The sequence below is a fragment of the Salarias fasciatus genome, chromosome 6 (genome assembly GCF_902148845.1).
Source record: "Salarias fasciatus chromosome 6, fSalaFa1.1, whole genome shotgun sequence".
NCBI lineage: Eukaryota > Metazoa > Chordata > Actinopteri > Blenniiformes > Blenniidae > Salarias > Salarias fasciatus.
In genome coordinates, this window is record NC_043750.1 from 32358146 (window position 1) to 32499737 (window position 141592).

A 141592-nucleotide genomic window follows, 5' to 3' on the forward strand; every position below is an offset into this window, starting at 1 on the left:
TAGCCAGGATGCTGTGTTTGCATTCTTCATATTTTTGGACAGTATTTGTCAGCTCTGCAGGGCTTGTGACTGACCAGATGCCACACACTCTGCTCCCTTTTATGTGAAAGTGTACTGATCGCCATGGGAAATTTCTGGGCTGAATAATCGAGTTGATGATGAGGTTAAAATAATTTTTTTAATTATTTATTTTGCTGAGAACAGAATGAAAGATACCAGAATCGACAAAGCTGTGGGGATTTGTAAGAAGATTGCCGTTGATTCTCTCATAGCTGGAAGAGACAGCAGGCACTCCGGAAAGCACAAGTTGTACTGAGCCTTCCTGAGCACAAGTTAATGGCTGAATCAGTTACTCAATGGGGTTCGAGCCAAATGATGATCCAACGCATATTTGAACAAGAAAAGGCTACGTTAAAAGTGCTGGCAGCTAATATATCAACTAGGTATCTTGTACCCTCGTGGCAGGATTTAGATTATTTAGATTCTGTTAGTAAGGCACTTGGGCCTTTCCTGGACTTGACGGATGTTTGATCATCTGAGAAATATGTGTCTGTATCCTGTGTTAAGCCTACACTGCACCTCTTCAGCACTGACTTACTGATGAGGAAGGAGGAGGACACAGAGCTCACACACACCATAAAAACCTCAGTAAAGTCTTACTTAAACAGAAGGTACACTACACCTGAGATTCAAGATTTGCTCAACATTGCGAAGGCGCTCGACCCTCGTTTCTGCCTGCAGTACTTGAGTCAAGAGGAAATTCAGTCTGTCAAAACGAGGGCAGTAAGTGAAATGGAATCTCTGTCTGTTGCAGTACCAGTTCCCACCAGCTCTACTACCCGACAGGCTGCAGAAAGTGAGACTGAACCAGCGAAGCAGCATAAAAGCCTTGGCAGCTTTTTCAAAAAACAATGTGGCCCTGGTTCAACTGAAATGGATTGTCTGTCTAGACAACACAAGTTTTCTGCTGAATTATACAGTTATTTTAATAGTCAGCTTGTTAACTGTGAGACAAATCCCCTCATATGGTGGAAGAAAAAAAAAACTGCTGAAGCCTGAGACAGTTAATATACTGGTGTTCTTCACCAAAAATATCAAACTTCCACCAAAATCTCCATTCTTAGTTCTGTTTGGGCCATGTTGTTGTAGTTTAGATAGTTTTAATGATCTAAATAATGTTGACCTTAATTGTTTTGCACAGAACAATTTAATAGTTGCACTTTATACTTTAATGAATCCGATATACAGATGGTGATCTTTCTGGAATTCACGGGTCTTCTCTATCAGCAGACGTACAGCAGAGATGTGGTCAATTGTGGAGCGATTGGGCATAAAGCCAGCCTGCTGGGAACGGCGGTATCTTCTGATCGCTGGAAGGGCACGGTTAAGCAATATCCTGGTGAACACCTTGCCAGGGATGCAGAGCAGGGTAATGCCTCTATGGTTTCCGCAGACAAGCCTATCACCCTTACGTTTCCAGAGGGGCAGGGATTCATTGATCTGAAGGCCGCCTTCGACACCGTCTGCCACTCCTCACTGTGGAACAGCCTCCAAACCCTCGTAGCACCACCCAAGATTATCACTCTGTTCAAGCTGCTTTACAGCAACACAGAGAGCTGTGTCCGTATTAACAGTATTGAATCCAGCTGGTTTACCATCTCTAGTGTTGTTCGCCAGGGCTGTGTGGCTGCTCCTGATCTTTTTAACTGCATCATCGACCATCTGATGTCCAGGTCTGCGAGCGCGTCCCCGGAGTGTCCTTTGGCAACTACCACCTGACTGACCTGGAATACGCTGACGATACCATCCTGCTCAGCACAACCTACAGTCAGCTGAGAGACACTGGGCATTTACAGTGAGGAGGAGGCACAGCTTGGCCTCTAAGTGAGCCGGACTAAAACCAAGTTCATGCATGTCGGTGACGGACCAGATCCACCTCCCATGCAAATTGGTAGCGACATCGTAGAGCCTGTCAAGAACTTTGTGTACCTGGGGTCCATGGTAACAGACAATGGGGACCTAAAACCAGTGATTGATCGCAGACGAGCCCTGGCAGCATCTGCCCTGCAGTCCCTCTGGAAACCATTCTGGCAGCACCAGACCATCTCACGCAAGACGAAGCTCTGGATTTACAACCTAGCCGTACTCTCCATCCTGCTTTATGGCTCAGAAACGTGGCCCCTGAATGACACTTTGGCCGCAAGAATCAATCGCTTTGATAGCAGGGCTCTTAGAACCATCAGGTGCCCCCAGCGAATCTCCAATGAAGTGCTTGGAGCCTGCACAGGCCAGCCCCGAGCAGCTTCTTTGGTCGCACAGCGCTGCACCCGCTGGCTGGGCCATGTCCTTTGTCTACCCCCAGAACATCCGACACGAGCCATTCTCCAGTTTCACCCAAAGGCCGCAGGCTGGAGACGACCACGAGGGAAGCCCCGGACTCGATGACTCGATGGCTCGATGTCGTTGCGGGCGACCTCCAACAACATGGAATTGCTGTGGACGATGCAGAGCAGCTGGCACAAGATCGCCAGCACTGGAAAAACCTGGTTTATCTGGTCGGCTCAACGCACCGGGACGGGATACTCTGACCCTCGCTGGAGCACTAAGTAAGTAAGTAAGTAACTTTATACTTAACTATCTAAAAGCAATGGCCACCAAAAAGTCTTTAAAACTTTTTTTTTTGTATAACAGTTTAGCAAAAAATGCTAAATGTTTGGCAAAAGAAACTTTACTAATTTCAAAAGTGTGACAAAGACTCAAGAGTTAAATACATTTTATGTTGTCTAAGTTATAGTTAAGTTTAAGTGGGAAAAAGCTTGTTATTACATGCTAGATGCCATATTTTTATGTTTTTCCTTTTATTTTTATTTTGTTGCTGGAGTTTAGACTGTTGGCCTAAATAGGTTCTGACCTCATTTGTTTTGCACTTACCAAAATATAATTTCAGCCATGTGTTGCACAAAATATAAGTTGTATGTTCCTTATGGGTCAAAGGGTCAGTCATTTTAAAAACTGATCACATTTGTAATTTCTGCTACATTTTTTACCTGTTGTTAATCAATAAATGCATCTTTCTATTTTAAACAAGTCTTATTTGGGTCTGTTTGGTAGTTTTATTCATAACATCCTTTAGAGCAAAATTATATCATATGTATTCCATTATTGTGGTATCTATCAAAATATACCGTTATAACATTTGAGGTCCATATCATCCAACCGTAGTGTGTGACCACGGACAGTGGATCTAATGTTGTGAAAGCTGCTGCTCTAAACAAGTGGAGAAGACTACCATGCTTTTAGACACTCTCTGCACAGTGCCACCAATAAGCCTGCTTACTTTTTTTTTTAATCTTCATAACTGACAAAAATTATATTGTGGAGGCTTTTTTTTTTTATAATACCTCATAATACATATTCTGTTTTATGCTGTCTTAATCTGTTTTTTTTTTCTGTTATCCATGTGAATAAAATGGTTAAAATAGCTCTTGTTATATGTAGTAAAACAATGTAAAATGACTTACTTTGCCCTATGAGATAATGCATTGCCCTACTGTCAATTCTGATCATTTGTCAGAGAAATAATAATAATAATAATAATTAATTATTATTGACAAATTAGTTGTTTTATTATAGCTATATATTTTTTGTCTAAATACAATAAAACAGTAGTTAACAATAACATTAGATTACGAAGAACTGCTATTGTTATCTGATGTCCCGTTGAATAGAGGTTAACATCATTTTTTTATTATTTATTTTGCAGAAAACAACATGAAAGATACCAGAATTGACAAAGCTGTGGGGATTTGTAAGAAGATTGTCGGTGGATCCTCTCATAGCTGGAAGAGAAAGCAGGCACTCCGAAAAGCACAAGTTGTACTGGGTCTTCCTGAGCACAAGTTAATGACTGAATCAGTTACTCAATGGGGTTCAAGCCAAATGATGATCCAACACATACTTGAACAAGAAAAGGCCACGTTAAAAGTGCTGGCAGCTGATAGACCAACTAGGCATCTTATACCCTCGTGGCAGGATTTAGATATTTTAGATTCTGTTAGTAAGGCACTAAAAATGCATATAAATGCATATAAATGCATCTTTCTATTTTAAACAAGTCTTATTTGGGTCTGTTTGGTAGTTTTATTCATAACGTTCTTTAGAGCTAAATTATATCTTATGTCTTCCGTTATCAAGATATCTATCAAAATATACCGTGATAACATTTTAGGTCCATATCGCCCAACCCTAGTTGGCACCTGGCCTGGCCTACGCAGCTCTGAGTCGTGTGAGGGCTTTATCTGGACTGATCATCATGAACTTTAAAGAGAAGTCCATTTAATGCCATCAAGGAGGCCTTGGACAGGATGCTTCCATTTTTAACTGAGCAGCCACAGCCTTCATTAGACATGCCCAGTTTGTCGGTTTATCTAACACACGTTCAAAATTTAAGTCGCCACCTTGTAGATTTGGCATCCTGCACATAGCATTTGCTATTGCTGTCACAGAGACGTGGCTCACTGCACATTCCTCACTAGACGGTGTCCAGATTGACGGCTACACTTTCCACAGCCGCTGACGTGTTCTGTGTTACAGCAGCAGTCACCCCAAATTGCTAGAGCTGCAGGCTTTAGAACATGCAGATGAGCCCATGAACATGCTAGAACATTTGGTTTGTACAGGCTAGGAGATTCGGACTGTGACATCCTGCAGGCACCTGATTTGGATCTGAAGTGTTTGGTGTGCCTGTGGAACAAATTCAACATAGTAATTTATCGTCCACCACGTTACCCAAATTTCCTCTTCAAACAGAAGCTGCTGCGGTTGCTGCTTTGGCTTAATTTTAATGAGATTTTAATGAGAACATTTTAATGGGGTCGTCAATTTTTAAATGAATGGGAACTAAAGAATCTGATCAGCTAGCAAGCACAGAGAAGGGGACTCTGATTGATCACATTTATGTGACAAGCAGACAGTTTGCTGTGGAATGTGCAGTGAAGCCCACGTACTTCAGCGATCATCTAAGAATTCTGTGTAGTTTCAGAGCTAGAGATGATCAGGGACAGCGGGCGGACCTGGACAGATGGTTTGAGCTGGATGATGTGGAGTTTGAGGATGTTGAAGGAATGTTTGAGGATGACTTGGACCCACAGGAGCATCAGCAGGGTTTGGCAAAGGAGGCAGACAAGCAATTGACTCCAGCAGAGTGAATGATTGTCTGATCAGTCAAACTGAGCTACGTGGCAGTGGGTCGAAGCAAATGTTGCTGTTTATTGTTGTTGATCAGCTGGTTTATGGAGGGAACTGACTCGTACGGTGTTGTTGTTGTTGATGATGATGGTTTTCTATTAGAGCACTTGGTCTGCCATTCCAAATCCTGTTTTATGGTTGTTGTGAATCATGTGTATTTATTGAAGGTTTTTAGCAAGTTTCTGTTTATTGTAGGACTTTAAATTAATTATTGTGTATGAATTGTGAGGACATGATGTTGTAGATATTTTAAACTTTAACTTATTGACAAGTTCCAGGTTCAACCTGTGGGGGACTTAGTTGACAAATGAAAATATGTATTTAGTGTTGACAGGAGAATCATGGCTCTGTGCTTCATGTGGTTGTAGGTGTTGTCTCTGTGGTTTGTAGGTGTGGTTCTTGGAGTAAGTCTGTGTTTCCAGGCACTCGGCTTGGTTCTGTGGTTCCAGATGTCAGTCTCTGTTTGCCCAGTCCTAGCTGTGCTCTTTGATCCACCTTGTTTTCTCTTCTTCCTGATGTGTTGTCTCAGAGCTCCTCAGTCTTCACTGAGGTTAAAGGCTCACTGAACTCCAGTCTTTTAAAGGATTTAGAATCAGTCACTGATCAGAGATGTTAATTTTCATCTCCATGTTCTGAATGATCACATCAGGAAACTGTAAACATATGAGAGACAATATTCTTTGGACTGGCCTGACATGTAGATAGTTATGTTCTACATCAGTGTTCATGTTGTTTGGATAAATGTTGCTGTAACAGACAAAGAACAATAGAGACTTTGCCCTCTGAGGCTCGGTCTCTAATTTAAAAAAAAAAACATGAGAAGTTGGGTGTGTCACGCCCCGTGCCCCTCCAGCCATGTGGTGGCGCTCTGGGCCGGTTTTGGTTTTGTTTCCCCATTTTTCCATGCCCTGTCTCTCCTGCTTGTCTGTTCCTCATGTTCTCCTGCCTGGTCTCCTTCCTCGTTAGTGCCCTAATGTGCCTCACCTGTGTCCACCTTATTTAAAGCCTGTATCCCTCACTTGTCCTTGTTGGTTCGTTGTGAGTGTTGTCCGCGTGTTCCATGTCCCTGCCTGCCTGCACCTCAGCTCTCGTTCCTGTATCTGGATCCCTTCAATAAACCACCTGAACTCTGCCTACCGCCTGCGCCTGGGTCCTTCGACCCCGCACCCGTGACAGAACGAACCGACCACTTCTGGACCCAGCAGGCAGTAAGTCCTACCCCCCAGATCCTCTGCCTCTGGCCGCCGCCGGCACAGCTCATGCCCCCGGATCGTCTGGCTCTGGCCATCGCCGGCGCAGCTCGCGCCCCCGGATCGTCTGGCTCTGGCCGGCGCCGGCGCAGCTCGCGCCCCCGGATCGTCTGCCTCTGGCCGGCGCCGGCGCAGCTCGCGCCCCCGGATCGTCTGCCTCTGGCCGGCGCCGGCGCAGCTCGCGCCCCCGGATCGTCTGCCTCTGGCCGGCGCCGGCGCAGCTCGCGCCCCCGGATCGTCTGCCTCTGGCCGGCGCCGGCGCAGCTCGCGCCCCCGGATCGTCTGCCTCTGGCCGGCGCCGGCGCAGCTCGCGCCCCCGGATCGTCTGCCTCTGGCCGGCGCCGGCGCAGCTCGCGCCCCCGGATCGTCTGCCTCTGGCCGGCGCCGGCGCAGCTCGCGCCCCCGGATCGTCTGCCTCTGGCCGGCGCCGGCGCAGCTCGCGCCCCTCCAGGGCATGTGCCGGCAAGGCTGCTCGCCCCCGGACTGAGTGCCTATGGCCCCCCCCCCCCGCCGGCGAGAGAAGCTCGCCCCCCGATCGTGTGCCGCTATGCAGTCCCGACCCGTCCTGTTCCGGTTTGCTGCCGGCGTTCCGGTTTGCTGCCGGCGTTCCGGTTTGCTGCCGGCGTTCCGGTTTGCTGCCGGCGTTCCGTCCCTATTCCGAGTCTTGTCCCCGTCCCTATTCCGAGTCTTGTGCGCCAGGAGGCGCACATGGAGAGGGGGGTACTGTCACGCCCCGTGCCCCTCCAGCCATGTGGTGGCGCTCTGGGCCGGTTTTGGTTTTGTTTCCCCATTTTTCCATGCCCTGTCTCTCCTGCTTGTCTGTTCCTCATGTTCTCCTGCCTGGTCTCCTTCCTTGTTAGTGCCCTAATGTGCCTCACCTGTGTCCACCTTATTTAAAGCCTGTATCCCTCACTTGTCCTTGTCGGTTCGTTGAGTGTTGTCCGCGTGTTCCATGGCCCTGCCTGCACCTCAGCTCTCGTTCCTGTATCTGGATCCCTTCAATAAACCACCTGAACTCTGCCTACTGCCTGCGCCTGGGTCCTTCCACCCCGCACCCGTGACAGGGTGTTCTCTGTAAACGCAGCTTAGAAATATGACTGTGTTGTGTTTGGTGCTATATAAATAAAGCTGAATTGAAGACAAGAAGAAGCTGCCGATGTTCATAGCAGGAGTGATAAATGCAACATCTGGTATCAAATCTAAAACTGACAGGATCCAGGTTATGTTGATAGCTGCTGCTGTACACCATCTGTGTAGGGAATGGCTGAAATGGGAAGAAGTAATGGATGAACTGGAAATCAGAGGACAGGCAAGCAGTAGCATAAAATTTGGATTTTATGATAAATGATTGTGTGTCGTTGAGAAGGGATTGGAAAGAGGATAATGGTGGAGGATGTGCTGTTTGTCAAGCAAGGGATACCTTACAGCGTGTACAGGTACAGCGTACAGGTGTTGAGGGAGAACAGGAATATGGCTGAAGAAGTGTGGGGTGATACTGAAAAGTTGACATAAGGTCAATGAGAAATACATTAATTTTTTTCATTTTTTGTCTTGCCTTGTCCAACATCAATGCAACAGAATGGGGGTCTGACCGCTGCAATGTGTCCGACAGATTGTTTCTTTTTTTTCTTCCAAGAGGAGCTTATAAGGCTCCTCTTGATGACATGGTTTCTTACTCTTTTATTTATTTTGAATACTGGCACATGATATTGCTGGACCTGACAGGGGGACAGAAAAGGAAGACAGGGAGAGACAGGGAGAGGACAGGAAGAGAGTGTGTGCAGGTAACAAACAAGCAAACAAAAAAGAAGTGGAGAGAAGGAAGAGAGTTCAAAGCTGAACACTCCAGATGACTGGCTACTGCACCTGCATAAAGATGTGATGTGGTGAGATTGTGTGACTCACAGTTAATGATATGTGATTATTAATTAGTAAGTGATGGTTTATTCACATTAATAATTTAATAATTACTCAGTAAATTACTCAAAGTGATCTATTACCTTGAGTAATCCATACTTTAGTCATTTAATTCTAATTACCAAACGTAAACCCCAATACATTCAAAATTTGAATGTTGCCAAAGTTGTCAAAATTAATACCAGATCTGAAGTGAAAGAACCACTTAATTAAGCCGGTATAGAGGGCTCTCTAGTTTATCCAATAGCAAAGTTTATGAACATGAGCGGCTCAACAGTAAAATTGGAAAATATATAACGCAACACTACCGTTGAGTCTGCATCTTGGCAGTAAAGTTTTGCAAACTATCAGTGACTTCCCACTCCAAATGAAAGAACAAATAAACTTATCCAGAGAATTAAGACACATGTTTTGGCAGAAAAAGAGGAATTTGTGCAATATATTCATTTTAACAGCACTGATCCTACCATTGACAGAAACGGGGAGGCTGCCTCATCTTTGGAGATTGGATAGCATCACTGAGATATGAGGAGTGAAAAGAACTGATGCAAGGTGAGATAGAGAATATGTCACATTATTACGAGGCATTTAAACTCTCAAGGGTTAAATTGGGAAGGTACCGCTCATTCATGGAGATGGCATGCTGCAGTGTTAACAGGAAAACATTCACTTTTTTCCTGGTTTATTTTATAACCTGAAACCCAGCTAAAATTCTCCAGAATGTTTAAAAAGCTGGAACAGTATGAGTTACATACAAGAGTAAATCGTCATTTACAATTATAGTTAATGTTCAATTTCAGATGATTCCTTCTTCTATATCTATGAATTTTTCTTACTGCAGGAGTGTAGCACAAGTCAGATGTGGAAGAAAACTGTCATTTGTGGAACTTCTGGACAAAGAACTGGTAAGTTGTCTGTATTTTCTGAACCTGAAGCTGAATGTGAACTTTTTTCAACTTTGAATATCTTTCTATGCAATGAAAACTCTTATCACAAATTTTAATGTTAAGTAACTCAACTACTACATATTTGAAAATCTAATTACAGACAGAACTTTGAAGATTCTGTTCACATTACCAAATTCTTTCACACACTGACAACTGTCACTTTGGACAGACTGAGATGCAGAGAGAAAACTCTAAATACAAACTGACAAATAGTCATAACACTCCCATAGCTTTTACTTTATGACATAAGTGATAAAAAAATATTGAACTCTTTGATGAAATTCTTTTTTTTTTTTTTTATGTACCTGTATATTGGATGGAAGCTTGATAGTTGTACATCAGATTGTACTAGAAAACCTTAAGTATGTAACAGCTTTGGAGAGTATGTGTTCAATTTTATTTCGAAAAGTTGGAATTTTGTCATCGGAGAAGTTTCCAAACTTGAGAGCTTGAGGCCAGATTTCATTTATGTATGTATGTAGCCTATGTATGTATGTATGTATGTATGTATGTATGTATGTATGTATGTATGTATGTATGTTTAATTTAATTTAATTTAATTTAATTTAATTTAATTTAGTTTTGTTTTGTTTAGTTTAGTTTTTTTCAGGCGAGACTGTGGATTTTTAGATTTTTTTTTTTTCTTTTTGAAATATTGCTATGGGATCAATACCGGCGCTTGATATCAGAGAGAGACTATCTGTCATTCAATAAAATAACTTCCCTGTTTCGGGTTAGAAGTCAATAAAGTGAAGCGCTTCCTGTCCTCAGTTCAGGAGGTCTATGACCGCGGACCGCGGACCTCCCTCCCCCTCCTCCTCCTTCTCCCCGCAGGTTCTCCGGTCCTCCGGCTCGTCAGCAGCGGGTCATGGAGTGCCGGGACTCCGCCGTGTCGGCCCTCAGCTGGGTCATGATCGTCTTGGGAGTGCTCGTCCTGCTGCGGCAGACGCTGGGCCGCCCCTCCCTGTACGGACGCTACACGGAGGAGTCCGGCGGCCGCTCCTGTCCCGCCAGGGCCGCCTGGTTTCTGCAGGAGGCGCCGGCCTTCCTGCTGCCGCTGCTGCTGCTGCTGCTCACCGAGCGGGACGCTCCGGAGTTGGAGAGCCGCCCGGCCGCCGGCAGGGCGCTGCTGCTGCTCGGGGCTTTCATGGTGCACTACTTCCACAGGTGAGCGCACATCTGTGAGACCCTGCTGGAGGAGGAGGAGGAGGAGGATGAAGAGGCAGACATGACCAACTCACTCGTGTCAAAATCTCAGATCTTAACCTTCAAATCTCAAGTAAATCCAGAGTCATTTTTTCCTGGGACAAGTCAAGTCCTGTCAGATGTGAAGACAGTCATCTCATTTTCAGGAAGTGTTGTAACATGTTGTCTTGTAACTATTCTAATTTTGTCTCACACATTTTTCAGTCAACTCTAAACCGCTATTTACTGAGTTTACTCGGTTTTGGACACATTTTTAGGAACTTTATCAGTGCAAAGTTGATTTTTTTTTTCAGCCTTTGGATGTGTTTTCACTGCATGTGAAAATGAAGTAGCTTTATTAAAGCCACTGAGTGTCACAGTCTCTGCATTATATCAGAATCAAATCTGGGCAGGTGTCTGCCAGCAGTATCCAGAGTTTAGCACCCATAAAGATTTATGGAAGCACCCATGACAATGGAATTTGTAGTGATATGTGCATTTATAGATTTTTTTTTTCTCTCCACAAATATTCAGTACTTACATTTGAATAAATTCATAATTTGAAATCCTAATTTACAAGTCAAAGATCAAAAAACTCACACGCTCACATTTTTCTCCTATTGTTGCAGTACATCTGGTGCAAAACATATTTGTGCCCCTGTGAAGTAGGGCAAATCTGAATGTTAACTTGTGCAGTAAATGTTTAATGCATGCAAAATAATTTGTAACAGAACATTTTGTATTCTTTTGGAGCACAGATACAAATATATAACTATATAGCTAATCACAAATCATGCCTATTTTTAACCGCATGGATACATTAACTTTGACCCACAGCTGAAAATTTCAGCGTCCTTTAATCTGTTTGGCTGTGTGAAGAAATACATAGTAGACATTGAGAACATGACTTTGACCAACAGGATACTGATTAAAAACAAGGTCAATCCCACCCTGCGCCCATATCAGGTAATATTTACCTCCACCAGGTAGTTAGTACGATTATGGAAAAAGTAATGGACGGATTGCAATGAAACTTTGTGGAAAGGTGGGTCTTGGGCTAACTTAGAATCCATTAAATTTTGGTGATGATCCGGATCACTGTCTGGATCGAGGAATTTTTTAAAGGATTCTTTATCATTGAGAGATAGGGAGTCTTTCACATGGTTGGGCAGGCCCGCCAACAGGGGGGGACAAACACCTGGTTCACACAGGACGCGCCGCTTCCGATGCGGAAGTGGGAAGCACCGCGCACCGACTGTCAGATCCGCGCCCCTGTTAACCTATCTGACTGTTCATACAGGAGGCGCCGGGGACCGCCGCGTGTGTAGCGGCTCGTGCCGTGGACCGCGGCCGCTCCGCTCCTCTCTATTTTCTCCGTGAGCCACGCGCCGTGCACCGCCAGTTGTAAAGCTGGACAGAGCACATGGCACCACACATTAAGTCGGGAACGGAAAATATGAGAGAATCCGGTCAATTTTCAAATTAAAATCAAGTAAAATAACATAAATTATGTTGCTTTTCGGTTTTCCTTTTCAGATAAACACACACACACACACAGGGAGAGAGGGCGACAGAGAGAGGCACCGCATGCAGCAGCGCTCCGCTCCGATCACACCCCTGATCACAATGTTGTGTGATTATATATGGCGTTCTTATTGTTGTTGGTGACTGATCTGAGCTGTGGCGGAGGTCTGCGCTCTCTCAGTGCCAATTTCTAGTTAACATTAATTTTATATTGATGTTAAAAATGAAAACACAAAATCAACAACACTCAAGCCATTAAAGTCGAGTCCAAGTCCAAGTGGAGTCTAGTCTTTCATTTTTTCTCTCAAGTCAAGTCAGAAGTCATCAATTTTTAAAATGAAATTTAAGTGACTTGATCTCAAGGACACGTTTTACTTCTTATTCTTGTGACTGTTATTACTGTGATTTTTACATATTTTTATACTTTTATACTACCTTGTGTTTATCTTATGTGCTTTAACTTTTTAACCTTTATCTTGTTTGGTTTCATCTTGTTGTTCAGACAGCTCCCTCTGTCCCATGCTTAAAGGTGCATTAAGGAGTTTGCACGTTTTATGAGAAACAGCGCCCCCTGCAGGCCTCGGGCGTAATGCAGCTTAGTGAAAAACTCGTGCCTGTGGCTTGCGTGCACGGAAGAGGGGAACTCCTTCCTCGCTCTTTTTGTATCACTCGAGTAAGATTTAAGTTTCTTTTACCTGGTGGAGTCTGTGCTGGAGTTGTGGCAGTGCTAGAAGTCAGTCTTTTCTTACTTTCTGGAAGATCCTGCTCAGTTGTTGCTCACTAAGCATCTGATGGAGTAATGGCGGACAAAACGAAACTTAACCAGCCGGAGCGCGCATTACGTCATTCCTTTCAAATTCTCCCCAAAAAAATGCTGGTGCCGGACCGGCACTGCAACTTTCAAGTGACAATTTAGCGCTGTTAGAGGTACTTGTAATGAATATGTCAGGGCACATTGTACACATCATTAAAATGTGTAACATATTTATGGTGGAAAATAAGTATTTTTAAGGTTGAAAAACTCCTTAATGCACCTTTAAAGTTTCCTTGACAGATTGACTGGATTATTTACTATTAACTGAATGCACGAATGTCTTGTGAACTGAACTGAACTGAACTGAACGTCCTCAGTCTCACCCATTACATCAGTGAGTGTCTTTCAGTAGGGCTGAACAACTTGCATGGTGACTTTTTTTTTTTTTTACTTCATTTTGCTTCCAACTTCCAGTAATAAATCTGTAGTGAAAAAGGTGCACATTTCAAAAGAATGACTCTTCTTTTCAGAAAGTATTGACAAACATGAGAACAATACAGAAACAGCTCCTCTGACCTCCAGATTTCCCCTGCTGACTGGTGTCTCTCCCGCAGGAGTTTTATTTATGCCTTCCTGACTCGTGGGCGACCTGTGCCGCTCTTCATCGTGGTGTATGCAGCCATCTTCTGCTCGATCAACAGCTTCCTGCAGGCTCATTTTCTGCTGCACTGCGCTCACTTCCACGACTCCTGGCTGACAGACGCACGTCTGACGGCAGGTGAGTCCCTCTGTGGGCGGTGAGAAATCTGTACATTACCCATAAACCCACATTAGAGCCAACGGGCCTGCAGGTACCCAGGAACGAAGGCAAGGCTCCGATTGGCCGTTACTCAGTGAGCTGTTAACTATCAACAGCATTTAGGAATATACAGTTAAGCCCTAAGTTATTCAAACCCTGCATTTTGGCTTAAAGTTGCTTTTATTCAACCAGCAAGTTTTTTTTTTTTTTTTTAACCACAAATGACACAGGCTTCTTTCAAAAGATGAGAACACGAAGCGTCATTGTGGAGAGAAAAAAAACAGCTTTTAGTTGTATTTGAATAAAAACTGACATGCTGATAATTATTCTTACCCTTCTCAATAATCAATAGATGAGCTTTTATTGGTTATCACAGAAATCAAAAGCTTCATTTGATTACTGAGCTGTGTTTTGCACATCTCCACTGGTATTTTTGCCCTTTCATTTTCAGTAATGAGCTCCACTCTCTCAGGTTAGAGAGTCTTGCTGTCAGTCTGATCTTTAGCTCCCTGCACAGATTCTCAGTTACTCACCCTTCAAAATGCTGCTTAACAAACATCTTCTCCTTTCATGAATCCTCCAGTCACGTCCTGTCCTGGACTTTGCCTCACATTTGATTCTGCATCTTTTCTCCATGACAACGGTCTCTCGTTTATTTTCTTTCATTTGCATTTGCAATGATTCTGATTCTGATTCTGATTTCAGACAGAAAGACTGGATCAGTGATGTTCCCTTTCACGGTGTCTCTCAGGTTTGCTGCTGTTTGTGTGTGGAATGATCATCAACATCCACAGTGACCACGTGCTGCGCAGCCTCAGGAAGCCCGGAGAACTGGTCTACAGGATTCCCCGTGGTATTAAAACACCCCTGATCCACATCCACATCTGGATTCAGATCCACGTCCTGATGCACAAATGCAACCAGTGTCTTGTGCTACGAAGTGGGATCTCTCCTTTTTCTGGCTCGACAAACACAGACATGCACAATCCTTTATAAAGCAGTACTAAGAAGCTGGAAATTAACACAGTAATTCAATCCAAGCTTTTCCATCAGTGCTCGCACTCACAACCAAAATCACATTCACATCCAGATCCTGGACATCTTATTTACATTCACACAGGATCTCCTACAGATCTCTCAGCACGCCACACAAAAACCAGATCCAGTTCCACAACTCCTGTTCACAGCAACTCTTCAACAGACCTGCATTCAAACCCTGATCCGGCACTTCCAGATCCTTACCTACACCAGGTCCACCCTGATTTCTGTTGTCCAGATGACTATGCTTGTCTTTTAGGGGGGATGTTTGAGTGGGTATCCGGTGCCAACTTCTTTGGTGAGATCACAGAGTGGTGCGGCTACGCCATCGCTGTGTGGTCGTTGCCGGCGTTCGCCTTTGCCTTCTTCACCATCTGCTCCATCGGACCACGAGCCTATCAGCACCACAGGTAACACTCAAAAGACCTGAACAAGGATGTAATCCAGGTCTGATTTCTTTCCATATTTCACAAATCTGAAAACATACAAACTACAAAAACAAAAAAATCGGACACTGTTTCCATGACATTGTGCAAGTGCAATCAGAAAATGTAGTTGTGGAAGTAAATCAAACTCACACAAACAAGGACCGCTGTCAACACACACACAAGAAGAAAACTTTAACCATGTAGAAAATAATACTCAACTACTGTGTGTATATGTGTGTGTTTTCTTCCAGAGATTACCAGCAGAGGTTCAAAGACTATCCTCGCTCCAGAAAAGCTGTCATACCTTTTCTTCTGTGATCAGTGAAAAGACTGAGACTCATCAGATTGATTTGAAAAAAAAAGAAAGAAAAGTAACTGTTTTTATCTTGATATGATTTTATTTACCATTATCATTTGCTATTTACTAATTACTTTAATTACTTTGAAAATATATCTATTGTATCAAGAATAAATAAATAAAGCCTTCTCTCTTTTTTGACGTCGTTATTTTATTTTGAAGTAGTGCTGCTCAGAGGAAGTTGCGTCATTACGTAACATTAGCTCGCTATCGTACGTGCTACCACAACAAACATGGCTGACGGTGAGTTCATTGTCCATTCTCTTTAAAATCCCGCGCTAATTTCTCTGTCCTCCGGCGGGTGCTGGTCTACCGGTACTCGGTGAATGCTTGTCCGCTCGCTCGCGGTACCGTGCACCGGCTCCCAGTGCTGTTCATGAAATCGGCATCGGGTTTTTTTTTTCCACCGGCTCCCGGTTGTGGGTGCTTGTCCACCGGCCGCCGGTGTTGTTCACCTGGTCGCCGGTGGGTACGTGTTACTCGGTCGTAATTCCCGGCCAAACCAAACTGAGTGAATATGTGATTTGAAACTAATTCCGTGCAGCGTGCATCCATCACAGGGTCTCTCGGGCGGATCTACTGGTTCATAGCGTCAGTCTCCACAGCAACGCGCTGATTCTACGGAGCTCGCAAATCACACGGTGCAGCAGACGCGGATCAAAAAACACGAATCGCGGCTGTGATCCGCGTGAAGTACGAAACATTCATTGTTAGCACCGGGGCTAGCTGCGGGTTAGCACCGGGGCTAGCTGCGGGTTAGCACCGGGGCTAGCTGCGGGTTAGCACCGGGGCTAGCTGCGGGTTAGCACCGGGGCTAGCTGCGGGTTAGCACCGGGGCTAGTAGTGCTCTGTAAGCTAGCGTTTCGCAAACATCCCTGCGCAGTGGATTCAGAATTAATGTTTCATGTGAAGAATTTAAAATTTTGTCTGTTTTTTTCTTTTACCGTGTAAATGTTAGGCAGTTTGTGTTATGGCTGTTATCTAACACAGCTTTGAATATGCTCAACTAAACAGTTCCCTGCTTGAGTGGCTTGATGTTGGTGTGAAGTGGAATGACCGCAGGAGGAATGAATAGAAACAGAAGCGATCACAGCTCCTTTGTTGCTGTCAGTGGTTTCTGTGGCATTTCCATTTCTGGAATTGTAGCCATGGGAAAACTGTATGTCATTGTGAGCGCTGCACTGAGGCAAAAAGACAAAGCAGCAGTGGAAACACAACTGCATTCATTTTTTGTGCTTGGTACATCACTACGAACTGAGTGGTACATATGACCAATACAATCCTCATGAACCTCAAGATTCCAGTGAACTGTTGATATAAACCTTACAGTCTGTATGTACATACGATCACTGGGATTACTGTTCCTATGATTCATGCAGATTGTATGACAGGACCTTAAAGGATTGTTCTCATGTATTCTTTGTGGATTAAGGCCTCACTTACAGTAATGTTTCAAGTGAATATGTATCATTTGTATAGCAGTGGTGGCCTAGAAGTTAGTGAGGGATGAGACGTTTGCAGGTTCAATCCCTACTGTGGGTCACACTATGGAGGCAAAGCTTGTCGTTATTCTCCTACTTGTACACATCATATGCTGAAGGAGTGCAATGGTGCTGCACATGCTCAGTAGTGTTTTCAGAAAGTTGTTTTTGCCTGCCATGTAAACAGACACTCCAAAACGCAAAGAAAGTTTTTAGCTTTTGCCTGTATAAATACGGCCTAAAAGACCTGGTCTGATCTGTGAAAATTCTGAGGACACAATAAATATGTATTCCTGTTTGTTTTTCAGATCACACAGACGCGGAGCAGTCAATGGAGGGACACACACCTGTGAGTTACACACACACACACACACACACACTTGTTTGGAGTTGAAAAGTCTGAATTTTATTCCTGCAGGTCTCTGAGAACCAACATCCAGACTACGGACTGACCGACAACATCCAGGTAACACATACAAACACATACACACACATTCCAGTGTATGAGCAGAGGGCCATGATACACTCCCATCATGCTTTGCTCTTCAGAGGACGGTGGACAACGAGAAGGCGAGTGGGGAGAAGACGAAGCAGAAAGTGGATCTGCAGGCGCTGCCCACCCGAGCGTACTTGGATCAGACCGTGGTGCCGATCCTGCTGCAGGGCCTGTCGGTGCTCGCCAAGGAGAGGTCAGCGTGGCGGAGACCTCACAGAGCGCATCAGTCACTTCACACACAGCTACGCATCAAAACAGGGCTTTACGCAGACCTACAGAACTTGATGCTAATCAACAGAACATGTGGGAGAAACTCTTCAGAGGCAGTGAATATCACTTTTCCGGGGAGATGGAGACTTGATCCTTACATCATTTAAAATGAGTCTTCTTCCATTTTTAAATGTTCTTGTGGTTTTTGTGTGTACAGACCTCCGAACCCCATCGAGTTCCTGGCAGCGTTTCTGCTGAAGAACAAGAACCAGTTCGAGGAGCGGAGTTAAAGAAATGTTTCTTTTTATGTTTAATGAGTTTTTCTTCTGTTTTTTTATTCCAAAATAAAGACATGTGACAGTGCACTGGCTCCCTCACCTTTTGTTCTGAAAGGACGACCAATGTACTGCCCTCTTGTGACTGACAGGTAGAACTGGAACAAGAACAGTCAAAGCTTGAAGAAAATCAATAATTTTTTTCCCACCACAACAATATATCTATATTTTTTAAAGCATACATCTTCATTTTTGATGGGCAATGAGACTAAATCATTTGCTCCAAATAATTTGGATGCTTAAAAGAACTAAATTATCAATACAATGTTATTTTTAAAGCAGCATCTGAATCACTCTTGGCGAGAAGAGCAAAGCAATTCCACATGAGAAAGCATAAGAGACAATGAAAAGAATAAACCCTGCAGAACCAGACTGATGTGGAGAGTTTTTGCACACTGTCCATTTAGCACCAAATACAACTTCTCAGTTCAGAAGCAGCAAGTTAGAGCTCACTCAAGCTTCTAGTTTTCCAAGTTGGTCAGCGTCATCAGATTTTTAGATAGATGTATGTATCATCTGCATAAGAATGAAAGTTTATGGAGTGTTTGGTAATATTTTCTGCAGGTAGCATGTATAATATGAAATGGACGGGCCCTAATAGAACCCTGAGGAACTTAATGGGCTGAGTCATTATTGCCATGAATTCATTTGAATCTGTATGACAAATATGATTGAAACCAATTTAGTGCTTTACCTTTAATCCCCATGATATATTTCTGTGTCTATGGTCAAATTTTCTGATCAATAGTATCAGATGTAACACTGAGATCTCACCGGAAAACAACAGACACCGGTGTTTTGTCTGAGGCCATGTAAAGATCATTAGTAACTTTTTCCAGAGCTGACATTTGCACAATGAGTGTTTAATACAACGAGAAACTGATATGTTTGGCTAGTATTACAAAGTGGAAACATGTAAGGACAGTAATGAGTTGAACATAGAACCTTACAGAATGTGATATGACCCAATATTGGAACAATAACCAGCTGTGCTGAATAGAATACCAAACCACAAACCACCACATTTTTAAGGACATCTATGATACTTGATCAGCTGTGTCAAACAGCACTTAAGTGAAAAAGCACTGGGATAGAAACAGAGTCTGCAACCTTTATGAGCAAAAGAGCCATTTTTGTAATTTACGAATTCAAATTTACCTGGAGCTGTAAAATGCTCAGTTCAACCTTTGAACTGAGATTAACATAGTTTCTAAAATTCATAATATGTAAAGTAGCTTTGAAACAGACAAAACATCTTATGTTACAGTTACTTTATTTAGAATAGTTGGCATTTCATTACATCCTCAGCTCTTTTTGTGTCTGAGCTTGTTGGTTTAATCCTTTTCCATTTTTCAGAGAATAAAATAGAAATACTTCATTAATCCCACAGGAAATTTCTTTAGCATTGCACCACACAGAATATATAGAAAGTTGTACATATAAATAGATAAAAAGTAAATAAGCTATTCTTAAATATTAATATATGAGTTAACATAAACTAACATAAGAACAGAAAGGATTCATTCAACTAAAACACATTAAATACTGTTTAAAATTATTTAAATGGAGGAGTTATATGCGCAGGTTAAAAAATCCCTGAACTACTTTCATCAGCACTGAACCGACCATCACTGATCCTCGCGCGGGGGTGTACGTCCCATGACGTCACCGGAGACGCCGACAGCGGTCAGTCACGTGCCCGGCCCGTCAGCTGACTGAGGACTTCCGGCTTTTTTTTCCTTGGTGTTTACGAAGCAACTTGGAGCTCTCCGTGATTTCTGCGCCTTTAAACGAGGTAAAACCTTCAGCTGCTTCACTGTCTTTATCGCGCAAACAGAACCGAAAGGCAGATAGAACCCGTCTGTAGGCGTGGAAGTCATTTGTCGAAAAGACGCTGTGAGTTACCGGCAGCTTCTAACTCGAACCCTGTCTTCACCGGTCGAACCACCACAGCACTTCGGGATTGGAACCATTTATTGTATATTAAAGAACACACAGCCGCCCAGAACGTCAGCAATCCTCGAAATAACCCCAAACATCCACTCAGCCTAAAGTAAAACTACCGAAAGCCATCGACAGGGGGCGTGTCGAGATGCTCTGACATTAAGAACACCAAGTTACTGACAAGATGAGCACCACTTTGGCAGAGTTCACATTTGTTTGAACTTCTGGATGCTTTATTGTTGTTTTTAGTTTCATAAAGTTTATTTGATTCGTATTTTTGTATTTACCTTTACCTTGTCAGTTTTCTATACTACTTTCCAATGAATTCATAAAGTTTCAGATTATGAAGTACAGTTCCTTAGTGTTTCATTGATATTCTGTTGAGCTTTTATCCGTTTAGCAGAGTTTTCATTCATTTGGTAGCATTTGTGGAGTTTCTGTGCATTTTTGTGTATTTGGTTTGAGTTTTTTCTGCTTTTGGTAGTCTTTTGGTATAGTCTTCATGGTCGTGTGTTTTGCAGAGTTTTCCAATTTGTGTGTGTGTTTGGTAGAGTATTCTGAGCATTTTGTGGTATTTTAACGTGTTTTGTCAAATATCCATACATTTGGCAGGGATTTGTAGCATTTGATAGAGAGTCTGAGGTTTTGAGTTTCTGTGGAGTTTGGTGGAGTTTCTGTGCTTTTGGTAGGGTTCCTATGCGCTTGGTGAAATTTGAGAATGTTTTTTTGTATTTGATCCAGTTCCTAGAGTTTGATAGTGTCGTGGCCTTGCTCTCAGACCTGCTGGATGTTTGTTGCAGGCGGCGTTGTGTGAAGCAGCCATGAATGCCTCGGACAGTGATGATGAAGTCTACAATGAGAGGACGGCGCTGGTGCAGTCAGAGAGTCCCGTGGTGCCGTCGTACCAACCGGAAGACAACCTCGCTGCACCGGAGACCACGCCCAACAAAAGAATGAAGGTGAGGTCCTGCTCTCAGGTGGTTGGAGATGGAGACTCGACTGGTTGGCCTGACAGGTATCACTCTTTCTCTGGACAGACAGGGGTCACCCGGAGGTCGAGTTCGGCACCGATAGAAGGCAGCGGCTCGGATCAGGATGTGGACGCCGATGAGGAGGAGCTCCCGCTGAAGTACGGCGCGAAGCATGTCATCATGCTCTTCATCCCTGTCACGCTCTGCATGGTAGTTGTCGTGGCGACCATCAAGTCCGTCAGTTTCTACAGTGAGAAGACCAACCAGCAGCTGTGAGTCGGCTGCCATCGCCCACCATCGCAGACCAGCCTTCTCTGAGCGCCGCTAATCACAGTCTGTCCACGCAGGATCTACACACCCTTCACTGAGAACACGGCGTCGGTCGGACGGCGGCTGCTCAATTCCGTCCTCAACACCATCATCATGATCAGCGTCATCGTGGTCATGACCATCTTCCTGGTGGTCCTCTACAAGTACCGCTGTTACAAGGTCCAACGCACAGTCTCACCTCTAAGCCCTGGGCAGCCAGGACACCAGGCCAGCTGGTGGCTGTGCAAGGGAACCGTAGTTCCCAGCTCCTGTTACGTGTTCACAGTTCCTGTTTCAAATTGATTTTCCCCACTCAGCAATACATCTGCTGAGGAAAAGACTGGTTATTTTCAGCTCCATAGTCGAGTTTGGTTTCAAACTGCTGGCTAAAAGCAAATGTGAATACCATGATAAAATATTATGAGCTGGTGGTAATGACACCTGGCCACAGGCCAAGTAGTTAATGAATGTGTTGGTTTGTAAATATATATATATAAAAAAAACTGTAATATTGTTTCCTTGCATCACTCAACATCCAACAGCCAAACATCTAATCATTCTGTAGATACTGTTTGTTCCTATTTTATTTTAAGACAAACTGAATTCCACAGAGGAGGATTTAATCTCAGAAACTTTGATAAATCAGAACATCCTCTTTAGCAAAGCAAACACCCTGACTTGTATCTGTGCTTTGTGCAGTTCATTCATGGCTGGCTGATCCTGTCCTCCCTCATGCTGCTCTTCTGGTTCAGCTTCATGTATTTGGGGTGAGTCCTGCTCCCGCTCACTGCCGGCTGCAGCGGCGCCCCCTAATGTCTGCGTCTCACCTCTGCAGGGAGGTGTTCAAGACCTACAACCTGGCGGTGGACTACCCCACAGTCGGCGTGATGATCTGGAACTTCGGGGCGGTGGGGATGATCTGTATCCACTGGAAAGGCCCCCTGCAGCTGCAGCAGGCCTACCTGATCCTCATCAGTGCCCTCATGGCCCTCGTCTTCATCAAGTACCTGCCTGAGTGGTCTGCCTGGGTCATCCTGGGAGCTATCTCCATCTATGGTGAATCACCTGACGCTGCAGTGCCTTGCTGGTTGAGTCTGTGTGCTGGGCTTGGTCAGGACCAGTTCTGACTGCTTTACAGGGTCTCTTAAGCCTCGTTTCCTCTTTGCAGTTTGTGCTGGTCTGGGATAGGACAGAGCAGAACGGGTTGTCATGCGTTTCCACTGACTTAAGTTGTAGATAGTACCGAAAGAACCGTTTCCAGACTCCAACGATCACTACACAGTCAGAGGAGATCCTCCTCCTTGTGGGCATCAGACTTTACACAATTCTTGTTATCAAATAATTTTTTATTGTCAAAGACTTCTCTGTATATATGTTGTATTTATTCACTGTTAAAGAGTCCTAACATTTACATTTTATTCTGTCAGCTCTTTTGGTATTTTAAAAGTCTCTTAACATTCTATTATGTCAGGAATTTCCCCCTGGGCTAATAAGGTACTTTTATTGCATTTGGATGCTCAGAGAGTACTGTGTCCTGTGTGCAGACCTTGTGGCGGTCCTCAGTCCGAAGGGTCCTCTGAGGATGCTCGTGGAGACAGCCCAGGAGAGGAACGAGCCCATTTTTCCAGCCCTCATATACTCCTGTGAGTGTCCGCTCTCCTCCTGGCTGCAACTTCCTGTTTCCTGTTTGTCAATGATACCATGGTGGTGTTAAGAGAATTAACATCTTCCTCCGGCCTGTGCAGCCGCCATGATGTGGTCAGTGGGGATGGCGAGCCCGGCCGAGACTCAGCGCTCAGAAACAGGTGTGACTCCTCCAGTGTACACACACACACAAACACACACACACACACTCATATAATGTAACACCGCCATGTTGTTTCTCAGATGAGGAGGCGGAGCAGAGCATCAGAGGGGTGGACCCTCAGAGACAGGCATCAAGGTCGATTCAGGAAGACGAAGAGGACAGTGAGTCTGACTTTGACTGCGTGCTGTCTGTTGTGTGTGTTTCTCTGTATGTTTTTCTGACTGCGTGTGTTACCTGCTTTGTGTTTGTCTGATTGTGTGTGTAGGAGGGGTGAAGCTGGGTCTGGGGGACTTCATCTTCTACAGCGTCTTGGTGGGGAAAGCAGCAGCGAGCGGAGCAGACTGGAACACTACACTCGCCTGTTTTGTGGCAATTCTCATCGTGAGTACACACTTGATACAGACTTTAAAAAAGTTCTGAAATAACTCTCCACCGTGTCTGATCTGAAATCTCACTTGAGCGTGTGTGTGTGTGTGTGTGTGTGTGTTTCAGGGTCTGTGTCTGACTCTACTGCTGTTAGCCATCTTCAGGAAAGCTCTGCCTGCGCTGCCCATCTCCATCACCTTCGGCCTCATCTTCTACTTCTCAACAGACTTCCTGGTTCAGCCCTTCATGGATAATCTGGCTGCTCATCAGTTTTACATCTAACACACACACACACACACTCTGATTCCGGTTCAGTGTAAAGGAGTGTAAATAACAAGCATGAGGATCTCGGCTTTGATCCTTGAGGAACTCCCCTCATGAAGGCAGCTCCTTGTGAAGCAAAGGATATTTTTCAGTTTGACCTCCAATTCAAACACAAACTGTACATCCTTCAACAGAACTCGTCGTATTTATTTTAATTCTCACAGAAACTGGTCAAACCTGGATTTGTCCTGCAGCCTGGTGAAACTTGGCCTTTTAAGACACCTCTCATACGCACACTTTTTTTTTTTAAATACATTTTTCACATTTTGTGTGACTCTTGATAAATTCAGTGTCATTCCCCTGTTGTCTGTTGGTTGTACTAAAGTTAGCATGTTGACCAGCTAGCTCCAGCCTGTCTGGCTTGTTAAAAGCACATTCAGGTTGATTTGAATTGAATCACGGAAACGAAAAACGCTACTACAACTGCGGAATGCACAGGAGCGGAAAAGCACAGATTTACATTCTGCAGCTTTGAAGTACAAAGAAAATCATTAAGGAGGAAGTTAAATAGTATAGTTTGAGTTTTTGGTGTAAATAATAGATAAGAGGGTCCCAGAGTAAATCCCAGTGGAACTACTTGTTTCTAAATAAACCGTATTTGAAAATTCAGACCTGCCATTGTCATTTTGTTTGGTTTCAGTTGATCAGACAAGATTTTACTGTTGATGTTTTCAGCTGCTTCACCAACATATTGTACATATTTTATTGCAGGCAGATTTTTCCCACACACACACCACACCACAGGAGAGAAAACACTCTGGAAATAAAAACATGGGTCCTTTTGACTGAAGTCAGTCATTTGGTCCAAGGGAGATAAAGATGTTTTCAGAATGTATCCATCAAACCTCTTCCTGTTTTGAATGAAACTTGGGATCATTTTCTTTTTCAGATAAACCTTTTTCAGCAGGTTGATTTATTGTAAAGGTTCACAGGTGGTCCCAGGATGCATCACTCCACACCAAAGTATCCAGCTTGACATCGCAGTGCGTGTTCATCAGATATGAACCACCTTTATTCTCCCGTCCCAGGCAGGGTTAAGGGTCAGAGGGAAAGAAAAGGATAGGACAAAGATGGAGAGCAACAAACAAACACATCATTCCACTTGCTGCAGGGGTGATGGGGGCAGGAGGCTTTGAGAGAGAGAGCGAGAAAGACAGATATAACAGTGAAACATCAATCTGACAGGACTGGTTCAGAAATCTCAGCCATTCAGACTGTAGTGGAGCCAGAGTGGGGGCAAGGGGGCGGTCGCCCCAGGGTCCACAAGGTCATAGGGTCCTGTTTCATGTTATGTGTTCACATTTACTCGTACATAAATTATTATAATGATATATATAATTATAATGGTCTACTTGCCCGCAAGTCGCCGCTCGAACGCCACAATATAGATATCTGTGTCTATATCTATCTGAATAAATTGTGCAATTTTATACCAGCTGTGTTCATTTTAAATTTAAGCTGTATCAAAGATGGTGCAGATTTAGCCAGTGACTTTTATCTGAATTTTCAGCACCATGGACAGCGGACGCTCTGAGATTGACAACTGTCAGGCTGCAGCTCGTTCTCTCGTTCTCTCTCTCTCTCTCTCTCTCTCGTTCTCTCTCTCTCTCTCTCTCTCTCTCTCTCTCTGTGTGTGTGTGTGTGTGTCAGAACAAGTTTGTGAGCTGGTTTGTGACTTTATTCTGCTTTTTGAGGCATGTTTGCTTGGCTCAATAAAAGTGAGCATTAGTGTGTCCTTTGATGGTAGCATGAGGGATTGTTTGAATGGTGAAATTATTATCATAAGGACCTGTCGAGAATGCTCCGCCCCCTCTGTACTGAGACCCACGCTCCGCCTCTGCATTCAGACCGTATTCAACTATCCTTTCTCAGTCTTCACCTGCTTGGATCCTCGCCCCACCTCCCCCCCCCGCCGCTCCCGCCCCGCCCCGCCCCGCCCCGCCCCGCCGCCTCCAGCCGGGCTGCCCCGTCAGACGCTCCCATGGCTGCGGACAGAGCTGCCGTCCGAGGGGCCATGCTCCACCCGGACGCCGCCGGAGCAGAGCAGGATGCGGGCTCCGGTGCGGGAGGCGCCGTGGAGTTCGACGGTCGCGTCCCGGTGCCGATGAGCCTGTTCGGCACCTGGGAGATGGACCGATCGTCCCCGAGCTGCGTGCCCAGGTAAGAGCGTCCGAGGGCGGCCAGAGAGGAGGGAGAGAGGCGGGGCGACCTCCAGACGTGAGTGATGTGTGTGCGTGTTTGGTTAAAGAAATGCGCTTCACGTAAGGAAAGTATAGTTTATTGATCTGTATTTAAGCCAACCGAGCGGGAGCCGCGTGTTGGTGTTTATTTCACCAACAGCTTTCTAAGCCAATCAGATGACTGCCTCCAGCCTTCACTTGTGAACTCCGCGGATTATCAGAGTTAATGAACTCAGCCAATCAGCGCCAAGCTTCTTACATAATGGAGGTTTCTTCAGTGGAGCAAAATTAAATCTGAGAGATATATTGTCATTTTATTTAATGTCAAATGGAAAATATTCACACATTTTTCATATGGAATCAGTAAAGGTAGCAAAAAAAAAATCAGCTTTCCATCTGGGAAAGGATTGTTGATTACCAGTCACCTGACTGAACTCTGACCTTTGACTTCAATAGATCTACAGTGTTTGGACTAATTTAGCTTGGATACAGATCTTGAAATGATTTAGGTCTTATGATCTTTGCATTTTCAGAGTCATTGTAAGTTTGAGACAGACAAAGAGTCTGAAGGGATTCTGTTTAATTCTCAAACCACCGACTTGTCATCTGTGAGGAAAGCTTCTGCTGCAGAGTCACAGTATAGTTAGCACCCCTGACAGGATTAGCAGGATTAGCTTCTGCTGGCTGGTGTTTGATCCTGCAGGAATGAGGCTTCAGGAGGCACGATCCACATCCACTGCCCAATCCAAGACATCCACTGCTCGATCCAAAACATCCACTGCTCTATTCAAAGCATCCAAGTGTTCTCAGACAATGGTTTTTCAAATGCCGTCCCTGTGAAGGTCCAGACGCCTCATGTTGGACTGAGGGCTGCTGTTCTCTCTCCAGGCTGTGCAGTCTAACTCTGAAGAAGCTGCTGGTCCTCCGAGAGCTTGACCGAGAGCTCAGCTCCATCGTCATCGCAGTCAAGCTCCAGGTAGCGACTCGGCATCGACACATGGTGCAAAGTAATAGATTACATTCCTCCAAAAGTAATACATTATAAATGTTCATTTTCACTGTAAATAATTTGAAATTGCTGTTTCTCCAGAACACTAATACATAATGTAACTTAGTTACTCATTTACAAAGATAATTATTTATTTATTAAATTTTTTTAATTTCACACATACACATACAAACCAGCTGGGGGGAATTTTGAGGGTGTGTTTTTTTGTATTTTGGTAGTTTTTTGATTAAAATTTGAATCATGAAGTTTCAGTTAATGTGTAGATAATGTTGTGTTGAATGTTTTTTTTTTATTTTTTTATTTTTTACCACAAGTACAAGACTTAAAGTAATAGAATATGAAATAAAATCATACATAAATCAGTACAATCTCTGCTTTATGTCTGATGAAGATTTATGATTAGTTGTGGCCGTGTTTCTGAGATGAAGAGTTCATATCTGGTCTGGCTGATGGTCTGTTACAGACCATCAGCTGGGGTCAGGTCGGTCAACTTCTTCTCATGAATCATGGCAAACCTGGATAGGTTGATCAGACCTGATCCTGGATCTCATCTGGATTGTTTTTTTGTTTTATTTTTCCAGGGTTGCAAACGCACTTTGAGATCTCACGAGTATTTTCTTCCTCTGGACGGCCAGATGGAAACTGACCTGGAACTCAGCTTCTCTCTGCAGGTTACACACACACACACACACACACACACACACACACACACACACACACACACACACACACACACACACACATACACACACTCTCTCTCTAACGCTGTTTGTGTGTGTGTAGTATCCTCACTTCCTGAAGCGAGACAGTAACTGTCTCTACGTGATGCTGCAGAGGAAACGGAGGTACAAGAATCGAACTATTCGAGGCTACAAAACACTCGCAGTGGGTGTCATCAACATGTCTGAGGTACCACGCAACACAACAAAACCTCAAAACAAGGCAACAATATCATAGTGCTACACTACATCACAACCTTTAAAGAGCATACACCGTTGCAACTTTACAACACTACAAATTTAACAATACAACATGACGACACAAACGAAACAACTTGACAACACAACCTCAAAACACTACAGCACAACACCACAATAATACAACCTCACAACACAACTTTAAGACACAATGTCAAACAACACAACTTCAGGTCAACATAGTGCAATTTGACTCTACAACACATTTTAACAAGATCAATTGTGTGTGTGTGTGTGTGTGTGTGTGTGTGCCAGGTGATGCAGCACCCCTCACACGGAGACACTGTTCTCAGTCTGCACATGAACTTCAAGGATGTTTCAGTAAAGGGGGCGGAGCTTAGCATCCACTCGCTTTCCAGCCAGCCAATCGAGCAGGAAGACACAAGCAATCACCATAGCAGCAAGGCGAAGGCTTCTGGTGGGAGATATTCCGTTTGTGTTGTGTGATGTGCCATGTTTGTTTGTTGTGCGATGTATTTTGTGTGTTGCGTGTTTACGTACACTGTGTGTCCGCACAGACCGCTCTCCGGACAGGGAGTCCTGGTGGGACGAAGATGACGACAGCTTCTCCTCTGAACAGGAAGGAAGTGATGACGCTGTCACGGCACAGGTGAGCTCAACATGTCTGTTCACCCCATGCAGCTGTCACGCCTGCGCCACTGTTGCGTTGCACCTGCATCGCGCCTGTGGAGCTCTGCCGCCCCATGTATCAGATTCAGGTGTAGTGCCTCTGTCTAACTTTCAGAATGTGTATGGTGACGATGACGAGGGTCGAAGAAAAACACACCCGCCTCACAGGAAGATCATCCGGACTGCCTCTCTCACTCAGGTGACGACCAATCAGAGCCGCCGATTCCTGACGCCCTTTTTTGCAGAATTGACCGATCATGCTGCTTTTTCTGTCGTCTGTTGATTAGCAACCAAAATTCAAACAGAAGTTTGTAGCTCTGCTGAAAAGATTCAAAGTCACAGACGAGGTTGGTACGGCACGAACACGAACTACGTAATATGTAGTACATATGCACGAAGCAGACGAAAAACCAGATTCCATTCATCCATCCATCCATCCATCCATCCATCCATCCATCCATCCATCCATCCATCCAGCGAGTTAGTTGTGTCAGTTGATCAGGTGTTTTGCTAGTACAGGGGTAGACATTCCTGGTCCTTGAGCGTTTGTTGTTTCAATGTGTTGTCTGTGTTTTAGTGGGTTGATTGACGTGTCAGTGCTTTAGTTGTGTCAGTGGTTTAGTTGTGTCAGTGGTTTGTGGTGTCACTGGATCAGGGTCTTTGTGGCGTCGTGACCTCCGGCTGGTTGGTGGTTGTCTCACAGGCCCTCAGCTCAGACCCAGTGTGCCAGAGTCAGGAGGCAGAAGAGGACCTGGACCTGCTGTATGATAGTCTGGAGGTCTACAACCGGAGCGAGAGCGAGCGTGACCTGGAGGACAGCGACAGCATCCAGAGCACGCCCAAACCCACACTCAGGTCACACATCACAACACACACCAAAACTCACACTTGGATGAGGACACAGGCCAGAATATTTTCAGGAGTGTGAAGGTCAGGAGAAGCCTCTGTCTGATGGTATCACAGGTCGGAACGGTTGGTAGATATCCTTTGTTGAGAATGTCGAGTGTGGGCGTCTGTGAGCTGTACTTGGCGACAACGGCAATGTTGTGAAGTCTTTCTGACTTGGCATGTTCAGCTGGAAACATTGTGGAGCAGATGATTACGCAACAGTACAAAGGGACGGCAACAAATACACATATTGCACATAAAATAGCAAATAAATAATAAGCTTGTACTTATGTTGGTGCATACTCTTTAATTTGATTTGCGTACATGTTGTGTTTCAGGCCATTTTTTGAAGGCACCCCTCAGTCCAACATAGCGAATGATGATGGTCAGAAGAGTCGACAAACGGAAGGACAGATGGCTGTGAGTAAATTAACAGACACATAAAGCATTTAAATATTCAAATTCATTCAACAACATGAAGAGAAAGACCTGGCAATGTGTCTTCACTTTCATCAAATCAATACCTCCAGGTGTCTGACCTGCTCTCTGCAGGGGGTCTAGGGGCCCGTGTCCACGAGGAGCCCAGTGGAGAGGGGCTCGGCCCCGCAGTGAGTGTGACCCACATTTTCAGAGAACATGTTTACAAACTCTGACAGCTTTACAATAATGACGCTGATTCTTCTTTCAGCAGGATGATGGCAAGGACGGCGCCGCCACACCAGATGCAAATCAAACTACCAAACTGTCGAAAACTGAGTCTCTCACACACATTTCCCTTAGGTATATACACATATCATGCACACATATCTACATACGCACACACACACACACCTGATAGTGAGTTGCCGATTTCTGGACAGGTCAGGAGGATCTGTGAGTCTGCATCTTCGGAGTATGTCAGCCAAGGAGCGGCAGAACTCGAAAGGGACGGACAGAACGAGCAGTGTGGAGAGCGAGACATCAATAGACTGCAGAAACCCTGCTGCTCAGGTCTCTCTCTCACACACACACACACACACACACACACACACACACACACACACATACACACACTATTCAATATTGTTGCGTCTTACAGGTGGTCAGGAAGTCAGTGTTGGATCAGTTAAACAACATCTTGTTCTCTGACGATCATCTTCCTGATTCCATCATCCTGATCAATACCACGGACTGGCAGGGACAGGTCTGTGTCTCCAACATGACATCAGTATTGCTAATGCTGTGCTCTATTAACCCTGACTGTGACCGGTATATGTAGTGTGTTTTAATTTTTACTCTTCTATTCTTTTTAGTGACGTTGTTTCAGTGTGGGACAGATCCTAAAAATATTTCACTGCACATTATACTGTGCATGCTTGTGTTTTTTTAATAAATAAATGGACTTGATTTGCTCTCAGTTGAACTTCCTGTGTGTGTCCTCAGTATCTGTCGGAGGTTCTGTTCGATCAGCCAATCGTGTGCACCGTCTCAGCGGCGGATGTTCAGGCCGCCTTCGCCGCAGTTCTCAGCCGGATTCAGCGATAGTATGAGTCTGCACACAAATGCCTGCTTGTGACTTCTGAACCCCAATCCATGACCTCTGACCTCTGTTTGTCCTCTCAGCTGTAACTGTAGCTCTCAAGCTCCGCCCCCTGTGAAGGTGGTGGTTGGCGGAGATCAAGCCTACCTCAGCTCTGTCCTGTGCTGTTTCGTGGAACAACTCGCCAGCAAGACACCCGACTGGCTGAATTACATCCGCTTCCTCATCCTGCCTGTCGGTAAGCGCACACACACACACAAACACACAAACACTCCAACACACACATTCGATAAGATGCGCCATGTTTCCACCCTCAGGTGTGCACCCGCTGGCCAGGTATGTGTCGTCTCTGGACGCCCGCTTCGGCAGCCTTTTCACGGACGCCGGATGGAGGGAGCTGTTCTCCCGACACGAGCCGCCACACAAAGGTGCGTCCGCTCGTCCGGCCGCTCGCTCGTCGCAGCCGCTCTTCTCACGCAGTGATTGGTCGTTTTGCAGAGGGCGTGGACGTGGCCAGGCGAGTGTCTCAGTACCTGTCCGGAGCTGCGGTCACTCACCTGTGTCCCATCTCTGAAGCCATGTTGACCTACAAACACAGGAGGTACACACACCGAATAGTACACACAGCTACTACACACTGATATTTGCATGCAGCTGCCACATAACCACTACGTAGCTGGGGGGGGATTCAAACCCTGGTTCTGGTACAACCCTACTACAACTCACAGATGCACAACAGCCCAGAGACCAACAAAAATACACACACACACACACACACACACACACAGCCCAGACACAGCTTCACTCTGTTTGTCTTCACAGCCGGGAAGAGGACTCCTGTCAAACGTTTGTTCCTTTTATTGGGGTGAGGCATCTTTCTACAACTGAGGCTGCTTTTTACATGCATGCTCTGAAATCATCATCAGATTGGTGAGACGGCCGTGTTTGTGTTTGCTCTCAGCTGGTGAAGGTCGGAGTTGTGGAGCACACCTCTATCACCACCTCAGGTAGACCCGACTCACACGGCACACACACCTCACGCCTTCCGTCTGATTTCCGTCACTTCTGATCGGATGCTCGCCGCCTCCGTTCGCAGTGGACTCTGATGACTTCACCCTGGGGTCGCCTCCCTCTCAGGCAGGAGCGCCAATAAGCGCGTCCACACCTCCTACCTCCCCCTCCATCAGGTACACCCCCCCAGTCCCTCTCCCGCGCTGGCCGGGGTCCTCACATGCTGCTCCTGGTCTCTGTGCAGCTGTCCGGCCGAGGTGATGTGTCTGCAGCTGGATTACTGGAGCCATCAGGGAGGAGGAGGAGGAGACCGGAGGAGAGAGGCGGGGGTGAAGAACACCCTGAAGAGTAACTTCCGGTGTCTGCAGGTGTCGAGGCTGAGCAGGGGAGACCTGATGAGCATGACGGTGGTGACCAAGGAGAAGAACAAGAAGGGTGCGTGGTCTTCCTGTTCTTCTGCACTCGTGGGGACCAAAACAGTGAGAGGTCCCCCAAAATCGCCATACTGTGAATGAAAAGTGTTCTATTTCATCCCTCCCTGCGGAGCCTGTCAGGTGGACTTTCTCAATGTCCGAGCGCCATCCACCCGGCTGCAGTACGACGGTTGGTGACAGTTGTTAGGTGGCGCAGCATCTGCAGGGTGGACCTGGTGCTTTCCTGGTCCCCACAGTCTTGGATTCTTGCAGAGTCATCTGGAGGGAGGTCCCCCTTCTTCCTCCCTGAGGGTGTGGCAGCAATGTCAGCCCAGCATGTTAGAGCTGCAAATGTTGCATTTGGGGGCCACGACCTGGTGTCAGCTTTCTCAAAAGGGCTCCGAGAGCTTTGCCTCAAAAGCCCCACGGGCCCCAGCGTGGGACCTGCACTTGGTGCTGGAGGGCATACGTTAGCCTCCCTGTGAGCCCTTGGCAACAGTGGAACTGCAGTGGGTGCCACTCAAGACTTGGCAAAACTCCTGCTGGGGTACACGCTTCCTCTATCAGTTTCTCAGTGAGGTTGGTCTCTGGGATTCCTCATGACTACGTCATGTGTCATTCAGTGCTTCATCGCCTGGCAGTCGGGAGGGATGAAATAGAATGAGAATTCCGAATGTAACTACGGTTCTATGAATCCCAGATGACCACCAGAACGTTCTGTCACTCAGATTCTGTAGGAGCCGAACCTGGGGTTGAACTCCAGAGCTTACTGTTGTTCCTGGGTCACCCAGGGGTCACAGGTGATGTTGGTATACATACTGGAACTGCACATGCGTGAAGGGAATATTCAGTGTTTTCAGTGCCTCCTTCTGGCGGTCATCCAGGATTCATAAAATTGTAGTTACACTCGTAGGTCTCGTTCTAATTAATGTCTGTGTGTGTTTGTGTGAGACAGTCATGTTCCTGAGTAAGAAGATGAAGGAGAAGGACGCAGAGTCAAGGAGTCAGGTGATTGAAGGAATCAGCAGATTGATTTGTACGTCCAAACACCACCACACACTAAGAGGTACGCACAACCACTGCACAAAACACACACTGAGATGTACACACACCTACTACACACTAACAGTGCTCTGCAGTAACCCCCCTGATGCCCCTCCCCTCCCCCTCAGTGTGCGTGGACGGCGTGGAGCACTCCGATGTGAAGTTCTTCCAGCTGTCCGCTCAGTGGCCGACTCATGTCAAACACTTCCCCGTCGGGATATTCAGTTACAGTAAAGCCTGAAAACTACATTACCCACAATGCCCTGCTGTGGTCAGTGTGGAGGACTCGTCATCATTTTACCTGTTCAAATAAATCATTTTAAAACCTGATACTTTTTTTTTAAATTAATTTTTAGGTTTCGGGTCAGATATGTAGTGGAACAAAGGGAAGATCTGGGTTTTGTCTGTAAAATTTGATGAATCCCACGTTTATGCTGTAAAGAAATGAGATGCAATGAATCTGAAGCTTATTTTATTTGATGAAATAGAAAGCTTTAGTTACAGCATTGACATATATACTGTCTGCCTCTGTCAGAAACACTTCATCTGTGAGCTCACTTTTTGAAGTGTACGACCATAAAAATTTCCTGACCTCTTCATATCTTGCAAGTGGGAAAACTTGCAAAGTTGGCAATGCATCAAATACTAATTTTCCACACTGTATCTAAAGACAATGACAAGTTTTTCATTGGAAAGCAGAAAAAAAGCTGTTGAAGAGAGTTGATCTCTGTCGATTATGTTCTCACAAAATTTGTTTCACTAACTTCGACATCCATTGACATTGTATTCCTGGGTCATTTCATCCATGCCATCACAGATGGACTCATATTCTTCAGTCTGGCACTCTTCTTCTGTCGGCCAGTACTCGATCCAGGTCCTCTCACCGAGCACATATTGATATCTAATTTAAGGATTTGAGGCAGGAAAAGGAAAACGTGTTAACATGTCTAAAGTGTGACAGTATAGTCACAGACAATGAGCAACAACTTACACGTTGTTCTGGTCATCCTTGTAGATGTCTTGGGGTGTCCCCATGAGGAGGTAAGTGTTGTTCAGCTGCAGGTTTAAAGCTCGTCTGCAGTGCTGATAACCTAAAAATACACGCCGTTTTCCCTGAGGACCTATATCATAACTTCCTGCAAACGTGAAGGTGACGAGAAAGCATACATGTGTAAATATATAGATATATGTGAATAGTTTGGATTTGAGAAGTTTTTAAGGGTTTCACTTATTTCAGGAGCACACATGGGAAGGAAAAAAAAGATGGGAAAAGGCAACATAAAGAACACAGTTTCTACAAAGGTTAAATTCAGAAGCTTCTAGCTTTTCACCAGATTTCTTTTGTTTCTCGAAATTCAATCAAATGTACCAAATTATTACAGAAGACCAGGAGAGTGTATTTGACACATTGGAGTTTCGAAAAAAAAAAAAGAAAACAAACCATAGATAGAAAGCAAACTTCCACAACCTAATCTTTAATGAAAATGGACCCACCTTCTTTGATGGCTTCCAGCACCTGCATTGTATAAATGTCTGTGGACAAACCATCGGAGAACTCCTCCAGCCTCACTTTGTACACTGAGAACAAATCATGTGAAGGCAGTCAGCTGTTCGGCTCCTTTTACTTGGTTCATTTGTTCAATAGATGCACAAAAACATAGCAGACGGTATTTACCAAAATCTGTCCTGCTGTTCACCTCTGTCTCACAGATTTTAGCTGTGCGGACATCATTGTTGATTTTACCCGTCTTCTGTTTGCTACAGTTCTCTGTAGAGATGAAATAGAAATTCAGTTAATTATACACGTTTTCCATCTATCCGTCCTGCTTTAACATGATTATTTAGCAGGATGGAAGCAGGAAATGGACTCTCAGCGTAGCGTGAACAAACATTGATTTTGCCTGAAGTGTGTTTCCTGTTATTTACCTTCCGCACAGGTGCATTCGTCATTTCTGCAGAGACGCAGTAGTTCTCCGCTTCTCCTCTCGGGATGGTAAAATCTCACACAATGTGTTTCTGCAGTGGAGAGCCAGATGTTTTCAGCTGCTTTTAGAATTATAGTACATTTGATTCAATGTGACAATGTCCTTTGACCCCTCTGTTGTGTACAGCGGTGGTAGCAAAATGTAATTATTGAAATTTCACAGCTAGGCTTCGCAAATAAACATTTCTAGAGACGTGCGACACTCACCAGGTCTGTAGTTATCGCTGTTGAATTCATAGACCGACACTGCGGCTGGTTGTAAGATGCCCACCTTCAGCGTTTGATGGATCCTGAAAGTGATTTCATCTGGCTGTGAGTGGGAAACCTGAAGCGAACGTGAGGGGAACAAAGGAAAATGAGAAACAATCAGGGGCTCCACTTACATGACGTCTCGTTTCAAGTGAAAATGCATCGTTCAAACATTTTCGTTTCAGAAAAGTTCTGTGTTTGCAGGATGAAGAATTGAAATCAATGTCCGTTTACATGCAAACAATGGAAAATGATGTAGTTTTGAAGTGGGGCCACCAATGGGTGCTGTTGGTTGTTTTATAATAAAATCAGACAGACATTACTGTAACAGAGACATTTCTCTGTCTGACCAGACAACAGGGTTGGACTGCTCTGTTCTGGAGGCATGTTGTTGTTGTCCATGTGCCGAAGAACTATCTACTATGGCCGTTTTTCAAAAATCTGCATTTTCAGTGGCTCCGAGCTCGGTTGCAGTATAAATGAACACCTAAAACACAATCAACATTTTCCGTTTCCACTTGAAAACGTGTAAAACGGAGCCATATGGAACAGTGTGGCGGTACCTTTCCCAGGTAAATCATGACTGAGCCCCTGTCCGACTCCGCGCTGTTCACACGGTATCTCCCAATAGTGCGTGCACGTCCTTTGGATAACTACACAGAGACATACACACATCCCTGATGGGTCTATTTGTGAGTACAGGCATCATAACATTTCAGGAGTGCTGATCTTACCAAGTCCAGGTCTTTAGTGTTTGCAGTGAAGCCGGTTGGCATGCCAACTTCCAAGACTGACATGGAGGCATCGCGCCGCTGCTCCTTATGTCTGTGAGAACATTGTTTTTTTTAAATAAAGCTGTGTCAACTATTTGGAAACTGACTTCTTCAATCTGCTGAGGAAAAACGGATTTTTAACAGAAACCTAAACGATTATTCAAAACTCATGAAGTTATATGGGTTCTAACTAAACTGGACAACGATAACGTGAGAACAGAGAAGACTCTGGACATGGGAGTGAGTCAGAGTCAAGTTAAGGAAGATAATTCAAAATAAACGTGTGGGTTTTTTTTAAAGACTAGTCTTTAATTGTTCATCTTGATTTCATTTAAATAGGTAAAAAGGTAATAGATTTACATGTGGTCCAACTTTCAGTTACAGTAAATGGTTGTAGCATTAGCTGAATGTCTGTTTCAACAGATTTGGCAATGCTACAGGTCAGATTTTGTTTAAAGAAAACTTTGATATAACAAACTATTTTGTAATTCACAGTTAATATGATAAAAGATCACAATCTCAAAAAGCAGGTTTCATTCACAGAGGACATTTCAGCCTCACAGCAGTGAATCACCATCACAATATAGGTATAGGTGTGTGTTTTCAACTGGAAAACAGAGACGAGGCTTCAGTGGTGACAACAAATGAACAGAAAAGAACATTTTTTCTTCATTTTACTTACAAAACTTCTATTTTCAGCTTGTAAATCTTTTCGTCATCACCCATCGTCTCTGACAAATTACAAATAAAAAGGATGAAACGAAAATATAAAAATCCACACTCAAAGGACTTTTAAATTGTAATTAAAATACTCAAAAGAACTTAAACATTAAATAGACCAAATTACCTGGCATGAGCTGAACGGACAAGTTGAACTTCTGACAGTTTGACTCCTTTTCTTTAGAAAGAGCATAATACAGCGACATTACCTGTTAAAGGAAGACAGGGCTTCTTTTAATGCTGCACACAAAAACTGGCTTGAGGTTTCTATTGATGCCCACATATACAGAAAAACAGGCTTTCATGGACAAAAACAGATGAAAAATATTTGTTTCACTTACAGTTAGCTTTGCCTCTCCAGGGCCGGTGGCGCTCACTTTCACATCCTGATTTATATCATTGATCTGTGGTGAGAAAAATATGCCCTCAAACAGAGTTGACGGAAAACACTCAGATGAGTTTTTGTGAGTTCAAGCATGTGAATGAGAGTCTGTGGTTACTTTAGATGTTCTTGTCATAAAGGGGTTTTCCCAGCTGAAGCTGTACTTGTCCGGCTTCGACCGGCCAGCAAGCAAAACGTCTACGTTCAAAAAGTAATCCTCCTCTTTTTTGCTGGTCCAGTACTCCCCCACAGCTTGGTAAACCATTATGGTGGCCTGGAAAGAAAAACAACAGCTTGACAAAGTCCAAAAAGAGCCGTAAAAACAAACTGAAGCATGGATATGAGTCCTGCTTCACCTGAGTCGATCCAAAGCCTCCGTTCTCTCGACGCTGTAGGTTCAGCCATCTGACGACAGGCCGGGCTTCTCCAAAAGCCTGTTTTCATCAAACAAAATATTTAATAAGCTTTGATATAACTTTGTAATTCATCCTAGTGGGGGAAGCTACACCTGGACAGGTTAATCGTGAATGATTTCATGTTATTGTGCTACACTGTTCTCTGTGATGGAGCTCACCTTCACCTTCACCAGAGCAAGAAGTGCATACGCAGTGGCTTCCATTGTGTAGAAACGACCCCCAGGTACAGGCCAGTGGGATAAATCTGGAGAAAGCCGTTTACAGCACAACAGCAGTTTCAGGCATTTACAGCCAGTGGAACATCCAAAACATAAATTATGCACACACACACACATACACACACACACACTACATCCCGCACCACATGCCATAAGATGAAATCTGATCTATTAGTTCAATACTAATTTTCACACTTTCATTTCAACCTTTACGCTCATTGATGTTGTGTGACGGCACCTGGGGAGGCAAACATGAACAGCATCTCCCTGTTCAACCTGTTCTCAGTGGCCAGAGCGTACGAAGTCATGGCAATCGCATAAGGGTTGATTAGACTCGGAAGACGCTTCTCCAGGTACGCCATGGCTTTGTCCACGCTGCCCTGCAGAGACTGCAAAGAAAACACAAACCGATGTCACAAGAAGTCATTGAAAAGTAAGATCATAGATAACCTGAGCATTGGAGTGAATTCATTCAGAAATAAAAGAGGCAAAGCAAAACCAAAAGGCTCTCACGGGAACTGCAGCAGCACATATGGTTCGTGACTCCTGCATGGCAATGAGGCAGAAGGCCGTCATGGAGGCGTCTGAGTCTGTGCCGAACACGTCCCCCTGCGCACACATGTTCAGAAACACTGTCGCTATGAATGCCATCAATCTGAACTCTTGTGTCCATTCACAGCAGATTAGAAAGGGATGAAAACCAATGGATTTATTCTGGATTAGGTTAGGTGCACATACTGTCATTTCTCTGTGAGATAGTCTTCCAACTTCTCTGAACAAGCCATCAGGTTGCTGTGCATTGGCAATGAGAAACTTGACACCGTCACAGATCACTTGGCTTTGCACCGCCACGAGGTTATGGGCCATGGAAAACACCTTGACGACGTAGGCTGTCAGCCTGAAAGAGGAGAGGAGATGATGAAGCAGCTTAGTGTCAAGATTTCACTTCAGATCTACAGCCAAGGCTGACAAAAAGTCACTGCTCTCTAAAACCTCACAATTCTTTGACTTCAAACTTCAATAATGGCAAAATCTTCTTCAGATTTATCAGAAGAACTTGATTTCCAGATGTTCAGCTTCCACCTGAGTTCTCCTCAACTGTGGTTTCAATAAACCAACCTCATGTCTGTTAGAACCAGTCTCGACTAAACTGTTCAAAGACATTTTGCCCCTAATAGGTTTAACAATAATGGATCAGATGAAGTTTTCTTTAGTAACAGGCTGTACCGTAGACCTTTCAGGGTTCAGTTAATAATCCTCTTTTTAAAAATCCCACCGTTGACAACTTACAGGCGAATATGTGAAGTTCCCTAAAAAGCAATGTAACCATTTGTGTACAGACTATCCAATTGAGCCTTTTCAGTCAGGATTTAGAGTTCATATCTCCACTTGAGTCTGGTTCTGCAGGTTTCCTCCTGTTTAACAGGAGTTCTCCTTTTCGTCTGTGTCCTGTACTTGTTCATGTAGAATTGCTGGGTTTTCCTTGGTAAAAGTGCACCAGCTGACTGTGTTGTATTTGGTGCCAAATAAATAAAGTTGAATTGAACTGAATGACATTGAATCACCAACCATGTAATCAGAATCTGTGTCCAATGAAGTGCTAAAATTCACATGGATCTGTGCTCTTCTACAAGTCTCACCAGGTGCTGCCTTGTTGATTTTGATACATCGCAAAAGATCCATCCCTTTTACGATAGGCTAGTTGGCTCTGGTAACCTGAATAACATTTTAAAAAGGAAACCTTGTTAACAACAGTCCAAAACTTGCTTGGGTTGATTATCATTGATAGGAAACCAGTGCACACACAGGAAGAAGATTCCAACTTTGCACATAAAGGCTACAAAGGCCAGACTCACTTTCAGGAGTCAAACAGGCAGTCTGATCGACTGGATGCACTAAAAGGAGCAATTCTGACCCACCTGTGCCGATGTGCTGGAGGGTTTCATCACGTCTGCCTATCCCCACAGCCTCCCACTGGTTAGTTTTATCCAAATATGTGGTTGCAATGACAGGCAGAGTCATATGGATCATGTTCTCCTCGCCACAGCCTGAGGGCTGGTAGATCAGAGCGTCCATTGACTCCCCACTGATCGTGTTCTTCAGCATGTTGGGATTCTGTCTTCCTGCAAACATTCGCACACCCAGTGTGATCATTGTTCACTATGAACAATGAATACTGTAAATAAAAGCAAACACACTGAGGGATTGTAATGACTCTGACATGAAATGAGTGGAAATGGTCAAAGCCAGTTATCATTCACACAAGTACATTTCCAAACAAAATGAAAACAGTAAATATTTGAGAACTGTGAAAGAAATACTAATACGATGATGTAGATAGATGTGACCAAACTTGTACGAACTACTAGAAGCATTTAAATAATAGTAAGGCACAACACTTTTACATATTCACTCTACTGTCTCTAGTGTTCAGTTATGTCAATATATCAAATCACTGCACAGAGACTTGAGGTAAACTAAGATCACATATATACTCGACATTCACTGTCTTTACTGCAAAACAAAAAGGGGGTCATAAGGCTCATTCACAACACTGGTTACAGAAATCATTATTCTTCGAGTCAAAAACATTACGATTCATAGATCTGCTTCATTTTCAAGCCGCAACAAGTCGTGTGCGAAAGCATCAATCTGATTGATAATTTCTTGTGTTTGATATGAAGATAAAGCATTCAACATTTTATTGTTTACAACAATGTGAGAATGATTTGTTTCTTTACTTAACTCACCTGTTACAGCAATTTGTGTGCTGGTCGGTGAATTCGGAACAAACTCTGTCCGTGGAATTCTACTGTTGATGATTTCCACTTGTTTACCATCTGAAATGCAGAGAGGGGGAAAGTTTAGGTATGACTGGTTTCAGGAGGGTCACATGTTGTCAGCAGTGTCTCCATTTTTGTCATTCAGGAGCTGTACTGTGATTTTTTGTGGATTTTTTTTTTTAAGGATTATAAATAAAGACATAAATACGTTGAAAACCTGAAAACTCACCTTCACCTTTATTAGATGGGTCTAAAGTTATAACCTGAGAAGATTTTATCAGTCGGCCTTCAGGCTGGGAAAAGAAAAGGGGACAAATATGAGCTCCGAATGAACTGGAGGGATTATCTGGGACTTGGAATGACAGACGGATGAACTCACCACGACACGCAGCATCTTCATGACACCATCGCTGACTGATGTGTCTTGAACAGCAGCTTTGACCTCAACGCGATATTCTCCATCCCGTGTTGGGATTATGATGAAGGGCACAGAATGTGTGTTTTGAGCCCCGACTCTGACAACCTGCTGAAACTTTCCACGTCTAGAGGCTGCACTGCAAACATGCTGCTCCTCAATAAGCTCCACGCGCACCTTGACAACAGAAAATGATCATTTGGCATTCCATCCTGGACAGCTCAGTGGATAGGTCATGAAAAACATGGTGTAGTGGTGTTTGGCCAGACTCACGGTGATAGGATTAGGATCATAGTTGTGGAGAACTGCCTGAATTTCCAGTTGCTCTCCTCTGACAGCAGAATACGGCAAAATGAGATCTATGAAGAAGTCCTTTCGAACGACTATTTCCAGTGGATCGGCGACACAGATTCCTTCAGAAACAGAAAGAAACAGAATGGGGGAAGGACAGACAGAATGCAATAAATGTACTACGGAAAAAATAGGGAAAAGATTGGTAGAAACCAAGAGCGGTTTATAAGGTACAGATTGTTTTTAAAAAGTTAGGATCCATTATCCTCACCATGAGTCTTTGACAAACTGATACCAATAAAATTCCAGGTGGTGATTGAGTCTTGCAAAGGAATATCTTTTCTCAATGACGTTGTGTCACTAAGACAAAAATAAACAAATGTTACATGAAAGGTCACCTCTAAATGTTGTGCTGTTTTCTGTGGACTCACCATTTCTGCTGTGTGCACGCAGGCAGTTCGATGTCGGTCCACAGCCAACTTTCGGGGAAATGGGTGCGAGAAACGATTTCACTGGTGTCCATGAAGCTGCTGTCATCTTCCTCGCCTGAAGTTTCAACACAATCATTAAAAGTGGCTGTTCCACTGGGATAAAGGTCATCAAATCATCTATAACAAAGCTCATTTCATAGCTGGGAGGATGAACTCATCCTTACTGAAGTTTAATACTACAATGTTATTAAAGGAGCACAGCGCAGTTTGCTCGTTTTATGCAAAACACCGACCCCTGCAGGCCTTAGGCGTAACTGTAGCTTCGTGAAAAGCTCGTGTCTGTGGCTTGTGCCCACGTACGAGCACGGAAGAGGGGAACTCCTTCCTCGCTCTTTTAGCAGCGCTCGAGTAAAATGTAAGTTTGTTTTGCCTGGTGGGGTCTGTGCTGGAGCTGTGGCAGTGCTAGAAGCCGGTCTTTTCTTACTTTCTGGAAGCTCCATCCTCAGTACTGCTCAGTTGTTGTTGCTAAGCATCTGGCAGAGTAATGGCGGACAAAATGAAACTTAAGGATGGCAGGCCAGCGTGAGCGTGCATTACGTCAACCTCAGAGCGATTCGTACCCGAATCACTCATATTTCTGTGCCTTTAGTGCGCTGCACAGGAAAATAGAAGCGACTGCGATCTTGCAAAAATAGCTCTTGCTGCCCATCAGGCAAAGGTGAAAATATGTGTGGGTGTGAATAATTGATAATTTAATATTTAAAACTGCGCTGTGCCCCTTTAATTTTGAACACTGGTACATGATATGATTGACCCTGACAGGGGGGACAGGAAGAGAGACAAAATGCCAAGAAAACAAACAAGTGAACAGACAAAGCAAACAAAAAAAGAGCACGTCCAGGACAGGCAGAGCTGATGGTCCAGGGCCAACGAGCCCAAGAGCCAACCCCCCCCCCCCCCCCCCCCCCAACTCAGGCAGAGGGCTATGACCATACCCAGGAGAACCGGCCCCCACGGGCAGCTACCCACCCCTAGGCCAGCAGCCCCCCAGTGCTCCTGCTGTGTACCTTGAGAATAAGGCTGTCAAAACCCCCCAAATCCCTCCCATCCCCCTTCCCTCCCCCAACCCAACTCCCACACCCCCCAATCTCCACCCTCCCCTTCCCCTCCAACCCACCTCTTCCCCACATCACACCACCAATCATCAACCTTAACTCAAACACCCTCACATTCTTGCACCATTCACCTGTCATGTCCTGTGGGACACAACAAAACAAATACAAACACGGACAGTAATAAAAAATTCTGACAAAACACATTGCAAGTACCTGTGGAAGCTCGAGAGGCTCAAACGCAAATCACAAATTCATCCAAAGTTTTCCGTTCTTCATGTTCCATGTTTTTATGAGTGGGAAAAATATTTACCTGTTAGTCTTGAAATAATTAGACTCTGTATTTTGCACTGAGGAGTGTGAAATGTTTAATTTGTTCCAGCAGGTTCCATGGCTGTTGTGCTAACTGTTGGCATGTCTATGGATTTTTTCCAAACACATGCTCTATCTCTAGAGGTTTGAGAGTTCTGCAGGAAAAGTAATACATCATCCACATAAAGACTAACAGGGAGTTAGCTGTTAGCTTAAAGTGATCACGATGTGGCAATGTGTGGGAATATTTGGATGGTCAATCAGAGCTGTGAGCTCAACTGCATACAGACTAACTGTAACAGAACTTCAGAGAATGTAAAAGCACCTGTTCTGCCTGTTGTTTTTTATGAGTTGGTTGTAAATGGAAAGTAGTTTTGTGTTATTTTTGTAATACTGTAGTGCATGAGGACAGCTGCCTTGGGATTTTTTGCACTGACGAGATATTGTCATTACTGTTTCATTTTTGTAAGATGAGTTCTGAAGTTGAAGCCAGTTCGTTGTAAACAGGATGCTTATGTTACTGAATGTGTTTTGATTTTGATGGATTTGAATTCGAACTTGTTTAAATGTGTTTTTGTCACAGAAGTGGCAGAATAAAAATGGCGCTTATAACAGTCACCCACGTATAATCATGCCCTTTCTTACTGCTCCACAGATGATTGTGAGGCAGCAACGCTACTGGCCCAGCCACCCCTAGGCTGGAGGCCACTAACACATGCAGCTGGGTTGTTACATAAGATTTTTATCCAATCTATGAAAGATGGCCCAAACCCACAACTGGTTAATGTTACAAATCAGAAATTCTCAATTCAATGCTTTATCTGCATCTAAAGAAATGCTTGTGGATTCTAGATTATGTATTGCAGAATATGTTAACTAATCTACACAGGCTAGTGGAAGAATATCCACTTTTAATAAACCCTGTTTGTTCAGGCTGTATTGTAAGAGGGGTTATCTTTTCTATTCTCCTGGCCAGAGCTTTACTGATGATTTTGAGATCAGCATTTATTAATGAAACCGGACGGCAATTGGATGGAAATGTGAACTTTTCCTGTCTCCCAAAGAACAAATGCTGGGGTGTCTGTCAAATTTATTTTCGAAATATATAGACTATTGTCTTTTAAGATAGATGAACTCAGGATCTTTAAGTAATATTGTATTAAATTTCCAGTTTCTAGTTGGTTTATTCTTCTTTTTCTCAGACTAAATGATACTGGTGCATAATCGCTGATGGTAACAGGATGGATTTTAATTTCTGAGATCTCATTCATCCGTGTGCTGCGAGTTAAGAAATAATCTAGTCTCAAGTAGGAATGGTGAACTGAAGAGAAGAATGTGTATTGTCTTGCAGTCGGGTGGTGAGAGCGCCAGGCATCACAAAGACCAAAATCCTTCATGTATTGTTTCACAGTTTCTGAGGATTGCCAAACTCATCGGCTTCCTGTGGTACTGAGCCTGTCCATTCCTGGGTCACACACCATGTTGAAATTCCCTCCTATAATCAACGAGTGACCTGAGTGATCATCCAGTGAGAATAAGAGGGAGTGAAAAAAAGGAGGGCTCATCAACATTTGGTCTACATACATAGCAATGCCTCCCCCTAGAACTGCCACCTTAACGTGGTGGGGGAGTTTGAGAGCCCGCATGATCCCAGGAGCTATGTTGCCGGGGGGCTTTATGCCCCCTAGTAGGGTCTCCCATGGCAAACAGGTCCTGGGTGACGGGCCAGACTGAGAGCAGTTCAAAACCCCCTATGAGAAGAAAAAGAACAAAGGTCGTTACGTCGCCCGGTACGGCGCAGCCGGGGCCCCACCCTGGAGCCAGGCCTGGGGTTGGGGCTCGTAAGCGAGCGCCTGGTGGCCGGGTCTTTGCCCACGGGGCCCGGCCGGGCTCAGCCCGAAGGGACGACGTGGGCCTGACCTCCGGTGGGCTCACCACCCACCGAGGGAACCGTAGGGGCCGGGTGCAGTGTGGATTGGGTGGCAGCCGACGGCAGGGTGCCCGGCGACCCGATCCCCGGACACAGAGACTGGCTCTAGGGACATGGAATGTCACCTCGTTGGCGGGGAAGGAGCCCGAGCTTGTGAGGGAGGTTGAGAGGTACCGGCTAGATATAGTCGGGCTCACCTCCACACATAGCCTGGGCTCTGGAACCCAACCTCTCGAGAAGGGCTGGACTCTCCACTTCTCTGGCGTTGCCCGCAGTGAGAGGCGGCGGGCTGGTGTGGGTTTGCTTGTAGCCCCACAGCTCAGCCGCCATGTGTTGGAGTTCACCCCAGTGAACGAGAGGGTTGCATCCCTGCGCCTTCGGGTCGGGGATAGGTGCCTCACTGTTGTCTCGGCTTACGGGCCGAACAGCAGTGCAGAGTACCCGGCCTTCTTGGAGTCCCTGGGAGGGGTGCTGGACAGTGCTCCGACTGGGGACTCCATTGTTCTACTGGGGGACTTCAACGCCCACGTGGGCAGCGACAGTGAGACCTGGAAGGGGGTGATTGGATCGCACGGCCTCCCCGATCTGAACCCGAGTGGTGTTCTGTTATTGGACTTCTGTGCTAGTCACAGTTTGTCCATAACGAACACCATGTTCGAGCACAGGGGTGTCCATAAGTGCACTTGGCACCAGGACACCCTAGGTCGGAGGTCGATGATCGACTTTGTTGTCGTGTCATCTGACCTCCGGCCGCGTGTTTTGGACACTCGGGTGAAGAGAGGGGCAGAGCTGTCGACCGATCACCACCTGGTGGTGAGTTGGATTCGCTGGCGGAGGAGGAAACCGGACAGACTTGGCAGACCCAAACGTGTTGTGAGGGTCTGCTGGGAACGTCTGGCGGAACCCTCTGTCAGCATGGCTTTCAACTCCCACCTCCGGGAGAGCTTCTCTCATGTCCCGAGGGAGGCTGGGGACATTGAGTCCGAGTGGACCATGTTCTCCACCTCCATTGTCGAAGCAGCTGCTCGGAGCTGTGGTCGTAAGGTCTCCGGTGCCTGTCGTGGCGGCAACCCCCGAACCCGGTGGTGGACACCGGAAGTAAGGGCTGCCGTCAAGCTGAAGAAGGAGTCCTATCGAGCCTTGCTGGCTCATGGGACTCCCGAAGCAGCTGACGGGTACCGGCAGGCCAAGCGAACTGCAGCCCGAGCAGTTGTGGAGGCAAAAACTCGGGTCTGGGAGGAGTTCGGGGAGGCCATGGAGGAGGACTATCGGTCGGCCTCGAAGAAATTCTGGCAAACCGTCCGGCGCCTCAGGAGGGGAAAGCAGGTCTCCGCCAACACTGTTTACAGTGGAGGTGGGGAGCTGCTGACCTCAACTGGGGATATTGTTGGACGGTGGAAGGAATACTTCGAGGACCTCCTCAATCCCGTCGCCACGTCTTCCGTGGAGGAAGCAGAGGCTGAGGTCTCAGAGGTGGACTCGTCCATCACCCAAGCTGAAGTCACTGAGGTGGTTGGCAAGCTCCTCGGTGGCAAGGCACCGGGGTGGACGAGATTCGGCCTGAGTACCTTAAGTCTCTGGATGTGCAGGGACTGTCTTGGTTGACACGTCTCTGCAACATCGCGTGGCTGTCGGGGACGGTGCCTCTGGATTGGCAGACCGGGGTGGTGGTCCCCCTGTTTAAAAAGGGGGACCGGAGGGTGTGCTCCAACTATAGGGGGATTACACTCCTCAGCCTCCCCGGGAAAGTCTATTCCAGGGTACTGGAGAGGAGGATCCGACCGATAGTCGAACCTCGGATCCAGGAGGAACAATGCGGTTTTCGTCCTGGCCGTGGAACAGTGGACCAGCTCTATACCCTCCATAGGGTGCTCGAGGGTTCGTGGGAGTTTGCCCAACCAGTCCACATGTGTTTTGTGGATTTGGAGAAGGCATTCGACCGTGTCCCTCGTGGTGTCCTGTGGGGGGTGCTCCGGGAATACGGAGTCCGGGGCCCCTTGTTAAGGGCCGTCCGGTCTTTGTATGACCGGAGTAGGAGTCTGGTCCGCATTGCCGGCAGTAAGTCGGACCTGTTCCCGGTGCATGTTGGACTCCGGCAGGGCTGCCCTTTGTCACCGGTTCTGTTCATAATCTTCATGGACAGAATTTCTAGGTGCAGCCAGGGGCCGGAGGGGTTCCGGTTCGGGAACCACAGGATTTCATCTCTGCTTTTTGCAGATGATGTTGTCCTGTTGGCTTCATCGAACCCGGACCTACAGCATGCACTGGGGCGGTTCGCAGCCGAGTGTGAAGCGGCAGGGATGAGGATTAGCACCTCCAAATCCGAGGCCATGGTCCTCGACCGGAGGAAGGTGGCTTGCCCCCTCCAGGTTGGTGGAGAGACCCTAGCCCAAGTGGAGGAGTTCAAGTATCTTGGGGTCTTGTTCACGAGTGGGGGACGGATGGAGCGTGAGATTGACAGGCGGATCGGTGCAGCGGCTGCAGTGATGCGGTCGTTGTATTGGTCCATCGTGGTGAAGAAGGAGCTGAGCCGAAAGGCGAAGCTCTCGATTTACCGGTCAATCTACGTTCCCACCCTCACCTATGGTCATGAGCTTTGGGTCATGACCGAAAGGACAAGATCCCGGATACAAGCGGCCGAAATGAGCTTCCTCCGTAGGGTGGCTGGGCGCTCCCTTAGAGATAGGGTGAGGAGCTCAGTCACCAGGGAGGAGCTCGGAGTAGAGCCGCTACTCCTCCACATCGAGAGGAACCAGCTGAGGTGGCTCGGACATCTGTTTAGGATGCCTCCTGGACGCCTCCCTAGGGAGGTGTTCCGGGCATGTCCCACTGGGAGGAGACCCCGGGGAAGACCCAGGACACGCTGGAGAGACTATGTCTCTCGGCTGGCCTGGGAACGCCTCGGGATCCTCCCAGAGGAGCTGGAGGAAGTGTCTGGGGACAGGGAAGTCTGGGCATCCCTGCTGAGACTGCTGCCCCCGCGACCCGGCCCCGGATAAGCGGTAGAAAATGGATGGATGGATGGATGGACATAGCAATGCATAACTTAATGTTTTGGATAGATGATGTGGCGATAATAAATCAGCCTACTGGGTTTGCAATTGAAATACCAGTAGAAAAGTTTAACCTTTCATTTATAAGAGTTGCTCCTCCTCTTTGCCTGGAAATGTGACGGTCTGAGTACACGTGTGGAAATTGTTCTGGTTTCTTACTGCGAGCCAGTCGGAGCTCTGTCTCCTTCTGCACCGCGTGATGCTTTTCCATCTCCATGCAGCAGTGCAGGAAGGCGATGACACAAGCCCTCCCGTCCACGATGTACTCGCTGCGCCTCTCGCAGCTGTAGGAAACCGGAGTGTCCCTCATGCCATCCAAACAGCAGTCCCGCTGCAGCTCGTCCTCATACAGACTCACTGGGGAAGGAAAAGGTTGTTCAAGAAACAGTGACGCACAAGAGAAGGGGCACAGCTACTAAAACAGAAAGTTAACTCAAGACCGTCAATTTGTGTGTGAGCTGAGGATATTCAGTTTTTGTTTTGTTTTGTTTTTTTGTTTTTTTTTTTTGGGGGGGGGGGTACATAAAATGTTCACCAAACCTTTCCAGCTTAAATAAATTTTGTGCTTCTCCCATAAAGCCTTGAGAGTGGAGATATTTCTGAGGTAGAAGTAACTGTAGACAGATTGATATTTGCAGGAATCGTAAAAAACACTTCAGCTGACTCCTCAAAAATACAGTGTTGAGATGAGTGTGTGTGTGTCAGTTCAGATTTGTGGCTCTTACACAAGGTGGTTGTCACATTCATGACCGTTTCTCGTTTCCTCCTGCTCGGGGCAGCACAGTTCGGTTCTGGAAGTAAAACACAGGTTGAGCAGTGGCCAACAAGTATTACTGAGGTGAAACGATCAATAAACTTTCCCTATTAGATCAACGACAGGCAGACTTCCTCATCTATCATCTAGTGGTTTTATGTTATAAAGAGAGTTTGTTGTGCTTCAAGCTCATTTTCTGAAACTCTAGAAATTACACACAGGCTTTCCTGGTCACAATATTTAGTTAAACAGTTTATCCTGAGATTCTTGATAAAGTACCATCATTCATTTGCAAGAAGGAACCTAAAATCTACTTAACATGGTCACTTGCCCCATTGAGGGCTGACAAAATATCTTTTTTCCGTCTTTTTTCTCTATAAACTTAGCAGAACAAAAACAGTTTTAGTTGGTGTGATGTTGCTGTGCAGAAGAAACTATTGACACAATGTCAAATCATCAGCAATGAGAATGTACTGTAGCATTGTTTACACATGTAGTTCTTCTTGTTTGTGACACTGAATGATAACCTGGAAAGGTGTACATTCAGCGGGGGTATTTTTATGTTTGTTACGGCCGTCGCCGTATTCTTCTGGCTGCAACCGGCCATGCTCACGTGCCTCTTGGAGATAGTTGGTAGTGGTTACTGTCGTTGGTTAGCGAGGCACTCGTTTCTGTTATCTGTTTTTGGCTTTTGGTTCTGTGTTTTTGGCTTTGGGTTTCAGGAATCCTTTGTTATATTATCTCTATTTTTAGTTGCCATTTTGGCCTTATGTTTTTGGGTTGATAACTCTAGTATAGAGACTCTTTTTGTTCCCGTTTGTTCTTACTTTTTGTCCCACCGCCACCCCTCGCCACCGGCCGACACTGGATGACAGATTTCCCAGAAAGCCTTGCAAGACGAAAGAAGTTCATAAATGTAAGTATTTTCTCAATGAGTAAAGTTTTAAAATGTAAGAAAAACATTCTTCTTCGGCAAAACAATTGTCGCACCTGCCTACGTCATCGGCAGTGGTGACTACTGATGACGTACGCGATTATCGAAGGGGTGTCCCAAATCGGAGGGGTTTACTTTTGGCCCTACCCCTTAGCACTCTGTTACAAATGGGGTAGCGGCAAGGAGGAGGGCTAAGGGGGAGGGCTAGAAAGAGAAATGGGATTGAGCCTTAATGTTACTGTCTTTCCCTATCTCCTTCACGAGCTGGCCGTAACAATGTTCAAGAAGAGATTAAGTTATATAAAGAATAAAGGGTTTTCACCTTGTCTGTAAGGAGTCCCAAAGGCCATGTTGGACTGAAAGAGCAGCCCAGCATCGTAGAACACACCCATGCTGTCTTTCCCTCCACCGGGTGTGCAGCCTGTGTCGTAGTGCTCAACAATGTCCCACACCTGGAGGGTGGAAGCAACAAACACACAGATATTGCTGCATGTGAAGGCAGACAAAACCACAGAGGGGAATATTTCTGACATGACGTTTGGCCAACATGACCTCTTCTGTGGGATTTTTGCTCAAGAAATCATGACTTTTTTTTTTTTTTTGCTCAAATTCTTCATTTGTTCTACGATTTCATTTCAGAGAGCTGTCAGACATTAAAATGAAAAATTGTCAACACAAACCTGAAAAAAATATGGGCAGTTTTAAAACTTTTGATTTATTAAGGCCTTGTTTACATTACAGCGTAAAGTTTTAATGTATTTCTTTTATTTCTTTGTAAAGCACATTGAATTACCTTCTGTCCGAATGGTGTTTTATAAAGAAAGTTATAGGCAGTTCCACAGCAAGTTGTTGAATAGTTTTAACATTGAATGCCTTTTCTGCCTCAACTACGTTTCAAATCTGTCAACACTCCAGATAGGTATGCTGTAAATGGAACTATAAGTAAAACACAACTGTACTGGATTTATGCCATTTTAAAAGATTTTTTTTTGAATAAAGAGAAGAGGGGACTACCTTTTTCTGAGAGAGGCGGTGCTTGTCGTTCAAGAGGTAGACTCCTTTGTCAACCGCCACCAGCCCTACAGTGGCCTCTGGATCTCCTGTGATCTTCAGGCTAAATAGTTTGCGAGGCATATAATATGGAGATGGTCTTATGGCTTCCAGCTTCAGCTGAATCATACAGAAAACAAAGAAGTTTTACTACACACATCTGTTGTGTTGCCCTTGCCAAATCCTGCAGAATCAGTGTTTTGTATCTCACCGATCCGATGCAGGAATCTTTTACATCCACCCAAACAGAGTCTGACACTACTTCTTTATCAGTGGGATGATAGTAGGCAACAATACGGAATGATGGCAGCATTTCTTTGGTAATGGGAACCATCAAGGACACCATCGTCTGACCTTTCAACCTGAAACGGCCAAATTTCACCAGCTGACCCTTGTTCAGGATCTGAGGACATAGATGTAAACACATCAACAGTCATGCACATGCATACCTCGTCCAAATGGTGGATAAATGTATATTTGAAGCATGAACAGGTGCAATGCTTTTCTCACCAGGTACGTCAAATCATTTTCCTCCTGGTCTTGTTTTTTGAGGTTCAGGTTTAATTTCAGGTTGTCTCCCAATGCTACTTGCATTGTATCCACACCTACAGAGAAGTACAATCAGCAATACTTGAAAACAGACTCAAGTATGATTTTACATTGCTTCTTATCAGATGCCATTCCCGTTTGTACCTATGTGAATGTAGCTGTTACTTTGAGAAATGTATGGGTGAACAGTCATGCTGGCTTGAGCTTGCCTTTCGGGTGAAATACGAGAATCATTGGTCTTTACCTACAAAAAAAAAAGCACAGGAAGCAGATGCACTGAGTTCCAGAGTATTCAGAGCCATTCTCCTTTCTCTTTTTGCAGTGTTTTTTAAAATGTTTTTGTTTTATCTCCGTTAAACACTACACAATTTTAGGAACTGCTGCATTTTAAAAATATCTTTACATCTCAAATGTAGCATAGAGATCACATCTTGATGATGGATAGATTGAAACAAAGAAACGAAATAGTTTAAAATGAGGAGTTTTCTTCTTCATTAGTTTACAAGAAGTAGAATAACTACAAAATATTCTTTCAAAGTTTGTTTCTGTCTTGTGGAAAAATGGAGTTTCTCATCTCATGACTGACTGTGATTGTCATCGGTTCAGGTTTGTCCACAGTGTTGACAGAAAGCCTCGCCATGCCGCGATCTGTAGTGGTGCCCTGCACGTCGTCCGCAGTCATCAGAAGAACACCTTGTGCTGGGGAGCCGTCAGGATTCACGACTTCAAGCTAAAAAAAAAAAACAAACAAAAAAAACCCCAAAACAAAACAAAACAAAAAACATCCAACTCATGTTTTCTCTGACTTAGAATACAAACCACTTACTTTTACTTATGATGGATGCAAATGTGTGTGATGCGCATTACCGTGATGTCAAAGGACAGGCCCGGTTTGAAATAACTGGGTGTTTTTTTGAAGAGGATGGTGTACGGTGAAGTGACGATCTGGATGCCTTTCAGTTGTGCCTCTGCCATTTCTTTCCCTGCACCAGTACATACAAGACTTTACATCTGATTCAATCAAAAATGATTTTCATCGAGAAATTCAAGAAGGACATGGACAAACCACAATGAAATTTTATTACACTGGAAGAAAGTGGCATCTTTTTTGGGCACTGGGGCTTACTAGTGTACGGTACGACTTGTGAGTCAGATATATCCTTGTCGGGAGGCCGCATCCACACCTTCCTTTCCCTGGCTTATTGACGTGCCGGCTGCAGCTGTTAACGATGTGGCTGGTGATAGCTTAGCCGGTGCAGTGGAAGCGCCGTTCGTACACCCCTAGCTCAGCTTATCAGAATGATCCTGGTTGTTTAGCAACATGGCTTGTGTTAGCTTAGCCATTGCTTGTAAGGCCACCTTGTACTATTTCCTCCGGCTCATTGGGCCCGACCGTGGCCGTTAACCACACAGTGGTTGTTAGCTTGGCTACTGCTGGCGCGCTGTCCTCCCGACTTACTGGTACCTAGTTTGGCTGTTAGCTTTAGCTGCTGCCAGTGGAGGTGCCATTTGCACTCTTTCCTCCCAGCTTATTGGTACTGAGCCCGACAGTTTGGTTGTGACGACCCCGTTGTGCTTTCCCCCTCTTGAGGGGACTGACCACGACTGTTGACTGTACAGTTGGCATGAGCTTTAGCCGTTGTTGGTGAATGCCACATTGCCGCCCCTTTCCTCCAGATTTTGACACAGATCCTGTCTGCTGAGTGACACTGTCAGGATCAGCTTGGGGCACTGTGACCGGGGGAGGCAGCGTTGTGTCTTTTCCCTGGGTTGTTGGTGCTGGTGACCTGTAGCAACACAACCACTGTTGATCTATAGCCGTCATGGATGAAGGCCATGATCCGCCTTTCACCCAGCTTATTGGCACCGATCTTGCCTATTGAGTTACACTGTTAGTACCAGCTTGGCCCATAACCAGTGAAGGTGGTGGTTGTGCCCCCTGTTCCCGGTGTGCCTCTAGCAAGAGAGCAGGAAATAAGGGGAAGCCACTGTACGGTTGTTCCCCCTCCTGAACACAAGCGCCAACCTCCGCTGGTGAAAAATGAAACCAATGCTGAATTGAAGAAAATCTGTATTTCTGGGGAAATTCCAGCAGGGGGTGATGATGTTGGTTTCAAACAGTCACATTGGAACCCATTCAAAACCCATTCCACTTGGAGATGGGACACACGATTTGGGATCTTTTCGGCAGGATGAGGATCACCTCAGGTGAACCAACCCACTGTCCACTTGCTTATCCCTGAGGGAACAACCAGCCTCTGGACTGAGACGCGCTCACGCACCCTTGGCCAGACGGCCTTCATTACTCCTTTTTGCCGGTTCCTCTGATCTAATAGACACCCCAGAGAATTCTTCAGAAGAGCCACATGCCCTGGTTGCCCCCTTCTGGCTAACTCAGGAATGATTCCCATGCTGAGCAGATAGTCTCGCAACAAACCAAATTCCTTGTGACTAAGCTGAAGTTATTCATTCCCTGCTTTGAGCACTGCCTTATGGCGGTCAGTAGGGATGAATGAAAGTTATGAATGTAACACCACCAGAAGGTGGTGCTGCATGGAATTGGTTCACTTGTTGATCAAGACTGCCAGCTGTTGAGCAACGTTATTGACTGCAGTCTTCAATATCCAGAAGGAGGGTCCGGTATATAATATGATCAATATCACACCCATCATCACAAATCTGAATATGTGGGCGTCTTCCACATCTTCAATGGGAAAGGGCACCAGGCACATGGACCCCTACTTCCCCCACATGTTGGCCATGTAGCCAAACTCCTGTCTGGGCAGGCAGGTTCCCCTGCATCTCTGCTCCTCCTTGAAATAAACTTGTCAATTGCACTGAAAGGCCCATTGATCAATTCCATTATGAATGTGCAGTTTTCAAAGATCAAGTAGAGTGGAACCTCCAAGAGGGATGAAGGACAAGACTGCAAGCAGGGGAAACAAGACAGGGAGAGAGAAGATAGGAGAGGAGGAAAAGATGCAACCACCTCCTTGAAGTGCTAGAGCATGCAGGCTAAATTTCTGTCTTACCACTGTCTGTCATGACATTAACAGCTACAAAAATGGAGCTTCCCACCAGGTCGTGGATGTTTTCAAAGGTCTGTGTTATGTGCTCCCGCTTCAGGGTGACTGCCCCATGTCCAGCCTCAACCTAATGTGACAACACACAGAGATGCATCAAAATGAAAAAAATAACTGGATTATATTGCTTTTAGAAATAGATGGATAAAGAAGTGAGTAATGAAGTGATGGGATATGAGATGGAGTCTGTACCGACACTTTCTGAAGAGAGCCTGGAAAACTCCTCTTTTGACCTTCATGTATAACCCCAAACACCCCGAAGGCCGACCCGTCCACTTGTTCACCAAAAAGATATCTACAAAGATCAAGTGAAAGGTTGCCTGTTTTTCTTTGGTGGGCTTAAATAGATAGAGAGAGAGGGGGGGCCAGGAACCAAGCCAAAACATACAAAGCAAAAATCACCTGTACAAATCACCAGGAAGAAACTCCCTAAAGTTTTTAACAAGCGTCACCAATCTACCAATCAGGGACGGTTTCTGATTCCTCAAAACAGAAACATACGTAGCTTTGATGTTGACTGTGAGCTCTTCACTGTCTACGTAGAAAAATGGGGTTTCTTGCATCAGTTTCACCTCAAAACTGGGCAACACTGAAAAATGTCACACATGAAGGAAATGTCTTAATCAGGTGATAAAATGTGTAAGTTGACACAAAAAACAATTTTTTGAATCTATTTACTGACATATATACACAAATATAACACATTTCATGGAAAATCTTCATTGCAATATACAGTATATACATTCAGTAATACCACTGTACACACAAACAGGAATTGTGCCAGAAAAAGAAAAAATAGTGTTTGATCCTAATCTTTCAGCCATTAGTGTTACTATTTAAAATATCCCTGAAAGCTTGCTTGTTTCAGCTGTTTCATATTCGTACCAAACCTAACATAACAGATGAAAAAATATGCATAACATATTTATTGCAACTTATATATTTTCATACAGGAATCCGAGCATGCATATAATGTTAATATGCATTCACCCAGTCATGTACACTGTAAAAACAGCTTCACAGATAAGCTGGACTTTACTCCAACTTACCATAGTCTTTGACCTCAAACTCTGCAAAGAAGTTTGTCTGTGGGGTGCTTTGAAACCTCGCCACCACTTTCCACAGTCCGAAGCTAAAAAATATCAACATACACACAGGCAGACATTTTGTGGTCATTTGTTGTTTCGTTACTAGATATCTCAAGTTCATTTTGAAACATTTTGAGTCCGTTAATCAGCAGTGGTAATCAAGTGTATTCACTTCTGTTTGCTAAAAAAGCCCGTTTCATGTTTATCCACCAAAGCAGAACAGTTTATTAGTGCTTTAATGTCAGTTGTTTGGTTCATTATGTGGTTGGTTACAAGGCGCAACTATTCTGAACCACTTTCTCCAATCACTCTTTCTTAAACCTGATATTAGTCTATCAGAATATTGGGAAGACTGTTGGCTCAGATTACCATAAAATGAAAAATGTGTTTTACAACAAAATACAGAATATGACAAAACAAAACTGTGAAGGATTAACAGCAAAGTCTTTTCCAGAAATCATATTGTTACGCGTCGCTCAAGGCTTGCTCAAGGCTTTTCTCCCTTTTAGTGAGATATTACTGCATGAAACCAACCATGCAACAGTTTCTCCTGAAAGGGTCTGTTGAATTGCACTCTGGAGACTCTAGAAATGGTTTGGCTGCCAATTATGATCCAAGATTCAACACCTGACATAACAACATCATACTGCCACTTACACCGAACATGGACCATATCAGCGGGAAAGACTTTCCTCATTTGGTTTTTCATTACTGCAGCTTTCAAAATTTTCCTTTTTGTTTTCACTGTTTTGCAATTTGTCACACCCTGTGACCCTGTGGCCATGTGTGTGTGTGTGTGTGTGTGTGTGTGTGTGTGTGTGTGTGTGTGTGTGGGGGGGGGGGGGGGGGGGGGGGCGCTCAGGGCTGGTTTTGGTTTTGTTTGTCCCTTGTGCTGGCCCTGCCCCACTTGTTTCTGTCTGCTCCTGCCTCGTTACCACCCTAATGTGTTGCACCTGCCCTGCCCTCTATTTAAGTCCTGCTCCCCTGGTGTGTCTTGTCAGCTCCTTGTGGGTCTGTTTGCGTGCTTCTGGGTCCTCGCCTGCATGTCAGCTCAGCTCAGCATTCTGGGGTTCCTGTGTTCTATTCCTAGAAATAAATGAGTTCAAACTCCACCTGGCTGCCTGCGCGGAACTTATTTTTTGCATTTCTTTTTTTTTTTTTTTGTAATGAACAGTAACCTGAACAGTATCATAGGAATACATTTATCAGTCAATTATTTGACAAACACCGAGGATATAATTATAAAAAGTAAGAAAAATATGTAAAATGTTAAGAAAAAAATGTTTACCTGACAATTTCAGCGAGTTGGAAATGTCCAGAAAAGATTCCTGACTTCAGAGAAACTGGCTCATGTGGTAAAATGATGCCTTCAGGGGTCTACAAAGGGGAATGGCACAAAAACAGGTTTTTAATAAAACAGTTTTCCTTAAAGCCCAGTAATTATTTAAAATACTACTTTTGACTAATTGTTCAATTTGTGAGTTTGAGATCAGATTGCACCTGTGATGAACTGAGTCTGTCATTCAATCCATTAAAAAAAAACAAACAAACAAACTTGTAGATGTGCTCGTTAAAGATAAAATACAATACCACAAACTCAATGGAAATGGAAGCATCAGTTCGGGTAACAGCATCCCTCTCTACAGGCTCCATGCGTGGAGAGACTCCAAATATCCTGAAATGAACTGAGAGAGAGAGCCAAAATAACTCAACATACTGTATAGGTAGTAACAGATTACCATTTTGTGTCATTGCTGCTGAAATCAGTTTAACATAAAAATGAATTATGGGCCTGCTGAAACCCCTCAAAACTCCATGAATTGCTTGGTAATAAAGACTTGACAAGCAAGCTGCACATGCATTACTCTAATGCATTATTCTCAACACAAACCTGTATGCCACTGTAGACTGAAATTAATGGACACTGAGATTAATATAAGCATTTTTGTGCGACCCTACCTTTGCTGCTGGGTGTGTAAAGTGTCTTATCCGTCTGGATGAAGATGTATCCAGACTGGAGGGACACTAAGACAATCTTCTCGAGTGTCACATCAGGAAACTGAGCTTGTAGATAAACGTATTGCTTCTGGTCAGTATCTCGCTTGAAAAATTCAGCTGGGATCTAAAGGCAAAAGGCATAAGAGTAATGTAAGCAGGATAAAGAAAGTCATTCAGTTAGCTTTGGAGAATGGAGAGCATCGACTTTCGTCTGGCTGAGGCACAAGATCCAACTCTACGCTGCACTGATTAAAGCTAACGACTTCAATATCATACCTGGAAAAAGACACCAGATGCTGAAAAGAATTCACTTCCATCCACAGCTTCATCATTCTCCAAAGCTCTTTGCATTGCTAATTACACTCACAACAATGGAGTCACTCAGTCCATCCAGTGGGAGACATCTGGGTTTCGGTGTTTTTCTCTACAACACTTTGAAATATGGACATATGGGTCATTGCACCAGCAACTTCCCATTTCTACCAACTGAACCGGAGCCGTCTACAATGAGCAGATCTCACACTCGAAGTGAAGCACGAAACTCTCTGATGAGATTTTAATTCACATTTACAAAATAATTGTATGATTTCTGTTTCAGGCAGCACGATGGGGGAATGGTTAGTCGTCTCGCCTCACAGAGAAAATGTCGTCAGTTACTGATTAAGCCTTTCTATGTAGTTTGTGTTTCCTCCCTCTGTATACATGGGTTTCCTCCCACAGTCCAAAAAAAAAACATGCGTGTGAGGTTCAGTGACCCTAAATTTTCCCTCAGCGTGAATGTGAGTGTGTGTGTTTGTCTGTGTGTTTGTCCTGTGATGGACTGGTGACATGTCCAGGGTGTGTCCTCCTGTCCTCACCCATAGTTAGCTGGGATTGGCCCCAGCACCCTGAGACCCTGCACAGGATTAAGTGTCTTCGAAGATGGATGGATGGATGGATTTCAATTGGTCTACATTACATTTTACACACCGTTAAATGACATTCAGTTCCAAAAAAAGTGTGCTATTAATAGTAAACAGGAATTACAAGAAATGTCACACCATAAATAAAAAAACAGTGATTATTCTTCCTTTTTTAAAACCCAACATTGCAAATGTACTGTATCTACAACTGTTTTGTGTTATATTTGAGCCTTTACCTTGATTTCTGCAAAGTTTTGAAATTTGTTTGCACTGGTGAGAATCACTGACGTGGACGCCAACGTCTTGGATTTGGTGGGAAAGTTTGAGACTCTGATTTCAACCGCGAAATCAGGATCATTGGTGCAGTCTTGGCACTCCACAAAGATGTTTTCTGCTGTTCCGATTCGCAGTAGGCTGGGAGCAGACATCACCTTCCTGCAGAGATGAAATACTGTCAGCTTCATCCTCCGGTGATCGCTTTGTGTCTGTCACAGGATTTTGTCTTTACAGTTTGGCCACTTCTGTGACACTTTCAATGCATTTGTGTATTTTTCAGTGACGCATGAAATAACATGTTTCAAACTCAAGGCATGTCGGCCAAATCCGGCCAGTCACATTATTTAATGTGTCCCACTAGAGGTTAATATGCCTGTCCGAAAAGAAATGTTTTTCGTATCACAAACCATGAAACTACATTTCCCACAATACATGTCAATTTCATGACTCCAAAATGTCCACGAAGAGGAAAATTTTGGCCAAAGGAAGGAAACTGGTGTGTCTATTGTGTAATGAACTGAAGTTTGCGACGAAGAATTATGATCCATGTTGGCATTTTAGGCTAAACACAGATTAAAGCACGCAAAAAATAAAGCAGTGCCCCCAGTGGACACACCTGGAGCAGCAGTCACTTTTATTAACGCATAATGAGAGCCACTCTCACTGTTGACGGTCAGGAATTTGGCAGTATCATCTGTTTGACTGGTTAAATAATTCGGTTCAATTCAGTTCAGCTTTATTTATATAACGCCAATTGCAACACAGTCATTTCTAGGCTCAACTGATTTAATTACTGATTGAATACATTTATTACATTTCCTTCTTTATGAACTACACATTTCCTCTGTTTTGTGCATGCCTTTCCTCTTGTCTAAATTCAGCACAATGAAAGTCTTATCTGACATACCATCACAGTCATGAATAAAACTGTTTTAGTCAGTTAATCCTTTGGATTTCTTCATTTGCACAGTTTCAGTTTGCCTGGAATCATTCCCACTTCAGCACAGACTTCACCCAGATAATAAGTGAACCATTGATGGCCCAGACTCAGTTCCAGCACTGAGTCAATACAACATTTCAACATTTTTCGGACGTTTGTTTATTGTGGCTGACGCGATAAAAGGCTCCGGGAAGTAAAAATCAACATGTACGCCACCTTACTGGAAATGGTACCTTGGTTCATGTTTGAAAAAAAAAAAAAAAAAGTGCAGACTGGCCTGTCAATCCTCAGTCTGTCTGAACCAACCTGGGCAGAACTTAACTGAACATTTTTTAGTCATTAACCTTATCAGTAACTTTTGTAGAGCAGGCTTTTGTTTAAGAAGTATCTGATGGGTTGGTGACCTGTTCAGGTGTTTTTGCCTTCATTCATAGGTAGCTGGGATTGGCTCCAGGGGTCATGACCCCCCATCGGATGAAACAATGTAGAAGATGGATAGATGGAAGATATGCAATTGCTACGAAATTATAACATCACCTTCTAAGACTTTGACAGCATCAGTTCATGCATTCCATTAATCTCTGAGCCAACATCAAACCACAGACCATCATGTCTCTCTCATCCCACGATTAAATGCAAACCATGACATGAATCACAGAAAATGTCTCTTTTCTGTGCTTGCTTTACTTACATGGGCGAGCCATCAGTAAGAGGGATCAAGAGGAAAGAAGCCAGCAAAGCCAGACACCAAACGTGAAGCCCGTCCATCCTCCTGCCTGATGCCATGTCTGCTGTGAGCACGCTCTCTCCTTCTGCAGCAGGTTTCTGTCCACTGCAACTTCGTCTACATCCAATAGTAGGACAGCTTCATCAGGTTGTTGACATCTGCAGCAGAGCAACAGATAAGAGACACATGTTCCAGGTTTCCAGAACTCTTGATGTAAATAGGCTATCTATGACTATCTATAGACTCTCCATGCACGTTGTCCATAATTGTCTTTCTGTATTTCAGGATTAACACATTTTCCCTTAATCTCCAGACCCACAGAAGCAGTTTGATAAAACCAGGATTAAAAATGATGTTATATTCCTTACTGGAATTAAACAACATGCTTTTGGCATAAACCTGCTGCTAGTTTTTGATTACGTTATTGCTGTTTTCATAAGGTTTCTACACTTTAGAGTTATTAAGCTTGATTTCCTGAGAAAAAAAGCTCAGCTTCAAGATACTTGAATAACCAACAATGATTATAACAAAACCAAAGCACTGATTACTTTATATAACAAAACCCCTCAATCACTAATCTGTTTTTCAGAGCTCACTTTTCATGTCTAAAATAACAGGTTTCACACAATCACTGGTGTAGAAATAACTGTAAAATCTCTGAAATTAAATAATAATGAATAAGTCCCTCTTATTTTTAAAAACTCCCCCATAAACTAAATAATGGCTGTCTTTTCAAGTTTACCTAGATAAATTATTGTTTTGATTCTTGAACAGTTCCCCTTGACACCAACAGAGCACAGGCCCATGCAAGTGTTGGACTTCAATAACAAATTAAGGCCACATTTAAGTGATAGTGTTCCAAGTGAAAACGCGCATCTTTTGCGTTTTCGTTACAGGAAAGTTTCTCGTTTGCACGACAACATTTTGAAAATGATCACCATTGACAAGTAAAAGGCAGAAATACTGAAAACAATGTAGTTAGGATGCCAGGCCACTAGAGTGTACTGTTGGTTGTTGTAATGCACATGTGTCAAGCTCCAGTCCTCAGCCGATGACCATGGTGTTTTGGGTCTCTCGAGTTGTAACACAGCTGATTGCATTGACTGGGCTTTTCTACAAGTCTGAGGTCGTCATCAACATGAGATTCAGGTGCACCGCAGCAGAGAGAGAGCAAAAACATGTAGGGTGCCGGCCCTTTTGGGATTCAGTTTGACACCCCTGTCGTAATGAATTCATACATGTCTGCAGAGAACAGAATACACCATCAAGGTTAATATTTGGGACATTTGTATGGACAGGTGATGAAGATGGATTGTTATTCCTTGTTACGGTTTGTGGGTCAGAGGCTCACAAGCAGAAAGCAACCAGACATGGGGAGTGAGTTTTGAAAGTTTATTTAACAGAATGAAGTCCAAGCGCAGAGTTGAGAGTCTGAGAGTTGAACCCTCAAGTCGAATCCATGAGACGAGTCCAAGAGCTGAGTCAAGGGAGCCAAATCTAAGCGTTGTGTCAGAGGGCGGGTAGAGGAGGTGAGCGGTGGAGAGATGGCGGCTGGCTGATCTGGTTGCTGAGAGTGGCTGCAGAGGTGAAGGGATTCCTGGGGGTTTTCTGGAGACTTGGCGGAGTGTTTGAAGTGAGCAGACGAGAAGGTGGCAGGGCGAGAATGAATGGAGGGTGTCTGAACTGAAATGGAGGAGAAACGGGGTAAAAACAGGGCATGCGTCTCCACTCCGCTCCACTCCACTCCAGACTGCCTCCTCCGAGCCACGGAACCCCAAGGAGAGCATGCACCAGATGTGTAAGATCATGTGATTATTGCTATTTTTATGATGGGTTGGCCTCTTATTATTTAAATCAAAGCTGTGTAGAGCAACTAATGCCAACCAATATAGTAATACAGTACACTAATTGCAAGTTTGTAAGTGAATTTAATTTACCATCCAATTATAGAAATTGTGCTGTGTCCGCCCATACTTTCCTGTTTTTCCTGTTTCTGTTGGTGTCTTTGTAGAAAGGATGAAAAAGTATTTTTGGCTTTCAACTTCCAAAATGAGTGTCTTCTCATCCATTGTTGCAGTTAATGTGACAAGATGTCTTTGAGGTCATTCAAAATAAAACAGAAAATCTCTCTCGCAGAGCAATCCAGCTCCTATGTGGTTGTGGATGTGACATTACTGGTGACTCTCAACTCTAAAACTGCCATATCCAGGAGAATATGGACTGACAGTTATGACACATTGTTATTGTCCATCTACTGAGCATGTGCAGAAGATGTATTTTCTATTGCCGCAGTGTGCATGGGCATTAGCAGTGTTTTCCAATTGTTGTTTTTTCTACCATGTCCGTGGTGTTTGTGATATAATTTACATGGCCACTGGGGGCGATTGACTTTAAAACGTACCCTATGGTCGTAATTTGAGACACGAATGAATGATCACTGTGGTCGTTTTCTCGGGGAGGACAGCCTCAGCTGTTTATCTTTCATCTGGGATGGCCGGATTGTGATGTGTGTGATAGGAATGATTTCAGAGGATATTGATATGATGACAGCAGAACCATTTCAGTCCCAAGTAGAGTCACCCCAGCTCCGCTGTGCACCTGAGCTGGGATGTGCTTCAGGACATTTTTGTTTAAGAGCTACGATGCACATAAATCAAATCCTGTCCTGTGTCTTGGACGTTTGTTCTCATGGTAATTTCTCTGACAGGTGCGCAGTGCATGTACGCAGAGGCGGTTCTGGCTTCCATTGCGCCCTGGGCGAGAACCGTCCAAAACGCCCCCCCACACCCAACAAAAACTTACCGCCAAACCCCGCCACCAAAACAATATATAGCAATACATTATATTATTTTTGGATTATTTTATTAAATATGATAAATATAAAAACAAATGATAAACAAGATCAATAAATAAAATACAGTATATAAATTGAGCATACTTGAATATTATCTGAACAAAGTAAAAAAGGCAACTCTATATGTAATCTTAAATACAAAAAAGTAACAAGAACAAAGAAAAAACAAAATCAATAAATAAAATAGAGCATACACCTGAGGAGTCCTGCAAAGAACATGTGGCTGAGGAGGTAGAAGGCTCCTCACCAGACTCCAGGACCAGGTCTGTGGCTGCTGTGCAGGTGTCTGACTGCTCATCTTGGTCAGTGGCTGCTCCAGCCCCAAAATATTTCAGAATTACCACTGAATTTACAATTAAGATACACTATGTATGTTAGATCACACTAATATCCCACATGCATCTGTTACCCAATTAAAATGACCACAATGCACATTTTATTAACATTTGTCAACATCCTATTAGCTAAGCATGACACACTGCAATTTATTTAAAAAGCCATATCACATGTATCTTACAAAATGCCATGTCAATTTATGTTAGACGTTGTTGTTCTTAACATGTAGCGTATAGGAATAAAAAAAGTCCACAGTCAGGATGTCTGTGTGAATTTGCACTTCTTGTTGCATTTGAAACACAACTATACTAAGTTGCCTCTGGGTGAATTTGTTGCATGACATGAAGCCTCAATTACAATAGTTGGTAGTTCAGCAAAACTAAATGCCACATACAGTCGTCTTCTGTGGCTTAGCAACATAAAAATGCTAATAAACGGCCTATAATGTCATTCACATCACTCGTATGCATACCTTTATATTTTGCCCGTTTCTCCCCTTCTTCTTTTCTTCTTTTTCTAAACTGGGCTCCTGATAGCTTCTTTGGTCTTTTACTTGGATCCATGATCTAAACATTACCTTTCACCAGCACCTTCCGGTCATGGTTCAAAGCAGTATGTGTTGGCATCAGTCTGCCCCGCCTCCCCCCCCCCCCCCCTCCCCCCCCCAGACAGCCCAAACGGACACACAAACTGTATGGCGTGACTAATGAGGGCGCTCCAGCGCTCACGCCACTAACTTGACAGGGAAATGAGTGCAAGTCTGGAAAATTTGCGGATTTTTTAAATTTTTTTTTTTTCTTTCTCGTTTGCACGGCGCCAGTGCGCCCTCACAGAGATTGCGCCCTGGGCGGTCGCCCACATTGCCCATAGCTAAAACCGGCCCTGCATGTACGTCGTCAAAACCTCACAGGCAGGTTTGCAGAGTCAGTCACATTTAAGATAAACAAAGTCACTCGTGAAATAAATAAATTTTATTTAAACACATTTCCTTCCTCTTCTTCTTCTTGTGCTTGGACTGCTGGGTTTGCGTCTAAGGAGCCGTCCTCTTGTGGTCCAGGTCTCAACGGTCACCTGCCATGTGCCATGTGCTGGGTTGGAGCTGGCTGACATCGCTATATGTGTGTCCAAATTCAAGCACTTGACAGAGGATCTTGAAGATGTTTCCCATCAGAAGGCCACTCTTGTTGAGAATCACAAATGGAGTGATACTGAGAACCTTCCAAACCCAGACAAACTAGTGTTTGAAACATGGAATGCCATCCCCGACACCTACATAAATATGAAGAAATATACATTTGGAGTCCTGTCAATCTTCGGATCCACATACGTGTGTGAGCAGCTATTCTCCACCAAGAACTATGTTAAAAACAAATACCGCTCACGCCTCACAGACAACAGCTTAACAGTCCTGCGTAAAGATGAAAGTGACTTCGTACAGCCCCGATTTGCAGATGTGTGTGACACAATGCTTTGTTCCTAATTTGTATTTTAAACTCAGGTAAAGGCTCCACTAAGCGCTTCGAAAGCTCAAAGGCGATGTAAAGATGAACGCTCACGGCATTTTTTTATTTGCTACATGGATAAATTAAGTTCAGTGTTTTTATTCATTTGAAAGAGACCTTCAACTTGACATATTTTTGTCTTTTTTGTTAAGAGTTCAAAATGTGTTCATTACATAAATAAAATAAAACGGATCCAAATGGTTTTCTGGCTGTTAAAGGTTGCCGGTATAGAATGGCCTCAACTTTTGTAAACTTTTGTAAATTGGTCAAATTGTGCCTTTTCTGTCACATACATACTGTGTATGTGTTACTATTTCTTTGAGCCTACCTGCCCCCTCCAATACAACCTTTCTTACTATTCATCTCTTTGGAGCTAAGCTAAGAATAAAATCAGATGATCAGAAATTTCCTTTTAATAGAACATTTTTTGTTTGTTTTTTTTTTACTGCTTGTTTTCCTGGGTATTCCTGATTCCTGATTTATCAGCCTAACCCAGGGAAGATACACCTAGTGCCACAACCAGGTGCTGAAGTGTTTGGCTGCCAAAATCGAGAACAAGAGAACAACCAGCAATGCCATGCCTCTAAATGCCCAGACCACAGGCCCAAGAAAAATGACCTTTGTTCGGGAAGGGGATAAAAGAGGGACCAAGTCCACTCCTTCGGAGCCAGGGCCACTCAGCGCAGCCCGGGATTGGGAAATGCGGGTGGACCTCACTCAGAGGGTCACCTTCCCACCCGACATCGCAGTGACCAACCTGCACCCATACCTGGTCCTCTGGTCCAAATCTGGCCGGCATGTTTTCGTCGTTGAGCTGATCGTCCCATGGGAAGATGCCATCAATGAAGCATTTGAGCAGAAGAGACTGCGATATGCCAACTTAGCAGCTGAAGCAGAGGGGCGGGGCTGGAAAGTGAAGATCTGGGCAGTGGAGGTCGGCTGTAGAGGCTTTGTAGCCAGGTCCACCACAAGGCTCCTGAAGGAAGTAGGGATCAGAGGGCAGGCCCAATGGAAGGCAATTAAAGAACTTGCCACAGCAGCAGAACGGAGCAGCCATTGGTTGTGGCTGAAACTCAAAGATCCAGTATGGGCTGCTAAGTGACCACGTTTTGCCACCGTACGCCACACACCCGGGAACTGATCACTCTGTGGTGGGTCAACCTCAGCAGAGGGTGTCTTGTTATAAGAGGCCGAAACACCCAACGAAGCTCGAGGCAAACAACTGAAGATGTGGCATACTGGTGGCACTGTGTGATCAGTGGCAAATCCCACCCGAGAGTAGAGGACATCTCCAATGACATCCAACTGGTGTACTGAATTATAGGGACAATTAACATCTAGTCCTATTAAGAAGTCATTAAAGAACTTAACAGCATTCCGCATTCTGCCTGCCTTTTGTCATTTATCTGGTCAGGTCTTCTATCAATGTGCACTGTATTACAATTGTCTATATATACGAGGGCGTACCCAAAAGAAACTGGAATTTGGTCATAAAATACTAATAGTAATGAGTTTTGACTTTTGGCCGTCAGATGTGCTACAGGAAAGCCTCATGCATATCTGTGAGAAATTTGAGATCCCAGAGTGACACTGACACCTGTCATGTGCTATTTATAGTAACAGACTGCCGCGTCCCTCTGCAATTTTCCCAAAATGGCGACGGTGAGTGGAAAGCTAGAGCAGCGCGCGAACATCAAATTTTGCTTATTGCTGGGAAAAACAGCAGCAGAAACACTCACCTTGTTGCAGCAAGCCTACAAGGATGATGCTCTGGGGAAGACTCAGGTCTATGAGTGGTTCGGGTGGTTTAAGAAGGACCAGATGTCCATTGAGGGTCAGCCCAAATCAGGACGACCCTCCACCTCCCGCACAGCCGCAGTTGTCAGGGAAATTGAAGTGGCTGTGATGGCAGATCGACGCAGGAGTATTGAAGAGGTAGCTGATCTGACAGGGATCTCCTGGAGTTCCTACCAGAGGATTATAAGCCAGGATTTGGGGCTGCACCGGGTCTCTGCCAAAATGGTGCCGTGCCTGCTCATACCGGAGCAGAAGGAGACTGGCATGGACATGTGCCGGCAGATCAAACGGCAGCTGGAGGACGACACTGGGCTGTTGTCCAAGGTCATCACGAGATGTGGTGCTACGGGTATGATCCAGAGACCAAACAGCAGTCCAGCCAGTGGAAACACCATGGATCCCCTTGGCCAAAGAAAGCGCGTCAAGTCCGCTCAAACACAAAACAATGCTGATCTTCTTCCTCGATGTGCAGGGTATCGTCCACAGTGAGTTTGTCCCTCCAGGTCAGACTGTAAATCAGGACTTCTGCATCGAAATCCTAAGATGCCTCCGTGAGGATGTGAGGAGGAAGCGGCCCGCGTTGTGGGGGAGTGGGGACTGGTGGATCCACCACGACAATGCGCCCGCGAACAAAGCTCTGCGCGTCACGCAGTTCTTGGTGAAAAATGGGATGGCTCTCCTCCCCCATCCGCCTTATTTGCCGGATCTCGCCCCCTGTGACTTTTTCTTGTTCCCCAAGTTGAAGAAGGAGCTGAAGGGACAGCGGTTTGTGGACGTGGAGGAGGTGCAAGAGAAATCGCAGCAGGTCCTTAAGGAGATCATTATGCATGAGTTTGCCGACGCATTCGTCAAGTGGGAGGAATGGCTGGAGCACTGCATTAATGCGAATGGAGATTATTTAGAAGGCGACGGTGTTGTTTTCTTTTGAAATGTCAGAAATAAAGTTACAACTAAATTCCGGTTTCTTTTGGGTACGCCCTCGTACATCATACAGTTAAACACATCATTAGCTTGAGTCACTTCTCTTTTGAGTGAATACATAAATGTGTTCCACTGTTGTGCAAAGAAAGATATTAATCATGAAGAGGTGTCTAACAAAGAAGGTCAGGAGTTAAAGGGAACTTTACTGAACAAATTTCAACAAGAGTAAAAGCAAAAATAAGTTGGAAACATCAGGAAGGTTAAAAAATTACAGTGGGGCAAAAAAGTATTTAGTTGACCCCAAATTGTGCAAGTTCTCCCACTTAAAAAGACAAGAGAGGCCTGTAATTGTCATCATAGGTATACCTCAACTATGAGAGACAAGACGAGAAAAAAAATCCAGAAAATCACATTGTCTGACTTTTAAAGAATTTGTCATGCCAAAGAGAGGTTTACTGATGTCTACATTGACAACCTGGGATCTGTGCATGAGGCCCTGGTCCTGTTCACATTCCCCATGAACCAGCTATTCCTGTATCCACCAGCAGGAGGTGGATACTCAGACCTGCAGTGCCCACTTGCCTTTAAGACACCTCACCAGAAACCTGTTGCAAGGAAGCTTTATCTCAGTAGTCACAAACACGAACACCAAGGACACACTGTGATTTCTTCCCATGATAACGTCACAACATATCAATCACAACAAGCATCTCTGGTGTCATTCAAAGCAAATTGACAGGTCAGTTGCCTTGAATTTGGCCTTCAATACATACATATACATACATACATATATATATATATATATATATATATATATATATATATATATATATATATATATATTTTTTTTTTTTTTTTTTTTTTTTTTTTGGGGGGGGGGGGGGGGGGGGGGGGGGGAGGGGTCTTATTTGGCCATAAATAAGCCCCCATAAATAAAACTGTCTTAAAAATGTGTAGCCTGTTGCAAAAAAAGAAGGATGAAGACAGACAAGACACGTCATAGATAAGAAGAAAAATTATGTACAAAAGTTCAAAATGGAGTTGATTTGTAGTTTTTTAATTCGATCATGTTTGATTAAAGCTGGGGTTGGCGATTTGAATGAGATACATTTTTTTAAATACTGGTTAAAATGATCTTTATGACCCGATGGGAAGCAATTCATAGCGTGTTTTTAAAGTAGTTTGGAAAATATCCGCTATCTACAGCAGGAGTAAAACGGGAAAAACAGCAACCAATAGTCTTGCCGGGACACCTTTTTTTAAACCAATCAAATCCCTTCACCGTTCGACCTGCCCCCTGCGCGTACATGTACGCGTGCACTGATCCTGGTTCAGTGCGCGCGTGGAAGGACGGAGCGTTGTTGCAGAATGGCGGAGACGAATGTTTGGGGCTTTACTTACCGTTGAGTGCGCCATACCTTGGCGTAGTGCAAATAAAGAAAAACGAAGAAACGAAGTGCTGAGGACAGGTTACACCAGGAACGCACTGGACGCGGAAGCGCCGCGCGTGAACGTCTCTGCGTCTCCACTCCCAACGGGAGCTCCTCCAGTGGGGTGGGAGCTGGGCGGCCCGAGCTAGGCGGAGCCTTGGGGAGATGCTACATGCTAACGCTAGTTTTCCAAGATCGCCAACCCTAGCTTTAATACATGTTTCAGTGATTGCTAAGTGTTTCATCAATGCATGTGGAGGAGTAATCATTTCATAGACTTCACAGAAGTTTAAAAATGTATCTATGCTGTTTTGGTCTATGTTGTGTTGTATGTTTAAAAGCACCTGTTGACATTTTGTTTGAAATTGTCATTTTCATTGGTTGTCTGTCATCGTCAGTTGCTGTAATTGGCAAGATTGACGGGAAAAAATGAGGGGCACATTAAAGACTGGACACAGGAGAGGACGGAAAAAAAATGGTGGTGGGGGAGACGTGAATTAATGGTGAAAAGAAAGTCGATTGGAGATAGATATTACTGCCAGTCATACTCAGAGTAAGTAACAGAAGAGTGCAGCTTGTGGACTGGTTTTGCTGGTGGACTGCAGAGGATCACAGACACTGGAAGCCGCCATTAGCACGAGGCAGACACATACCAAGGAAGGACTGCGACTCACACTCAGCCGTGGACTACCCTGCCACCCCAGTCTTCACATCCTAGGCCCAGGGTCCGTAATAGGCGGACGGACCACCTCTTTGTGGACCCATGGCAAAAAAGGAAACATGCTACTCTGGCTGACTGACGCCAGGTGAGACTGGCTGAGAGAGATAGAGTGTGTGTGTGTGTGTGTGTGTGTGTGTGTGTGTGTGTGTGTGTGTGTGTGTGTGTGTGTGTAAAACGCCATTATGAGAAGCGCCCCCGCGATTTTGAAAGAGATTGTCCTCCAAAATCACAGCAATGAACAGATAAAATAAAAAAGCTGAAAAAGTCATATGAGGCTCCTAACATGAAAATGACCTGTGCACCTTAAAGGTGCTGTAGGCAGGATTTTGCTAGTCAATGCTAATTTTTCTGTGTTTTCTTTGGATTAAATGTTAGAGTACCCATTGATAATCCTTTAGGAGTGTAGCATAACTGCACTACCGTGAGGGCGCAGCGTTTCCATCTGTCTCTGTTCTGAGCTGAAAAGGAATCTCGACAGCTCCAGGTATCTTTGAACAATCAGAAGAGCCCCTGAGGCTCTAACTGTGATTGGTCGAGGGGCGTTCGTCGCACGTTCTTGTGGGAGGGGCTTAACTTGTGTAAGGGCGTGATGTCAGAGAAAACAGGACAGGATTGGCTGTGCTGGGTTTCAAATCGGCATCTTAGATGGGTCAAATCGCCATCTTGCTTCGCGGAGATGCCGAATCCTGCCTATAGCACCTTTAATTGACTTTGCTCATCTGAGGAAATGAGGGTTTGTTTTGTTGAAAAGGACATTTTCTTTTATTTTTGAGCTCATGCAGTATGTGAATATTTGAATTTAGGAGACACTTGATTCACCTTTAATAGAAGAAAAGCAGTTTCCCTCTTTTTTTTCCAGTGTTTGTACTTAAAAAGAGGGGTCTATTCAATGAATGTGCCATGGATTTTTTTTTTTTTTGACCTTAATGACTGAGGTCTTGCCATTTGTTTACCAAAGAACAGTATGAGGGTTTGGTTTGGTTCATTTTGCAAAAAAGGGAAAGGATACTTTGTTTTACTTTTGAGATGTATCTACCCGGGAGAGGCGGAAGTACTGCTGAAAGCGAACCTCATCCTCACGAAGCTCCTGGAGCAAATGGTGAAATTTGCCAAGTTGCGATTGCCGCTGCAGGTTGAGATGAACCCAAAAACGTCGCACAGGCACCTGACGACGCCGTTTTCAGGCTTTCTTTGTTAATGAAGGGTGAAAAATACACTGGTGATACTCTGTACTGTTAAAAGAAGCTTTTGCTTGCTGATGTGTCCTGCTGGGATGGCAGTGCCTGCACGGCCTGGTACAGGTCATTATGACCCCTGCCCAGGCCGCTTATTAAGGATTTGTTTTGCTTAATGCTGCTCTTCAGAAGATTCTTAGTAACTGATGTCATAGTGACCACACCTCAGAGAAAGTATAAGACAGTGATGGATGAGAACAGCTTTGGCTTTTTCACTTACAGACTATGAACTGTGTGAATCTGCTCCCTGATTGCGCATCTTGTAATAAAAGACATCCTTTCTGCTGGACTTCGGCTCCGACTGATTTCATCCTCTCCCAGACAGAGAAAAACCCTTCATTAAATAAAGCCAAGCCAGTGTCTCAATGGGATCCGCCATTGTCAACATGAAGACAGGACACAGAAGCTCCTCCCACTCCCGCCAATGAGCTGCAGCGCGTCGCGAGCGTTGCAAGCGTCGTGTGTAGATTTGAACAAGCGTCGAATTCCGACTTTACATGCATCAACTTTGAGGCATCAGTGGAGGCTGTGAAGCTTGCAACGTGTCCGGTGTGAACGCACCATTATAGTATAATGAGATGGGGTGCTTCAAATGTTTGACTTTCCCTCTGGGGGGAAAAAGCACAGGAATTACATACTGATATTCTTTCTGGGTTTACATTTAACTTTGTTCATATAAAATGACTTCCTGCAGGACATTTTAGAAGCCAGTAGTAGCCAGTTTGTGAACCAGGATAATGATAGATGAAAGTGTTTTTGTATATACAAGAACACAATCTTACGGAGCCCCTAAAGGGACATCAAAAAAAATATTTTTTTAAGGGAGTTCTACGTGCGCACGTAAAGTTGTTTACGTGCGCACGAAGAACTTTTACGCGAGCGCGCAAAAGTTCTATGTGCGCACGTAAAGCTTTTAAGAGAGCACGTAAAGTTGTTTACGTGAGCACTTATAACTTTTAAGGGAGCACGTAAAACTCAGCTCCCGTCCGTACGCTCCCGTCCCCGCAGATTCCTCCGGGGACATCTGCGCACAGCATTGGGTGTACACCGGTCGCACCTATAGGCATGCTCCGGAGCGCTGCAGCAAACAAACCAGTACCGAAGTTAACATTGAAAGCCATCAGGCTTAGTCAATAAAAGACACCCAGGCCAGCCTCTCATTTATTAATCGATCATAAAACGGCACAAGGGTGCACTGCCATATGAAAGATGAGATCGGCATTTGTGCATAGCTCCTTTTATATTTTCATGTTATATATAAAGTTAGATCTTGGATTTCTGCTATTATTCTTAAGATTCAAAATTATTCTTACTCTTTATTTGCACATTTCAATCGCTTTGTTGCACCCCCATGTGTGTTCTAGCCTCTGTAACTTGAAATTTCTCTGTGGTGAGATAAATAAAGTCTATTCTATTCTATTATGTTCTATTTATCAATATGATAATGGTATGGAAAGATGAAATCAGGTCTGACATCATGTGCATACGTTTGAGTCAGTGTGGATTTGCGGTGCAGCACAGAAAAACCGGCGGAGCGAAATTATAAAGCGAACCTCCAACATGTCGTAAAACACAAGCAGCACAGATTCAGTACAGATTCAAAAGTGAATGGATATAAAAAAAACTAATGCTCTTAAAGAATATATAATAAAATTTCCTCTTGTGGGATTAATAAAGGATTTTTAACTTTCAATAACTGATGGATCCTGCCACGGAGAGCGCAGTTTTAACAGAGCGCACGCGCTGCTGCAGAGCGCATTTCAGACGCTCAGATCCAGCAGGGAAAGGTGCTGTTTAGCTCCGAAATGGTGTGTGACTTTATTTTGTCCTGTGTAGTTTTAGAAAATAGTGTACTGGCTGATGGAGCTACTTTAGATGCACTGGTACCATGAGAGGACTTGATGTAGGAACCAGGAGAGGCTCGGACTGGAGGCTGGACAGAGGAGACGGGACCTGAAGAACCATGACTGAAATGTAAATATACTATAAGTTTAGCAAATGATTTATCTAATCAGTGATTTTATTCAGGAAAATAACTTAAAGGAGGTAGTAGAAGTAGTTAATGTAGAACTCAACAAGATAAAATAGTGGTTTGACAGCAACAAATTAGTTTTAAATGTTAAAAAAACTAATTTTATATTGTTTAATGATAGAGAAAATAATATACATATATCAATTAAAATAGATGGGATTCAAAGGGTACAGAAAACAAGGTTTTTAGGTGTTATTATTGATAAAGACCTTAGCTGAAAGTCACATATAAATTATATTAGAAATAAAATAGCTAAATCGATTGCAGTATTACATAAAGTAAAAGCAGTTTTAAATCAGTCAGCATTACTTAACTTGTATAAATCACTAATTATTCCATACTTAACTTATTGTGTGGAAATTTAGGGGACGACCTGTAAAACTTATACACAACCAATGTTCATTTTGAAAAAAAAAAGGCCCTGAAAATTATAAGTAATAATAGAAATAGAGACCTATCAAACCCACTATTCATTAAGTATAATTCTTTAAAATTTGATGATATAGTTGAATATAAAATACTTCAGATATTATATAAAGCTAATAGGAACATATTACCAGGAAAAATTCAAGAAAGATTAAAAAAAGAACTTTTTTATAATCTAAGGGACTGACATTTTTAAAAACCCCAGATTCAGAACAAAAATAATGGAACTCACTGTGACTGTTAAGGGAACCAATCTGTGCAATGCCCTTCAGAAAGAAGTGAAAGAAATGCGAACAATCACAGCATTTAAAAGAAATGTAAAAACTGCATTACTGGAAAATTATGCAATGTTGGACACATGAGATTAAAGCTATAGTGCGTAACTTCGGGCGCCCTCTAGCGGAATTCTGCGTTCTTACAACAATAAAGCCGGCGCTTCCACATGATGTACGCCCCGGTGTCCCCCCCCCCCCCCCCCCCAACCACTGCTACAGTGATTCGCGTTTCCACAGCCTGAATCATCGGTTGGAATAAACGGTTTTTATTCTGTGTGAATAAGGACAGCTGGTGAAAAAAAAGATGGACTCTTCCGAAGAGGTAATTATTGTTTTCTTGTTTTTTTTTTGTTTGTTTTTTTTGCCACAGAAACGCAAATAGCTTATTACAAACGGGAGACAAGGTGCCTGCTAATTTGTACCTGACAGGTTTGCCTTCTCCGTCGGTCACTTTCCTTCTCCCAACCGTCCAGGCTTTTTTTTTGGGTGGTAGGATCCACTTCAGGACTCTTTCTCAGCCGTTTCTTTGGATTATCCGCCATGCCGCTTCCTCATTCTGCCTGAGCTCCTGCCTGTTGCTGTGAGACCCTCCCGTCCTCCCTCTCCCTTCTTGTTGTGACGTAAAATGCGTAATTTCCTGCACGCCAGCGCGGGAATGTCGCCGGTCGACACGCAAAGCAAGAATTATATATATTGAAAAATCCTGCGACATGTTAGAGGAGCCGATCGGCTTAATCTGCACTTTGTCATCTCCACTAGCAGTGGCTTGGCTAAAACAGACATTCATAGACATTTAAAAGTTACGCACTATAGCTTTAAGTACGGAGCCCCTAAAGGGACATCAAAAAAAATATTTTTTTAAGGGAGTTCTACGTGCCCACGTAAAGCTTTTACGTGCGCACGTAGAACTTTTACGTGCTCGCGTAAAGTTGTTTACGTGAGCACGTAGAACTTTTACGCGCTGGCATAGAGTTGTTTACGTGTAAAGTTGCTTACGTGAGCACTTATAACTTTTAAGGGAGCACGTAAAACTCAGCTCCAGTACATAAGCTCCCGTCTGCGCGGATCCCTCCGGGGACATCTGCGCACAGCATTGGGTGTACACCGGTCGCACCTATACACATGCTCCGGAGCGCTACAGCAAACATGATTGCTGGTCTTGATTCAGCTGCACTGGCAGCGGATGGCACAGCTATATTCATGGTTCAGAAGTCCCGCAATTTTGGCAAAAAAGAAACTTTTCCGGATTCTGGATATCGATCCTCTCAGGTCTGAGGTGGAGGTAAATAAGGAGGGGCTCAGTGGATGACTAAAAACTGGAATTAAAGGAGGACAGAAACACTTTGTCTGGAGGAAGATCACGCAGCAATGAGCAGCGTCACCGTGGACGAACGGACACCGGCTGAGGTTTGAATAGGTCCGTTCGTGTAACCCTGATATAGCAAATAATGAGGCTGACACACTTACACAGCTCATATTTTTATTGTTTCGTTTATTTATGTCTCATACAGCAGCTGCACCATGGCCAGGTCCCCGCCCCCCCAACACACACACACCCAGTACCGGACCGGTGCTGAGCAGGACACGGGACCGAGCGGTGCTGCTGGACCGAGAGCAGCCGTCATCATGGCAGAGATCCTGGAAAGATAAACAGAAATCTGCCGTTCATTGACCGCAATAGTGACCAGGCTGGGGAACCAATAATCAATAATACACTGAACAAAATTAATGACAGTTTGTCGAAGTCTGAATAAAATGTTTGACTAAACGTCCACTGTCTGTAATCTTCCGTCAGCTAATATATTATATCTGGGCTACTGGCATCACATTTTATTTATTTTATTTATAGATTTATTTTCATTCAAAAGATGACACAAAAAATATACATAAAAGAAAGTAATGCATACATGAATGAAAACAGAGCAGAAAGAAGAATAACTTATGTCTGCCTCTTCTTTCATCAGTTCATATTTTTACATATTTTCACAATATTTACAAACACCATAATATTTTTCACCGAATTTTACACTCATTACACACACCTATTATTTTTTTCTCTATCGACCTCTTCTTTATCCAACCGCTTATATTCCATCTCCAATTTCAATCATCTGTAATCAAAATTCAAAAACAAATTCCATTCTGTCAGAATAAATTTATGCAATGTTGGACACATAATCTCATGTGTCCAGCATTGAATGACCTTCCAGTAATGTAGTTTTTACATTTCTTTTAAATGCTGTGATTGTTCGCATTTCTTTCACTTCTTTCTGAAGGGCATTGCACAGATTGGTTCCCTTAACAGTCACAGTGAGTTCCATTATTTTTGTTCTGAATCTGGGTTTTTTAAAAATGTCAATCCCTTAGATTATAAAAAAGTTCTTTTTTGAATCTTTCTTGAATTTTTCCTGGTAACATGTTCCTATTAGCTTTATATAATATCTGAAGTATTTTATATTCAACTATATCTTCAAATTTTAAAGAATTATACTTAATGAATAGTGGGTTTGATAGATCTCTATTTCTATTATTACTTATAATTTTCAGGGCCTTTTTTTTTTCAAAATGAACATTGGTTGTGTATAAGTTTTACAGGTCGTCCCCTAAATTTCCACACAATAAGTTAAGTATGGAATAATTAGTGATTTATACAAGTTAAGTAATGCTGACTGATTTAAAACTGCTTTTACTTTATGTAATACTGCAATCGATTTAGCTATTTTATTTCTAATATAATTTATATGTGACTTTCAGCTAAGGTCTTTATCAATAATAACACCTAAAAACCTTGTTTTCTGTACCCTTTGAATCCCATCTATTTTAATTGATATATGTATATTATTTTCTCTATCATTAAACAATATAAAATTAGTTTTTTTAACATTTAAAACTAATTTGTTGCTGTCAAACCACTATTTTATCTTGTTGAGTTCTACATTAACTACTTCTACTACCTCCTTTAAGTTATTTTCCTGAATAAAATCACTGATTAGATAAATCATTTGCTAAACTTACAGTATATTTACATTTCAGTCATGGTTCTTCAGGTCCCGTCTCCTCTGTCCAGCCTCCAGTCCGAGCCTCTCCTGGTTCCTACATCAAGTCCTCTCATGGTACCAGTGCATCTAAAGTAGCTCCATCAGCCAGTACACTATTTTCTAAAACTACACAGGACAAAATAAAGTCACACACCATTTCGGAGCTAAACAGCACCTTTCCCTGCTGGATCTGAGCGTCTGAAATGCGCTCTGCAGCAGCGCGTGCGCTCTGTTAAAACTGCGCTCTCCGTGGCAGGATCCATCAGTTATTGAAAGTTAAAAATCCTTTATTAATCCCACAAGAGGAAATTTTATTAGATATTCTTTAAGAGCATTAGTTTTTTTTTTTTTTTATCCATTCACTTTTGAATCTGTGCTGAATATGTGCTGCTTGTGTTTTACATGTTGGAGGTTCGCTTTATAATTTCGCTCCGCCAGGTTTTTCTGTGCTGCACCGCAAATCCACACTGACTCAAACGTATGCACATGATGTCAGACCTGATTTCATCTTTCCATACCATTATCATATTGATAAATATCATAATAGAATAGAATAGACTTTATTTATCTCACCATGGAGAAATTTCAAGTTACAGAGGCTAGAACACACATGGGGGTGCAACAAAGCGATTGAAATGTGCAAATAAAGAGTAAGAATAATTTTGAATCTTAAGAATAATAGCAGAAATCCAAGATCTAACTTTATATATAACATGAAAATATAAAAGGAGCTATGCACAAATGCCGATCTCATCTTTCATATGGCAGTGCACCCTTGTGCCGTTTTATGATTGATTAATAAATGAGAGGCTGGCCTGGGTGTCTTTTATTGACTAAGCTACAGCCTGATGGCTTCACAGACTCACTTTTCAATGTTAACTTCGGTACTGGTTTGTTTGCTGGTGCGACAGGTGTACACCCAATGCTGTGCGCAGATGTCCCCGGAGGAATCTGCGCGGACGGGAGCGTACAGACAGGAGCTGAGTTTTACGTGCTCCCTTAAAAGTTCTACGTGCTCACGTAAACAACTTTACGCGAGCACGTAAAAGTTCTACGTGCTCACGTAAACAACTTTACGCGAGCACGTAAAAGTTCTACGTGCTCTCGTAAACAACTTTACGCGAGCACGTAAAAGTTCTACGTGCGCACGTAAAAGCTTTACGTGAGCAAGTAGAACTCTCTTAAAAAAATAATTTTTTTGATGTCCCTTTAGGGGCTCCGTAATTAAGTGTCCAACATTGCATAATTTTATTCTGACAGAATGGAATTTGTTTTTGAATTTTGATTACAGATGATTGAAATTGGAGATGGAATATAAGCGGTTGGATAAAGAAGAGGTAGATAGAGAAAAAAATAATAGGTGTGTGTAATGAGTGTAAAATTTGGTGAAAAATATTATGGTGTTTGTAAATATTGTGAAAATATGTAAAAATATGAACTGATGAAAGAAGAGGCAGACATAAGTTATTCTTCTTTCTGCTCTGTTTTCATTAATGTATTACTTTCTTTTATGTATATTTTTTGTGTCATCTTTTGAATGAAAATAAATCTATAAATAAAATAAATAAAATGTGATGCCAGTAGCCCAGATATAACATATTAGCTGACGGAAGATTACATACAGACAGTGGACGTTTAGTCAAACATTTTATTCAGACTTCGACAAACTGTCATTAATTTTGTTCAGTGTATTATTGATTATTGGTTCCCCAGCCTGGTCACGATTGCGGTCAATGAACGGCAGATTTCTGTTTATCTTTCCAGGATCTCTGCCATGATGACGGCTGCTCTCGGTCCAGCAGCACCCGCTCGGTCCCGTGTCCTGCTCAGCACCGGTCCGGTACTGGGTGTGTGTGTGTTGGGGGGGCGGGGACCTGGCCGTGGTGCAGCTGCTGTATGAGACATAAATAAACGAAACAATAAAAATATGAGCTGTGTAAGTGTGTCAGCCTCATTATTTGCTATATCAGGGTTACATGAACGGACCTATTCAAACCTCAGCCGGTGTCCGTTCGTCCACGGTGACGCTGCTCATTGCTGCGTGATCTTCCTCCAGACAAAGTGTTTCTGTCCTCCTTTAATTCCAGTTTTTAGTCATCCACTGAGCCCCTCCTTATTTACCTCCACCTCAGACCTGAGAGGATCGATATCCAGAATCCGGCAAAGTTTCTTTTTTGCCAAAATTGCGGGACTTCTGAACCATGAATATAGCCGTGCCATCCGCTGCCAGTGCAGCTGAATCAAGACCAGCAATCATGTTTGCTGTAGCGCTCCGGAGCATGCCTATAGTGGTGCGATCGGTGTACACCCAATGCTGTGCGCAGATGTCCCTGGAGGGATCCACGCGGACTGGAGCGTATGGACGGGAGCTGAGTTTTACGTGCTCCCTTAAAAGTTCTATGTGCTCACGTAAACAACTCTATGCGAGCACGTAAAAGTTCTACTACGCGAGCACGTAAAAGTTCTACGTGCGCACGTAAAAGCTTTACGTGAGCACGTAGAACTCCCTTAAAAAAATATTTTTTTTGATGTCCCTTTAGGGGCTCCGTACAATCTGAACCTTTCAATCCCCATTCTAAACATTGTAACTTACAAAATCATGAATCTGTTCACCAGCTCTGGCGCTGATGTGGACTATCAGCTTGTGTATGAGTGGCAGGCATCTCCTACCTGACATGGTTTAAAAAGGTTCTGTTTAATGATGATACATTTCATTTTGTTTTTTGCAGCACGTTTTTCCCTTTGCACCAAGTTCCTCTATTTGCATCTCAGTTAGATTTTTGTTTCAGTTTGTGAATTTGAATCGTTTCTGTTCTGGAAGTTGTTTTCTCTAACTGAGACACACTGAAATTTTGAAGTGCGTTTGGCCCCTGTCGGCCACCGTAATACACAGACTGCCACAGATAATCTAAATGAAAACAAATTTTCAGGACAATATACTTTATTCTCCTATGCAAGGTTACAGATGAAAGACAGGAGATGGATAAAAATAAAGGTTATAGTTCCCTGGCTTTCATCACTGCTGACATGCAAAGACTCTATACTGATCCACCATCTCATCCAAGCCCAAACAGGACGGTCGGTGTTCAGCCGTTTGACACTCTGCTCTTGTGGGCCAGTACTCAACCCAGGTCCTCTCACCGAGCACGTACTGAAACCTGAAGACAGAAAAACAATGAGCCAGATACACAGGAGTCAGCGGTGAACTGATGTCGAAATACATAACACACTGTAGAAAGTCAGACTGCACATACGTCTGCCCTTGGTCATCTCTGTGGATGTCTTTGGACGAGCCCATGATGAGGTACGTTTTACCCTGTTGAAGACCTAAAGCTTGTCTGCAGTGCTGATAGCTGAGGAACATGCGCAGTTTACCCATAGGACCAATATCAGTGTTTCCTGCAGTCATGACAGCAAAGACAACTTATTTTAATTCCATTTTAAAGACATTTTTCACCTTAAAATATATTCAGCATTTACAGAGTATTTTCAATTCAAATTTTCTCTTAATAAGATGAAAATGATTCTCTTCCCATCAACTCTCTGTCTAATAATTTAATTAATGGATTTCTTTTGATGACCCGTTGTCAACTATCTCAGAGCAAATATAGTTCATAATACATGTCATTTATTCCATCAAATGAACATCTTTTCTTTGTTTCTACCTCTATAGACACAGGAGATCCATACAATCAAATTCATGTGGATAAAAAAAACCACGGTCACAAAAACTATGTGACCTTTTACAGACTAAAACTGTAAAAAAGTATTGAAAATGAAAATTACCTTCTTTGATGACGTCCAGTATCCGCATGGTGTAACTGTCTGTGGACAGATCAGCTGCAATCTCCTCTAGTTGTACTTTGTATGCTGTGTAAAGGAGAGAGGCAGAATGTTCTCTTTCCTGCGTAGAGAAACACTTACATACTTGACGAGAAATACAAAAGGTTTCTTACCAAACTCTATTTTGCTGGTGAGTGTAGCCTCACAAATCTTAGCAGTGCGCTCATCATTGCTGATTTTGTCCGTCTTCTGCATACTGCAGTTCTCTGAGAGCAGAAATATGAAAACGATGTGTGAATGTTACGGTTTTCTAAGGTCAAAAGACACAGACACTGATTGACTCCTCAGCTTTCATCATCCAAAGTGCTGAATTTCATTCACCTTCAGCGCAAGTGCATTCATCATTTCTGCAGAGCCGCAGAAGCTGTCCAGCTTTCCTCTCTGGATGGTAGAACTTCACGCATTGAGTTTCTGCAATAAGAAAAATGGTTCATGAAGAATGCTTTGTGGTAACTGAACCGCGGCGGTTTGAGTCTTGGAGACTCACCGTCATAGTATTCATAGACAGACACAGTTGTTGGCTGCAAGACGCCCACTTTGAGCGTCTGCCTAATCCTAAAACTGATTTCCTCTGGCCGTGTGTGAGAAACCTGTGGAGCAAAGGGGAACCTGATATTAATAAAGCAAAACCATGGTGGGGAGGGGAGGTGAGAGGGTGAAAAACAAGGCCGTACCTTCTCAAGGTAGATGATGAGCGAGCCTCTTTCTGACAGCAGAGTGTTCATCTCATATTTTGCAATGGTGCGGGCACGTCCTTTCGACAACTGTGTGGAAACAAACACACATCGTAACCCCAAGCTTGTTTTTAAAGTAAGATGATAAAAAGAGACAGCATCTTTGGTTTTAGTTTAAAGACCACATTAAATGAAGACTATATTTCTCCAGTCTTTAATTTTTGTCTAAATATTCATCCATCCAGTAGCGGTTACTAAGTAATACAAATTCAGATTGCTTTCTGGTTGCTGTGAATGTAAGCTGCAGGACTAATTTTTTTTTTTGCCTCTTCCCGGATTTGTTTATAATTTGATGACAGTGGCAGCTAGCTCAGGACTTCTTTGGGGACATGATCACAATTGGGGTTCAAGTGTTTGTTTGGTCCAAGATGATAAAAATTAGCAATTAAGTAGATTTGGAGGTTGATCTGAGAAACTGAGTTTTCAGGCTGAGGGACGAGGAGAGTCTGCTGGCTTCATGTAAAATTTTAACCGTTTATCATTTATTTCCCCCAGATTGCCTGTTAATCATCGTTAATGATCTATTTTTTGTGGCCATTGACAGATATCCCAGCAGTGACACCAATACAAATATTAATATAGAACAGTGTAGCATTCAATAAACCCAGTTTGATTCCATGAAATGTCGACTTTTAAACTCAGTGTTTGTGAAAAGACTCACCTGGTCCAAGTCGTCTTTATCCACGGTGAAGCCAGTCAATAATCCGATGTCCAAGATCGACATTGTCGCATCACGCTCTTTGCTATTGTACCTGCACACACAATAAATTGAAAAATAAGAGAGGAACAACAAAAAGAACAAACAAGCTCAATTATTGAAAGACTGATTTCAAACAAACAGGACTGAGGATGAGCTCCACTTACAACAATTCTATTCTCAGCCGGAATACCTTCTCGTCATCATCCATTTTCTCTGAGAAAATAAAGCGTCAGATTAAGGAAGAGATCATAAAGACAAGTGTTGCGCCCTCTGCTTCAGCAGATCGAGCGAGGTACGTGATTTCCTTTCAGCTTGATAGAAAGAGAGGCGCAGCCGGCGTCTTCACTCCATGTTGCTTTATTCGGAAGTCGACACGTCATCACTGTGTGACCACACAACACGTATTTATACTTTTTGCAATGCATGACAACCATTATAATTACAACCATGAAAGCAACTATAATCAATCAACTTCACCTTGTGTGTGCAATACAGCAAGCATTTGAATACATTTAAACCTGTTACACAAGCAGACAACATGTAAATGAACAGATAAATAGGAAAAGATAGGGAGATAGGGTTACCTGGGATGAGCTCCACTGACATGTTGAACCTCTGACAGTCACTTTCTTTTTCTTTAGGCAGAGCATAATACAAGGACACCATCTGAAATATAGATGGAAGAATATGTAAATATTAACAGCATTCATAACAGCTTGAAATGACATTGACCAAACAGAAAGCTGATATCGTACTTTTACTGTTGCTTCTCCTGATCCTGTGGCTGTCACGAGCACGTCCTGGTTTATGTCATTAATCTGTTGAGATTTCAAGATGTATACACACACACACACACACACACACACACACACACACACACACACACACACACACACACACACACACACACACACACACACACACACACACACACACACACACACACACACACACACACACACACACACACACACACACACACACACACACACACACACACACACACACACACACACACACACACACACAGAGAGAAAGGTGAGTAGACAACACAGACATGAAAGTGTTTTTTGTAAATGTCAACGAAGGAGTGTATTTCCACCTTCGATGTTCTTGTTTGATAGTGGTTTTCTCTGTTCACGTTGAACTTGTCAGGCTTCGACCTGCCTGGCATCAAAATGTCCACGTTCAGGTCGTACTCTGGTTCTTTAGCGTTGATCCAGTACTCCGATACAGCCTGGTAGACCATGACTGTTGCCTGGAGAGAAAAATAAAAGGACAAAGAAAACATGAGGTGAAGGCGATGAGCTAACAGCAAAAAAATTCCACTGAGGACAGACAGAGGAGAAAGTTTTATTGTACCTGAGTTGATCCATAGCCTCCGCCCACAAACTGCTGCTGGCTGAACCATCTCACCACAGGCCTGGCATCTTCAAATGCCTTCATGAACAGAAAGGAAGAAGAACAGGAAAAAGTTAAAGGCATTTGTGTCAATCTAATGAGCAAAGACCACAAAGTCATCAGTGAAGAAAACTGCAAAGAAACTTTATTCCACACACACATTCATATTCTGAGGTCCCTTCAACTTTCTTTTGTAATCGCACATGGCATGGTGGAGGTGGGGTCAGGTTGGGTCTGGTTGGGAACCACTGATATAGAAGATGAATAACAGAGTGGCATGCAGCCCTCCTCATCACCACCTCGCAGTACTTCGGACTGGACCACAATATTCCTGTAAGCCATTCATCATTAAATTCTGAGTTCAAGTTGCCTCCCTTCTAGCCTCGGTTTGCTTACCTCGATCTTGACCAGGGCCAGAAGAGCATAAGCTGTGGCCTCCAGTGTGTATATATGTCCCTTAAGTACAGGCCAGTGAGACAACTCTGAAAGACAAAAAACCTGTTACTGCTGTGCTCTCCTCCTCCCTGAGCTGCCCCCTTAACATCGTGGGGGAGTTTGAGTGTCCACATGATCCAAGGAGCAAAGACCGTGACATTGCCTGGTGTGCCACAGTCGGGGACCCACGCTGAAGCTAGACCTGGAGTTGGGACTCAAATGCCAGTGCCTGGTGGATGGGCCTTTGCCCACGGGGCCCAGCTGGGCTCAGCCTGAACGGACAATGTGGGTCCAAACTCCATTGGGCTCACCACCAGCTGAGGGAACCATAGCAGCCGGGTGCAGTGTGAATGAGTTGACAGCCGATAATGGCGTGCACAGTGATATACCCTCCATAGAGTGTTCAGGGGTTCGTGGGAGTTTGCCCTACCAGTACATGCATTTTGTGGATTTGGAGAAGTTGTTTCCTCACGGTAGCTTCTCGGGATCGCTCCAGGGGTGCGGAGTCTGGGGCTCCCTGTTAAGGGCCGTCCAGTCTCTGTTTGACCGAAGTAGGAGTCTGGTCCACATTGCTGGCAGCAAGTCGGACCTGTTCCCTGTGCATGTTGGACTCTAGCAGTGCTGCACTTTGTCACCGGCTCTGCTCATAATAACAGAATTTCTGTCTGTCGGTGCAGCCAGGAGCAGGAGGGGGTCTGATGTCTGGGTATCTTGGGATTTTGTTCAAAAATGGGGGAAGGATGGAACGTGAGAATGACAGGCAGGTCGGTGTAGTGGCTAAAGTCCTCATTGTCTTGTTCTGTCGTGGTGAAGAAGGAGCTTAGCTGAAAGGCATCGCTCTCAATTTACTGGTCAATCTCAGTTCCCACCCTCTTCTATGGGCATGAGCTCTGGGTCATGACTGAAAGGACAAGATCCTGGATACAAGTGGCTGAAATGAGCTTCCTTCGTAGGGTGACTGGGCACTCCTTTAGAGATAGGGTGAGGGGACAGCTGAAGGGGCTTGGGCATCTGTTCTGGGTGCCTCTTGGATGCTTCCCTGAAGTCCTCCCTGTTCTGGGTCTGTTTCACCAGGAGAAGGCCTCAGGGAAGACCGAGGACACGCTGGAGAGACTATGTCTCTCAGATGGCCTGGGAATGCGTGGGGATCCTCCCAGAAGAGCTGGAGGAAGTGTTTGGGGCAGAGGTGTAATTTACGTAGGGTTGGTGGGTTATGAAAACCCACGGGGCCTCTTGTGGTGAAATCCACTGCAGAGGATTTTTGTTTGTTTGCGAAATGAGCGCAGCAGCTGCCTTCTCTCCAGCCAGAGGCGCCGCTACACATAGGGCCCCGAGCTGAAGGGGGTCCCGAGGGACGGCTGACATCAATCAATTTCAATGACAAATTAAAGGCGCTACACTGGACGCTGCAACGACAGCGTGTCGAAATCCCCTGCACGGGGCCCTTTCCCAGAACTCACCGGTTAGTTGCTAATAGGGGGCCCCGACAGGCAGCAGATATCAGCAACACAATTTGAAATTTACAATGACATGTCGGGAACCTACCTACGATCCGGCTTGCATCAACGTGATGCATTACATGCAGTCAATATTTGGCTTAAGGTCAATATTACAGTTTCTGAAACATTTGGAATAACCCAATTACATGCTTAAACAGAGTTACTCACAGACTCACAAATGCCATGACTGCATTTGCACTTCATGCCACTAGGTGTGCTGTTTGAATGTTCAACCTTATTTTACACAGACACCACAGAAGAAGAAGGGCCCCTGAAGTGCAGGCTCTCTCTGCATGTTGTAAGAAAAAGCAGGCAGGACGTCGTAATATGATCAATGATGTGATACATCGTTTTTTCAGTAAAAGAGAAGAACTGAACTATTGTTTCTGCACATTTTATATACTTAGTAGCAGTTAAACTGGATCACAAGTAGTTCCCGTACTCAAAAGACCAAGATTCCTTGTGGATAGAACATGCTCAGAACAGTATTTAATGCCCCTTTCGACCAATGCGCGTTTATATGTCCAGAAATTCAGGTTAGACAAGTGCGGTAGCAACCCAGGATTCGGGTTTTTAAAAACCGGAATATGAGCATATTCAGGTTTTTGCAGGTGTTTACATGGCTGTGCCCAACTGGGTTATTGCGAAGATTCCAGTTAAGAAAGGGTAATTGCCTGCATGTAAATGTAAACACACAAACGGTCTTGGGTTAAACCAATAAAAAGTGCATGTAAACAATAATGATCCACATGTAATGGGCTTTATGTTTGCACTTATAAGTGTTTCCCATACATTGGTTAACTCGTGATTAGATTGTTATTGTAGGGGCAAAGCCTATGCTTGAAGCCCCTACGGCTTCTACCCAGAGTTTTTAGGCTGACACGCTGGCACAGGAATTGCATGAATAAGGTGGCTGAGGCGATCGTTTGCTTCATAGAAATATGTCCATTTATTTCCACTACTCACACATTTTACCACAGAACACGAATCATACAGCGATGGCGAGGCAGCAGCGACAGCGGTCAAAACCGTGTTTCCTCTCACGGGCAGCAACACCTGTCAGCCCGTGATTACTTCCTATTTATGGCTTCCGGTGCTAATTGGCTCCAACACACCAGCCCCTAATTGTTACTGGTGCATAAACATAACAATTCCAACATAGATTATTGAAGGAGCCATAACATAAAACAACTTAAATCATAATATAAACCATAGCTGGTTATACTTCATGCAATAAACACAGCTTAGTCACAGGTCTTTCCATCACACTAGTTTTCGTCTGTAACTTGACAGAGAAATTGACCCCATTTGCCATGACAACTCTAGTACTTTGCACCACGAAAACCTGAGACATCCATGATGACGTGAATAACATCACCAGCTACAAGATTCCTCTTCCTCTGCTGAACCGATGGAGAGCATTTATGCGCACGTCCGTATTCTTTGAGTCTTACATCCTTTGGCATCCAGACTGCTTATGTTCCATCTCCAAAGAACAGGTGTTTCCCCATTTCTGATCCATTGAATTTTCCATATCAATGTGATATTTGGCAATTGCCTCTTGCTCCCTCTCAAGTTCAGACTTCCTTGTGCGGTCCTCTTCTTTCGCTTTCCTTCTGCTTTGCAACTCGGCTCTCAGTTTGTCTAGCACAGCTGCCAGGTCCTTGAACCATCTTTGCACCTACTTCAGCTGGAATCGCAAGTCGACCGTGAACTTCGTGTCTCTGACAGCATCATCCTCATGTCTGCAACCAAGCTTGTCCACCTGACTGGAGAAGCAGCTCCTCTCTGTGTCGATCTTCTTATAAACATCTGCAAGCTTCAGGTGAACATCAGTTGATTGTGATGTTGCTTCATTCAGAAGGAATTTCAGATGGCTTTTGTCCTGCAAGCTGAGTTTTTGCAGGAGGGCATAACAATGGCGCTCATCTTTAAGCTCTTTGTTAGTGACATCCAGGCATTTCTTGAACAACACACTTGGATGCGCTTCAATCTGCTGCTTCTGTTTCAGATTGCTGTGGGCCACTTTCTTCTCTGGAAACATGACTGGTGACTTCTGCTTCTCAGAAGACACCTGTACAGCTTCTCTTCTTTCCTCATTGTCTCCGTCAATACAGAGTTTCACAGCTTGCTTCTGAGGTACAGCTTCAGCATATCCCTTTTCAGTCACCTCATTGACGTATGCTGAATGTTTCTTGTACAGCTCTGGAATTTTCAGAAACTTCTTCAGTCCATGAAGTCTATGCTTTTCCATAGCAAATTGACTTGGAAGTTGAACATCAGGTTCTTTGAATGGAAACTTCGAGGAGTACCTCACATCCTGCACCACTGCAGAGGGTTCCATGCCCACTGATGTCTTCTCATTGAAGTCATGTTTGCCTTGACTGTTTGACATGTGTTCGAGTGTCGTCACAGAAATCCTGCTGACAACAACAGAAGAACGCTTGACTTTATTGCTCTCACCATTATCACCTAAAGGACCATTAATGACCCAACCTAACACTGTTCTTATAGCATATGGGCCATCTCCACAGCAGTTGACAATCTCCCATGGTTCCAGTAACGTGGGAGCGTTGCTACCTATCAACAAGTCAACGTCAGCGTGTATGTTGTGGATATATGTATCCTAGACAAGTAAGACCATCTTTTTAAGTCAGCAGTGGTGGCGATGTTATCTGAAGAGGCTGGAATTTGCTTTTGTGTGAGGACCTTTGGCAAAGAATAGAAATTATTAGCTTCCAGCCCCGACACTTCCAGATCGACCAAAGAATAGGACGGAATAAGCCTTTCCTGTCCCATGGTTTTTAGCAGAAAATGAGTTCTTGTTCCCGTCATCTTCAACCTTCGCATGAGATTTTCAGAACAAAAGGTTGTCGTACTGCCAGGATCTAAAAAGGCATAAGTCTTTATGATCTCATTTCCCTTTGCTGATTTAACCTGTACTGGAATGATGGAAAGTAAGCATCTCTCTTGACCAGCCCCTGTACGACCACACAGCTGACCACTGACCACTTTTGTCTCTGATAAACCAGTTATTTGTTCACACTGTTCGCTTGGCTTTTCGATGTGAAGCAGAGTCGGATGCTGTTGTTCACAGACCTCACAGCACAAGCGTTTGGTACACTCACGGCTTAAGTGACCAGAGCACAGACACCCAAAACACACTCCTTTTTCCTTTAAGAAGTGGATCTTTTCTCTGTGCTTCTTTTTCCTAAATTGATTACACTTCTCCAACAGATGAGCACGTGAACAGTAAAGACAACTCAAGACCTCCTTTTTCTTGACATTTGTAACCAGTTTCTCATCCACGGCTTCCACAGTCGCAGCAAAGGTGCTTCCTTTCATTCTTATCTTTGACTGAGGTTTCATGTTGAGATTCTTCACACCAACTGTGGGTTTTGAGGCATATTCCAGATCTCCAAAGATCAGATCAGACAGAATTCTTACATGTCTTTCCAAAAAGGAAACCACATCCACAAAATGAGCCCTGTCATTTTTGGCTTCAAAAATATCATGTGCTTTGCATCTCCACTGATCCCTGAGTTTGAATGGTAGCTTTGACACAAGCAGTTTCATGTTGGTCGGCATGTCCAGCTCTATCATGTAATCCAGCTCCTCCATAACATTACAGCAACCACGCAAGAACATGGCATAAGCTTGCATGGCTTTGAGATCTTCAGCCCTTATAGCTGGCCAGGCTAGAGCCTTCTCAATGTACGCTCTTGCAATCTTATACTCATTGCCAAAATGTTCTTGTAGCAGAGCTTTCGCGACGATGTATCCACGCTCAGGAGCCATGTGCTGACAGCTTCTAACCAGTTCCTTAGGTTGTCCTGCTGTAAACTGTTCCAGATAGTACAAGCAGTCAGCTCTACTGGCTTTGTCCTCAACACCTTGTTCAAATGCTTTAATGAAAGCTTTGTACTGGAGTGAATCACCTTCATACACCGGAATGACCCGTGCAGGCAGGGACAGTAAACGCTGCTGATGTACAAGAGCGCTTGTGATCTCATTTTGTCTATGCATGATGGTTACAACGTCTCCAGCAGGTATTTGATTGTTTTGCAGTTGATCCATACATTGAGCGTCTGCTTTCTTTAACCAAGCTGCTGTTGCACCAGGTTGTGAAGCTGTTGTTGGGTTTAAAGATCTTTGTAGTTGTGTGTCAGCACACATATTCAGCACATGTCTTTCTTGAGTGTCTGTTCTCTTAGGTTTTGTGACCATTGCTGATTGTTTCTTCTCTGTGTGCGTTTGTTTTGAAGCTGCAGGTTCATATTCCTTTGCCATAGGGTCAAGAGTGTTGCTTGTTGTCATTTTCCTTTTCTCCTTCTCCAAGTAAGAGTTCATGCCATCTGCTGATCCATGAGAAGAACTTCTTTGATCCGAGAACTGCAGAACTTCCAGCTTAGCAGTGGAGGCAGCCAGCTCGGTTTCCAGTTCAAGCTGCTCTTTTTTCCGTCTTATTTGTTGTTCTTGTTCCTCCAGTGCACGTTGTCCCTGCTCTCTTTTCCTCCTTATTTGTTGTTCTTGTTCCTCCAGTGCATGTCGCTCCTTTAACGATGACATGCGAGCGAGAAGTGCAGCTCTCTCGGCAGCAGCTTTAACTCGTGCAGAGGAAGTTGTGCTTGACCTGCAGCTGGATGTACTCTTGTTCCTGATTTTACCCGCATTCGAAACACTGTCGTTGGGATTGATGTCATCCTGATGAGATACTCTCCCCTCATGACTAACTGCATCACTTTCACGCACACCATCACCTGACAACCAGCCCTGAGTGTTGACAATAAACTCATCATTGAACATCATTTTCGCTTTAAACCATATTTCATGTCGCTCTTTCTCAACATGTGGCAATAAACTCAAAACAGAACCATGAATTAACCTTATTTCAGTACATAACTTAAGTAAATGATCAAGACCACTTTGCACATCTCCCACTTTGCATTCTTGCATCCAACCTTGTATCTTGTCTCTTAACTGAGAAGCTTTGCTCAGTTTACCCTTTCTGTCATGCTGCAAACACTCCAATTTATGTGCAAGAGCTTTGGCAGAAAGCTTTGGCAATCTTTTAGTCAGTTGTGTGTCACTATAGCTGGTCACTGCGTACAGTGCACCAACTGTGGACACGTTCACACCAGAATGTGTGTCTTGCACGACGCGCTTTTCCATTTAAACAAAATAGTCAGAGTCAATCGACAAAAAGAAATGCTGCAGCGTCGTTGTGTTTTGTTCATTTGCTTCCACAACCAAGGTTTGGGTTTATGCAAGTAATGTGTGCACACTAAGGTTTATGGCCAATTATCATATGGTAGCGCTCTCCATACCTTGTCCAGAAGAGTCAGCTCCATGATCCATTCAAAAGAAATCCCACGGCGTCCTCAGCGCTGCACAATTAAAGAAAGGCACACCTGGCTCCTTGCCAGGCTCCGTCTCCGACGCTCACTGCCGCGCCGCAGCGGCCGCTCGGCCACCCCGCTGCTCGGCTCCGCTCCTCCACGGCCTCCGTGCCCAACGATGCCGCTCCTCCACTCCGGTGTCCTCTCCGGCAGGTGAGCAGATCAGGCGTCGTTGATGTGGCGTCCGCCCCTCCGGTGTCCTCTCCGGCAGGTGAGCTCCGCAGCGCCGCGGTGACGCACCTCCACTCCGGCGCGCTCTCCGGCAGGTGAGCAAACCTGGCTCCGCTGATGTGGCGTCCGCCCCTCCGGTGTCTTCTCCGGCAGGTGAGCGAACCAGGTGCCGCTGTGGCACCTCCACCCCGACGGGTGAGCTCCTGCGTGCGCTCTCCAATCGTGCACTCAGCCGCGTCTCTCCTGTCTGGTGCGCTCTCCGACACCAGTGCGGCGCGCTGACAGGTGTGCTGCTCACAGCGTGATCCACATGCGGCTTTCCAGAGTTCTTAGTCCTTGTATCCTCCTTATGAGGAAACGGTTTTGACTTGAATGTAGGGGCAAAGCCTATGCTTGAAGCCCCTACGGCTTCTACCCGGAGTTTTTAGGCTGACACGCTGGCACAGGAATTGCATGAATAAGGTGGCTGAGGCGATCGTTTGCTTCATAGAAATATGTCCATTTATTTCCACTACTCACACATTTTACCACAGAACACGAATCATACAGCGATGGCGAGGCAGCAGCGACAGCGGTCAAAACCGTGTTTCCTCTCACGGGCAGCAACACCTGTCAGCCCGTGATTACTTCCTATTTATGGCTTCCGGTGCTAATTGGCTCCAACAGTTATTATTATTATTTACTACACTTTATTGGCTTTTTTTCTGTCCTCTATTCTCGTGTGCAATGCGGCATGAAAAACATGGGGGCCCCTTTGACACATATTAAAACCCATGTGGAATACATCCCAGCTATGCCTCTGGTCTGGGGACAGGGAAGTCCAGGCATCCATGCTTAGACTGCTGCCTCCACGACCTGATCCCAGATAAGTGGCAGATAACAGATAACAGATGGATGGATGGATGGCACTGTGCTCTACAGTAAAGATGCCTTGCCCAGCAGACACATATTGTTCATGCATCAGTCTAAAAAAAAAAAGACAATTTTGGGTCAAATGTGGTGTTCTGGTCTGTCTTTTTTTATTTGCTTATTTTAACACATTTGCAGCATTTACTGTGTTAACTTATTCACTAAAAGGTATTCTTAACAAATTTTTATTCTATTCTACTTTACTGGATATGCAGTGAGGTAAAATCAGACATGAAATCACTGTCCCAAAAATGTAAGATATCTGCATAAATTAGTGAATTATCAAGAAAATTTAGACCATCATGAGAATTAAAACTTTGCAGGTCTTGGTAAACATTGAAATAGTGTGAGTGAACGTGTGTGAATATCTGCCTGTTATTTTCCAGTGTGAACGCACCTGGGGAAACAAATTTGTAGAGGATCTCCCGGTTGAGTTTGCCTTCATTGGCCAGCGCGTAGGAAGTCATAGCGACAGCGTAAGGATTGGTGAGGCTCTCCAGGCGATTCTCCAGGTATGCCACAGCTTTGTCTATGCTGTTTGGCAGACTCTGGAAAGATGGAGAAAACAGGAAACATTCAGCAGGATTGACATGAGGCCTTAAACACGAAAGGATTGCAGATTTGATCAACTTTTCTCGATCTGTCCAGATGTTGAAGTATGACTGTGAAACAAACATTTCTAGTGGAGGTTGAGCATCTTGCGTGGCAGCCAGGAGTATCAGTGTAAAGCACTTTGACACTGTTGGAGTAGTGTTTAGTTCAAGACAATTTCCCTGAATAACAGTGTGCTGTTGTTTGTCTGCACAATGATCAGTGATTGAACCTCGAAACTGCAATTCCGTCATCATTCTTTAAACCTGGTAACATCTTATTTTTGTCTGGGTTAAAGGAAACATGGATTTCACTCATGAAGTCCTTTTTTGACTGATTCAGCTGTCCTAAAGCCTTTTCTTCCAAACATGCCTGATGAAAACAGTAACACATATAAATAAGCCAAGCAGCCAAGTCGGTGAATAACTTCTTAAATATTTGAAATAAAAGTGCTTCTATGTGTCTATTTACATCATATCTAAAATGTATTACCAGCTCTACAATTTCTACAGTCTCATGCAAACAGAATGCGAGAAAAAGAAGCAAACAGAAGAGACAGCATGCTGGTGATATACTCACATTAACAGTGGCACCACATATCGCCCGTGATTCCTGCATGGCGATCAGGTTGAAGGCCGTCATGGAGGCGTCTGAATCTGTGCCCTTCACATCTCCCTACACAGACAGAACCCCAGTCACATTCACAATGCTCGCATCAATATGATTTTAAAAGATAAATCTGGTATAGCTGTTTATTCATCTCAATCAATTTTGAAGGGAAATGAGCAGAATTCACAATAATTTCACTCACAGTCATTTCCCCTTGGAACACTGCCCCAAGCTCCCGAAACATGCCATCAGGCTGCTGTGCATTGAGGATTAAATACTTGATGGCATCACAGATATATTTTTCCTGCACTGCCACCAGACCATGGGCCATGGCAAACACCTTCGCAACATAGGCTGTCAGCCTAAAAGAGGAGAGAATGTCTTATTTGTTTAAATGTGTGTACAGTATATTTGTGAAATGGAGGTGCATATAGAATTGAGATCTGGGAGTCTCACCAGGAGCTGCTTGGGCGGCCTTTCCACGCGAAAAAAGACCCATCCGTTTCACGGAAAAGCAACTCCCGATTGTAGCCTGTGTAACACAGCCTTTTCAATAACTCTGTTATCAAAACTCTGCAATTTTACTACTATGGCAGCATTTTTGTAGTTATTCACATGCCATGAAATTTACAAACTACACTTGACTGAGTTACCAGTTTTTATGTGTTGGAAGGCTTCATCACGTTTCTGAAAGCCTACAGCCTCCCACTGGTTGGTTCTGTCCAGATATATGGTTGCAATCACAGGCAGAGTCATGTGGATCATGTTCTGCTCTCCGCAGCCTGTGGGCTGGTAGATCAGTGTACCCATCGACTTTCCACTGATGGCGTTCTCCACGAGAGCTGAAACATCTTCTCTTCCTGTACAAACAATGTTTGAACCTGTTACTGAGGAAGTGAGCATATCTGGAAACATTCATCTTCATGGAAAGACTGGCCTGAATATTTGAACCAATGAGCTTCACACTATGAGGTTATTCCCCTTTCACACTGATGAACTGAGTGCACCAAATCCTGCGGATCACTGCAGCGGTGAACTGCCACTCACCACGGTGCTGGGTTATACAAGAAGTGATTTCTTTTGAAAAAAAAGAACTTCTCTTTGCGCACTGACGATGCATCACGAGTGAATGCTGGCAGAGAGTTTTCGTAGTGCTGGAGGACTGTACACATATATAGTGAGCGTAAAAAGATGTGCGGTTACGCAGAGTTGGAGGAGAACTGTTGTACATTATGCGGAGACGGCGTTCTGTCTTCCTGCAGTTTGGTCTGAGCTCATTTATGAATTCCAATTCTCCTCTTAGCCCTATCCCTTGGCTCGAACCCTTCGTTTTGCACGTTCACGTGAAGTGGTAGGGGTGTCCCGATTCTACTTCATCCCCCTTCAGACCGAGGGGTAGGGCGGAGTGCTAGGGCTATCTGGCCCTTGAAACGGAGATTTTCCAGGAGCACACTAGGAAATGAGGGCTAAGTGAAATTTCCCACATTGTGCTGGGAAATGCCAGCAAAATGGCAAGGAAAACATCAGCCAAAGAAATCTACAAATGTGAGTATTTAAAACAAATGAAAAAAAAAAAAAGATATTTTAAGGTTGCAGCAATGTTACGTGACAGCTGGTTGTGTAGCGTTAATTGCATCTGCTCATGTCTCTAACGTAACGTTAACGATTAACTTGTTTTAATTTCTGCACGGTCATGACAGATTTTTTTGATATTACCGTAGCCTGCTTTTCTGCTTTGAGCGTATAAGACACCTGAAAATATGCCATTTGGGCTCCCCTAGTAAAGTTAACATTACCGGAGCATTTTGCAGTATCACGGACTGTAACGTTCACGTCAACGAGCACCGCTGGGATAATATGATTGATGAGGAATGAAACGTGTGGGTTGTGAACGAATAAAAAACGGTGGGTTTTGTATTTCAGCATCATGGACAGTGCCTTGGAGTCATCATGAAAGAGCGGCCCACTGATTTTCTGCACCACAAAGGTGGATTAGCTATTTCAGCACCATGAACAGCGTCTTGGATTTTTACCGATACAGTGACAAACTGATACTCTTCACCACAATGGTGGATTGGCTATTCCCGCACCATGGACAGCACCTTGGAATCATCATGAAAGAGTGAACTACTGATATTCTGCATCACAATGGTGGATTGGGTGCTTCAGCACCATGGACAGTGCCTTGGATTTTTAATGATACACTGACCAACTGATACTCTGCACCACAATGGTGGATTGGCTATTTACGCACCATAGACAGCGCCTTGGAATCATCATGTAAAAGCGAACTAGTGATATTCTGCATCACAATGGTGGATTGGCTGTTTCAGCATCATGGACAGCGCCTTGGAGTCATAATGAAAGAGTGACCCACTAACATTCTGCACCACAACAGTGGATTAGCTATTTCAGCAGCATGGACAGTGCCTTGGATTTATCTCTAAACAGTGACTTAATATTAATCTTTACCACAACAGTCAACTGGCTATATCAGTGCCATGGACAGCGCCTTGGATTTATCTGTAACCACTGACTTAATATTAGTCTTTACCACAAGAGTCAATTGGCTATATCAGCACCATGGACAGCAAATTGGAATTCATCAATGAATCAGAACTGACAATTAATCTTTCCTAAATCTGTGGTTTGGCTATTTCAGCCACATGGACAGCACCTTGGAAACATTTTGAAAGAGTGAACTACTGATATTCTGCACCACAATGGTGAATTAGCTTTTTCAACAGCATGGGCAGCGCCTTCGATTTTTACTGATACAGAGACCAACTGCTAATCTGCACGTCAATGGTGGATTGACTATTTCAGCCCCATGGACAGCGCCTTGAATTTATTGGTAAACAGCAACCCACTGTTAAACTTCACCACAACAGTCATTTGGCTATATAAGCAGCATGGACAGCAATTAGAATTCATCAATGAATAAAGACCCACTGTTGATCTTTACCAAAACGGTGGGTTTGGGTATTTCAGCACCATGGACGGTGCCTAAGATTTTTAATGATACAGCGACCAACTGATACTCTGCACCACAATGGTGAGTTGGCTATTTCAGCACCATGGACAGCGCCTGGGATTTATCTGTAAACAGAGACTTAATATTAATCTTTACCACAACACTCAATTGGCTATATCAGCAAATTGGACAGCAAATTGGAATTCATCAATGAATCGAGACTGACAATTAAAGGTGCTGTAGGCAGGATTCGGCATCATCTAAGATGGCGATTTGAAACCCAGCACAGCCAATCCTGTCTTGTTTTCTCTGACATCACGCCCTTATGCAAGTTAAGCCCCTCCCACAAGAACGTGCAACGAATGCCCCTTGACCAATTACGGTTAGAGCATCAGGGGCTCTTCTGATTGGTCAAAGATACCTGGAGCTGTCGAGATTCCTTTTCAGCTCAGAACAGAGACAGATGGGAACGCTGCGCCCTCGCAGTAGTGCAGTTATGCTACACTCCTAAAGGATTATCAATGGATACTGTAACATTTAATCCAAAGAAAACAGAAAAATTAGCATTGACTAGCAAAATCCTGCCTACAGCACCTTTAATCTTTACCAAATCCGTGGTTTGGCTATTTCAGCACCATGGACAGCGCCTTGAAAACATTTTGAAAGAGTGAAGTACTGATATTCTGCACCACAATGGTGGATTAGCTATTTCAACAGCATGGAGAGCGCCTTCAATTTTTAATGATACAGTGACCTAGGGCCGGGTCTACGCAGAGGCAAGAGGGGGCCTGGCCCGCTCAAATAAATTTTGTTCCCCCTCAAACTAAATCCCCCAAAATATATTAGAATGAGCATGCACCGCACCATCCTAGCTCCGACGCTACATGCTACATATCGAATAGGGTAGGGGGTCGAACACACAGAGCTACCAGAGGTCTAACCCCCCCCCCCCCCCCCCCCCCCCCACTGTAGCTTTTACTACTCACAGTAGCTGTGTGGCCTGGGGTTATGAAACGGAGATAGGCACCGCCTAATGCACTTGTGCATAGGGAGACTTTGACAGTCAGTTAAGAACCTGGGCGTGATTTTTGACTCTGAGCTAAATTTTATTCCACACATTAAAAACATAACTAAGATTTGATTTTATCATCTTAAGAATATAGCCAGAGTCCGTCTGTTGCTCTCTCAGGCCAGTACAGAGGTGATAATGCATGCTTTTATCTCCTTTAGATTAGATTATTGTAATGCCTTGCTCTCTGGTCTTCCCAAAAGGAATATTTCAAACCTACAACTTCTACAAAACTCAGCCGCACGCGTGTTGACCAGGTCCAGGGGGCGGGCCCACATTACACCGGTTTTACAGTCGCTGCATTGGCTCCCTGTCCGCTTCAGGATCAATTTAAAGTTCTCTTATTAGTTTTTAAATGTCTTAATGGCCTTGCCCCTTCTTATTTAGCTGATCTGTTTTTACCGTATCGACCCTCGCGGGCCCTGAGGTCCTCTGCCAGTGCCTTATTGTGTGTTCCAAAAGCCAGAACCAAGACCCATGGTGAGGCGGCTTTTAGCCATTACGGCCCCCGCCTGTGGAACAGCCTGCTGGAGATCCTCAAGACCGCAGAGACTGTTGATATTTTTAAAGGGAAGTTGAAAACACACCTTTTTATTCTGGCTTTTAAAGCTAGGGTTGGCGATTTGAATGAGATACATTTTTTTAAAAACTGGTTAAAATGATCTTTATGACCCGATGGGAAGCAATTCATAGCGTGTTTTTAAAGTAGTTTGGAAAATATCCGCTATCTACAGCAGGAGTAAAACGGGACAAACAGCAACCAATAGTCTTGAGGGGACACCTTTTTTTAAACCAATCAAATCCCTTCGTCGTTCGACCTGCCCCCTGTGCGTACATGTATGCGTGCACTGACCCTGGTTCAGTGCGCTCATAGAAGGACGGAGCGTCGTTGCAGAACAGCGGAGACAAATGTTTGGGGGTTCACTCACCGTTCAGTGCGCCATACCTTGGCGTTGTGCAAATAAAGAAAAACGAAGAAACGAAGCGCTGAGGACAGGTTACGCCAGGAACGCACTGCACGCGCCACGAACGTCTCAGCTGCCAACGGGAGCTCCTCCAATGGGGTGGGAGCTGGGTGGAGCTAGCTAGGCGGAGATGCTACATGCTAACGCTAGTTTTCCAAGATTGCCAACCCTAGCTTTAATTGACCTTTTATAGTTCTTATCTCCATCATTTTTATTTTTTATCATTTTTATTTTTAATCTATTTATCCTATTCATTCATTCTATTTTTATAATGTAATTCTCACTTATTTGACTTTTTTACTTCATAATCTTATCTTACTTGTTTTCTATTAACTTTGTATGTCTTTTTATGTTTTTAACTGCTTAAATCCAGTGTTTCCTGAGGGGGGTCCTTCACACTGGGAGCTGGTTCCTGTCCTCTGCTCTGAGTCCTCTGGTCCCGGCTGGCCTGGGGGTCTCCACACTTCGGTATGCGGGTTCCCCTTGGTCTGATGGGGTCGGGGGTCGAGCGCTGGAGCCCCAGTATTAATGACCTTCGCCTTCTCCTGTTGTGGATGGCCCCACTGGTAGTGTTTTCCCATGATGCTTAGTGCCATGCCATGTCTCCTCTGCTTTGCTGTGTGCAAAAAATTGGGAGTGTGTCTGTTTGTGTGTGTGTGTGTGTGTGTGTGTGTGTGTGTGTGTGTGTGTGTGTGTGTGTGGAGTATACTAATTGATGGTGCGGTTTTTATTCTTTTGTTTTTATTACTGTTTGTACTATTCAGCACTTTGCGTTGTTTTTATAAAAATGAAAAAGTGCTATACAAATAAAGTTTGATTTAATTTGATTTGATTAACTTGCAATTATAGGGGAAAAAAGATGACGTAAACTTGGCTACGTACAGTACACAAAAACCTCTTGGTTTCTTTGGTAATTCATTTAGTGGGTCACAGTGACATGGTACAATGGTGCTCCACAGTGTTAAAAAATAAATAAACTGAACTGCAAATGAGCGAGTAGACCATTCGTGAATGGGAAAACAGTTGAAGAGTTACCTGCATTGGCACTGCATCACAGAATTGGAATATACATGTCGATATCTCCTACCTGTCACAGAGATGTGTGTGCTCTTAGGTGAGTTTGGAATCAAATCCGTTCTGGGAATTTGACTGTTGAGAATTTTCTCTTGTCTTCCACCTGAATGGAAAAGCAGTGGTTAGATACTGAGAATGGTAAGTGATGATTAATGGGTTTAGTGAATTTAAAGAACTCAGCCACACCTTTAGGGTCCAGAGTGATGATCTTAGGACTCTTAACGAGTACACCTGCAGGCTAGAAAAACAACATGGTCAAGAATTACATATCACCATGGATCTATGGTTCAAATCAAAGATAACCTGCCCAGTGAAGGATAAACCTAAAGCCATTGTATGAAATCTGACATGATGCTGATCCTGTAAGCTGAGCTGATAGGGTAGCTAGGGTAGACGATGTTGTCCAAAAGCACTTTTTGTCATACTGAGTGAAATGCTCCTTGCCCCCTGGGAGAAATCAATACATTATGTTGACGGAAAAAGGTGCGGAAAAAAATCTGACAACTGTAGCGGCCACAGGACAGTAAAAACTCCAACCAATTGTAAGGTGCGGACCGCTCTTAAGGAACCAATCAAATCCCTTCGCCGTTTGACCAGCCCCCTGTGCGTACATTTCAATGGCGTGCACTGGCCCTGGTTCAGTGCGCGCACGCGTTGCCAAGGCGCTCTGGGTGCTCGCGGCTCGTGTGAAAAATAGAACGAAGCGGAGCGGGCGCGCTGCGTTCCTATGCGCGTTGTGTGTGGGCAGTCAGAAAGGTTAATAACATTGGAGGTGATCACAAACTACATGCGCGTGGTGCTTCCGTCCGCGTCCAGTGCATTCACTCCCAACATGAGCTCCTCCAATGGGGTGGGAGCTAGGCGGAGCCTTGGGGAGATGCTACATTCAAATACATGCTAGTTTTCCAAGATCGCCGACCCTAGCTTTAAAGCATGAAATCAACTCTTCCTACTCTGTGGAGAGGAGAAGTAATTTGTGTCAATGTCTCTTACCACCACCCGAAGCATCTTCATGATGCCGTCACTGAGTGAGGAGTCCTTGACAGCTGCTTTGACCTCAATCTGGACCTCTCCCTCCCTCATGGGGATGATGACGAAGGGCACCGATCGTGTGGTTTGTGGTCCTATGTCGATCTCCTGACGGTACCGCCCACGTCTGGATGCTGCACTGCACACATGCTGTGCCTCCGTCAGATCTACTCGCACCTGGAAAGCAACACAAAGACAAACAGAAGTGTGAAAATCACCCCAAGTGTATCAGGCCGCTGCAGTAATACACTGATTACCTTTTATTTCTACAGATACAAATAACCTTAAAGCTATAGTGCGTAACTTCGGTCGCCCTCTAGTGGAATTCTGCATTCTTACAACAATAAAGCCGGCGCTTCCACATGACGTACGCCCAGGTGTCACCCCCTCCCCCTCTCCCCCCAACCGCTGCAGGGTGATTTGCGTTTCCACAGCGCAAATCACAGTTGGAAACGGTTTTTATTCTGTGTGAATAAGGACAGCTGGTGAAAAAAAGATGGACTCTTCCGAAGAGGTAATTATTGTTTTCTTCTTTTTTTTTTGCCACAGAAACGCAAATAGCTTATTACAAACGGGAGACAAGGTGCCTGCTAATTTGTAAGTGACAGGTTAGTGGATGAAAAGACCCAGTGGTCGTCAGCGGAAATCATTTGTTGTCTGTTGGTCTCCAGTAGCTGCGTGTGACACACAAAGTACAGTGTTTTCTGCAGGAAAGAGTTTGGCCGGCGGGGTGGGAGCGTGTGGTGTCACTGCTAACCAGAGGTGGGAGTTTGGAGCCTGATCAAGTCAACTCCATGCCATGTTTTTGCTCTGACCATGTATCACACCAGGTGAATCTAATCAACCCTGCTCCTCAGCTTGTCTGTGGTACATGGTGAGGGCAAAAACAAGGCATGGAGATGACTTGATCAGGCTCCAATCTCCCACCTCTGCTGCTAACGCTGCTAACAGCTAGAGGCCTCAGTATACTCCCCCGTCGCCGCCACGGCGTTCCTACGCCGGCAACCCTACGCCGCTACTGAACATATCTTGCTCCTGCGTCAAAGGATGGATTTGCTTCACGCTACCTGCACTGGCATTCTTGACTCTGTTGCTCCGTTCAAAACTAGTCGCTTTAAATCTGCTGGAGAGCCATGGTTGAATGACACTACTCGTGCGCTCCGGAGAAAGTGTCGTCAAGCTGAGCGAAAGTGGAAAAAAGACAGACTGCACGTTTCATTGGAAATACTTAGAACCTGCCTTGCAGAATACCAGAGCGCTGTAAAAATTGCAAAATCAGAATTTATGTCAAATCTTGTGACCAGGAACAGCGATAGGCCTCAGTTCCTATTTAACATCTTAAATAGGCTTGTAAACCCTTCTGTAACTAGGCCTACTGGTATTGCTGCAAGTGCCTCATTATGTGAGAAGTTTTGTTCTTTTTTCACTGAAAAAATTACAAACATTAGGTCCTCATGTATTGCTGCCTGTACTGTGGCTGATCCTTCTGCTTCCACTGTTTGTCCTACCAATCTTTGTAATTTTGAGCTTGTGTCTCTGCCTGAACTTACACGAGTGGTCCAAAATTTAAAACCTTCAGGTTGCTTTTTTGACAGTCTTCCCCCCAAACTTTTAAAAAGTGTCTTTGAGTCAGTCGGGTCAAGTATTTTAAAGCTGATAAACATTTCTCTGAGCTCTGGCTGTGTTCCTGAGGTGTTTAAACATGCCATTGTCCAGCCTCTTCTTAAAAAGCAGAGCTTGGATTCCTCAGAGCTCTCCAACTATCGGCCTATTTCTAAGCTGCCCTTCTTGTCAAAAGTCTTGGAAAAGGTGGTTCTATGTCAGCTGCAGACTTATCTGGACTCAAATAATTTAACAGAAAAATTCCAATCTGGTTTTAAATCACATCGTAGCACTGAAACTGCACTTTTAAAAATTCTAAATGACCTGCTTTTAATAACTGATTCTGGCCAGCCTGCAGCCCTGGTGCTTTTAGTTCTCACCGCAGCCTTTGACACTGTGGACCATGAGATCTTATTAGATCGTATGCAATCCTATGTTGGAATGAAAGGCACAGTCCTGAAATGGTTCAGATCCTACCTCACCGGAAGGCACTTCTCAGTGAGCCTCTGCTCATTTTCGTCAGCTAAAGCCCCCTTAACATGTGGAGTCCCCCAGGGCTCTGTCCTTGGCCCCACTCTATTTTCTATCTATATGTTGCCTCTTGGGTCAATTTTCCACAAATACCAGCTTTCTTTTCATTGTTTTGCCGACGATATACAAATATATCTGCCATTGCAGGCTGAAAATGCATGTTCATCTTTACAGCAGTGCCTCCAGGAGGTAAAGGATTGGCTGAACTTGAACTTTTTAAGTTTAAATGAAAACAAAACCGAAATGATTCTCTTTGGTAAACCTGGGCCTTCTACTGATTGTGGATTTTCCTGCAGCCCTCTTGTAAAAAACCTAGGAGTTAGTATTGACAGCTCACTCAGCTTGGAAAAACAGATCAGCTCAGTGATTAAAACAAGCTTTTTCCAGCTACGTCTGATATCTAAAGTTAAATCTTACTTGCCTTCTGACCAGTTAGAAAGACTAATCCACGTGTTTATCACATCACGTTTGGATTATTGTAACTCACTGTATATTGGTCTGGCTGCTCGCTCTCTGCGTCGGTTACAGCTGGTCCAGAATGCAGCTACCCGCCTCCTGTCAGGGGCGAGGCGTGTTGAGCATATCACTCCTGTGCTGCAGTCTCTTCATTGGCTCCCTGTCTGTTTCAGAGTTCAATTTAAAATCTTGCTGCTTGTTTTTAAATCTTTAAATGGCCTAGCGCCCTCGTATTTGACAGAAATGTTATCTTTGTATACACCTGCCAGAGCTCTGAGGTCGTGTGACCAGCGACTTCTCGTATGCCCTCGCTCCAGATGTAAGAGCAGAGGTGACAGAGCCTTTGCAGTTGCGGGACCACAGCTTTGGAACCGTCTCCCTCTGAACATCAGGTCTGCCCCCTCGATTGAAACTTTTAAATCACAGCTTAAAACCCACCTTTTCACATTGGCCTTCAACACAACCTGAACCAGACAGTGTGCCTTATATTTATCTTATTTATTCATTTATTTTTAAATAGTTTTTTATTTCTTTTCCTTTCTTTCCTTCTTGTATGTTATATTTTAATGCTTTTTTAAAATTTGTGCAGCACTTTGGGCAGTGGCTACTGTGTTTTAAATGTGCTATATAAATAAACTTGACCTTGACCTTGACCTTGAAAGGGAACGCCCTCCTCTGCCAAGCCGCTAGCAGTCACAACAACAATGCGGCTTCCGTAGCTCCGGCTTTACCTAGACATAGATCTATAGACATAGATTTCTAGACATGCGTATCTAGGCACGCGTGCATTTACCGAACATATATCTGCATATATGACATATCTCGCGACACTGGGCTGTGGTGGAGGAGAGGCTGAGCAGACCGTGATGAAATATTAGTGAAACTAATGAGCTTTTGGACTATTAAAGCCGTTTGAGGAGCGGCTATACACATAGCCCCGTCTGCTAACAGTGCTAACACTGCTAACAGTATGGGGATGTGCGTCGCTCAATTTTGGATCTAAATTTCTCCCGAAGCACTGTTCGGACCAGAAAAGCATTCCGGGTAGTTCTACTTAATTCTATAAACAACGCGAAAGCGGACCAATCACAGCCCTCGACGTTCACGTCACCACGCGTCGAAACGACGCAAAGTCACAATTTTCGGGAGGCGCACGTCAAGCCCCGACGTAGCCCGTCGTAGGGCTACGACGTCTACATCGTAGGAACGACGTAGCGGCGCCTGGGGAGTATACTGAGGCCTTAACGCTGCTAACGCTGCTAACGCTGCTGGTGTTCGACCGTCGGAGAGTTTTTTTTTCCTCCTCTCCATTGTCCGGGCGCTGCACAATTTAGCGAGGGCGGCACCCGAACTGAAAAGGTCTGGCAGAAACCCTGATAGCATGTCACTTCCTCGGTCTGCCTGAGACTGTGAGCTGAGCCTGCTGCTATGAGACCCTCCGCGCGTCCTCCCCCTCCCTTCTTGTTGTGATGTAAAATGCGGCGCGCTGGAAATTAATTTGTGACCAAAAAAAATATGTTTTGTTAGAAAATCAGCAACTTAATTGGTTTGTTTTCAAATCTCACTGGAAAGGTAAACAGGGAATATGAAATAATGCTGTAAATAACTTTTGTGATTTATGAAATCGAGCTGAAACGTACAGTGATTTTATCAGGACTGTAGTTGTGAAGGATGGCCTTGATCTCCAGCTGCTCTCCTCGGACAGCAGAATAAGGCAGCCTGAGGTCGATGAAGAACTCTTTCCAGACAATAACCTCCAACGGCTCTCCAACACAGATTCCTGCAGACGGAAGACAGCATGAAGGGTGTGAAGAAGAGAAGAGACGCAGGTGAAACACCAGTTGGGATTGCTCACCGTGAGTCCGCGACAGGCTGATGCCAGTTAACTGCCAGGTTGTGATGGAGTCGGGCAGGGGAACACTCTTCTGAACTGATGTGGAGTCACTGGAAAATGGAGAACAGTCGGCATTGTTGATTTAAACATGCAGCTGCAGAGGTGAAAACTCTGGATGTGCATCAACTGGCTGCTGCTGACTCACCACGCTCTTCCTGCAGGACACTTGGGAAGCTCGACGTCAGTCCACAGCCAACTTTCAGGGAAGCTGCTGCGAGTGACGATGTCAATGCTGTCCAAGTAACTCTCGTCATCCTCTTCACCTGAGGGGTCAGGGAAAACCATGTCACTTCAGTGATCAGCTTGTGTTACAGTGACCTTCTCCTGAGCCTCTGTCTCTTACTGCGAGCCAGTTTGAGACTCTCCTCCTTCTTGTCAGCTCTCTGTGTTGTCATCTCTCTGCAGCAGTCCAGGAAAGCCTCCACACAGGCTGGGCCGTCTACGATGTACTCACTGCGTCTCTCACAGCTGTATGAAAGAGGCGTTTCTCTCATGCCATCCATGCAGCACTCCTTTTGCAGCTTGTTCGATTTATATTTATCAACTGCAAATAAACAGTAAAGAGTTAATGCCACTTAATATCTCTTCACCAGTACATATGGAGACTGAAAAATTGCAAGTGTGACTTGAAGAGACTGAATTTGAAATAATCGAGTTATAGCTGTTGAGTTAGAGCTGTGATTCTCACCTAAAGTGGTGGTAACCTCCATTATAGTAGAAGCTCGTTTCCGTCTTGCTGCCAGAGGGGCCACACATTTTGGTTCTGAAAGGATGCAAAGAAAAGATGATCTTTAAAATAGGAGCAGTCAACAAAGGTCAATTCTTTAAATAACTCAAAACAGACTCTCTCTGCGTGTGTGTTAATGTATCTGACCGTGCTGTCAGAGAAAGATACAGGTTACACCATTCACCTATCTGTCTATCCAGTGCTTGATTATTCTGGCTGTTTTCTGTCTTGGTTGGCCTTTCTTCTTTGTTCACCTGGCACTATACTAATTTCCCTCTCCAAAAAACCAGCCTCACACAGTTTCAGATCAATACAATTTGTCAGAGCAACTTATGGTTTGGTATAAAAGGTGTTTCACATATATATTGAGGGGGCATATACGGATCAGAGAGTGGAGCTGGGGGGGGGGGGGGGGGGGGGGGGGGGGCGGCATTGCCACCTTGTCTGTAAGGAGTTCCTGAAGCAGTGTTGGTTTGAAACACCAGCCCCGCATCGTAGAAAACTCCCATGCTGTCCTTTCCTCCACCTGGTGTGCAGCCGGTGTCGTGCTCCTCCACTTTGTCCCACACCTGTGAAGCAAACACAAGATTTACTCTTAGAGTGCACAGAACGAAGGTCTCCAGCTGCTGGAGCCTGCATATTTATTCACATATTCACATTCAAAATGAATGATTGAGAAAACTGAAAGTAATATGTGTGATTCTGGTCATTTAGTAATTTTGATTTTTCAGTAATTGTGTATCCTACATCAAAAAGTGGCATGGAGTTTATTTCTACTGCCACTAAAAAGTCACAACAATTTTTAAGGGATTTTTTTTTTCTTTTGCATATCTATTTGAAGAATAAAGACATTGCCTTTTTCTGTGTGAGCCGGTGCTTGTTGTTCAGGACGTAGACACCTTTGTCCACCGCCACCAGTCCCACCGTGGCTCCGGGGTCTCCCGTGACCTTCAGATCGAACATCCTGCGAGGGAGGTAGGATGTTACAGGCCTCACTGGTTGCAGTGTCAACTAAAAGTGAAAGGAACATTGAGAAATTAAGCAGAATTTATATTTTCTGTCATTAATGTCATATAAACTCTGTTGTAGAAAATATAAACAACTTACCGAGCCCATGCAGGAGTCTTTAACATCCACCCAGATAGAGTCTGATACCACTTCATTGTCACTTGGATGGTAGTAAGCAACAATGCGGAAGGATGGTAGCATTGTTTCAGTGATGGGAACATTCAGGGAAATCAACACTTGTCCTTGTGTCTTTTCACGTCCAAATTTCACCAGCTGACCTCTGGCCAGGATCTGTAGATGCAGTTGACAGAGTCAACCCTGATCCAGCACAAGCAAGCATGTGACTACATTTGCAGGAATAAAACAGGACCCACCAGGTACGTGATGTCTCGTTTACCATTTGGTAAGTTGTTGAGGTTCAGATTCATGTTGAGGTTGTTTCCTTTTTCTAGATCTGCTGAATCCACACCTTTCGAAAAAGAAAAAAGTAAAAAATCATCACTATGTAACACCGTCACATTAATATTTAACTGTTTGATATCATTGCATGTGTTTCTTACTGATATGGATGTATCTGGCAGTGTTGGTGGTGTATGACTGTGCTGTCATTCTAGCCTCTGCCTGCCTTTTCAGCGGGAGCGGACCAGCCGTCCTGGCCTGGAATTAATACGAACAAAGTGAAATAAGGTCTTTAATAAAGGAAGAAGGATCATCAAGAATTTTGATTATTGAACAATAGAGAAGGAGTAGGATTAATTAAGTTTTATTTGTTCCTTCCACTTGTCAGACATATTGAACTTGATCTATGTGTTATGAGTGTATTTCTCTGTGTGTGTATTTCAGGATACATACATACACGTGTTACACTGTATAAAACATGGTGGATATCAATGGATTACCCAACAGCAGCATTGGCACAATTGTCTTAAACAATGTTGTTTGTTGTTCTTTCTTGCTTGGCTCTAGGAAAAGGCGGACACTTTTTTTAATTGCTCTGCCCGCCACCCCCCACCCCCCACCCAATACCTACTATTGTCTCTGCTTGCTTGCCAAACTTTGTCTTGTCTGTATGACTTGGAGAAATCTCTTGGCTTTGGATTTTTGAACATACCAATCACAGATTTGATCAGCTGGTCTCTCAACGCAAATGACGCCATTTCCGCAACGAAGAACAAACGTGCGGGGCAACCCTCCTGCTTGGATGGGACTCAGACTGCTGGGTATGTGATCAACACCTGGGGGAAGTGGAGGGAGATGTTGTGCCTGGCGCCCCTGTCTGTTCAGCTAATTGAAGGTGTTCATCCATTCGGATTCATGATGAGAGGTCTGCTGCCTGTGCAATGGCCCGAGCTTCTGGAAGATCGGGAAGACTGCAGCCACAACGGATGCCCAATGGCTGACGGTTTTTGCAAATGAACAGGCATAAGCTGTGGTTGACCATTTATGGGTAAACTCAGTCGTAAGATGGACAATCTGATTGGTGTTATGATCGATTTGAGTCGCAAGCTGGGTGTCATCAAGGAGAGGGTTTACTCAGTTGTTGTCTGAGAGTTGAGAACCAAGAGTTGTCTGAGAGTTGAGAAGCAAACAGATGTCTAAACAATGACACCGATGATTATATTTGGCACCCTTGACTGGAAACAAGAACAGCTCCTCCAAAGATTCAGTGCCCTTGACCATATCCTCCCTCCTCTCTTTTTTCATACAATTTTTCATTTGGAGATGCATCAGTTGAAAATGAATAAATTGTGGTGCCGAAGAACGAGAATCGGAGGCGGAGTGAACTGCTCGAGCTGAACGTCTTTATTCTCCATGCAACCAGGAAACACACACCAATTGAACACTCGGTGCAACGCTGTCGAAACCCCACCCCTCAGTCTAAATGGGGGATTCTGTCCACGTGAACACCACACAAGCCCCCCAGAATTCACTCATAAACGAAGTCCGCATGACGAGGGGGAACAATCGGGCACCCCAGGTGACTCATGGAAACTTGGTGTGGGGGCGATGGGGCAACGGAGGTCAACGGGGAAGGCGGGTGGGAACTGGTGGCAGCGTCCGCTGTGAAGGCAGGCAACGGGGGACTGGGATCCGGGGGAACCGGCAGGCGCACAGTCGGGGGCCGACCCCGACGCAGCGTTTGGGCCAACATCAGAGGACAGTCCAAGTCCATGTGAACGGGTTTCAACCTGTCCACCGAAACCCGCTCTGCATGGCCGCCCATATCAACGACCACCTGCTTGTCCCCGTGCACCAAGACACGAAAGGGGCCGTCGTAGGGGGATTGAAGAGGTCTGCGAAGGGCTTCGTGGCAGAAAAAAACATACCGGGCGGAACTCAGGTCCGCTGGCACCCACAAGCCCGGGTTGTCGTGTAGGCTGGTGGGGACAGGGGCAAAAGCGTTGGCACCTACTCGGAAAGAGGCGCGTGCTCGTCGTGGGGCGACCACAGAGCCGTTGTGTGAGGAAGAAAGTCCTCAGGGACTCTGAACGTCTGGCCGTACACCAGCTCGGCTGCTGAAGACTGGAGATCCGCGCTGTTCTGAGTCCCAACATGACCCAAGGGAGCTTGTCCACCCAGTTGCCGTCAAAGTGGCCCGCAGGGAGGCCTTCATGGACCGGTGGAACCTCTCACAGAGGCCGTTGGCTTGGGGGTGGTTGTGGGTGGTTGGTGGTGGTGCGGTGAAGCCTAACGGACTGACCCTCCACAACAGCGTTCCACAATTTCGATGTGAATTGGGCATCGCGGTCAGAGGACAGGTCAGCGGGGGTGCTAAAACAGGATACCCATGAGCTGATGAACGCGCGAGCAACGTCGGTAGTTGACGTAGAAAGGAGGGGCACTGCCTCGAGCCACCGAGCGGTCCTGTCCACCATGGTCAGAATGTAGGAGAACCTGTGCGATGGTGGAAGCGGACCCACTAAATCGACATGAATGTGATTGAAGCGCCATTCTGGAACCGGAAAAGTCTCAAGTGGAGCCCTGGTGTGATGGTGGATCTTGGCGCGCTGACAATCCACGCAGCTATCAGCGCAGGACCTTACGTCGTGTTTGAGGCCCCGCCACATGAACTTCGCGGCCACGAGGCGAACCGAAGCTTTCCTGCAGGGGTGCGAGAGGTTGTGTACAGCCTCGAAAACTGTGCACCCTCAGGAAGCTGGCACGATCGGCTGTGGTTTGCCAGTGGACACATCATAGAGCAGCGACGAATCAGAGGCCCCGAAACACACGTCTGCCAAACGGAGACCCAAGTTTGCAGATTTAAGGGTCAACACATCCGGATCAGAGGCTTGGTCCGCTGCCATGTTGGCGTAGTCGATTGCCAGGTGGACCGTCAGGACCACGGCTCTGGAAAGGCAGTCCGCGACCACGTTGGATTTACCCTCCACATGTCAGACGTCCGTGGTGAACTCCGAAATGTACGCGAGTTGTCATTGTAGACGCGCTGACCATGGTTCGGACACTTTCGTCATGGTGAACGTCAGGGGTTTATGATCCACGAACGCAGTGAATTCGCGGCCCTCCAGCAAAAACCTGAAATGTCGCACCGCTAACCATGACACTAGCAGTTCACGGTCTAACGTGCTGTACTTGTGGTGCCTGGGCGTGAGCTGACGGCTGAAAAAGGTGAGTGGCTGCCAGGAGCCATTACCCAACTGCCCCATAACGGCCCCGACGAGGTAATCAGATGCATCTGTGGTGACAGCGATAGGCGCGGCGGGTGATGGGTGTGCCAGGAGTGCGGCCCGTGCTAACGCCGACTTAGTGGTCTCAAATGCTGACTCAAGCTCTGCGGACCAGTCGACGGCCTGGTTCGGGGTGGTTCCTTTAAAAGCCTCGTAGAGCGGGCGCATGATGTGGGCCGCACACAGGATGAAACGGTGATAAAACGTTACCATACCAATGAACTCCTTGAGTGTGCAAGCCGAGTGAGAATGCGACAGCCTCCACGCGAGGGTAGATGCCCCGCCCGTGGTGATACGGTGGCCGAGAAAATCAATTTCAGTGCAGCCAAAAATGCATTTCGCAGGGTTAACAATCAACCCGTGCTCACTGAGCCTCTGAAAAAGCGCCCGCAAATGTCAAATGTGCTCTGTGTCGGAGGTGCTGGCAACGAGAATATCATCGAGGTAGACAAAGCCACATTTTTTTCTGTCCATGTGATCACCACAAAATAAACAACTAAAAGTTGTGTTCATGCACTTTTCTGCTTGTGTTTGCAAAGTTTCTCAGAAAACCTTCCTTGACTTACTGAGATGTCGAGAGTTTGAATGTTTCCTTGTGTATTGACGTTGAGCCTTGCGACACCATTTCTCCCAGTGACACCTTGAACTGCACCAGGAAAGACCACCACTTGAACGCCTGTAGCTGGAGTCTCATCAGGGTTTAAAACTTCAACCTGGCATCAGAGGAGAAAACACAGTCAGCTACGATCTTTAAATGAAGTGAGCTGAGATATGAGACGTTAAACATGCTTTTACTGCTCCAGAAGTACATTATTGAGAGTGAAGCTGTTTTTCTGCCACCAAGGCTGTAGACCTCAGATGAAGATGCTCTTTTGTCTAATTTTGTCTAATTATCCTTCAAAAAAATGTTTTTTAAATCCCTTTCCGATAACAATTTTATCCTTCATGGAGACTGTAACATTCCCACAAGGTGTCAATCACTCTGTTTGTCCACAGCGAGTCCTGTCTGTTTACAATTTTTTCTCTTGATCAGGGTTATTAATCTCATTTCACCTCAGGGGTCATACACAGTGCAATCTGATCTCAAGTGACAAGTAAATCATAGCATTGTGATCCGTAAATGAATAGAACTCTTAGTTTTTAGTGCAATATATTACAATAATATTAATTAGGGATGTTCGATACCACTTTTTTCAGAACAATACCAAGTACAAGTACTTCATCTTTAGTACTCACCGAACTTACTGAACACTCATACTGATACTTTTGATACATAAAATTTAAAAAAAAATTTAAAAAAAAAATGCAATGACAGATCATTTTTGAAAAATTACTTTTATTTTTTATTTTTTGAAAAAAGGCAGCACAACCACTGTGTTTAAGTCCAAAATAATAGACTGAGAAATAAAACAATCAACTCTTCGAGTTTTACACTTTTCTAAATGAAATTAAGTGCAAGATAAAACAATTTCTCTGAGTTTACATTTTGTTTAAATGAACTGAAGTACAAGATGTAAACAAATAACTCTAAATAATACACTTTTTTAAATGAACTTATTTTAACGTTTTTTAAATGTTTTAAATGTTTTACATTTTAAATTTAAACTAAAGTGCAAGCTAAAACTGTTTTCTGAGTTTTACACTTTACATGAACTCAAGTTTTTAAATGTACTCATTTTAATGATTTTTTTTATGAGCTAAAGTCAAAGATAGGACAACCCCTGAGTTTTAAGAGGTGCTCTAAGAGTTGCTTGTCTATTTGTACTGCTCTAGGATTGGTGCTCTTCAGTTTCTCGGTCTTTTGCAGAGTTTGCCGTCGAGTTGGCTGCAAGAATTTTTTTTTTTTTTTTTTCCAGCACAACAGCGTCAGACTCTCGTTCACATGTTTCGCCCCTGAGGTGTTTCAACAAATTAGCATTGCAGAGTTTGCATTCTGCAAAGCTTGACTCATTTTTGCTTATGTACAGCCCATTTCCCTATAGGGCTGATACACTTCGAGTTCCTTTGAGGTGGAGAGGGAGAATTGTCTCGGACGCGTGTCTGCCTGCTGGGTCAATCAAAAAGTTCCACGTCTTCTTTGTTTGGGTGCGGCAACCCATTTATTTTCCTTGGCTCATATATCCACAGTTTCACATCGAGCTGGAGCCGAAGAGCTCGCACATACGTTCCCCACACACCGGTCAGACACCCTGCAACCCGCCGAACGAACACGGTAAAACGACTGTTCGCTGTCCCTCTATGCACACCTGCCCCTGATCAACTGTGAGCCTTACGGTGTGTTTCCACCGGACGCGACGCAAATTTGTCAGGCAATGAGATTACATACAAAGTCAATGTAATGACGCGATTGTCGCTCAATCTTGACGCAGTGGGCGGCCGACGGCGAGCGTTTCCAGCGAAAAATCCGCGCGCCCGTCGACTTGCACTGCCACTTGCCGCCGCCCGCCGCTCACCGATCGCTGCCCGAAGCCCGCCGCTTCATCGCTCCACGCTTGTCGCTCGAGTTGAAATAATTGAACTTTTCAAGCCAATTCGCACCAGGACAGCCTATCAGCGCGGAGGTCGTCACAGACGTGCTGACGTAGGGCAGCAGGGCTCCGACCACGCAAAGTAGTTGGTGTGATGCCAAGGCGAGCGGCTTGGGGCGAGCAGCGTGCGCAGTCTCATTTGTTCACCGCTTCTGGTGGAAACCGGGCGTCAGCCTGAAGTAGCGCTGGAACCGGCCGTCCAGGCGCAGCTCCTGCAGAGGACGGTGGAACTCACCGAGGTCATACTTGCCTCCGTAGGGCCGTATGCATCCAGAAGTGATGCTGGTGCCTCGGCCGCAGCCGGAGCTGACTTCCCCATGCCAAATACAGAGCAGCGATGGTGGCAGGCGGAGCCATCTCAATCTTTATTTGCAAAAGCACTTCTCATATTCATAAAAGCAAAGCAAAGTGCTGAACAGTAAAAACAGTCATAAAAACAAAAAACAACAAAAACCGCACCATCGATAAGTACGCGGGCGCGCGTGAACGCACGCGTGCGCGCACACACACACACACACACACACACACACACACACACACACACACACACACACACACACACACACACAAAAACACACACACAAACACAGACAGACAGACAGCCGGGTGCACACAGGACTGTGGGACAAACATCAGAAGAATCCTGTCCACTGCTGCTGTGCAGGAGACGGTGATGAGGAGGGTTGTGATGTTTCTGCAGGATGTTTTGTGTTGCATATTTGTACCAGCGTGACGCGTCGTGCGAATGAATTTACACACCAGTGATAAAACTCGTGCATCTAGCGCGCCGCGGTGTCATTTGTCGCGCGAATGCAGTCGTGTTAAACGTGTCCGGTGGAAACACACCGTTACTTATACCTTTCCCCATACTGCTCCCCCTGATGGTTAATGAAATAAATGATAAATTGGCTCCTACAGCTTATACAAAAGAATTTCCACACCGGCGAAGTTTTGGTGAGACGAGCAGCCATTCTCGCAGAGTCATTCCTGTTGTCTCTGCACTGGATGTGACGCACATGGAGAAGTCAACCCGCTGCAGTGTAGCGCCCAGCGCCTGTCAGTACCAACTCCTGGACAGTAGGGCTTCTTAATCTTTCATGTTTAAGGGCAGCTTGCATCCCATTCAATTGCACTACCGCCATCTGCTGGTGATGAGGGCTTACTATGCGTGGGATTTTCTTGCCTTGAGTATCGGTGGCTGGTATCGGTAGCCTTCAACAGTACTTGATACTTTGAAAAAAGGCCAGTATCAGCCTGGTATCGGTACTCGCACATCCCTAATTAGGGACCGAGCCCGGAGGGTATGGTGGCCGCAGGCCACCATGACCAGAGGGCAAGGTCTCTATTGTTCTTCGTTCGTTTATTGTCATCGTTCTATATTTAGGGACCGAGCCCGGAGGCAGGCCACCATGCCCAGAGGGAAAGGTCTCTATTGTTCTTCATCCGTTACTTATCTAGGGACCGAGCCCTGAGGGCAAGGTCTCGATTGCTATTCGTCCGTTTCTTATGATTATTACGCCCCCCCCCCACCGCGACCCCAAATTTGACCTCCTAAACTAAATAAAAGCCCTTTTTCCAACGGAAAATGAATTAAAATCAAGAAAATGGATGTTTACAGAGTAGCAAAAACTCCCGGTGACCTGGATTTCGGCCAGCAAGGTATGAGGACACGTCATTCGTGGGCCGGCGAGGAGGCTCGGTCCCGACCAATGCCGCTTGCGGCTTTAATATTAATATTACAATGGTAACAACTTCAAATTTATTGAACCAGCTTTTTGAACTAAACCTGAAGACTGAATAAAAGAAGTGCGACTTCAACAATATTATGACAGTATTCAGTCAGTTCATCATTTACACACATTTGCATCTTCAAAGCCATAAAATATCTGGTCTCATTTAGCTGGAACTGAGAAATATCGCAGTGTATCTCATATTGTGGTCAGAATGACTTGGCAAAATGTAGAAATTATCTTTAACACTTTTGTAATAATCCTGATCACCTGAACTGATTCAGGCCCAGACAACCCTGATCAGGACATCTCTCTCTGATAGGGAGGTTTTACATTTTTTTAAAGTAGACAGAAAGGCAAATTTTTAAAGTTAAATTATATCAACACACAAAAGAAGCACCTCACCATGACATGAAAAGGCATTCCTGGTTTGAAGTATCTGGGAGTTTTCTTGAAGTGGATAGTGTAGGGTGAAGTGACAATCTGGATGCCCCTGACTTCTGCCTCCACCATTTCACTACCTGCAACAGGAAGCCACAAAATAAGCAAGAGCTGAAGAGCTGACAGTCATCTGTTGATGTTTTTCAGCTACACCAGAGCTGCCACTCTGAGTCAAAGTGGTGCCAGCAGACGTCCTGGTCTCTTACCGCTCTCAGTCAACACACTGACAGAGACAAAAATGGAGCTCCCAACAAGATCCATAATGTTTGGAAAGACCTGAGTGATGTGCTCACTCTTCAGTGTGGCCTTCCCCTCACCCCTCTGGACCTAATGCCACAAGGAACAGTGAAAAAACACATCCTGGGAAACATTCAATGACCAAAAACTCAGACACTGATACAATTTTGCATATTCTCTTCACAGGCACATAAATAACTTGAAATATATATATATTTTAAACATGAAAAACCTGACATTCCTGAAGTTGTTGTTCAGCTGTTCAACTGAGCTTTTCAACGCCAAACATTTCAACATTCTTCAACTTTAAAGCCAAAGTGGTTCCACAGGTGAGCAGATTCTTTACATACACTTTTACAATCCAGTTTCAGGCATCATGTAAACATTCTAAACTGTTTTTATTACTGTATGAATAAATGCGTAGGACTATTCCTGTCATGGAGGGTGCAATTAATTGAATTTACTTTGTTCCTTGAATACCCAAAGACTTCAAACCACATCAACAGAGCTGAAAGGAAAAGTGCCTCAAGTGCAGACTTTCAGCTTTAATATGAGAAGGTGGTGCACTGAGAATGCATGCTGAAAATTGTGAAAATGTACAAATACTACAGATACCAATGTAACCCCACACCTATCTAAATTTTTGATTTTATTCTGTAACATTTGCATTAGGATTAATCTGTACTTACTGGCACCCTCTGAAGAGAGCTTGGGAAGCTTTTCTTTTGTCCTTCCTGCATAACTCCAAACACGACATAGGCCATCCCGTCCACCTCTTTACCAAACAGATACCTGAAACCACAAGAATCAGACAAATCAAACCTCCACAGGGACTGAAACGGGATTTTAAAAAGAAAAATAGATGGAGAAAACAGAAGCCACACAGATTACACCATGCTTCATTTTGCTTTATCATTTCTCACAGTTACTCCAACAGTTCAGCCTGAACTGAAACACCTCTAAAATTTGACTCACGTTGCTTTGATTTCCACAGTCAGGTTGTTGCTGTCCACGTAGAAGTAGGAGTCCTGAGGTTTGAGTTTCACCTCAAAACTGGGAAGCACTGTCAATATGAAATGCTTTTTAATGTATTCTTCCTTTGAAATAAAATGTACACTGGGATTATGTCAAGAAGAGACTCACCGTATTCTTTCACCTCAAAATCAGCTGAATAGCTTTGTTGTGGATTACTTTGGAACCTCGCCACCACCTTCCAAACACCAGGACTACACACACACACACACACACACACACACACACACACACACACACACACACACACACACAGTCATGCGATAAAGCCAATAGTGTATTAATTGTCAATAATGTAATTAAATATTTCAGATTCTTCAATCGGAAGGTTGCAGGTTCGATTCTCCGTCTCTCCCTGTTCACATGTCAAAGTGTTCTTGAGCAAGACTCTAAACCTCATACTGATCCTATTGGGTGCACAGCAAGCAGTTCAAAGCTGTCTACATTTGAAATAGTTATTGGCAGGTTACATCACTGGTTACGTTTTGGTTACTCATTATTCAGCAAGCCATCTATCCATCCATTTTCTACCGCTTGTCCTTTTCAGGGTTGCGGGTGGCTGGAGCCAATCCCAGCTGTTGCGGGTGAGCACGGGGTTCTTTAAAATACATTCAAATTGTATTTGAATGTATTTCTGTATTGAGTGTACATTTAATGTACTCACCATCGTTGTGAACGGTGTGATTTTAGAGTGAATTTACCTTGTAGCTCTTGTAATCTTTTCATATAAAAATATAAATTTAAAAACTAATAAAAATCAATAAAATACTCACCTTACGATTTCGGGGAGTTGATAATGATCAGAGTGAATGCCTGATTTCAGTGAGACTGGATCAACTTGTAAAACAATGCCATCAGGTGTCTGAGGGGAAAAAACTGTAACACTTTACTTGAAGCACCCGGTATAACACATTATAAGTAGTTATAAACACTCATAATTGATCACAATGCTTTATAACCCATCATACAGCTTAGGTTAGGGTTAGGAGTAGGGTAAGGTCCTGGCGTTGTGATAATTTATGAGTGTTTATAACTATAGCTACATGTGCTATAATGGCATTATAATGCTTTATAAATGTACTTATAATGTGTTATACCGGGTGCTTCAAGTAAAGTGTTACCACTGTTACTCCTACACTCATAACACTTAAACTCACATTTAAAGATATATTTCATACTAAAATGTTTGTCATTACAAAATGTTAATAAAAGTACTGAAATAGCACAACGTTTAAATATTCCAGTTTATGTGAAATTGAATTTTATGTTTGTGCTATATGCTCTTAATGTCTTCAGCTGCACGTTGGCACTGGTGAAAAATGAGACACATTACCACAATCTCAATGGCGATAGAGGCTTCAGATTTAGTTTGTGGATCCCTCTCCACAGGCTCCATCTGGGGCGTCACAGCAAACATCCTGTAATTAACTGCGACAAGAGGAAAAAAAAACAGGGGAGTTCATTTGTCATCAGTGAGTCTACGTTGGGCCTACTTTTGATTGCCCTGTCTTAACATGCACAGAGCTTTAGAGCTGGGAAATAAACTTTACTTCAAAGCCTTGAGAGCAACAACCGTTAATGAATAAAATATTTAAAGGACCTCTTTGGCTTCAAATTCTATTAAAAACAATAGAAAACACATTCAAACTGAATAGTATTTTGTAATGGTTATTGTAGCTATAATTCATATTGTAGTGATCGATTTCTTAATAAAAGCAAGTATCATCACATTTCAGTAGCATTTGAGACTTACCTCTGCTGTTGGGGGTGTAGAGGGTCTTGTCTGTCTGGATGAAGATATATCCAGATTGGAAGGAAACTAAGACCACCTTTTCCAGTAGTCGATCATCAAACTGAGCTTGCAGGTAAACGTACTGCTTCTCGTTGGGATCCTTTTTGAACTTTGCACCTGCGAGCTGAAACAACAGACACACTGAGAGATAAATGAGGGATCTTCATGAGAACCATTTCTGCATTATGAATAATTCCCTCACCTTGACTTGTCCAAACATTTGGTAGTTGTTGGCACTGGTGAGAGTCACAGACGTGGAGTCAAGAATTTCATCTTTCCTTGGGTGCTTCATCACGTTGATTTGGACCTTGATGTCTCCTCCGGTGCAGTCCTGACACTCCACAAAAATGTTTTCTGTTGTTTCCACTCTCAACAGGTTGGGGGCAGACATGACTTTGCTGCAGTGCGGAGAGAGGACAGAAAAATCAAGCCAATACTGCTCTTCAGTGACTTCCTGTGGGACTCAGATTGAGAAAGGGCTCAGAATGAAGCTTCGTGGCCTCTTTTTTTTTATCGCAAATTGAATCTTTATAGTGATGTAACATATAATTTTGATTGCTGAAAGTTATATAGCTTATTTTATCACAAGGTCCAGTTCACTCAAATTATTAAAGTTTGCATGCCAAAAGCATATATTTGCTCAGGCAAAGGTCGTGAGCTGCTGTCTGGACTTTACACACAATGAGTGATCTATTGATGAATTTGATAATCATCCAGCAGAGGATCAACTCGAAATTCTCATCTCAGCTCTGGACTGGGTTTTCCCTTTTTTCTTTGCAAAGAACATGTCAACCTTTTTTTTCTTTTGGGACATTGAATAATGTTATTTTTCAACGGATGTATTTCAGTTGAATTTTTAAAATTCAAAATCTTAAAAATAATGTTTGGATACACAAGCTATGTCTAAAAATGTTGATATTTCAATGTTGAATCCGTGGCGAGTTCATGACACAACTTCAGCTATTTGGTGTTCAACGTTGTTTTTAAATTGAAATAATGTTTTTTTAATCAAATGACATTCTTTCAACACAAATTTAATGACCATCGAATGCCAGCCGGGAGTTACATATCTATATTTTCTGAGAGAGGCGGAGGTAAGTAAGTACAAATTCTCAATTAACTGTATATAAGTCTCTTTTTTTAATGCATACATGTGCAAGTAGAGGTAATATTGCTCATACTTACACTGACATATTTTTTAGCTGGCACATAATTTTAATTATTTTCTAGCAATTAATTGTGCAGCTCTGAGGTTGAGAAGTCTTACTTTTGAAAAATGGCAAATCTCTATTTGTCGAAGAAAAAAGAAAAAGAAAGACCTGGTATTGAACATTCAGAATAAAAATGAAACATAACTTTGAAAAACGTCTTGCTCTCTACTCTTACTTGAGTGTTTTGACAGTACTTAACTTCAGGATTATATCAGCAGTTGTACTTCAGTACACAGTTTCAGTCCTCTGCCCAGTCTACCATCAAACAGAACGTTGAAGAAGCTGCAGCAGGCCTACTCACAGCGGAGCTCCATCAGTCAAAGCCGTGAGAGAGGCAAAGGCCAAAGAGGCCAACAGCAGCAACCGAGTCTTCCTCATCCTCCTCATCCTCCGTCTCCTGGTTCTGTACTGTCCCGTCCTAGAGCAGCTCCTTCCTTTTATCCAGCCAGCTCTCTCCTCCCGCCTCCTCCATATTCCTCCCAAAAACATCTCTCAGTGCAAACACAGACACCTGATTTCCCAGCAGCTGTTGGGAAACACTATTGGCACTCTGAGGAAAGATAAACATGAGAAAATCAATGAGATGGTGCAGGACACTTAAAGGTGGTATGGATAATTTTTCTTTCTGTGGCTTTCCGGGTGGATCATCTCAACTATTGAGAAAGGCTCATGTCCATGTTCAGCTCCTTTTTTCTTCTGGCGTTCAGTTCGTATACACTCTACGGCAGGGGTCGGCAATTAGATTTGGCGGCGGGCCACTTTTTTTGGGGGCACTTCAATCGCGGGCCCGGGGGTGGGGGGGGCACCGGACGCGTTTAACGCAACTGCATTCGCGCAACAAAAGACACCGCGCCGTGCTCGATGCACGAGTTTTATCATTGGTGTGTGAATTCACTCAGGAGCTTCGTTTGGAGGCGCGTTTTATTCCGATCCGAATATGAGGAGCGGGGGGGGGGGGGGCACGCATGCTTTGATTGGTAGACCGGGAGAGCGGAGACGGTGGTAGTGCAAACAGGCCGGGGGGGGGGGGGGTTGCAGGCAGGCAGGCACAGACAGGCAACAACATGGAAAAAAAAAAATTCTGGCCACCGGCCCGGAATAGACCCCGCCAGCCCGGAATACACTGGCCGTTCGGGAAACCTCCCAAACCTCCTAATGGCCACCCCGCCCCTGACCGCGGCCTTTGTGGCATGGTCGGTGTTACTGGGGCACGGGGACGCTGCTCGCGTTCCTTGCCTGGCTTCAGGAAGTGAAACAGCAGTTGGCTGGTATGATACTGTGCTTCTAACTGTTGTGAAGCCGCGTTGCACTCTCCGCCATGCGGGGCTCACCATGGCCGGTGGCTCGGGCTTCATATTGTGGCCAGCAGCCCCCGGTGCCGTCGGTTTGTGGTTTGCCGCCGCGGCTGGCGAGGAGCATGGCGGGTGGTACCATGCGGCCGCAAGCGTGTAACTTGCAGCTAGTCAGTGCTGTGTGTTGCGGTGGGGGAGGCCCAGCCTCTGTAACACCGGCTGTCGAGTGTCTTCTGATCTGTTGCCCCCAGCTCCGGCGAGTGACGCCGCTAGCGGGGGGATGGGGGAGCTGCTGCTGCCCCCGCTGCTCTGACCTACTTTTCACACCAACTCTGTACAGGATGCACACATACACGTCTTTGGGTGTTTGGATTGCCTCTTTGACACGCTACTGTTGTAGCTGTGCTGCAGGTGTTCGCTGCACTGTTGCGTAGCCTGCTGTCAGTGTTGCTGGATTGGATTTTCTTACCATTGCCGGACGCGCACTGTTCCTTGAATAGGGGACGCTGCTGTGACGGAGCCATGGGGTGCCGCTGAGTGCTGCTCCTGCTGCTGATTTGAGCTGCTATATCTGCGTTTGCCGTGCAGGCGGTGTATACCCTCCTTCCCTCAGCTTCTGTGCTACCATCTCCTGCCTTGGGCCCCGTTGCGGCGGGGCAGAAGGGGAGCAGGGACCAGCAGGTGGCCGTTCCTCTCCCAGGATACAGTTCAGCTCTTGCTCTCCCATCTGCGTTTGCTGTGCAGGTGGCGTATGCCCTCTTTCCGCAGCTCACTGCATCACTGTTGTTCAGTTGATTTTGCTGGTGCGAAGTGTACACCCCCGCCTCTTTCGGGTGGTGCCATTATGTAGGCTGTTGGAAGAGGGAGCTGCTGGGCAGCCGTTCCGTCTCCTGGACGTGGCCTAAGCTGGAACCCTGGCCGGTGGTTGGTGTTTGCTGTGCAGGTATGCACAGCAAACGGCAACCCCCCCCCCCCCCCCCCCCCGGCTGTGGAACCAGTGGCAGCTGATGGAAGAAGGGGCTGCCGTCCCTCTCCTGGATGTGGCTCAGCCGGCTTGCCAGCCGGTGATTGAGGTTGATTGTTCAGATGACACATGCCTCCATCCCTTGGCTTCCTCACAGGGTACTGCTGTCACCTCTCCCAAGCACGGCCCCAACTGGCATTCATGGGCTTGGTAGTACGGTGTCCGCTGTGCGGGCAGCATATGTCCCTCCCCCAGCTTATCGCACTGCCGTTGTATCCAGGGTCAACGCACGGGCAAGAGAGGGCCTGGCCCCCTCAAATAAATGTTGTGCCCCCTCAAGCTAAATCCCCCAAAATATATTAGCACGAGCACGCACCGCACCATCCTCACCCCCCAAACCCTACACACACACACACACACACACACACACACACACACACACACACACACACACACACACACACATTTGTGCCCCCCATACACTTGATATGCCCCCCCCTGAGATGAGTGTCTGGCAACGGGTCTGCAGTGACCAACTGCTGCTCTGCACATCAATGGTGGATTGGCTATTTAAGCACCATGGACAGCGCCTTGGATTTATTGGTAAACAGCAACCCACTGTTAAACTTCGTCACAACAGTCAATTGGCTATATCAGCAGCATGGACAGCAATTGGAATTCATCAATGAATAGAGACCCATTGTTAATCTTTACCAAAATGGTGGATTGGCTATTTCAGCACCATGGACAGTGCCTTGAAATCCTCATGAAAGAACGGTCCACTGATTTTCTGCACCACAACGGTGGATTAGCTATTTCAGCACCATGAACAGCATCTTGGATTTTTACCAAAACAGTGACCAACTGATACTCTGCACCACAATGGTGGATTGGCTATTTCCGCTCCATGGACAGCGCCTTGGAATCATCATGTACGAGGGTGTACCCAAAAAAAAACGGAATTTGATTATAACTTTTTATTTCTGACATTTCAAAATAAAACACCACCATCGCCTTCAAAATAATCCCCATCTGCATTCATGCAGCGCTCCAGCCGTGTCTCCCACTTCACCAATGCGTCGTCAGACCCGTGCGTAAAAGTGCCATTTTTTGCCGGCTGCGATTTTTCTGTCACCTCCTCCACATCTGCAAACCGCTGTCCCTTCAGCTCTTTCTTCAACTTGGGGAACAAGAAAAAGTCACTCGAGGCTACATCTGGCGAATAAGGCGGATGGGAGAGGAGATTCATCTCATTCTTCTCCAGAAACTGCGTGACGCGCAGCGCCGTGCCCGCTGGCGCACTGTCGTGGTGGATCAACCGGGCTCCACTCCGCCACTCCGCGGGCCGCTTCCTCCTCACATCCTCACGGAGCCGTCTGAGGACTTCCATGTAGTAGTCCTGGTTTACAGTCTGACCTGGAGGGACAAACTTGCTGTGGACGATACCCTGGACAGCGGAAAAGCAGCTCAGCATTGTTTTCACGGCTGACCGCACCCGACTCGCGGACATCTGGCCCTTTTTAAACCACCCGAACCACTCATGGACCTGATTCTTCGCCAGAGCATCATCCTTGTAGGCTTGCTGCAACAAGGTGAGTGTTTCTGCTGCTGTTTTTTCCCAGCAAAAAGCAGAATTTAATGTTTACGCGCTGCTCTGGCTTCCCAGGCAATGTCGCCATTTTGGAAAAAATCGCAGACCGCCTCTGCACTCTGTTGCTTTAAATAGCTCCTGACAGGCGTCAGTGTAACTCTCGGAGCTCAAATTTCTCACAGATGTGCATGAGGCTTACCTGCAGCACATCTTACGGCCAGAAGTCGGAACTCATTATTATTATTGTTTTCTGACCAAATTCCGTTTTTTTTTGGGTACCCCCTCGTAAGAGCGAGTTACTGATATTCTGCATTACAATGGTGGATTGGCTGTTTCAGCACCATGGACAGTGCCATGGATTTTGAATGATACACTGACCAACTGCTACTCTGCACGTCGATGGTGGATTGGCTATTTCAGCACCACGGACAGCGCCTTGGATTTGTTGGTAAACAGCGATCCCTTGTTAAACTTTACCACAACAGTCAATTGGCTATATCAGCAGCATGGACAGCAATTGGAATTCATCAATGAATACAGAACCCATTGTTATTCTTCTGTTTGATATTTTTATTAATGTGCAAAGAAACAATGTTTCAATTATGCAATGCAAATAGAGATATACACACCATTTCTTTTTGTTATTTTTTCCAACACAGAGTAAAACATGAGGAAAGTAAATAAGTAAAACAAATAATTAAAATAAAAAAAACAAAAGAAAAAAACACCCTCACACCAAAAGAAGGGAAAGGGGGGGGGGGGGGGGGGGGGTGTTAACCTTTTCCAAAAAAATTGATAAATGGTTGCCACTTTTGAAAGAATTTATCTGTCATACCTTTCTTGGAATATCTAATCTTTTCAGCTATTAGAAAAGACATGACCTCAATCCATTGTCTACTGGATGGGGAATTAGCTGACTTCCAATGTACGAGGAGATGCCATCTAGCAATGAGAGATGTGAAAGCTAAGATCTGCAGATCTGCTGAAAAGTTGGAGTAGTTTTCAGCAATGCCAAAAATAGCCACATGAGAAGATACATTAATGTCTTTTGAAAGCACTTTGGACATGGTACTAAAATAAATTTGCCAAAACATATTTAGGGATGGACAAGAAAAGAACATATGAACAAGGTTACAAGGTGATCCACCACACCTATCACAACTATCTATGGTAGACGGGAAAATTTGAGCAAGCCTTGTTTTAGTGTAATTGCACCTGAGCATAACTTTGAACTGGACCAATGTCAAATGAGCACAAATAGTTGTCTTATGAATAAGTTTCAAAGCACAATCCCACCAGGGTTGGTCGAAGACTACTCCGAGTTCCGTCTCCCAGGCTTGTTTTACTTTTGTGGCTAAATAACTATCATATGATTGAATAATGTTATATATTTTAGAAGTAATTGACTTCTGTGATGGAGGTAATTGTAAAAGTTCGATCCAAGGCTGCTCGGGTGGGGGTAGGGAAAACTGGAGAATGGCACAATTGGCACAATTTCTCACATGGAAATATCTAAAAAGATGAGTAGGCGGTAGATCAAAGTTACGCGATAAATCTGCAAAAGAATAAAAAAAACCTTTTTCATAGAAATCCTTAAAGCTTTTCAATCCTTTATCATGCCATGCTTTAAAAACTGGATCAGTAAGTGAAGGTTTGAACCTATGGTTCTTCAGCAATGGTGTTAAAGGCGTAGATTCAATAAACTTGAAATGCCTCCTAAACTGAAAAAAAAAAAAATTGTTGGAGTTAAAATCACCACCAAGTTATTCGTAAGGCCAGAGGGGTTGGCACATATATCCGAGGTAAGCGCGGCGGCTGCTGCGGAGCTAACTCTCCTCTGCCTGGGCGAGCGGCTGTGCTTTCTGGCTGCTCCACACTTTGATTGACAACACGAGAATGAGGAAGCTCGAAATCTCTTGGCTTACGCTGACCGGCGCTTTTTCGGATAACATGGGGGTCTATGAGACGAAGGCGGGACTCATAAATACATTTTTATATTGCTCTATGCTGATATTATATTGTAGTATCGAACCAGACTGACACATTTAAGCTCTGTTGAAAAATGATACATACGTTGGAAACGAACGGAAACTCCGGGCACGAGCTTTAAGAGCACCTTCTCAGATGACCTGCAAAAACAAGTTCCAACATACCGAGATGAAAAATAGAATGTAGAAGAAAAGCAGGATGAAGAAAACAATTTAAGATTAAAAGTATATATCTCTTCTGTTTGTTAAGTTAGTGTTTTGGTGAGACTCTTATATTCTTCTATCTTAATACAGTTATTAAGAAATTTATTGTTGAAGCTGGATTTTCTAACAGAAGAGTTCATATTTAGAACATTATCTAATATTTGTAAAGAGTCTAAGAGAGCTGTTATTTTGTTACAAGTTTTTACATTTCATTTAATTTTGTTAAAGAACTTAGTTTCGCATCATTGAAGCATAATAAAGCATTTTCATCAACCTCTGAGAAGCCTATCTGAATATGAAAGATATTAATCATGAAGAGGTGTCTAACAAAGAAGGTCAGGAGTTAAAGGGAACTTTACTGAACAAATTTCAACAAGAGTAAAAGCAAAAATAAGTTGGAAACATCAGGAAGGTTAAAAAATTACAGTGGGGCAAAAAAGTATTTAGTTGACCCCAAATTGTGCAAGTTCTCCCACTTAAAAAGACAAGAGAGGCCTGTAATTGTCATCACAGGTATACCTCAACTATGAGAGACAAGACGAGAAAAAAAATCCAGAAAATCACATTGTCTGACTTTTAAAGAATTTGTCATGCCAAAGAGAGGTTTACTGATGTCGACATTGACAACCTGGGATCTGTGCATGAGGCCCTGGTCCTGTTCACATTCCCCATGAACCAGCTATTCCTGTATCCACCAGCAGGAGGTGGATACTCAGACCTGTAGTGCCCACTTGCCTTTAAGACACCTCACCAGAAACCTGTTGCAAGGAAGCTTTATCTCAGTAGTCACAAACACGAACACCAAGGACACACTGTGATTTCTTCCCATGATAACGTCACAACAAGCATCTCTGGTGTCATTCAAAGCAAATTGACAGGTCAGTTGCCTTGAATTTGGCCTTCAATACATACATACATACACATATATATATATATATATATATATACTGTAAATATATATATTTTTTTTTATTTTTTTTTTGGGGGGGGGGGGGGGGGAGGGGTCTTATTTGGCCATAAATAAGCCCCCATAAATAAAACTGTCTTAAAAATGTGTAGCCTGTTGCAAAAAAAGAAGGATGAAGACAGACAAGACACGTCATAGATAAGAAGAAAAATGATGTACAAAAGTTCAAAATGGAGTTGATTTGTAGTTTTTTAATTCGATCATGTTTGATTAATACATGTTTCAGTGATTGCTAAGTGTTTCATCAATGCATGTGGAGGAGCTCCAAACATGAAAATGACCTGTGCACCTTAAAGGTGCTGTAGGCAGGATTTTGCTAGTCAATGCTAATTTTTCTATGTTTTCTTCGGATTAAATGTTAGAGTACCCATTGATAATCCTTTAGGAGTGTAGCATAACTGCACTACCGTGAGGGCGCAGCGTTTCCATCTGTCTCTGTTCTGAGCTGAAAAGGAATCTCGACAGCTCCAGGTATCTTTGACCAATCAGAAGAGCCCCTGAGGCTCCAATCGTGATTGGTCGAGGGGCGTTCGTCGCACGTTCTTGTGGGAGGGGCTTAACTTGTGTAAGGGCGTGATGTCAGAGAAAACAGGACAGGATTGGCTGTGCTGGGTTTCAAATCGGCATCTTAGATGGGTCAAATCGCCATCTTGCTTCGCGGAGATGCCGAATCCTGCCTACAGCACCTTTAATTGACTTTGCTCATCTGAGGAAATGAGGGTTTGTTTTGTTGAAAAGGACATTTTCTTTTATTTTTGAGCTCATGCAGTATGAATATTTGAATTTAGGAGACACTTGATTCACCTTTAATAGAAGAAAAGCAGTTTCCCTCTTTTTTCCAGTGTTTGTTCTTAAAAAGAGGGGTCTATTCAATGAATGTGCCATGGATTTTTTTTTACCTTAATGACTGAGGTCTTGCAATTTGTTTACCAAAGAACAGTATGAGGGTTTGTTTTGGTTCATTTTGCAAAAAAGGGAAAGGATACTTTGTTTTACTTTTGAGATGTATCTACCCGGGAGAGGCGGAATTACCGCTGAAAGCGAACCTCATCCTCACGAAGCTCCTGGAGCAAATGGTGAAATTCGCCAAGTTGCGATTGCCGCTGCAGGTTGAGATGAATCCAAAAACGTTGCACAGGGACCTGACGACGCCGTTTTCTGGCTTTCTTTGTTGAATAAAGCCAAGCCAGTGTCTCGATGGGATCCGCCATTGTCAACATGAAGACAGGACACAGAAGCTCCTCCCCCCCCCAATGAGCTGCAGCGCGTCGCGAGCGTTGCAAGCGTCGTGTGTAGATTTGAACAAGAGTCGAATTCCGACTTTACATGCATCAAATTTGAGGCGTCAGTGGAGCCCGTGAAGCTTGCAACGCGTCCGGTGTGAACGCACCATTATAGTATAATGAGATGGGGTGCTTCAAATGTTTGACTTTCCCTCTGGGGGGAAAAAGCACAGGAATTACATACTGATATTCTTTCTGGGTTTACATTTAACTTTGTTCATATAAAATGACTTCCTGCAGGACATTTTAGAAGCCAGTAGTAGGCAGTTTGTGAACCAGGATAGTGATAGATGAAAGTGTTTTTGTATATACAAGAACACAATCTGAACCTTTCAATCCCCATTCTAAACATTGTAACTTACAAAATCATGAATCTGTTCACCAGCTCTGGCGCTGATGTGGACTATCAGCTTGTGTATGAGTGGCAGGCATCTCCTACCTGACATGGTTTTAAAAGGTTCTGTTTAATGATGATACATTTCATTTTGTTTTTTGCAGCACGTTTTTCCCTTTACACCAAGTTCCTCTATTTGCATCTCAGCTAGATTTTTGTTTCAGTTTGTGAATTTGAATCGTTTCTGTTCTGGAAGTTGTTTTCTCTAACTGAGACACACTGAAATTTTTAAGTGCATTTGGCCCCTGTCGGCCACCGTAATACACAGACTGCCACAGATAATCTAAATGAAAACAAATTTTCAGGACACTATACTTTATTCTCCTATGCAAGGTTACAGATGAAAGACAGGAGATGGATAAAAATAAAGGTTCCCTGGCTTTCATCACTGCTGACATGCAAAGACTCTATACTGATCCACCATCTCATCCAAGCCCAAACAGGACGGTCGGTGTTCAGCCGTTTGACACTCTGCTCTTGTGGGCCAGTACTCAACCCAGGTCCTCTCACCGAGCACGTACTGAAACCTGAAGACAGAAAAACAATGAGCCAGATACACAGGAGTCAGCGGTGAACTGATGTCGAAATACATAATACATTGTAGAAAGTCAGACTGCACATACGTCTGCCCTTGGTCATCTCTGTGGATGTCTTTGGACGAGCCCATGATGAGGTACGTTTTACCCTGTTGAAGACCTAAAGCTTGTCTGCAGTGCTGATAGCTGAGGAACATGCGCAGTTTACCCATAGGACCAATATCAGTGTTTCCTGCAGTCATGACAGCAAAGACAACTCATTTTAATTCCATTTTAAAGACATTTTTCACCTTAAAATATATTCAGCATTTACAGAGTATTTTCAATTCAAATTTTCTCTTAATAAGATGAAAATGATTCTCTTCCCATCAACTCTCTGTCTAATAATTTAATTAATGGATTTCTTTTGATGACCCGTTGTCAACTATCTCAGAGCAAATATAGTTCATAATACATGTCATTTATTCCATCAAATGAACATCTTTTCATTGTTTCTACTTCTATAGACACAGGAGATCCATACAATCAAATTCATGTGGATAAAAAAAACCACGGTCATAAAAACTATGTGACCTTTTACAGACTAAAACTGTAAAAAAGTATTGAAAATGAAAATGACCTTCTTTGATGACGTCCAGTATCCGCATGGTGTAACTGTCTGTGGACAGATCAGCTGCAATCTCCTCCAGTTGTACTTTGTAAGCTGTGTAAAGGAGAGAGGCAGATTGTTCTCTTTCCTGCGTAGAGAAACACTTACATACTTGACGAGAAATACAAAAGGTTTCTTACCAAACTCTATTTTGCTGGTGAGTGTAGCCTCACAAATCTTAGCAGTGCGCTCATCATTGCTGATTTTGTCCATCTTCTGCATGCTGCAGTTCTCTGAGAGCAGAAATATGAAAACGATGTGTGAATGTTACGGTTTTCTAAGGTCAAAAGACACAGACACTGATTGACTCCTCAGCTTTCATCATCCAAAGTGCTGAATTTCATTCACCTTCAGCGCAAGTGCATTCATCATTTCTGCAGAGCCGCAGAAGCTGTCCAGCTTTCCTCTCTGGATGGTAGAACTTCACGCATTGAGTTTCTGCAACAAGAAAAATGGTTCATGAAGAATGCTTTGTGGTAATTGAACCGCGGCGGTTCGAGTCTTGGAGACTCACCGTCATAGTATTCATAGACAGACACAGTTGTTGGCTGCAAGACGCCCACTTTGAGCGTCTGCCTAATCCTAAAACTGATTTCCTCTGGCCGTGTGTGAGAAACCTGTGGAGCAAAGGGGAACTTGATATTATTAAAGCAAAACCATGGTGGGGAGGGGAGGTGAGAGGGTGAAAAACATGGCCGTACCTTGTCAAGGTAGATGATGAGCGAGCCTCTTTCTGACAGCAGAGTGTTCATCTCATATTTTGCAATGGTGCGGGCACGTCCTTTCGACAACTGCATGGAAACAAACACACATCGTAACCACAAGCTTGTTTTTCAAAGTAAGATGATAAAAAGAGGCAGCATCTTTGGTTTTAGTTTAAAGACCACATTAAATGAAGACTATATTTCTCCAGTCTTTAATTTTTGTCTATGAGTTTAAGAAAATATTCATCCATCCAGTAGTGGTTACTAAGTAATACAAATTCAGATTGCTTTCTGGTTGCTGTGAATGTAAGCTGCAGGACAGAATTTTTTTTTTTGCCTCTTCCTGGATTTGTTTATAATTTGATGACAGTGGCAGCTAGCTCAGGACTTCTTTGGGGACATGATCACAATTGGAATACAAGTGTTTGTTTGGTCCAAGATGATAAAAATTAGGAATTAAGTAGATTTGGAGGTTGATCAGAGAAAATCTGAGTTTTCAGGCTGAGGGACGAGGAGAGTAAAATTTGAACCGTTTATCATTTATTTCCCCCAGATTGCCTGTTAATCATCGTTAATGACCTATTTTTTGTGGCCGTCGACAGATATCCCAGCAGTGACACCAATACAAATATTAATATAGCACAGTGTAGCATTCAATAAACCCAGTTTGATTCCATGAAATGTCGACTTTTAAACTCAGTGTTTGTGAAAAGACTCACCCGGTCCAAGTCGTCTTTATCCACGGTGAAGCCAGTCAATAATCCGATGTCCAAGATCGACATTGTCGCATCACGCTCTTTGCTATTGTACCTGCACACACAATAAATTGAAAAATAAGAGAGGAACAACAAAAAGAACAAACAAGCTCAATTATTGAAAGATTGATTTCAAACAAACAGGACTGAGGATGAGCTCCACTTACAACAATTCTATTCTCAGCCGGAATACCTTCTCGTCATCATCCATTTTCTCTGAGAAAATAAAGCATCAGATTACGGAAGAGATCATAAAGACAAGCTGGCAACATGTAAATGAGCAGATAAATAGGAAAAGACAGAAAGCACCGGGTTACCTGGGATGAGCTCTACTGACATGTTGAACCTCTGACAGTCACTTTCTTTTTCTTTAGGCAGAGCATAATACAAGGACACCATCTGAAATATAGATGGAAGAATATGTAAATATTAACAGCATTCATGACAGCTTGAAATGACATTGACCAAACACAAAGCTGATATTGTACTTTTACTGTTGCTTCTCCTGATCCTGTGGCTGTCACGAGCACGTCCTGGTTTATGTCATTAATCTGTTGAGATTTCAAGATGTATACACACACACGCAGAGAAAGGTGAGTAGACATGAACGTGTCTTGTGAATGTCAGTGAAGGAGTGTGTTTCCACCTTCGATGTTCTTGTTTGATAGTGGTTTTCTCTGTTGAATTTGAACTTGTCAGGCTTTGCCCTGCCTGGCATCAAAATGTCCACGTTCAGGTCGTACTCTGGTTCTTTAGCGTTGATCCAGAACTCCGATACAGCCTGGTAGACCATGACTGTTGACTGGAGAGAGAAAAAAAGGACAAAGGAAACATGAGGCAAAGGTGATGAGCTAACAGCAAAGAAATTCCACTGTGGACAGACAGAGGAGAAAGTTTTATTGTACCTGAGTTGATCCATAGCCTCCGCCCACAAACTGCTGCTGGCTGAACCATCTCACCACAGGCCTGGCATCTTCAAATGCCTTTATGAACAGAAAGGAAGAAGAACAGGAAACAGTTAAAGGCATTTGTGTCAATCTAATGAGCAAAGACCAGGAAGTCGTCAGTGAAGAAAACTGCAAAGAAACTTTATTCCACACACACATTGGTATTATGAGGTCCCTTCAACTTCCTTTTGTAATCACACATGGCATGGTGGAGGTGGGGTCAGGTTGGGAACCACTGATATAGAAGATGAATAACAGAGTGGCATGCAGCCCTCCTCATCACCACCTCGCAGTACTTCGGACTGGACCACAACATTCCTGTAAGCCATTCATCATCAAATTCTGAGTTCAAGTTGCCTCCCTTTTCGCCTCGGTTTGCTTACCTCGGTCTTGACCAGGGCCAGAAGAGCATAAGCTGTGGCCTCCAGTGTGTATTTATATCTCTTAGGTACAGGCCAGTGAGACAACTCTGAAAGACAAAAAACCTGTTACTGCTGTGCTCTACTCCTCCCTGAACTGCCCCCTTAACATCGAGGGGGAGTTTGAGTGTTTGCATGATCCAAGGAGCTACGTTGTTTGGGGCTTTATGCCCCTGGTCGGGTCACCCATGAAAAACAGGTCCTGGGTGATGGGCTGGAGAAGGAGCAACTGAAACGGCCTTATGAACAGAGTTAAAGCAAAGACCGTGACATTGCCTGGTGTGCCATAGTCAGGGCCCCAGCCTGAAGCCAGACCTGGAGTTGGGACTCAAATGCAAGTGCCTGGTGGATGGGCCTTTGCCCACGGGGCCCAGCTGGGCTCAACCTGAACGGACAACGTGGAGAACGGACAAACTCCATAGGGCTCACCACCAGCTGAAGGAACCATAGCAACCGGGTGCAGTGTGGATGAGTTGACAGCCGATAATGGCGTCTATTCTGCTGTATTCTACTCTACTGGATATGCAATGAGGTAAAATCATTGTCCCAAAAAATGTGAGCTATCTGCATAAATTAGTGAATTATCAAGAACATGTAGGCCGTCATGAGAATTAAAACTTTGCAGGTCTTAGTAAACATTGAAATATTGTGAGTAAATGTGTGTGAATATCTGCCTGTTATTTTCCAGTGTGAACGCACCTGGGGAAACAAATTTGTAGAGGATCTCCCGGTTGAGTTTGCCTTCATTGGCCAGCGCGTAGGAAGTCATGGCGACAGCATAAGGATTGGTGAGGCCCTCCAGGCGATTCTCCAGGTATGCCACAGCTTTGTCTATGCTGTTTGGCAGACTCTGGAAAGATGGAGGAAGCAGGAAACAGTCAGTAGGATTGACCTGAGGCATCAAACAAAAGGAAGCAGGGTTGCTGGTTTGATCAACTTTTCTCGATCTGTCCAGATGTTGAAGTATGACTGTGAAGCAAACATTTCTCGCAGTGGAGGTTGAGCATCTTGTGTGGCAGCCGGGAGTATCAGTGTAAAGCACTTTGACACTGTTGGAGTAGTGTTTAGTTCAAGACAATTTCCCCGAATAACAGTGTGCTATTGTTCGTCTGCACAATGATCAATGATTGAACCTGGTTACACTAGAAACTGCAATTCCCTCATCATTCTGTAAACCTGGTAATATCTCATTTTTGTCTGGGTTAATTGTGAAGGAAACATGGATTTCACTCATGAAGTCCTTTTTTGACTGATACAGCTGTCCGGAAGCCTTTTCCTCCAAACATGCCTTAAGAAAACAGTAACACATATAAATAAGCCAAGCAGCCAAGTCGGTGAATAACTTATTAAATATTTGAAATAAAAGTGCTTTTATGTGTCTATTTTCATCACATTTAAAATGTATTACCAGCTCTACAATTTCTACAGTCTCATGCAAACAGAATGCGAGAAAATGAAGCAAATATAAGAGAAGAGATGGCATGCTGGTGATATACTTACATTAACAGTGGCATTACATATCGCCCGTGATTCCTGCATGGCGATCAGGTTGAAGGCCGTCATGGAGGCGTCTGAATCTGTGCCCTTCACATCTCCCTACACAGACAGAACCCCAGTCACATTCACCATGCTCGCATCAATATGATTTTAAAAGATAAATCTGGTATAGCTGTTTATTCATCTCAATCAGTTTTGAAGGGAAATAAGCAGAATTCACAATCATTTCACTCACAATCATTTCTCCATGGGCTACAGTTCCAATTTCTCGAAACATGCCGTCAGGCTGCTGTGCATTGAGGATTAGATACTTGATGGCGTCACAGATATGCTCTTCCTGCACTGCCACCAGACCATGGGCCATGGCAAACACCTTCGCAACATAGGCTGTCAGCCTAAAAGAAGAGAGAATGTCATATTTGTTTAAAATATGTGTACAGTGTATTTCTGAAATGGAGGTGCATATGGAATGGAGATCTTGGAGTCTCACCAGGAGCTGCTTGGGCGGCTTTTCCACGCGAAAAAAGACCCATCCTTTTTACGGAAAGTCAACTCCCGATTATAGCCTGGATAAAACAGAGAAACAGCCTTTTCAACAACTCTATCAACAGTGTGCAGTGCCACTTCGATGGCAGCATTTTATTTTTATAGTTATTCAGATCCCATGTGTTTGTTAGGTATTTGTGCTTGACTGACTGACTTACCAGTTTTTATGTGTTGGAGGGCTTCATCACGTTTCTGAAAGCCTACAGCCTCCCACTGGTTGGTTCTGTCCAGATATATGGTTGCAATGACAGGCAGAGTCATGTGGATCATGGTCTGCTCTCCGCATCCCGAGGGCTGGTAGATCAGTGTACCCATCGACTTCCCACTGATGGCGTTCTCCACGAGAGCTGAAACCTCTTCTCTTCCTGTACACATAACATTTGAACCTGTTACTTAGGAAGTGAGCATATCTGGAAACTTTCATCTTCATTGGAAAGACTGGCCTGAATATTTGAACCAGTGACCTTCACACTGTGAGGTTTTTCCCCTTTGACACTGATGATTTGAGTGTACCAAATCCTGTGGATCACTGCGGTGGTGAACCGCGATGCGCCATGGTGCTGGGTTATCCAAGAAGTGATTTCTTTAGAAAATAAGAACTTCTCTTTGCGCACTGACGATGCATCACGAGTGAATGCTGGCAGAGAGTTATCGTAGTGCTGGAGGACTGTACACAAATATAGTGAGCAGAAAACGACGTACAGAGTTGTACATTATGCGGAGACGGCGTTTTCCTGCAGTTTGGTCTGATCTCATTTATATCTCACATTGTCAATAACAGTGGGAGAACTGATCCTGTATTAAAGGTGCTATCCGTGATTTTAATTTAACCAGTACGAGAAAAATGCTTTTTACATCATGTACTAGGAAGTCCATGCTATATTTCTGTGAAAAAAAATCACACATTGATCAGCGTGTTTTGGATATCTGGCGCTGGGGGGGTCATCAGCGTGTGCACAACAGCTGTACACAGACCAGCATGGAAGCCGAAGGAGCAACAGGGAAAGTCCACTTGCTGTTACAAATTCATTTTTGCAGCTACTTTCTGCATTGAACATGTGGTGACAAGATAAAATATGGTTTACCTGAGATGAAGTGGCCATTTATTTTGAACAAAAAAGAGTCGATGTGGCTTCTGCTGTGTTTCCTCCGGAGGATTGTGCATGCATATGGGATGTGCCTGTAGCGTCGTGCATGCTGGGTGGGAGCAGAGAGGAGGGGGAAGTGGGAGGGTTTTCTCAATGTGAGGAACCAGTCAGAGAGCTCGGGGGCAATGCCAACATTTCAAACTGAAGTCAGGGCTCAAACTTGCACAGAATCACAGATAGCTCCTTTAATGTTTTGGATTAAATTCCACACGGAATTCTTTGCACGACTGTATATGCAAGCATTAAAACAGCGTAAAAAGCGGTGAATCATCATTTCTGCCAGTGATTTTGAGGAGGAAGTTACCGGGACTGTACAATGGTTATTAACTTGGAATAAGTTATTTTACACCATCAAAGAACCTATTCTGCTGCCACATATCCACTGATTGGCAATGAGGGAGAACGAATGGATGTAGCAGTGAAGAAAAGTGTGGAAGGTGGAGATGATACAAGGAGAAGTTGTTGGGTCATATAATTATTACGGGCACACCATTGTGAAACTGTCATAATGCTTTTAATGGTTCCTCATTTGTAGTGTTCTTGAGAAACTAATTTTATCTTCCAGGTGAGATCATGGCTTCATGACGTGTTTCTAGATCGGCAACAGTCCAACGAGATTTTGTGAGAACAGTCTATGAACTCACAAATACATCTGTGACTGTCCGATGTGGCAGTTTTCCTTTTTCTGTGACTTTTTTTACTTTTTTCTTCCCATATGATTTTGGAATTGACCATGCATAGATGATGAACAATTCTGACTCTAGCCACAAATTGCAGATTTATCTCGAACTGTTCAAGTACAATCTGGCTCTTGTCAGTTCATCACACTCCGCAACAAAAAATTTAAACATGTTTCATATTTTGAAACTTCGTTTCGGACAGTCTTGGAAAGCTTCAGACTTTGGCAAATTGATTTTGCATCATTTTGCAACGCATTTCGTAAAGCCATGTTCAAAGTCCATTTGCATTCTTTGTTCATTGTGAATGGGGGTAGAGCTGCGTGGAACAGCGTGCACCAGCACGCAGTGCCGTTGGCTGCTGCAGCATCCGAAAGATCTTGGCGGTGCGAGATCGTCAGTGTTAAAGGGGTACAAGAGAGTGCTAACCAGTCCACCACAGTTGGAATATATATGTCGATATCTCCTACCTGTCACAGAGATGTGTGTGCTCGTAGGTGAGTTTGGAATCATATCCTTTTTGGGAATTTGACTGTTGATAACTTCCTCTTGTGTTCCACCTGAATGGAAAAGCAGTGGGGAAATACTGAGAATGTAAGGGATGATTAATGGTTTTAGTGAGTTTAAAGAACTCAGCCACACCTTTCGGGTCCACAGTGACGATCTTAGGACTCTTAACGAGTACACCTGCAGGCTAGAAAAACAACATGGACAAGCGTTAAATATCACTATGGATCTTATGGTTCAAATCAAAGCTAATCTGCCCAGTGAAGGATAAACCTCAAGCCATTGTATGGAATCTGGCATGAAGCTGATCCACTAAACTGAGCTGATCCACGCAGAGTGCTGTTATGAACAGCCTAGCAGAAACACGTGTTTTATTTTTTTTTAACCTCTGAATATCTTAACTTTCAAATTGCTCTTTGCAGCTGTGTAGCTTCTTATTTTTTTTGTTGTTGAAGCATGAAATCAACTCTTCCCACTCTGTGGAGAGGGGAAATAATTTGTGTCAGTGTCTCTTACCACCACCCGAAGCATCTTCATGATGCCGTCACTGAGCGAGGAGTCCCTGACAGCCGCTTTGACCTCAATCTGGACCTCTCCCTCCTTCATAGGGATGATGACGAAGGGCACCGATCGTGTGGTTTGTGGTCCGACGTTGACCTCCTGACGGTACCGCCCACGTTTGGATGCTGCACTGCACACATGCTGTGCCTCCGTCAGATCCACTCGCACCTGAAAAGCAACACAAAGACAAACAAGAGTGTGAAAATCTTCACGTGTATCAGGCCGCTGCAGTAATACACTGATTACTAGGGTTGCCAACTCCCAGAGATTGAAATAAGGAATGCCTCTTGCGGGCAGCTGAATAAAAACTGGGTTTTTGGGGGGTCAAAAACATATACATAACAGCATTTTGCCACAGTTATACCTATTACAGACTATAAAAACACATTAGGCTACTGCATTACACCTACAGTAACAAGATTGTAATAACTCATGATCAGCTTGATCAGTTTGTATTTGAGGCATACAGTGAGACAGTTATCATTCAAGTATCATCCATCATCATGGACAACAGCTCTCAGCCACTGCACCGGACGGTAGAGGAGCTCAGCAGCTCCTTCAGTGACCAACTGAGACACCCTCAGTGCAGGAAGGAGCTTCCACAGGTCCTTCATCCCCACCGCTGTCAGACTGTACAATTCTACTGTATAGTATATGTGCAATAATCCCACACGTAAATTGACGCTGTATGCGCGTTGCCTACAGCACCTTTAAGTCCCTTTAAATATGAACACTGGTGAACAGAGAGGAGTGTTAATATAACTCCACAGAGTGTCAGCATTAGAAAAAAAAAACTGGCCAGTGTTGATTTTTAACACCACAAAAGGGTATATATGAATCCACTCTTTAACACTTTCAGAGTTAATTTAACACTTGAAAATTTACTGTGTGGAAAATATAATATTCTGCACCCACCCCCCTTTCAGAAATTGAGCGACACTTTATCATCCATTCACTCTGCTGTATACATTCACTCCGCTAAAACATATTATATCATACTGTATAATTATATATTGCATATTGCATATTGTGTTGTATATATTGTATATATTGTATATTTCCTGCTATATTTTTAAGATTCAGGTTGTACATACAGTTAGATCTTCATTGTCTTTAGCTTCTATTATCAGTTCTAGTATGATTTGCACATACACCTGTAAATTTCTCCACTGTGAGATGAATAAAGTCTTCTATTCTATTCTATTCTTTTATATTCTATTCTATACTTATTGCTAAATGTGCAAAATAACATCAAACAGCTGCTGTCTCTTCTGGATTTTAACATGTTCTTTTTTTATTTTCAATTAAAAAAGTGCAAAATCAAAACTGGAAAACCTTCTGAACAAAAAAAAACAACAACAAGGTGCTGTTTCTAAACTGAAAACACACCACAGTCTGCAGCAGCAGACACAAATCAATGAACTAAACATAATATATCCAATATGTAAACGGCACAAACTTACGTGTCTATGGAAGCCATGCTGCGCGCTGCTTTAATGTTTTGATTTACTTCTTCCTGTGCGCTCTGTGACGAGACTGACTATTGGCCAATGAATTGTCGTAGCCTACTGGGAACGGTCTTTTTTTGACCAATTAGATAAGAGTGATTCTGTGTTGTCGAGCCATGTTTGTCAGCTTATTGGTCACAGAACGTCAGAGAGCCGGTGAACCATTTACCGTAAGTTTTCATAAAAAAGCGCAAGTTCCATTGCTCACGTTTTGACTCTCACAAAAATACGGAACAAAGTGCGTTCCTTTTCAGCTCAATACGGAACGCACACCTTTACATCCAAATACGTAACGATTCCGTTTTTCAAGGAACGTTTGGCAACTCTACTGATTACCTTTTATTTCTACAGATACAAATAACCGTAACCCCAGAATATACTAGTGAGAACTAATGTTTTGTAATAATTAACAATACAAGGGTTCAAATGCCTTAAATTAGTGGTGCTCAATCCTGTCCCTGGAGACCCCTATCCGTCAGGTTTTAGTTCTCTCCCTGCTTCAACACACCTTGATCTAAGGATTGTGTTATCACCAAGCACCGAACAAAACCCAGTGATGAGCCTGTCATTGCATTCAGGTCTGTTGAAGCAGGGAGAGAACTAAAACATGATGGATAGGGGCTCTCCAGGAGCAGCACTGGGCACCCCTACCTTAAATAATCAATCTTCATCAATTAAAGGTGCTGTAGGCAGGATTCTGCATCTCCGCCGTCTTGCTTAGGTTTACGTAAGCAAGATGGTGATTTGACCCATCTAAGATAGCGATTTGAAAGGCAGCACAGCCAATCCTGTCTTGTTTTCTCTGACATCACGCCCTTACGCAAGTTAAGCCCCTCCCACAACAACGTGCGACGAACGCCCCTCGACCAATCACGGTCAGAGCCTCAGGGGCTCTTCTGATTGGTCAAAGATACCTGGAGCTGTTGAGATTCCTTTTCAGCTCAGAACAGAGACAGAGGGAAACGCTGCACCCTCGCAGTAGTGCAGTTATGCTACACTCCTAAAGGATTATCAATGGATACTCTAACATTTAATCCAAAGAAAACACAGAAAAGTTAGCATTGACTAGCAAAATCCTGCCTACAGCACCTTTAATGGGACAAAAAACTTGAAAATGTCTGAAAAGAAATTGTGACCGAAAAAAAAAAATTCTGTTTTGATACAAAATCAGCAACTTATTTGGTTTGTTTTCAAGTCTCGCTGGAAAGGCAAATAGGGAATATGAAATAATGCTGTAAATAACTTTTGTGATTTAGAAAATCGGGCTGAAACATACAGAGATTTTATCAGGACTGTAGTTGTGAAGGATGGCCTTGATCTCCAGCTGCTCTCCTCGGACAGCAGAGTAAGGCAGCCTGAGGTCGATGAAGAACTCTTTCCAGACAATAACCTCCAACGGCTCTCCAACACAGATTCCTGAAGAAGGAAGACAGCATGAAGGGTGTGAAGAAGAGGAGAGGCGCAGGTGAAACACCTCAGATTGTGAGTTGGGATTGCTCACCGTGAGTCCGCGACAGGCTGATGCCGGTTAACTGCCAGGTTGTGATGGAGTCGGGCAGGGGAACACTCTTCTGAAATGATGTGGGGTCACTGGAACACGGAGAGCGGTCAGCATTGGGGATTTAAACATGCAGCTGTAGAGGTGAAACCTCTGGATGTGCATCGACTGGCTGCTGCTGACTCACCACGCTCTTCCTGCACGACACTCGGGAAGCTCGACGTCAGTCCACAGCCAGCTTTCAGGGAAGCTGCTGCGAGTGACGATGTCAACGCTGTCCAAGTAACTCTCATCATCCTCTTCACCTGAGGGGTCAGGGAAAACCATGTCACTTCAGTGATCAGCTTGTGTTACGATGACCTTCTCCTGAGCCTCTGTTTCTTACTGCGAGCCAGTTTGAGACTCTCCTCCTTCTTGTCAGCTCTCTGGGTTGTCATCTCTCTGCAGCAGTCCAGGAAAGCCTCCACACAGGCCGGGCCGTCGACGATGTACTCGCTGCGTCTCTCACAGCTGTATGAAAGAGGCGTTTCGCTCATGCCATCCATGCAGCACTCCTTTTGCAGCTTGTTCGATTTATATTTATCAACTGCAAATAAACAGTAAAGAGTTAATGCCAGTTAATATCTCTTCACCAGTACATATGGAGACTGAAAAATTGCAAGTGTGACTTGAAGAGACTGAATTTGTAATAATGGCATTATTCAGAGCTGTGATTCTCACCTAAAGTGGTGGTAACCTCCATTATAGTAGAAGCGCGTTTCTGTCTTGCTGCCGGAGGGGCTGCACATTTTGGTTCTGAAAGGACACAAAGAAAGGATGATCTGGGGGGGGGGGGGGGGGGGGGGGGTCATGCATTGGAATGCATTAGAATGCATTGTCACCTTGTCTGTAAGGAGTTCCTGAAGCAGTGTTGCTCTCAAACATCAGCCCCGCATCGTAGAAAACTCCCATGCTGTCCTTTCCTCCACCTGGTGTGCAGCCGGTGTCGTGCTCCTCCACTTTGTCCCACACCTGTGAGGCAAACACACAAGATCTAGATTTAGAGTGCACCAGAGAGAATATAACAAAAGGAAGGTCTCCATCTGCTGGATTCTGGAAATTTATTCACATATTCACATTCAAAATGAATGACTAAGATAACTGAAAGTAATCTGTACGGTGTTGGTCATTTAGTAATTTTGATTTATGTATCCTACATCAAAAAGTGGTATGGAGTTTATTTCTACTGCCACTAAAAAGTCACAACAATTTTTCAGTGTCAGGACCCTGTTCTAGAAGGCAGTCTCAGGCTGTGTTGGAAACTGCATACTTACCTACTACTCATACTAACTTATTGAGTATGCAGTGCGTTTACACTGGCAGTATGCGATTTGTGAGTATGC

At 44.2% G+C, this 141592-nt stretch overlaps 7 protein-coding genes across 7 annotated transcripts in view; 4 read left to right on the forward strand and 3 right to left on the reverse strand.

Moving 5' to 3' along the window:
- The first annotated feature begins 10160 nt into the window (after positions 1–10160).
- On the forward strand, positions 10161–15576 carry srd5a2a (steroid-5-alpha-reductase, alpha polypeptide 2a). The gene is made up of 5 exons (XM_030095141.1): positions 10161–10528; positions 13439–13602; positions 14375–14476; positions 14921–15071; positions 15341–15576. The coding sequence occupies exons 1-5, from the start codon at positions 10230–10232 to the stop codon at positions 15405–15407; spliced, it is 783 nt and encodes a 260-aa protein (XP_029951001.1). The 5' UTR covers positions 10161–10229; the 3' UTR covers positions 15408–15576.
- A 52-nt stretch (positions 15577–15628) lies between these two features.
- On the forward strand, positions 15629–17997 carry dpy30 (dpy-30 histone methyltransferase complex regulatory subunit). The gene is made up of 5 exons (XM_030095142.1): positions 15629–15690; positions 17237–17277; positions 17347–17394; positions 17478–17617; positions 17852–17997. The coding sequence occupies exons 1-5, from the start codon at positions 15681–15683 to the stop codon at positions 17922–17924; spliced, it is 312 nt and encodes a 103-aa protein (XP_029951002.1). The 5' UTR covers positions 15629–15680; the 3' UTR covers positions 17925–17997.
- Positions 17998–19684: 1687 nt separating this feature from the next.
- Positions 19685–24293, forward strand: psen2 (presenilin 2). Its single transcript, XM_030095073.1, has 11 exons — positions 19685–19764; positions 20714–20872; positions 20951–21156; positions 21232–21373; positions 21893–21960; positions 22029–22249; positions 22738–22836; positions 22939–22998; positions 23081–23161; positions 23266–23381; positions 23493–24293. The coding sequence occupies exons 2-11, from the start codon at positions 20735–20737 to the stop codon at positions 23646–23648; spliced, it is 1287 nt and encodes a 428-aa protein (XP_029950933.1). The 5' UTR covers positions 19685–19764; positions 20714–20734; the 3' UTR covers positions 23649–24293.
- Positions 24294–25734: 1441 nt separating this feature from the next.
- On the forward strand, positions 25735–33623 carry LOC115389830 (phosphofurin acidic cluster sorting protein 1-like). Its single transcript, XM_030093400.1, has 24 exons — positions 25735–25850; positions 26759–26846; positions 27461–27550; positions 27663–27788; positions 28112–28274; positions 28375–28466; positions 28602–28685; positions 28774–28833; positions 29190–29341; positions 29713–29794; positions 29905–29982; positions 30066–30154; positions 30268–30349; positions 30441–30557; positions 30797–30897; positions 30977–31131; positions 31211–31321; positions 31392–31494; positions 31716–31758; positions 31855–31900; positions 31990–32080; positions 32149–32339; positions 33273–33383; positions 33490–33623. The coding sequence occupies exons 1-24, from the start codon at positions 25795–25797 to the stop codon at positions 33600–33602; spliced, it is 2424 nt and encodes an 807-aa protein (XP_029949260.1). The 5' UTR covers positions 25735–25794; the 3' UTR covers positions 33603–33623.
- Positions 33624–34120: 497 nt separating this feature from the next.
- LOC115389831 (complement C3-like) lies at positions 34121–60790 on the reverse strand. Its single transcript, XM_030093401.1, has 43 exons — positions 60696–60790; positions 59025–59223; positions 57848–58010; positions 57479–57573; positions 57177–57265; positions 55850–55932; positions 55302–55389; positions 54993–55095; positions 54750–54870; positions 52585–52700; positions 52304–52447; positions 51862–51961; positions 51679–51773; positions 51380–51571; positions 51133–51288; positions 50441–50570; positions 49156–49221; positions 48590–48787; positions 42024–42138; positions 41864–41952; positions 41575–41714; positions 41266–41478; positions 41116–41179; positions 40854–40943; positions 40023–40226; positions 39744–39819; positions 38842–39001; positions 38617–38712; positions 38342–38492; positions 38044–38129; positions 37826–37903; positions 37588–37743; positions 37429–37491; positions 37215–37296; positions 37050–37098; positions 36329–36419; positions 36158–36247; positions 35553–35670; positions 35288–35377; positions 35037–35129; positions 34856–34939; positions 34353–34497; positions 34121–34262 (listed from the first exon to the last, which is right to left on the reverse strand). Exons 1-43 carry the CDS (start codon positions 60788–60790, stop codon positions 34121–34123), a joined length of 4998 nt encoding a protein of 1665 aa, XP_029949261.1.
- A 19494-nt stretch (positions 60791–80284) lies between these two features.
- LOC115390828 (complement C3-like) lies at positions 80285–119953 on the reverse strand. Its single transcript, XM_030094845.1, has 43 exons — positions 119877–119953; positions 118567–118762; positions 118326–118488; positions 117906–118000; positions 117346–117434; positions 116684–116766; positions 116516–116603; positions 116230–116332; positions 115510–115630; positions 115268–115383; positions 111171–111317; positions 107479–107575; positions 107293–107387; positions 107018–107209; positions 106766–106921; positions 106350–106479; positions 105872–105946; positions 105527–105727; positions 105329–105446; positions 105145–105233; positions 104930–105069; positions 100665–100877; positions 99858–99909; positions 99685–99774; positions 94243–94449; positions 94046–94121; positions 93792–93951; positions 93560–93655; positions 92787–92937; positions 84373–84458; positions 83938–84015; positions 83678–83833; positions 83331–83393; positions 83160–83241; positions 82740–82788; positions 82537–82627; positions 81816–81905; positions 81629–81731; positions 81463–81552; positions 81255–81347; positions 81085–81168; positions 80553–80697; positions 80285–80456 (listed from the first exon to the last, which is right to left on the reverse strand). Exons 1-43 carry the CDS (start codon positions 119951–119953, stop codon positions 80315–80317), a joined length of 4968 nt encoding a protein of 1655 aa, XP_029950705.1. The 3' UTR covers positions 80285–80314.
- Positions 119954–128643: 8690 nt separating this feature from the next.
- LOC115390827 (complement C3-like) overlaps positions 128644–141592 on the reverse strand; it is a 51532-nt gene continuing 38583 nt past the window's right edge. The window contains exons 16-43 of the mRNA XM_030094844.1: positions 141092–141221; positions 140931–141005; positions 140596–140796; positions 140398–140515; positions 140214–140302; positions 139989–140128; positions 137160–137372; positions 136779–136830; positions 136607–136696; positions 134470–134676; positions 134256–134331; positions 134001–134160; positions 133769–133864; positions 132968–133118; positions 132233–132318; positions 131808–131885; positions 131549–131704; positions 131391–131453; positions 131220–131301; positions 131070–131118; positions 130867–130957; positions 130145–130234; positions 129958–130060; positions 129792–129881; positions 129584–129676; positions 129414–129497; positions 128882–129026; positions 128644–128785 (exon numbers count right to left, since the gene is read on the reverse strand). Of these exons, the coding sequence (XP_029950704.1) occupies positions 128644–128785; positions 128882–129026; positions 129414–129497; positions 129584–129676; positions 129792–129881; positions 129958–130060; positions 130145–130234; positions 130867–130957; positions 131070–131118; positions 131220–131301; positions 131391–131453; positions 131549–131704; positions 131808–131885; positions 132233–132318; positions 132968–133118; positions 133769–133864; positions 134001–134160; positions 134256–134331; positions 134470–134676; positions 136607–136696; positions 136779–136830; positions 137160–137372; positions 139989–140128; positions 140214–140302; positions 140398–140515; positions 140596–140796; positions 140931–141005; positions 141092–141221 (3150 nt within the window). The remainder of the gene's footprint in view (positions 128786–128881; positions 129027–129413; positions 129498–129583; positions 129677–129791; positions 129882–129957; positions 130061–130144; positions 130235–130866; positions 130958–131069; positions 131119–131219; positions 131302–131390; positions 131454–131548; positions 131705–131807; positions 131886–132232; positions 132319–132967; positions 133119–133768; positions 133865–134000; positions 134161–134255; positions 134332–134469; positions 134677–136606; positions 136697–136778; positions 136831–137159; positions 137373–139988; positions 140129–140213; positions 140303–140397; positions 140516–140595; positions 140797–140930; positions 141006–141091; positions 141222–141592) is intronic.

What these genes read in the sequence shown, in the direction of transcription:
- srd5a2a (XM_030095141.1), top strand. Translation starts at nt 10,230, where the DNA reads ATGGAGTGCCGGGACTCCGCCGTGTCGGCCCTCAGCTGGGTCATGATC. An exon ending in ATGGTGCACTACTTCCACAG is followed by an intron (nt 10,529 to 13,438) that starts GTGAGCGCACAT and finishes TCTCTCCCGCAG; the next exon opens with GAGTTTTATTTATGCCTTCC. An exon ending in AGACGCACGTCTGACGGCAG is followed by an intron (nt 13,603 to 14,374) that starts GTGAGTCCCTCT and finishes GGTGTCTCTCAG; the next exon opens with GTTTGCTGCTGTTTGTGTGT.
- dpy30 (XM_030095142.1), top strand. An exon ending in CAATGGAGGGACACACACCT is followed by an intron (nt 17,278 to 17,346) that starts GTGAGTTACACA and finishes TTATTCCTGCAG; the next exon opens with GTCTCTGAGAACCAACATCC. An exon ending in TCGGTGCTCGCCAAGGAGAG is followed by an intron (nt 17,618 to 17,851) that starts GTCAGCGTGGCG and finishes TTGTGTGTACAG; the next exon opens with ACCTCCGAACCCCATCGAGT.
- psen2 (XM_030095073.1), top strand. Translation starts at nt 20,735, where the DNA reads ATGAATGCCTCGGACAGTGATGATGAAGTCTACAATGAGAGGACGGCG. An exon ending in GAGAAGACCAACCAGCAGCT is followed by an intron (nt 21,157 to 21,231) that starts GTGAGTCGGCTG and finishes CTGTCCACGCAG; the next exon opens with GATCTACACACCCTTCACTG. An exon ending in GTTTTGTGGCAATTCTCATC is followed by an intron (nt 23,382 to 23,492) that starts GTGAGTACACAC and finishes TGTGTGTTTCAG; the next exon opens with GGTCTGTGTCTGACTCTACT.
- LOC115389830 (XM_030093400.1), top strand. Translation starts at nt 25,795, where the DNA reads ATGAGCCTGTTCGGCACCTGGGAGATGGACCGATCGTCCCCGAGCTGC. An exon ending in AACTCAGCTTCTCTCTGCAG is followed by an intron (nt 27,551 to 27,662) that starts GTTACACACACA and finishes GTGTGTGTGTAG; the next exon opens with TATCCTCACTTCCTGAAGCG. An exon ending in ACGCCCAAACCCACACTCAG is followed by an intron (nt 29,342 to 29,712) that starts GTCACACATCAC and finishes GTTGTGTTTCAG; the next exon opens with GCCATTTTTTGAAGGCACCC.
- LOC115389831 (XM_030093401.1), bottom strand. Translation starts at nt 60,790, where the DNA reads ATGGCATCAGGCAGGAGGATGGACGGGCTTCACGTTTGGTGTCTGGCT. An exon ending in CTGAACCGATGACAATCACA is followed by an intron (nt 51,962 to 52,303) that starts GTCAGTCATGAG and finishes TTTTTTTTGTAG; the next exon opens with GTAAAGACCAATGATTCTCG. An exon ending in TTGCTCTGGTGAAGGTGAAG is followed by an intron (nt 37,904 to 38,043) that starts GTGAGCTCCATC and finishes TGATGAAAACAG; the next exon opens with GCTTTTGGAGAAGCCCGGCC.
- LOC115390828 (XM_030094845.1), bottom strand. Translation starts at nt 119,953, where the DNA reads ATGAGGAAGACTCGGTTGCTGCTGTTGGCCTCTTTGGCCTTTGCCTCT. An exon ending in TTCAAACTCTCGACATCTCA is followed by an intron (nt 107,576 to 111,170) that starts GTAAGTCAAGGA and finishes TATTAATTCCAG; the next exon opens with GCCAGGACGGCTGGTCCGCT. An exon ending in CACACACATCTCTGTGACAG is followed by an intron (nt 94,450 to 99,684) that starts GTAGGAGATATC and finishes TTGTTTGTACAG; the next exon opens with GAAGAGAAGATGTTTCAGCT.